Raw genomic sequence first — 136,530 nt, 5'->3', positions numbered from 1 at the left:
ACTTGACTCTAAAAACCAACTTGTAAGAAAATAATGTTTAAGAGCTCATAAACCACTCTAGGATATGCTATTTTTCCAACGTGAAATCTTCAAGCCTAGCATTTACATTAGTAAGAACTAGTACTGGGATTGATTTTATAGAGATCAGAAGACGTAGTAGTAGCAGAGGAACCAATCCATGGCGCATCTGATGATGAAGGAACAAGGCTCTGAGTTTGACTTGGATTCTGTGATGAACTGTGATCAAACTGGTTTGTCAAGGCTGTTAGCCTCAGTTCATCACCGTAAGTACTTGGATCCGTAACCAATTCATGAACAGCCGTCCGCCCTTCAAGCATACTCACTACTGCAGACATGGTAGGCCTAAGCGCTGGTGCTGCATTGATGCATAAGAGAGCAACTTTAACCATCCTAATGGCCTCTTCCTCACTCACATCGGACCCCAATCTTGGATCCACCAGCTCCAATAATTCCCCTTTTTGTTGTAAAACAAGAGCCTGAAATTTAGCAGAGAAAAGAGATTTGAAAATGGAAAAGCAACTCATAGAAGCAAAGAAGGATGACCAAGTTGGAAGGATTTGAAAATGGAAAAGCAACTCATAGAAGCAAAGAAGGATGACCAAGTTGGAAGGACTTTGAATGAAGATCCATCTTACCCAATCTACAAGGCATACAAAGTTCTCATTTGGTCGATATTTCATGTTGTTCTTTCCAGCAACAATTTCCAATGCAACAACACCAAAGCTGTAGACATCTGCTTTGTAGGTCAAATAACCCCATAGTGCATATTCTGGCGCCATATATCCTCTGAACACAAAAAACGATTGTTTTCCTTAGCTGGGTGGAGAAAAGTTCATAAACAAAACTAGGCTCTGAAATGCAGTTCAGAGAAAAAAAAACAGTATAGCTTACATAGTTCCAGCAACTCTAGTGCTAATGTGGGTGTTCTCCTCTTCGTCAAGCTTGGCCAACCCGAAGTCCGAGATCTTGGAGTTAAGGTCTCGGTCTAGTAATATATTTGTAGTTTTAATGTCTCTATGTACAATCTTCAGTGCAGATTCCTCATGCAAAAAAGCCAGACCTCTTGCTATGCCTATGCATATATTCTGCCTTGTAGGCCAGTCCAATTTTAAAGGACTTTCCTCTGGAACTGCAACAAACATGGATTCCCAATCAATGATCTCATTTTTGTTTTTCTTAGTACAACATTTCAGGTTTTTTGTCACTGGACTTGATAAGCTTACCGAACAAAGCACGTGCAAGGCTGTTGTTTTCCATGTATTCATATACCAACAGTAACTGGTTTGATTCAACACAGCATCCATACAATCTAACAAGATTTGGATGTTGTAAACCAGAAATCATGCCTATTTCATTCACAAATTCCCGATTTCCTTGCTTTGATTTGGATGATAGTTGCTTAACTGCAATTATAGTACCGTCCAATAAGATACCCTGAAATAAATGCAGTTTAGTAGTTTTCAAGTATGATAAGTACAGGTCTATAAGTAAGGAACTAGTTATATGGTACCTTGTAGACAGATCCAAAACCGCCTTCCCCGATTTTGTTTATAGGATCAAAGTTATTAGTGGCGGCTTTAATTTGCTTGAAGGTGAAAAAACCAGTTTGCAGATCCAGTCCTCTCAGAGCTGTCCACAAAACAAGGTTAGAATATGTTGGTAATGTCGTTGAACTTAGTATCCGGGTGTAGTTTCTAGGCTCTAGCTACATGGCATTAGAAAGAATGAGACCAAAGTACTACTTGAAATTTTCACAGTAACTTAGTGGCACCTTTTTCCCTAGATATCTTGCAATCCAGACAGCCTTTCCACCAAAGAATGCCGATAATCAAGAAAATGAGGAACAAGACTAAAGCTCCAACTGAAGCTCCCACAATAAGAGGTACCTTGCTTTTCTTGAACTCTAGCAAGTAAAAAAAGTGAAAAGAAAAGATCAGCAACAGAGAATACAAGATGCCGTCATAAGTCCGGTATATCAATTCATAGCAGTATATTGTAGGATGTTGTAAAGACCAAATTGAGGTAGAAAGATCGAAAAGAAAGAGATAAATTGCACAGTTTCTTGTTATTTAAGGTAAACAAACTTTCCATCTGGGTACTTCTTCCAGTAGTACACTGTACTTGATCTACTATATATTTTCCAATCTATTGCAATTAACATACTTGTATTTTTGGTACATTTCCTGTATGGAACGAGAACAAACAAGTGGGATGTAATAAATTTTTTAAACAAACTTAAGATTGTGTCCATGAGAGAGAGTTAATGTTTCCAATTCAGAATATACCAGGCTCTACAGAGATAGCAGATATTAGAGCACCATATGTTCCAGTCCTTGGAGAAGCTGTTGTCCCTTTCCCAGACCAATGAAATCGGATCTCTAAAGTTTTATTCTTAACCTCAACTGCTTTACATTCCTTAATGAGTTCTTTATCAACGCCGTGTGCTTCCTTTTTAATTTCAAAATCCTTCCACACCAGTTTCTCCTGTAACAAACTTATCAATCAGAAATCATATTTTGTTGCATATAGTGTACAAACAGTATGCTTGACTACCTGAATATAAATATCAAATATCCGTCTTCCAACACTACGAAAAGATCTGTTGCCTCTGAACGTTATCTCTGAGAAGTGAAGTTTCACGGTGTAATTGCCGTTTCGAAAGCAGCGTGCATAATACGTGAGAGAAAGAGGATTGATGCGTGCATTTGTGTACAACTCAGAGTTTTTCATTCTAAGTATAGATACATTATTTGCAATGTAGTCTGTAGCATTGGAGTCATAATCCCAGAAATGTCCAGTGCTACTGGTTCCCCAGATAGGTCTCTGAGGAAAGAATTTTGCTGGACCTCCTTGGTCTTGATCGTCTTCAAAGGTGACTCCTTCAATGGTGATTTGTTTTCCACCACAATTTATATGCAACGAGGACTTATCTATTCAGTAGCAAGCAACAGAGAAATGACATCATAAAAGTTCTAATCAGATGAAGTCAAATATTTGCCTACATAAAAAACAAATTAGAAAGTATTGTATTGATTGTAAACCAGTTTCTGTCACATGCAAACTTAAATTATGAACTAATTCTTTTATAAGAACTTTAAAATATTAAATAATTAAAAAAGCAAAGCCCAGTTGTATTGTATTGTTACCTTCTGGACATTGAAAGTCCTTCAAGCACACTCCAAATGATCTACATTAGTGTGGTACACAATCAGCTGATGCAAATTTAAAGTCCAGAATATATGGAAAGGACAAAAATGGCTTCACCAAAGAAGATTAAAAGTTTAGAAGCTTACGGGTTTCTTTGTGCAGAAAAGCTTTTAAACACGTTTCTGATAAATATTTCAAAGAAAAATGCATTATTATAGGTGAATGAAGACACCAAAGTGTGCTAAATAATCACTAGCTAGAAATATGTTCCTACAGTGTTTCTCGGCAAGTAGGTGGCTCAGAGCTCTCAGAAAAATTATTGTAAGAAATATCTGTCAGGCTGCATGCAATATAATAAAATTGTAAGTCAGAACAGCTCCACCAGAAAAGTTGCATTTTGGAGTATTAATAAAAACTGCAAATATGGTTAAAGGATCAATTCCACAACATAAAATCCTAAAAGTTGATCATTTAAAATTTTAAATGTTTCAAACAGTTAAGATAGATTGTATGTGACCGCCTAGGACCTCTAACCAAAGTAGAAGTTCCCATATTTCTAACTATATTATCTGCGTAAACGTTACGCTAACTTAAAAGTATATATTTCCGCAGGCTTCAATAAGAAAATAAAACTCAAGAAAATCTGTATAGGATGGAAAACATACTAGCGATTATCTCTCCTCGTGATCCAGTCTGGAACAGACCCGTTGAGCCAGTTGCTTGTTAGATACCTATCAAATGCATAATGACATTATGTAAAATATATGTAAATATAATAAAGAGTTGTAACTTGTAATTTAATATATGTAAATATCATATAGGCAGGGGAGGCCGCCCCGCCATGAAATACACATTTCTTACAAGTACTGCACGCGTTGCAGATTTTCATAGACAGAAGTATTAATATTTCCTTCCAATTTGTTGAAGCTTAGATCTCTGCAAGAAATCAAATAAAAAGATTGTCATAACTCATAAGATCCCAAAGTTCCATTACTTGGAAGCTTAAATGAACGAAAAAAAACTATCATTAATCAACTTGCGCAGTGCATTTGAACAAGATGAAAAACAAAGAATAACAGTGTTACAATTTCTTCAACTTTTCCATTGTTGATATATAAGCAGGGATAGGTCCATATAAATTGCAGCTCCTCAGCATTCTGCAACATAACTTCGTATTATTAGCCTAATTCAGCTAAGAGTCTTACATTACAACATGAAAATGTAGAACAGTTTCAGGACGTACAACTCTTTCATGCCCGTCATATTACTCAAGTTTGGAAATTTTGAACCCCCTCCATTTAAGTCACTGACCCTTCTGCATTGAATTTCACCATGAATCATTGTAAGGAAAAAAAGTCACTGTGGTATGAAGTTTATCATAAAATTTTCAAATCAGGATTAAGGTTCTTTAGTGTTAATGCAATGCAGAACTCACAGTGTCGTTAATTTACTCAAGACAGAAATGCTAGACGGAATGGGCCCATGGAGACCACTAGCTTGGATCTCTCTGTCAACAACAAAATTCAAAATCAATCAAGATTACACAAGAAGAGTTGTTAGAATATGTTATAGGAAAAGGCACTTACAATATGTCAAGTTGTTTAAAATTTCCCAAATAATCAGGTATTCTTCCCGTGAAGTTGTTACTGCTAATCCTACTGCATGAAGGGAAAGATTGAAAAACATATAGCTGAAGATTACCAAACATGAAAAACAATGTTAAGCGTACAAACACTTACAATTCTATTAATTTAGTCAGATTAGTGAAAGCCACTGGCAATTCTCCCGTGAGATAGTTTGAACTGAGAATGCTGCAGATACCAAGGCCGGTCTTAATAACTTATCCACTGCAACTTGCTTTACCATTAATATTAAAAATAAAGAGTTATAATATCGAACCGTGGATGCAAAAGAAAAAGGGAGCTTACAAAAGCTTCAGGTTAACCAAATTCCCAAGCTCATGAGGAACAGTTCCAGAAAACAGGTTAGTCTGTAAGTTCCTGGAATTAAATTCTTCGTCACAGCAGGCTAACCGAGATGAAACTTAAAGTTGATTTGACAAATAAAAAAGAGTGGTCAAGAGAGATAGAGGCAGAGCATACAGATAGATTAGAGTTTTAATGTTCCCCAAGTGGGAAGGGATTTGTCCTGATAAGTTGTTCACATTCACGGACCTGCATGCAGTTTCCTCATTTTCTTAGTAAAATTAATAAAAGCAATTAGAATTGGCTAACCTTGAACTTGAAGGTCAGAAGTCATTTTACAGATGTTCCAACTTTGTAGAAGCCCATTCAGACGGTATAGTACCACTGAGGTAGTTCCTGGTGAAATCACTGTAAAAAAGACAAAATTAAAATAAAATTATACTATTATTGAGCTTTGCAGATTATTAACTGAGAAAGGTTTCCCTTACACTTGTGTTATGTAGGGCAACTTTGCAACAGATCGTGGAAGTACACCAGCAAGATCTTGCCCTTTAAGAAAACTGTATAACAAAAATGTCAGCGCTCATAAACTTCAAATGTAATTCACCCAAAAAACAAAAAGAAAAATCAAATCAAATCTCTTGCATGCTATAGTTGAGTGGACTATTCTGCAAACACAATGTTCCACCCCTAAATTACTCTAGTGTATGTGAAAGGGGGATTTGAACTTAAGTGCAAGAGGATGAGCTCACTACCCTGGCCAACTGGCGTAACTCACAACTGTGCCAAATTAGATTAAGGTTAATAGTGAACAAGAAAAGGGAAATTAAATTCATAGATAAACAGAAAACATATAAATAAGTAAGCTTTGAGTTGACGTACATGCCGACAACGTGGCAAAACCTGCCGGGATAGGAGCAGTTGCATTCGAGGGTGTTGTTGTAGAGAGGGTTGGCAGTAGATTTTGGGGTATCCCAGTTTGTGTTATTGTTGCATGGGTTTATGTTGAAGTTCCAGTCCGTTTTCCCCACTTGTTTTGCTATTTCTTCTAGTGCTTCCTCTGCGCGCGCAAATCAAACCCATGATTATATAATTGAATATTTTCCACCATAATCAACTCAAATAGCATTGATTAGATCCTGTTTGTTTAATTAACCCAGGATTATCCAAACAATTTGTGACATATGGTAATACCAACTAGGAGGCTATATTGGATATAGGTCTTCAATTATGAGTGCGTAGGCCTGATTGATCAAAAATCTTATGAGTGCATAGGTCTGATACTGGGCCAACTCGGGCTAGTGCCAAAAAACCAGGTTTATTTTTCATTTTTAAAGAAAAGTAGCGTGACTGGGCTTGGGCCTTCTGCCACCCACCATTCTAACCTAGTAAACGTCTCTAGAAGATACAGATCATGCTCAGCTCTGTATCTCTCTCAATCATTGAATTTCATATCCATTTCCAGTTGCAATGATGAGAGAAAATTCAGATCCAACTCTTTAGCTTCTTTCATTTCGTTTTCAATTATAAAGTTGTAACCTTTATGCTTTTAAATCAATATAAATTTAGGATGAAAACAAGTTCTTTCCTTTTTTAAATCTTTTTTGCAAGTTTATATCTAATCTAATTTTTGTTTATGCTGACAAACATTGAACTGGAAGTGCTCTAACACTGCAACACTAGTAAGGCTAAAATCTTCTACCAATTCTCAATCAAAAAGACCAACTTTTGAATTGAGCACTCTGTTCTCTGCTGTTCAACACAACTCAAAAAAAAACCCAGGCTTCATTTTTTTCAAACAAAAACAAAAACTGAGGCTTTAGTGCATAGATTTTGAGTATCAGCAATACCAACTTGAAAAAAAAAAATCAGAAGAAGAAGAGATTGTGCTTCAACTTTGACTGTGGATATGGAGAAGCAGAGGACCAACACGGCTACCAAAATGACAAGGTCCATGGTGGATTTTGAAACATCAAAATGAAATCTTGCCATACCAATCCCTGATGTGCAAGATTAATACGCGTGCTTACAAAAAATCCATGCCGTCAGGTTCCATAAAAAACTCCGTTAATTTGCTGATGTGGCATATATGTGGAGTCCACATATCTAAAATACAATATATAATTTTTGAAATAATTTAAATTTTAAAATTCATAAAAATGAAAAATGAAAAATGAAAAAACCAAAAGAAAAGTTGTATTTTAAAATTTAAATTATTTTCAAATATATATTGTATTTTAAATACATATTGCACTATATTATTGGATATGTGGGCTCCACATATATGCCACATCAACAAACCAACAGAGTTTTCGACAGAAGGATTATTTGTGAGCACACATAGAACTACGAATGACCAAAAAAAAAAAAGGACACAATCTGATAATTTCTGAATCTGAAAGACGTTTTGTGATTTTTTTTTAAATATAAAAAATCTATTATAAAATCTAACTTTCCTAGTGATTACTATTAATATATGAGTATTTGAATTATTCCCTGATTCTGTTGCATTTACTAACATATAAGAATAAAACTTGTATGAATTTCACATTAAAAATACAATCCAACACCTGAAAAGAAACTAGATTGATTGAATGGTAGTAGTTGATCTCATACACATATTCATTCTTTTACTTATTCCTTAGTTCCTTTATTCAAAATAATTGAACACGTTAAAACGAGAGTTTCATGTTGTAAATTGAACAATAGTTGAGAAAACAACCTTTGAATATGAAGAAATTCTTAATGAGAGAGAGATAGCATCAAATTCAAATGGGTTATGTATTTTAATTTTTGACGGTTGATATCAATGGATGAGATGAAACGTGAAGTAAGTGTATAATAATAATAATAATAATAATATAAAAAAGAGGTTGGTTTAATTTAGTTTAGAGGGTTTCAAAAAGGTCAAAACAAACCACACGAAACTACTTGTGGTTTGGTTTGATTCATTCAGTCCAAAATTACAATTTTTTAGTGAAAAAAATAAAAACCTTGACATACTGCCGCTAAAACTTGATTGAAGTGAGGCTTGAGTGAATGCATGGATATTAGTATTACCAATATATACAAACTTAAACAAGAAGATTAGTAAGTTACCTTCTGCAGGAGGCAGACGCGAAGCTCGTGCTTCAACTTCGACTAATTTGGTGCATAAGCAGAGAACCGAAATTAGCATAATAAGGTTCGTGATGGTTTTTGGAGCAACACAACTAACTCCTCTTGCCATTTATCCTTGATGCACTACAATGTAAGAAAACTCTCTCAGAATTTCTCTCTCTCTCTCTCTCTCTCTCTCTCTCTCTCTCTCTCTCTCTCTCTCCGCACTGTTCTTTCTTACTCGGGCTTGTACAATGCACACAAACCATTACCTATTTATAGGCAAGGAGTACCTGACCCTTCAGTGAGATTGCCCTCGCATAATGCATCCCATTATTACGTTGAAGAATATGAGTCCTACATCAGAAACTTGACTAAATAAAATACAAAATATAATGAATGGTTCCACTACTAATAATACCGAGGCCTTTTGTGATAATATCCCGCACCTACTGGACTTTATAAGTGGTTAAGTTGGGGACAATATCAATGTTGTTAGTAGTAGGACATTGTCCCGTCTCTCTGAATTTAACATGGTATCAAAGCGGGTCGATTGCCCTTACCCAATATGTGTGGTGTTCACATGTTGAGTTTGAATGTTTACCCCGACCATTTACCCAATATGTGGTGCTCACGTGTTGGGCTTGAATGATTGACTCCAATATGGATTGGAAGTTAATCTTGAAGAGTGAATAAGATGATGATATGGAATAGGACTTTTATAGAATCAAATCTGATTAGGCAAGATATCAATATCTTGGCTTTAGGAATTTTATCTTGCAAGATAACATATAAAGCAAAGGTGTGCATCTCCTTGTTTGTACAGCTTTTACATGTTTTGATTGATCATCTAAATTTCTCTAGAAAAGTTGATGTGTATATAGTTGTGATAAGTCATCAAGTATTTCATGTTTACATGGTGATTTATCAAACACTTTTATCATTCATATTGCATTCAGTTGCATGTTCTGTGACTCATACAATTAAGGGCACCAAAACCGTGGTGGCGGTTTTCCTCCGGCAAACTTGAACCAATCGTGACCAGTATTGCGTTCAACATAAAGAGTGTGGAAAGATCATCCCGTGACAGAAGTTGAGTTACAAAGAAGTCGGTAAACATTATCTAGAATGTATGTAGGATAATTGTGTGAGTACTTCTTGTAATCATCGTTCTATAGTGGATTTATTTTGGACTGAGGAGTCCTGTGGATTTTCCCTGGAGGTGGGGTTTTACTATGTAAAATAATTTTCTACGTGTTCTTTTATTTTATGCTCAGCATGTTTCAGGATTGATAAGCCATATCAATCTTGCTACCAAAGTTTATTTTTAGTTTATTGATTATAATTTTAAATTGGCCTATTCACCCCCCTCTAGACATTTTTAGTCATCTTACAGGTAATTTCAGTAAACGTATGCAAAACTTTGATGAAAACATATAAACGAGCATGACATCCATGAGATTCTATCCAGAAAGTACAAAAAGAGAAGATATCAATAACCTTCTCAGATGTGTCTGTTCATCTTCTCCCAATAGAAAATCAAAGAACGTGAGAATTAGGACTAGGAGGGTGAGATTTTTTTTATGGGGTTAGGTATTTATATCATCCACTTAAAAGTCTCATACAATACAATATTTAATGAAATACCTTAAACTTGGTAAGTAATTGAATACCACCATATTTTAATTCATTACTTAAGATTCCTAATTGAATACCACTAGACTTTAATTCATTACTTAAAAATCCTAATTGAATACAACTGGACTTTTAAGCTTCAAAACAATCTATTAAAATCCTAATTGAATACACCCCTTTAATTTTTTTTAATTAAAATTTATTCTTAATCATTTAGCAGTTGCCAAAAAAAGAAACCATTCCTAATCATTAAGCTTGAGTAACCTCGTGGAAGAGGTTGCCAAAATAGATGGTAGTGTATGCTTGATTATTTTCAGGGGGGCTCTTAATTGGAGTTCCCCTGACCTCCATATGAAGATCCATTTGTAAGTAAACATTTTGAGTGTCGTTACTTTGCATCTCTTCAATGGAGCCAACACTAATGCATTTTATTTCTCTACTTCCAAGCCATTGAGGATCCTCTTGGTTACGGATAAAAAAGCAACAGCAAAAAAACACAAAGTCATAGCAACTATGACTAAGATCGCCAACGAAAAATAACCGTTTGAGACAGTGAAAATAGTAGGTTAAAAAAAAAATTACAAAAAGTTTTTCTGAAGGTCAAAAGTGGTATTAGAGAATTATAACAGTTAAGTTAGTCCTAAAATGTGGCATTACATACTGTGGGGGAAAAAATTCTCAAATAAAGTCAAGGGTATGAAATTTACCCTATGTTGGAGTCCATATCCGTAAGTGCAGAATTGCATTTAACCAAATAGCCAATCCAATCCAAGCCAACCAAATATAATATTTCAAGGCTCATCCGAACCGATCCGAGCCCACCAATCAGGACCTAAGAGTATAAAGTCGATATTGGTATGAATGCTTGGTGTAAAAGGCTTCAACCTCGCTTGCTGCATTCACATCACCCCTGACTAGAATATTCAATGTCTCATCCTCAGGTCAGTTCGTATTAATGAAGGGACCCCTTATAGAATAGAATTATTAATCAAGAAGACTTGTGATGGCACGAGTCAACTAGCAACTAGCTGCATAATTGCATTATTGATTGAAGATAATGCAATTATGCAGACAATATTACGTACAATTAATATGACAAACCTTGTCTTTTGCAAAACCACCAGGAAAATAATGAATGGTCAATTGTATAAAGAGCCGACAATATTACGTATAATTAATTGATAGGGTTAGTGCAGTTAATGCACCGAGAGCTCTACATTTCTGTCTACAAAAAATGCTCTACTCTACATTTCTGTCCACAAAAAAAGCTCTACATTTCCAGACGCAACGTTTTTAATGTTAGTGAAAAAAAGAAAGAAGCTTGGTCTATTACTTTATGTAATATATTGTCGGCGGCTGAAATAAAATTTCAAAATATTGCAGTTACAGTTTCCACGTTTCTATTAATTTGTAGAAATTTACAGCAGAAATTATTCAGTCTTTGGTGAGGGAAACCAGTGAACGAATTAAATTGAATCTTCAATTGAATAATATTTATATTGTTATTATTGTTGTTTGCAGATATAAACATGGAACGAATAAAGCTAATAGAAAATTGAACAAAATATGTACAGAAAAGAAAATATGGACACAGCTAATCTGCATATGCGTTTCCGAAGACTACAAACAACATACGTGCTACTATATAACCAGAATGTCCACAACTGTCAAGAGGGTGTTGAGTCTGGATTGATTTCAGAGAATTCAAGGCCGGACGTAGAGGTAGACTCGAATGTGTGGACCGTAGTTGAATGCTGTGTTCGACTGATACTTAAACTATGATCTTGCCTCTGCCGGTGGAGGTCTCTCATGGCCTTGAACCTCAAATCTTCTATATAGGTACTTGGTTCTGGGATCACGTCAGGAACAGGGGTTTGTCCTTCAAGCATGCTCACCACCTCGGACATGCTAGGCCTAAGTGATGCAGAGGCATTTGTACAAATCAGAGCCACTTTAACCATGATCTCTGCTTCTTTTTGGTCAAACTCAGACCCTAACTTCTCATCAACTAGCTCCAACAAGTTTCCAGTTTGTTGCAAATGACAAGCCTGCAAATGTTTATTGTAGTTCTCACTGAATTAGTAACAATGAGAACAACCAGATGTGACAAGATGGATGTAAAAATGGATCAAAGAGCTAGAGGGAATGGTAAGAGTACCCAATCTAAAAGGCAAACCCAGTCATCACTTGGGATATAATTATTGTTGTTCTTCCCACTAATAATTTCCAAGGCCACTACTCCAAAACTGTAAACATCTGCTTTGTACGTCAGGTGACCCCATAATGCATATTCTGGTGCCATGTATCCTCTGCAAATCAAGATCCCAAAATCTTGTTATTCAACCCCAAAAAAAAAAAAAAAAAGATCACCAATTTAGCTAGACTTTGTTGCAACTATATCAACAAGTCAGTGTAAACAAGGACATGGAAGGTGGAAACTGACATTGTCCCAGCAACTCGGGTGCTCATGTGCGTCTTCTCCTCTTCATCAAGCTTTGCTAATCCAAAGTCAGATATTTTGGCGTTCAAGTCCCGATCAAGCAGCACATTAGTAGCTTTGATGTCTCGGTGAACAATTTTAAGTACAGATTCTTCATGGAGAAAAGCTAGTCCTCTTGCTATCCCAATACATATATTACGCCTTGTTGGCCAGTCCAGTTTAAGATGATTTTCTCTACCTACAAAAGTTTGTCAAAGAAAATACTGCTCGCTCAAACTTTATTTTCAACTATAAATAAATTGTGTGAAAGAAATTCCAAAACAAAACGGAACGCAAGTAGTACTCAGGGAGTATGCAAGAAGAAACCTAGAAATCAGTATAACCCATCCAAGGATATAAATAAAGAAAATGATAAAAACCAACTCAAAATTATACACTTTAGATCATGATCAGTTACATCTTAATTGGTTTCCGCACTTATACAGGTAAGTAATTGACATCATACTCACCAAGCAATGCTCGTGCAAGGTTATTGTTTTCCATGTACTCATAGACCAGCAATAGCTGACCTCCATCAATACAACATCCATGAAGCTTCACAAGATTTGGGTGCTGGAAACAAGAAATCATGCCCATCTCATTTAAGAATTCACGATTTCCCTGCCTTGACTTAGATGAAAGCTGCTTAACGGCTATCACTGTACCATCAGGCAATTGACCCTGCATCCCAACCCATGTTCAGAAGTATATATGTAAACGTAAAACAGGGAAATCTTAAATAAATAAAAAACATGGAAAAGATTCAACGTACAGATAGCTAAAGTACCTTGTACACAGGACCAAAACCACCTTCTCCGATTTTGTTAGCAGAATCGAAGTCATTAGTGGCAGCTTTTAATTGTTTTAAGGTAAAAGTCCCTGTCTGCCCATCAAGTCCTCTATCTGTCCAAGGAGGCATCAGAAGAGTATGAGTGTTATTCATCATTGCTTGAGCAATCAAAGAGTGCAATTGTTAAATTTTTTTTTTCCTTCATTTCATATGCTTGTGAAAATTATCAGTAGGAACCAATGAATCTGACGCACCTTTCTTTCTCCCCCTTTTGCCTGGCATGTATCCTTTCCACCAAAGGATTCCTAATATAACAAACACTAGGCCAAATGCTCCTACTACAGCTCCAGCAACAATGTGAGCAGTTCCCTTGCTTTCACCATTTGAGCAATCTTTGGAATCTGCTCAAAAGAACAAATCAATTAACTAACTGGAATAACATAAAAGGAAAAAAGGACAAGAAACTCTTGTCCAGGAACACGTTGTTTTCAAAGGCTGAAGTGAACATAAATTTTCCAAATTGGATAAACAAAATTTTAAAAGAGCTTGGGAAGTGTGCATTTGAGCCTTTATTAGAAACCCTTCATATCAGGATTAAAAGCAAAGTCATTTTTTACATACATTATACCCATTCCATTCATAGGAACGCACATAAAATAGCTTTGCTCTTGCCGCAGATAAGTTACAGAATTAAAACTTTTAGCACAAATTACCACTAAAATCAGACTCTATGTCGGTAGAAAAACAAAATATCCTAATTAGCATTAAGGGAAAAGAAAAAGCAGCAGACGCATAACACATAGGTACCATCATCATACCACCAGTTCCTAAACTAGCCTGCTTCCTGAACTAGGTTCCCATGTTGTGTCTAATGTTAGGCCTCAAAACTCTGTCTGAGCCAAACCAAGTATGGCCAGGCTGAGAAACACATGTTGAAAACAGAAAAAATTGTGATCCAAGCTTTATCCCAAGCATACCTTATTAATAGTGCTTTACAATAAGGTAAAGAAGAAGATTGCATCCAGCTAACTCACCAGATTTCACAGAAATAGCAGAGATAAGGGGACCATAGACTCCTCTGTCAGGGATTCTTGTTGTCCCTTTACCAGCAAAATAGAATCGGATCTCTAAGATATTATTTGTTACACTGACATTATGTTCTAGTATTACAGGCTTTTGAGCCATCTTTGCCTCATCTTCAATATTGAAATCCTTTCGCAATACTTCTTCCTGAGACAAAGCGCTTCACATTACACCTATTTGCAACTTCATAATATACGTTTCTAACAAAGTGACTAATTACCTGAACATAGATATCAAATACACGTCTGCCAAGACTCGTATATGTTTGGTCATTTGTAAACTGTATCTCCGCAAAGTGAACACTTACAGTATAATCACCATTTTCTAAGCAATAATGGAAATATGTGATTGAAATTGGGGATCTGCGTGCTGTCGTGTATAAATCAGAGAGATTTGAAGATGCCAGAGATACAGAGTAACGTGTATTTTGGTAATCGTTGTCATCCATGAAGTCTCCAGTGCTACTAAATCCCCAAAAATAATCACCGTTTAAGAAATACTCTGCAGCGCCACCTTCAACTCCTCCGTCTCCTTCATACACAACGTTTCCTTTATTTTCTTTGATGGTGACATCATTTCCACCACAATTAACATGTAAACAAGTTGAATCTGGAATAATGGATAAAAATAAAAATATAAGTGAGAGAATATGAAAGCAACAATTACTAATTGACAAGAGTATTCAGATATAAAACTTTTGAATATCATGGTATTCTCTCTGAACATTTTCAGGCACAGCGAGTTTCAAACTTCACTCAAATTCTTTTTCATTTTATTTTTTCTCTGAAACAAAGACTTTAAAATCCGAAGAATTTACTTTTTTGGGTGTAGCAATCTTTATCATTTACAATTTTCTTCTGCAACAAGCTGATAGTGCGTCATGATCAAACTAACTGAAACATGCATCTTCTATGAAAAAAATAATAATAAAGGAGATTACACCATTTCAAGTAGAAGTAGAAATTCCAACACATGTACTGAAACATAAATAAACTGTATAGCATTGCATATTATTTAAGCCGATTAGAATATATCCTTACAGCGTGGGCAGTTGAGATCCTTCAAGCATGGAAGACCTCTCCTTCTGTCATAATTGAGTGAAAAACATACATTAACATGGAATGTACGCCATGCGTATATATGAACATCTTTTCTCACTGTAATGCAACAAAAAGAAAGCAAGACAGAGAAAGACAATCTTACAAGTTGTTCTCTGTTGAAGAGCTTCGAAACAAGTTCAGGTTTAGATTGCTATTGAAAAAAAGGAAAAAGGTGAAACAACCAGTAGTTAGTATCCATATAAAATCAGTATAATACATGAATAACTACTAGAACAGTATTTCTCACATGTTGTCCTGACAAGTACGTTGCTCAGGGCCTTGCCATGTAAAGTTATTGTATGAAAGATCACTGCATGCAGGAAAGGTCACTCTCTTTAGGGAGAAACAAACATAAGCCAGAAATGATGTGTGTCCATTGTATTGATCCTCAAATTGTTAGCTTCCAGAATTCCATTTTTAGTAATAATATATACATGAGACAGATCTTGGATACACATGAGAAGCATACAAGGAAAAGGTAAATTGAAATTATATCAAAAGAAAAAAATAAATAATAAGAAGCATTGAAGATAAGAATTACACATACACATTACTTCCATCCTTGAAGATTGAGCCAGGTACACTTCCACTCAGAGAGTTTCCAGTTAAAATCCTATAGAAAGAAATATAAGATTTTTCAGAATGCTACATCAATATTCAATACTAGATTATTAAATAAAAAGGGGAGGGGAATTAAGCACACACCAACCTAAAGATATAAGCTTGCATTTCTATCCCAATATAATTAAAAAATCTTAAATTATATAGGCATTCGCGTGCCCATGTTTGTGTCACAGAAATTTAGTCCCTTCTTTATCCAGTAATATGTCCAGCATTTCCCAGAAACTTTTAGGGAAGAAGAATCACAAGCAATGGACCTTTGTAGTTTATAATTAAAGGCATAAGTAAATTACCATACTTCAAATCTGAATGCGCCATAATTAAATGAATCACAAGGTCATACTTACAGGAATCTCAAACGCTCTAAGTTTATAGTGTCTGGAACTTCCCCTACTAACTTGTTAAAACTGACATCCCTATCACAATCACAATACAAAAGATATAATCAAGCTGCATTCACAGTCATAATACAACAATACAATCAGTATCCTACTTAACAAGGTTTACTTACAACATTTCCAGGTTTTGTACCGTCCAGATGTATGGAGGAATCTCCCCAGAAATGTTGCAGTTTCTGAGAACCCTAAAATACACAACTGAATAGCATTAGACAAACCACCATCAAAAGTAAAATATAAATAATAATGCCTTAAGAATATTTGATGACCAAATACTCAACGTACAATCTCACTAGGCCTGTCATGTTTGTCAACGTAGGAAAACCTTGCTGTGGCCCCTTTATATCGCTAATCCTCCTATATATAGATATGGAACCACAAAATGAAAAGCAAAAAAAATAGGGACAAGTAATCTAATAAATACATACAGCTAGAAAGAAAACTTGAAAAGGCCTTTTACTCACAACTCTTGTAAATTATTCAAAAGAGATATGTTGGAGGGGATGGGTCCCTGAAGCCCACTTGCATGCATTTCTCTTCAATCATCCAAATATACATATAAAGAAAAAATAATAAAAATTATAAATAAATAAGAATGAAATAATTTGGGGTATCTATAATAACTTGAAATGTAGGTCGAAATTCTGTCAAAAGAAAAAAATATCTTACAATCTCTCAAGTTTTTCCCAATTCTGTATGAAATCAGGTATCGTTCCATTGAAGTTATTATCGTTTATTCTACTGCATTAGACAAGAGTATGGAATCAATTTGACATGTAAACTTGTTTTATGCATTACAATAAAAAATTTAAAAAAAAAACAAGTGCAGTAAAAACTTACAAGTCTGTTAAATTTCTTAGCCTAGCCAATGCCACTGGTAACTTTCCCGTCAAACGATTGGAGGACAACATCCTGCAATTCCAATACCAAAGCAATGATCCATCCATTTTTACCTATCATTCATCATTCCCAAATGTGTTTACAGTGTAGAGAAAAATCAAGAATCAAAATTTCCCGAAAGAAAATTGCATTACAGAGTTCCCAAGTTGATTAAATTCCCAAGCTCAGGAGGAACAATCCCAGAGAACTGATTTGCTTCAAGAGTCCTGATTGTTTGAAAAAGGAAAAGGAAATAATATTGAGATTAGAAAGAGAGAATCACAGAATCACAGTGGAGGAGTGAAAAAACTGATCCCCGCCAATGGATGCAAATATAAAAAAGTTTTCAAGGAGAAGGGAAAAGACCCTGCCAATCTTGTTTCACATATTTCCTCAATCATACCATAATTCCATGACTCAACTGATAAATTGCCAAGACAAACCATAATTTTAACACTTACAGGTATGTGAGAGTAGTAATATTTCCCAACTCCTTTGGAATCTCCCCTGATAAGCGATTTACAAGAAGAGAGCTGCATAGATTTTCTAATTACTTTACAACATGAACTACGAAATCAACAATATCATCACAAAAGCTGAGAAGAACTCACATTTTTGTTAATTGCATTGCACCCCATTCTCCTGGTATTGTACCATTAAGATAATTGAGAGACAAATCACTACACAAAGAGGAAGGATAAAAAATGTAAAGTGCATTTCAGTATAAATAAATTTTATAGAACAAAATCATCAGCCATTATTCTTGAATACAAAATGATCTTACATTTCTTTAAGGTAAGGAAGTTTGACCAGTTGAGGTGGAAGCATGCCAGGTAGACTGTAACCCTTGAGAGCTCTGTCAGATTGAAAATTATAAATTCGAGTGCTAAGCAGAGAGTAATGTTTTAAGGAAACAGAATAATCATAACACAGGTTGCTTGGAAATTAATGATTAGTGGATCTTCAATTAGAACTATTGGGTTAAGAATTAGAGTTATGCTCTGTCTGTGAAAAACCTTCCTACAGCAATAATAATCTGGGGCAAACTACACTAACCTCCTGGAGATTAAGGTGAAGAACATCAAGATAACCGTCCGCAATTTTAACATTAGGTGCAAAACTGAGAACATCTGCCTCCAAAGCCCAACCATCCTTGGCACCTACCCCATCCTCTGATATCAAAACTTCTTCTAGCACCTATTAGACAAGGACGGTCAAAGTAAGTTCCAGCAATGCAAGGAGGATTCTTGTACTTCACCTAGCCCCAGGTGAGGTTAGTATAGTTTACCCTAAATATATAGATATCAGGCATAAAACCCTCTCTTCTTTTATTTTACTTTCTTTTTTCCTGGTAAATAAATATAAAAACAAATGACTACCCCTGTCATTCAAAGAGATGTACAAAATTATTTAGAAATAAGATGAGGGAACCATACAACGTTACGACGTGACAGACAGTGCTGTTGCAGTCACAACTTATGCCAGTCTCAGATCCTTTTGGCGGATCTGCTGTTACCCCAACCATTTCAATTTTGCAAGAATCACCATTAAACTTCCAAAACTTCGCACCCATCGTACTAGTTATTTCTTGGAGAGCATCAACTATCCATCATGAAAAAACGTCACATAATCAGCACATGGATTCAAGGAAATAATCAACTTGTTATATACAGAGATTGGCAAATAATTTAATCATCAAGTGGCTCCTCTTTCAAAAAGTAATGTTTGGTTGTATTTGGAAACCAGAAGAGGGAAATTAAACCGACCATCACATAAAAGGAAATTAAACTGGTTCTAATTGACATTTGAACATCACATAAAAGGAAATTAAACAGACCATGCAAAAAACTGAAAAACTGAATGCTCAAGGTAAGAGAAATCCCTTGAAAAACCAATGACCTTGTCAAAATTCGGTGGCTACGCTCCAATTAACATTGCAGATACCTCTAAAGGAGACTTATTAGAACCAGTCCCAAAATACCAGAACTTAATGCGCAAGTCAAGAACTCAAAAGCAGTTAGTTAAGAGAGGAGAAGGCCAATTACCCATTTGTTCACTGAGAAAATCTAAGAAGAAAATAAACAAAAATGGTTGATTCTGATTACTAAAGAACAAAAACTAAGTGTGTTCCTGCGTGTAGTATGCAAACATTTGTGCTTATACAGAGTGCAACAACATCCCAAGATTCAAACTTTCAGCAACCCAATTGAAGTTCTAAGCAATAAAGTAAGGTATTAGCTCTTACTTTCATCTTGGGGCACCTTGGACTCTGCAAACCTCACCAAGCTGAAGCTGCAGCTTAGCACAGTAACCAATAAAACAAAGAGGCTACTGCTCTTAGCCACCATGGTGATAAAGATTCAAGATTTGGAACAAAACTCTTGGCTTGCGAAGGAACAGTGGTGTGCAGCCACTGATATGATATGATATTCTAGCTGACAGCTTCTCAATTTGAGCTTTGAAGAAGCCAGGCTAGTCAGCAATGCATGTAGTTGACATTTGACAGAATGCAATGCTTTGAAATTTCGACAAGTGACTGCAAGTAAAAGCAGTGTTTGAACTGCTTTGGAAACCACTGGGCTGAGGCTGTGGCTGCGTGCGCGGATAACCCAAGGTTGGACTTTCTTTTGTTTTTCCCCCAATAATTCAATTTTGATTGCTCCTCTTTAATTTTTTAGTAAAATATTTATTGACCATCATCATGCCATGCAAATCCAAATTTATATCATCATGATTCTATGATCTGTTATTTTCAGGGAATTATTTTCTATTTCCTTTATTTTTATTTACTCGAAAAAAAAATTACACAATTACTATTTTAAAATGTCAATAACAACTTCATCTTATTTTCCAAACATGTATTTCACTTTGACACACAATTACTTAAAAAATAAAGGTGCCTGCTAAAAGTAGTGAGAAAATAAGATAAATAAATAAGCAAGTTGTTTGGATTAATATTTATATTCGGGCCGAAAGGACAGGCTCCTGGTTTCAGAACAAGACAGGGACAGCGAGGCCCCAATGTAGGGCACCGTACTAATTCCACGCGCGTCAAGCCACGTAATGTGACTGTTTGACTAGCCCCAAAATATTCCAGAAATTATTTTTCTTTTTTGTAATAATTTTTGTTTTGTTTTTGTTTTTATCTATATGTCGGTACATTTATCCTAATATTTTGAAACCCAAAAAAAACATTTATTCTGATATTCTCGAACATAATTTAATGTTTTTTTTTTTTTTGGTTGGATAACATAATTTAATGTTAAGCACTAGCAATTACTGATTAGCAAGGGTTTTCTTGAATTCTAGATTAAACGAAGACAAAATTAAGAGGTTTTTATTTGCTACTTAATCGTTGTTGAGAAAATTATAAATCCCAAATTATAATATGATTCCATGCAATGAAAGATATATGGCAAGCAACTTGGTGTTATAATTACATATCCTTATAGTATCACGTGCATGCCAAAAGCGACTATTCGTCATTCAAACAACGTTGTTAATTAGATTACTTGCTTATTAATCTAGGTAAAAGCTTATAACCCAAATTCAATGGATGGCGGCTCACAGCTTGAGATTAGTAAACCAAAGTTGCGTGGAATCAATCTCGACCTAACAAATAATATAGATGTTAAAGGTCCATAGCTCAATAGTAAGAGTATTTATCTGCATATAATTAGTCTCATATTTAAATTCTAATTACACTTTTCTTTTTCTCATTCCAAGCTTTGATAATAAAAATGTCAATTATTCATTTGCCCGATCAGTATAGACACACAGAGAGTGATTTATGATTAATGAAGTGTATTTTGGGCACATGTGGAGATCTATGCTCTCATTGTAACAAGCTAATAGCTGGTCCAATAAGCTCTTGTTGACCACAATTATATTTTGCTGATGACATATTCTCAAGTATTCTAACATTATTTGTATTTATTTTAATAATACATGTTTTTTTTTTTTTTTTTCCTTCTCTTTCCTTGCTTTCGTTTCGTACATATTTTGACTTTCAACTCAATGGGTACTGTCACACACACCAAACTTCGTTGAAACTTGAAAGGATGATGACTTTGTTTTTCCAGGTTTAGGCAAAGCCACAACGTTCTTCTGATAGGCCTATCTCTCTCTCTCCCTCTCTCTCTCTCTCTCTTCACACTTTTTTGGGTACAAATTGGGGAGCCGAAGGACCAACCAAGATGCAATTTTCTGGCAGCAAAAGCTGGGCATGCATTTTTTTAAAGAACTTTTCAACAATTTATATGATAAAAATATAGCCAAATAAACTCATGATCAAGCTATTTTATACACAAAAAATACAACTTACACGTATCAAGCTAAAGTTGATTTAATTCAAATCATGGCCTGGGGTAGAGGAAGAGCAAAATGTAATATTAGTTGTCACATTCTGGGATTGGCTTCCGCCTAAACTCTGTTTTTGACTTCGGTCATGGACATCTCTCATAGCCTTGAACATCAAATGCGTACTCGCTTCTGGGACCGCAACGTCTGGGATTGGTGTTCGTCCTTCAAGCATGCTCACCACCTCGGACATTGTAGGCCTAAGTGATGGAGACGCATTTGTGCACAACAGACCAACTTTAACCATTACTTCTGCTTCTTGACCATTCACTTCATACCTTAACCTTTCATCAACCAGCTCCTTCAAGTTTCCAGTTTGTTGCAAATGACAGGCCTGCAACAGAAGCTTCACTTTATAAACAAGTTTCTTAATATATAACTAACACAAACTACTTGTCAGAAGAAAAAAACAAAAACAGCAATATTTATCCAATGGCTTGAGTGATGATTGGAAGCTATATAGTACCCAGTCTAGGAGACAGACACAACTGACACTTGGGGCATAACTGTTCTTCTTCCCGCTAACGACTTCCAAGACAACAACTCCGAAGCTGTAAACATCTGCCTTATAGGTCAAACGACCCCATAGTGCATATTCTGGCGCCATATATCCTCTGCAAATTAAGATCCCGGAATTTTGTTATTCCAATTAAAAAGACTCAAATTTACGCAAAGATATGTAAACGTGTAGAACTAGATGTAATGGCAACTGACATGGTTCCAGCAATCCTGGTGCTAATGTGTGTTTTCTCCTCTTCATCAAGCTTAGCCAATCCAAAGTCAGATATTTTAGGGTTCAAATCCCCATCCAGAAGCACGTTGGTAGCTTTTATGTCTCTGTGAACAATCTTGAGTCTTGATTCTTCATGTAGAAAAGCTAGACCTCTTGCTATCCCAGTACAGATGTTAAGCCTCGTAGGCCAGTCCAGTTTAATCCGATGGTTTTCCCGGCCTATATGTCATCAGCCAAAAATGCTTATTACTCATCTCAAATCAATTTTAATTCTCTTTTGAATAGTTATAGAAAGCATAAGCATGAAAAATAGTAACAATAATGACGTAACTCAAGTACTCAAGAGTACACAGACAATGTACAAGGAAAAAACTGAAAATCAGATCTAAGAACTTCCCTAACAGAAATGTTAGAATTCATATGGCCAGTAAGCTCTGTCAAATCAAACTTTATATGTCTTGTATATTCAGATCTGCACTTGATCAAATTCTATTGAAGTCCTAAAAGTTCAGGTTTGAGCAAATGACAGTAATCGTACCAAATAAGGCGCCTGCAAGACTATTGTTTTCCATGTACTCGTACACCAGCAATAGTTGGTCCCCTTCAATACAGCATCCATGCAGTTTCACTAGATTTGGGTGTTGCACACAAGATATCATGCCCATCTCATTTAAAAATTCACGGTTTCCTTGCCTTGAGTTGGATGAAAGCTGCTTAACTGCTACCAAAGAACCATCAGGTAAGTGACCCTGCATCCCAACCTTAGAATTCAGAATTTAATTTTTCTATGTAGACTTGTCTTGCGAGAAAAGGACTTCCTTTCAAAGTTCTATATGCCAAAGAAAAACAGGCTTACCTTGTAGACAGGACCAAAACCACCTTCTCCAATCTTGTTTGAAGGATCAAAGTCATCAGTGGCCACTTTTATTTGTTTCAAAGTAAACGTCCCTGTCTGCATATCTCGTCCTAAAAAATATGTCCAAGAAGGATATAAAGTATACCAAATAATTTTTAATTTTAGTTTTCTTGGCAAATAACTTATATACAAATTAATAGATAATCTGCAAATGATCAATTTGAGAATAGGATGTTCAATGTAACATGCACCTTTTTGTCTCCCCCTTTTCCCTCGCAATAATCCTTTCCACCAAAGGATAGCCAGTATGAAGAGTGTTAGGCATAGTGCCCCAACGGCAACACCAGCAACAATATAAATAGTTCGTGCATTTCCACCATTTGTACACGGTTTAAGATCTGGCCAAAAGAATAAACTAAACAAGTTACATTCACTAGGAAAAAGTTTTGAGCAAACAAGAAGATAATGCTTGACTATATAGACATTTGTTTTGCTCAGATAGGAATAATCATGAAATGTGAAGAATTAACATATTCAGGACTCGCTAATACGGGGCGGCGAGCCCAATATGTTTCTAGATATTTGAATTACACAAACTTCACATAATCTTTAGACCAAAAAAATCTTAACTCAATCTAAGATAATAGTACTAAAGTGAAAATGTAGGAACGTTGACAAGAGTGACTCACAGGAAACCACAGAAATAGCTGATATAAGGGGACCATAATCTCCTCTCTCAGGAGTCCTCGTTGTCCCTTTTCCGGCCCAATAGAATCGGATCTCTAAGACATTACTTGTCACATTGACATTAGGTACTTGTTTAACCAACTTCTTTTGAGCCATACCTGCCTCATCTTCAATATTGAAATCCTTCCACACCAATATTTCCTGTGAAAAAGTTGTCTTATCAAATCTTCGAGTTGCAATTACATAAAGGTTGGCATTTTGATTAGTGCTAGCTAAGCACCTGAACATAGATATCAAAAATACGCCTCCCCAGACTACTGTATCCTTTGTCATTTGTGAACTTGATCTCCGCAAAATGGAGAGTTATAGTGTAACTCCCATTTTCTAAACAATAGAAGAAATAAGTAAGTGAAATTGGAGATATGCGTGCTGTCGTATATAATTCAGAGAGATTCGAAGATGCCAGAGATATAGAGTAACGTGTATTCTGTAAATCGTAGTCATCCATGAAGTCACCAGTGCTGCTAAATCCCCACATACTTCTGTCATTTCTATAATATTTTGCAGTACCACCTTCAACTGCTCCATCTCCTTCATACAAAACCTTCGTGTTATTCTCGTCCTTGAACGTTATGTCACCTCCACCACAATTAACATGCATACATTTTGAATCTATCCAAAATAAAACAAAAAAAATTTAATGAGGACAAATATGAGGTAGGCAGTACAACATTAAGCATGATGCAAAAGTCATCTTGTACAATTTTGCTTAGGGTCTTTGGAATTCCACAACAATCCAAAGATGGTGAAAGTAGTGAACGAAATACCTATGCAACCCATTTGCTATACTTCTAGATCGTCACAGTCATTCAATACACCATTTTACGGTCATTCATTAAACCATTTTGTTATTTATTTCAGCTCGCATTCTTCTGTTTGTAATTTACATCTTCATTGCTGTAATCAGTTTTTGATTTAATTGCTGAAGTTATATGTGTGCACTTAAATTTTTTAATTGTAAAATAATTCAAATGAAACTCAAATTAGTCAGATAGCTCTCCATAATATTCAAACTCTAGAAGATGTATACTTACATCGTGAGCACTTAAAATTCTTCAAGCATGGAAGAATTCCCATTCTGTCACAGAATGAACCAAAGATAAATAAGCAAATTTGGAGCATTGTCCATATATAATTATAAATTGAAAAAAAAAAAAAGTTTTGAAGAGAGGGAAGAGTAAATCTTAAAGAAGGATCTTACGAGTTGTTCTCCTTCGAAGAGCTCCGGTACAAGTTCAGATTTAGATTCCTGAAAAACAGATGCCGTGAAACAACTATCAGTTTCTTCAAACCACATAATCTGAAAAATAATCTAAAGAGATATTAGATTCTATTCTGACAAATTTTCTTGACAATCCAGTGGGCCTTTCAATGTGAAGTTATTGTATGACAGATCACTGCAGAAAGCAAAGAAAAAACAACTGTCAGTTTTGAAGCATAACAGGAACCTGTCATTTGATAATAAGAAGGGGAAATGTTTAGAAATTAGAATATACAATGGTAGACACACATGACACCGCAGTTAGAACTTAGTAAAGTATAAATATATAAAAAGGAATCCAAAGTTAATAGAAAGCATTGCAGATAGCAGACGTACACACTATTTCCATCTCGCAAGATTGACTGTGGCACATTTCCACTTAGCAGGTTACCAGTCAAAAAGCTGATCAAAGCAATACCAAGTATTAGTATTGTACATCAATTCTATCAAGAAAGATACTGGCTTCATCAGTTTGGTTGCATTTCTATGACATGGTTCTTGGACAACAAGCAAGATTTTAAGATATAAAAAAAAACTGTTATAGATGAAATTTCACCCAACTGATAGCATAAATTTTTTAAAGAATTTCACACTCACACAAATTTCAGACGCTCAGCTCCTATTGTGGATGAAAGTTCACCCACTAACTTGTTAAAACTGACATCCCTATCACAATTGCACAATAACAATCAATTAATCTCCATCGTAACAGTAGAGTGGGAGACTGCTGCACATATACACGTCTGTGTGTGTTTGGGGTGATTCAAGCATCCAAAGTAAAGTTGATACAACTTTTATTACTTACAACATCGTCAGATTCTTCATGGACCAGATATATGCAGGGATCTCCCCAAAAATGTTGCAGTTCCTCAAAACCCTTGAATTAGTTAAACGAATTAGCATGAAACAGCTCATAGTTACCGCTATTGGAAAGAAAAATAACAGTACATATAAGTTGTACGGAAAAAGAAATATGTATGCATACAATTATGATCTCCTACTCAGCGATGAGCACGCAATTAATGCTCACTAACTGTTGGATCAAATGCCATCGGCTAATAATCAAATCCCAATAATATGCTTTTGTCAACAATTGGATTTTGTTCTAACAATAGGTAGGAAAACATGATTGTGTGTATGGGTGTGGGATGTTAGTGTGCGCTTTGTTCTGTTTATAGATGTACATGAAACACTCAAAGTATTTAATGATGAAGCTCTCAACATACAATCTTACTATGCCTGTCATATTTCTCAGCAAAGGAAATTCCTGAATTGGCCCGTTTAAATCACTAATCCTCCTGCACAAAGATATACCCATGATGTTAAAAACTATTAATCAAATACATAGGAAAGATCATTCAAAAGATTACCGAGGAGAATGAGGGTCCAATTACTCACAACTCATTTAAATTGTACAATTGAGAAATATTTGATGGAATGGGTCCCTCCAGTCCACTTGAATGCATTTCCCTTAAACAAGACAAGTTTTTAGAAGGATTAGTGGAAATAACCCTTTAAAAGTCTTTAAAAGTCGAAAAGCAATGGAAATAATTTTTTTACATAAATATAAAGATCTTACAATCTTCTGAGTTGTTTCCAGTTCTGCACCCAATCAGGGAGTGTTCCATTGAAGTTGTTATCATTTATTCGGCTACATTGCATTAGAATTTTGCCGATTAGACACAAGAAACAGTATAAATGTTATAAAAGAGAAACAATTTATAAGTAAACCTTACAAATCTGTCAAAGTTCTTATCCCAGAAAACGCCTCTGGTAATTTACCAGTCAGCTGATTGGAGGAAAGCATCCTACATTTGCAACATGCAGCAAGTAAATATGAACACACAAGGCCAGACATCTGAAAGTGAGGATTTGATGACTTACAAGGTCTGCAAATTGATCAAGTTCCCAAGCTCAATAGGAAGAATACCAGAAAATTTGTTTGATTCAAGGCTCCTGATTTATGAAAGAAAAAAGAAAATAAAGTTGATGTATCATCACTAGGATATCAAGGCTCCTGACAGAGTTCTGTTTCCAGCTGAGGTCAGATAGCAGTTAGCAAGGCATGTAACGAGGAAATTAGAGACCCTCCTAGTATAGTTTCACAAAGATCACAAGAACTTTAATCGCAATTAGTGTCCAAGTCCTAAAAATTGAGATAAACCAAATCGCCATACGTACAGGTATGTCAGAGTGGTAATGTTTCCTAGCTCCTTTGGAATTTGCCCTGATAAGCGATTGACCAGAACAGAACTGCAGAGAATTCACTAATGAATATACATAGCTACTAAATTAAAACTTCATTACATAAATTCAAAAGGCTCACATATAAGTTAGTTTTGTTGAAGCCCATTCCGGTGGTATTGTACCATTGAGATAGTTGTAAGCAAAATCACTACAAGGAAAGAAAGGTTACTTTAATTAATAAATAAAGATATGTCCCATCCAAATCTTGAGCATAATGTAAATCAAATATGATAGTTCTTACATTTCTCTGAGGTAAGGAAGCTTGACCAGTTGAGGTGGAAGCAAACCAGGTAAACTATAACCCTTGAGCATTCTGCAAAACGTTAAACAAATAATCAAAGATTAAGCAGAGAGAAACTGATAACAAATAGCCAAATCATAAACAAACAGAGCTTTGTGACATGGAAGGCATTTTCATAAGCCAAAACGGAACAATCGATATAAAACTAAGTTAAGACTCGTACAGTTTTACGACATGACAAACAGTGTTGTTCTCAAAGTAGCATTCACAATCAGTGTTGCTCTGGGCTCCCTTTGGTGGCTTCTCCGTTAGACCCACCATTTCAATTCGGCAAGCATCATTGTTAAACCTCCAATATTTTGCTCCCATTGTGGTGGTAATTTGTTGGAGGGCATCAACTAAAAGGCATCCATTTTCAAACCATATAAGCATCATATAGAAAATCAAAGTAAAATGAGATGAGCATATAAAACACAAATGGCAAGACCGCAAGAATACCAAATGATCTAGAGCAGAGAAGTCAGTGAGTTGTGTTATGAGTGGTTTTCAGGGCAAAAGTTGAACTAAACTTAGCTCATTGAATGACTCTAAAATGCAAAAGACCACACTTTTCGGTTTGGTTGCCAAGAAATATAGAAAATTGATAAAAGAAAACTACCCATTCTTATTATGAAATGAAAAGATCAGGCCAACTAATCCAATCAACTTTTATGAGTCCTTGTTTGTACCAAGATAAAGACTTTCTTTCTTTGTAACATTTTCTCATAAACAACCAGGGATTGCCAACAGTAGAAAGATAAGCACTCACCTTCCTCTTGGGGCAACTTAGATTCAGCAAGTTCCAGCAGTGTGAAGCAACTAAATGCAGTAATGAAGCAAACAAAGACACTACCAACCAGCATCATCAACAATTAGGAAATGGTAGTAATTGGGTTTCTGCAATAGCAACTAATGCATGCAATCGGCCCACCCAGATGTGAAAAAAGGAAGCTCGTGCAATGATGCAAGTTGGGTAAGAAACACAATTTGATGCAAGGAGTAAAAGCAATCTTTGAAAGTTATGAGGATCTGAGGAGGGATGTGGGTTTTGTGAGACAAGTAGAACTATCTGATGCTGCTCTTGAAACTCTGCACTGATTGATTGTTGTCATCTTAGGAGAGGACTAACTAAAGTTCAATGTTGTAATTGGACATGTGTTAGACTCGATAACATTCATAACAATCAAGATATAAACAAATGAATATATAACAAGAGAAGAAAAAAGAAAGATGAACTCGTATTGAGTGACACATTTGTCAACAATATCAGAATATTCCGAAAATAAAATATCTGTTTTAAAATTGCTTTTTTGCTTTTTTTTATTTACACATGCTTTTAGCCTAATAATCTTCACCTTTTCCTTTTTAAAGGGGCTACTACTGTAGTTTTGCCCAGGCAGATGAAGATTAAGCAGTTTTAGGATTCTTCTGAAACTCTTGCAGTAGTCTACAATTAATATCATTTGATTTCTCATTCCGAATCCGAATTTTTATAAACTAAGCAGATCCTAAAGAGTAAAACGTAAATGAACAAAGATACGGTCTTTCCAATTGTCCATTAAAATTAAATTGTTGCGATGAATTTAATAACATGTCAAATTAGCACTTCATTGATCTTTTTGTGGACTCTATGTCGGATTTTAGTAATTTCATCAAGCAGACATGCATGAACCAGAGGACTTGACCCATTGAGCATCAAGCTTAGGGTTCTTCAATTAGCCTACTTTCATATGACACGTGGGCTGCCCATTACAGACAAGTAGATAAACTGAGCAGACAAAGTCATGGAACTTGAAAGGTCAGAACTTGACGAAATTAAAAATAAATAAAAAATCTGTACCTCAAAAAATAAATTTAAAGGATCAACACGCACCGTTTTATTCGTATGTGAAAATGATTAGCTGAAACAGAAAAAACTCCAGCCGCACGCAACATCGCCAATGGAAGTTACAGAACCTCCCACCTCAAACAATGAAGAAGACGACGACGTTTTCTTCGACGCCCTCGACGATTTCCCCTCCACCACCGATCAATCAGATCAGTTCACGTCACCCTCCACACTATCTTTCCCAGACTCCACACCTTCTCAGGCCACCAGCCTCCATGGCCGATCATCTCGCCGAGCAATCTCCGGCGACGAGTCGAAGACTTCCACTTTAGAATCCACTCTCAGCTCCGAAATTGACTCGATCAACGACACGAGGCTGAGTATCAGAGCCAGAAAATTTAAGCTTCGCCGGAATTTGAAGGAGCCCGAGTCGACTCGGGACGGAGTCAGCTCAGTGCAAGTTCCGAGTGACCAGAACAACGAGGGTTCGACTGTAACTACTGCCGGGAATGACTACCCAGTTGGTGAATCGGCCGACTCGGCCGCACAACTCGGTGACTCTTCGTTTAACCTTCTTGTGTTTTTGGCCGGGATGATAATCAAGGCAATTGGGCTCCAAATTAACTTATTCATTAGCATCTTTACATTTCCCATATGGATTTTGCACCATTCTTACATGCTTGTCATCGACCCCTTCCAAATTGTGCGTCGAGGCCGAGAGTATTTGATCACAGAGGTGTTAAATTTATGGAAATTGGCTGGTGGGTATGTGAGTCCTCTGGTTTTCCAGTGGTTGAAGGACAACAACTCGGTCTGGAAGGTGGCATTGCGATGTGGGTGGGGTTTGTTTTGGTCATGCTATGTTTGTTTCGTTTTGTGTGGTCTTTTGGTCACGTCGCTTGTCTTTAGTGGAGTTTTGATGAGGAGCATCGTGGCCGAGCCAATGCACATGAAGGATATGTTGAACTTTGATTACACTAAGCACAGTCCGGTGGCCTATGTACCGGTAATGTCGTGTGCCGGTGCCAGTTGTGGTGCGGATTGTAAAGAAAAGGTTCAGGCTGGGGAGAGTTTCGGGTTTCGAGCTATACCTCGTGGTCATAAAGTGGCGGTCACTGTTTCATTCGTATTGCCTGAATCAGAGTACAACAGGAATCTTGGGGTCTTTCAGGTACTTGATTTACTTAATGTGAATTTCTATTTCTTGTTTCAGACTAATATCACGAGTCTTGTCGTTTGGTTAATGCATAATAAATTTGGTTTTTTCAAGTTAGCTGTTTCGTGATAGACTTTAGTTTGTCCTCAAATTATTGCATAAACAATAATCGGACCGATTGCTAATGTAAAGGGATGAACATAATACTGGTATATGGATCTTAGGTTCGGGATGGACCTAATTTGTATGTGATAGTTGTCACTTGATTTTAGAAGGCATAGGCACCTCAGAAAACTGTGTGATATGAACAGTAATTAGTAAATCTTTCAGTTGGATCTAAAGCATGGATTTTTCTAAAGAAATCTGGTGATGCTGCTCTTATGTTTGGAGATCTAGTTCTCAGTTATCATCACCATGAATTGTTTTCCTGGTATCAGGGGAAGTAAGGAAGTTGAGTTGTTGACACAATGGGAAAGAAAAGAGCTAGTATATTTATTTCCAAGTTCAGTGAACCTTGTTTACATCCGATTTTCAATTCATCAAGAAGAGCGTCCAAATTAAATATCTTTTTTACGCTGAATTTAGTAGGACTATGATGAAGTTGCCATACAAATACATGATAAAATACTGCAGATAACTTCATATTGTGATATTTGCAACTGAATGGTGTGATCTCAAGCCACTTTTCACATTGTGCAATGTAATTGAAACCCGAAAGAGGGGAAATGCTATTTCCTTCAAGCTTATCCTTCTTTTTCCGTCTTATTTTTGTTGTCTATTTCTTTGTGTGCTTATTGCAATGGATTCTAAAGTAGTTACAAGGTTTTGCTATCATGATTCTTTGTTTCCATTTTCATATTAATGAGTGTTTATTTGACCAAGTTCATTTTGTTTATGTAGGTCAGGGTACAGTTCCTGTCTGTCGATGGTAAAACCCTTGCCAGTTCAAGCCATCCATGCATGTTACAATTCAAAAGCGAGCCTATCCGCCTTCTATTGACTTTCCTTAAGGTTGTTCCTCTTGTTGCCGGCTATGTTTCGGAATCCCAAACTCTGAATCTGAAGTTCAGAGGGTTTATCCAAGGTGAAGTTCCTACTGCCTGCTTAAAGCTGACAATTGAACAACGTGCTGAATATGAGCCTGGTGCCGGTATTCCCCAAATATATGATGCATCGGTGACCCTTGAGTCAGAACTTCCGCTATTTAAAAGGTTTATATGGAATTGGAAGAAATCTATATTTGTATGGATGAGCATGATGTTGTTTATGATGGAGATGCTCGTTACTCTAATCTGCTGCAGACCATTAATTATTCCAAAAGCAAGACCAAGGGTTGGTTCTGTTAGCAGCAGTGCCACTCAAAGCAGCCTCCCAGTACGAAATTAGTAGGGAAAATGCCGGTAACTACGGAAGTAGGGAAACCTTTGATATATTTTGTCACTATTTAACCTATTCAATTCTATAGTCTCTAACTTAAATTTTTCCACCCATTTTTTTATAACCACGATGTAAATAATGTTTTTCGCATGTTGGAACGCTTCTTTCCTTATAAATGTTGGAGGAGCAGTGTTTTTTTAACACTTGTATTCTATATTTACTCATTTAGCCGTTGGCGTTTTAGCTGTTGTACAAGTGAATTATGTTGCTCTTCAGTTCACTCATTTAGCAAGCTTATGAAATGGTTTTAAATTGGTTGGGAATTTAGGAAATTTTATGTAGGACACTAGACATAACCAGTGGAAACCAGATAGATTGACAGCTCTATTCTTGGAAACTCTTCAGATTATGACAGTAAAGGTGATAACAATCAAACACTGCATCAGAACGTGTTTTCATTTTGCTGCTTCAGGTCACTCTACTGTTGTCTCGCCAAACAATGGAAAGTGAGAGGCGTTCTCTGTACTAGGCAAATGTCTTAACCACTTGAACTACACGCTTCTTGCGCCAAAAACAACCGTTTGGTCTTTCATTATTCAGACTTCAATAAAAAAAAACCATGGTGTGGTTGCAAGGGTGTTTTACATGGACTTGGCGCTCTCTCTCTCTCTCTCTCTCCCCCCTCATGGACTGGGGCTATTTCTGACTGGTAACTCCCCAACTGCATTCACAGAATGCAGTCGAAGGCTTTAAATGATCCTCTTAAAAGTTAGAGGGAAGTAGATAAAACAATAGATAAGATGTTGAAGATCATGAAATGAATGAATGAAATAAAATAACATAAGAGCATAAGAAACATGAATTGTTCTAACTTTCGTTGCTACTAATAATATAGAATGGATATAGAACAAATTATAAGTCGTAGGGACAAGCATTATACAAATCCAAATCACACAGCTCATGCTGGTCAGCGATGAGGCACATGAGTGCTGACTGTTCTAGCTTTGCTGTTTTGATTTTTATTTTTATTTGCTTTCATGTTTATTTATTTATTGACTTCTAATAAAGATTTTGACTCTTTTCTAATAAAAATATTTCTAAAATAGACTTATGATGAGTATATCTGTTTCCTACGGAAAACAGTCGAAACGTTCATGCCATTTATGAACAGGATTCATGTGATTCCATACCCACAAAACTTTTACAAATTTTGACCAAAAAAGAAAGAAAATACTTTAATCTTGTCCTTATCGACAAAAAACGCATTCCTTGAATCTCTTGTCTTCCTCTTCCTTTCTCCACGTGTTTCCAGTGACTTACTTTATTTAGAAGAATTCAATTTTTGCATGTTGTAAAATTGTAATTGCTTTTAGGAGGGGAAATTATAAATTACTACGATAATAGGTTCCGAAGACATAAAAACATACTTTGATTTCTTAACCTGTATATCGGTCAATGGATATTTGATATATAAGAAAGCGCATTTATACGGTAACATACAAACATGGGGATTCAAATTTCCATTCCTTTCTATAAAAAAACAAAATACAAAAAAGCAATTTAAAGGTGCTTAAACCATAAAAATGATCTTGATTTGTTTCTCTTTTCTTTTTGTGCATAATTAACTAGTTAATGTAACCCTTTTTTTGCCTCTCTAATTTCTTCATCAACAATTAGAGCCGTTACTTGCTCCCCACGCCTTTTAAGAAAGAGCTACTCTTGGTGATCTCACGCAGAGGCTTGTCTGTGAACCTGATAACATTATAGACCAAAGCACCACACACAGCCCCAAGAGTTGGTGCAAAAATGTAAACCCACAGGTGCTTATATTGGGTTGAAACAATTGCAGGTCCTATGCTTCTTGCTGGGTTCATTGATGCTCCTGAGATTGGCCTGCAGAATTATATATCACCCCAAATCATTAAGACACATATCTTAATTTGTAATTGACACACAAAGATTAATGCAAAGTGCTTAATTTGACTTTGTTGATAACTTCCAAATGGGAAACCGTATGTCACACTACTTATTAGGCAAAGAATATGTTTAGTCAAAGAGCATATGTGTGATTAGAGGATATTAATTAATAAGTTATTACCCTGCAAACATCACGTTAAGAAGAACCGTAGCGCCAACCGCAAGCCCAGCAAGCTCTCCAATCTGCATAAACAAACAAAAGAAGAAAGATAAGATCGCCATCGGATCCTCATGTCACGGTCTCTGTAATAGTTTAACATGAATAATATAATATGATGCAGACTTTTTGGAATATACTAGGGGTAATTAAATGATATAATTGTATTCCCAAATCCAATTATATTAGTCTAACAAGTTAAGCAAGTTATTAGACACCAACCCTTGTTGGTGATCAACCATATTGGTTAAGTATTTTAATTGGGAAATTTGGACCAATGTTGTCAAATGCTGAGGTACAAAGAGGGAGAAGAAGTAATTACCGCTCTGTTATCTGTGGCAACACCAGAAATAACAAACATGAGGTAAAATGTGATAACGAACTCAATCGCAAATGACTGCCAGGGATTTCCAGTAGGAATTGTTCCAGCAAAATGGTTCTGGTGCCCCTGGAATATTAGTCTAAGGGTACCACTTGCAAGTGTTGATCCAAGGACTTGAGCTGCTATGTAAGCCGGTACCTATCAAAATCAAAACAGAATAGATTGAATTGGGAAGAGAAATGTGATGATATAGCATCCATCTGTAAGTTTAATTTGACAATAAATTGATCGAAACAAATCTGATTGGTGTTTTGAGTTGAACACATGATGTCTTTGCTTAGAAATAACCTTGTTCAGGAAGAAACATGATTTTTTATATGGAGAACAACCAAACATCGGGAAGAAGATTTGTGTAGTTTACCAATTACAAAAGAAAAGAAAAAATCATGGGTTGGTTTGGTTAGCTCACCTGTTTCCATGGAAACCTCTTGGTAATGGCAAAAGCAATGGTGACAGCAGGATTAAAATGGGCACCAGAGATGTGACCAACAGAGTAAACCATGACCATCACAACCAGTCCCCAAACAATTGAAATTCCTGGAAACGACACCGTCTTATCTGTGCTCAAATTCACCACCACAGCCCCACAGCCTGCAAATACCACGAAGTATGTACCCAACACCTCAGCAATCACCTGTCCCACACAAGATTTCTACTTTATTATTCAACATTTCCTTCGAGTTTAATTTGTTGCCTCAACAATTTCTAAGCTTTTTTTTTTTTTTTGCATTTGAGTTTAATATGACACAAAACTTGGAGAGATTAATTGATGGTGAGGATAAGCATCAAAGCATTTCAAATGGTTTTGAAACTGAAACACAACATTTGCAATTAAGTTTGAGCCAAAAAGTAACTGAAACAAAAATAATTTAAAGTCACCTTCTGCATGAAAGGCACAGAGAGACCAAAACTGCTTGATTCTTGGTTGGTTTTGGTGGAAGATTGGGAAAGTCTGTGACTGTTGCCATCACCATCTTCAACATTGAAAACATGGGTTCCATTACCATTAGCTCCTGAAGTCTCAGCCATGGCTTAAACTTAAAGCACAAAGACTAGCTGAGAGAGAAGAAGGAGATAGAAGAAGGAGAGAGCAAAGGTGACCCGAAAAGGAGAGATTGCCTGCTTTCTCTTCCAACCTTAGAGTGAGGAAAAAACCCTGCCAGGACAACGCAATTTATGGGATCCACAAAGAGAGAGAGAGAGAGAGAGAGAGAGAGAGAGAGAGAGAGAGAGAGATGTTGACTAATAAGATCAAAAGGATAGGGCTTTATGCTCTTGTTGGTTTCTTTTTTCTTTGTTTGCTTTAGATGACAATTTCCATAGTAGAAATCGTTGAAAATGTCGCATGTATAGCTTGTGAAATAGCAAAAGGGCATTGAAAGCTGCCTCAACTACCCGCCGGAAATACAGAGTGGACATGAATGGCTTTTCATAACTTCCCTAAAGCGCTTTTAATTCACTACCTTATAGAGCTACCACATTATTTGCCAAGTCTGAGAAACATGGAGTCGGTTTTGCAAGACTTTAGCAACGAAAGGCCGTGTAGGGACTTCCTCTAGAAATAAATCATGCCGGGGCCATTTTGCCTCACCATTTAACTCAACGTGTATGCTCATCATCCTTCTCAACACTTGATACGTGTCTATATTACATAAATCAAAGTAAAAAGTTAACCATGGTTATATCTATGAACACGTGTTAAGTATTAAAAATAGTGGTAAGCATACACATGGAGTTAAAGAGGGAGCAAAAATATTTCCAATCATGCTGGTCTCAGTTGGCAACCATCCAAAAATAGAAAATGTTCGTGTCAATTTGGTTGTTCAGAATATTTTCCACTTACGGTTAATAGGTTGGATAAGATTCAACAAAATTTGGTTTCTCTTTTTAACATGATCATGCATTAACCGCTTTAGGAATTAATCCAAGAATAATCACTTGAAGATAAGGATTCATTTCTCAGAGTAAACAAATTCATATGAACAGATTACAACGGGACATAGCTTCTTAAAATACGTGTGAAGTTATGATTTGACCGTTTATTCGTTTGGTATTCATCAATTATTTTACATAAGAATTTTGAACTTAAATTACTTCAACAAAATTCTCAAAAATATTAATGAAAATACCTTAATTAATAACTAAATTAAATTGAGGAGGACTCTGCTTCCTGTTATTCCTAAGCAGTGCAACTAAACCTAAAGTTTTGCTAAACAGCAAAAAGACAAATGCAACCATTAATTTATATAGGTTAAGCATAATTCATTCGGCTTGGAACAGAGCAAGACAGAAGTATATTTTCCAAGTTAACAAGAAATACTTGTTGTTTTTTCTAAATAAAAAAAATAAAAAATTATGTGTGTATTTATCAAAGTAATGTGCTGTAAACTTTTTCCTAAAGGACTATTCGAAACCGCGACAGATATGAAATAAAAAAATTCATGAGACGGTAAAAGATTCTGATTTGTGATTCCCTCAATCCAATTTTACTTGCTAATTTGTCTTCAATTGGTTTTAACACTTTTGAACCAAACAAAGGGTCATTTTAAGATGAAAAAGGCCAAAGAGCAATCACATTTCATCTTTAAAATAGATGTATAAAAATAAGTAAAAGACTCACTAGTGTAGTGGTTTAGAGTAATTGCTCTTTCAGGCAAGGTTCTAAGATTCGAGTCCTAGTATCCGTGTAGTGTGTGTGTGAGTTTAATATATTATTGTCTCATTCAATAGGAAAAGGAATTATTGGTGGCAGCAGAACTAGTCAAAACACTACCTTGCCAGAAGTACCTTTTAATTATCCAATTATGATTGTGAAGTAATTAAAGTTGATTATTTTTGCATTGACCCCATTAGCGACCTGAATCTGATCATGCTGGAGTTTAAGTATCAATAAACTATTCATTAGTGCAGGCTAACATCAACTTCTCTTCAATCTTCCACTAAATTCAAAAGAAGAACCATGAATGATGAAGCATAGAGAAATCTGATACCAACCAATAAATTGTTCAATGCGCATGCAAGATCTAACCTCCCACTATTCACTATTTCAACACCATTCTTCATCAGTCTCCCTCCATTTGGCCATCTTTTTGTGATGGTTGTTGTTCTGGTATTGTTCATGTAATCTTATTCTTTTCACACTTGTATTTTAAGATATGTAAATTAAATTATTTTGACCAATTCATGGAAAGTGAAAGGTGATAACAGAGGATAATAACAAATTCATGTCATGGAGACATGCTCTGAAAGCTTTTTATTGTTTTCAGTGGCAGGCAAAGACCTGACCTGAGTAACACTTACTGCATTACTTTATGAAGAAATTTGTTCTTTTCAACTACCAAGATGATATACTCACTGTTTTCAGTGTAGCGTGGTCAAGTCATTGCTTACTTATAGGCGTATCATTTTCAGCCTCATTTTCAGGGTAACCAAATCTACTTCCAGAAAAGTTTGGCCAATATACAAACGTCTGATCAACTCATTTTTCTGCGTACTTTTTTGTGATGTCATTCTTATGCTTTGCTTTCCTCATATTAATTTTTTTTCTTTCTTTTCAATCTTGTGTTTTGGTAATAAGGGGATGCTCACTGAACAAACTCTCATTCTAGGAAGAGCCAGCCATCTCCGTTTGGAAGATAGAATGGTTCATCCCGATTTCATTTTATTCCGATCGGACTTATTACACATGTATTTTTCTCTTCGCGTGACAAAATGGAACATACACTTTCTACACAAGCTTTGTTTGGCACCAATTGGTATGAAAATGTTTACGGGAAGTCCACATGATGCTGCTGGAGGCCTTCTTTATTTCGTATGTGCTAACATTCAGAGGCCATAACATTTGCATTGCGGTGTCGTGTTGTGGCCCAGGCGCAATTATTATTTTAGACGAGCTGTCCACAGTTGAGAGAGGTTTTATTTGAGAATTTCTAAATGCACCCAAATACTTGAGCACTGCATCTAATCACTCACTACACCCAAATTTCATTTTTGAAAAACCGCATTTTTTGGCCTTCCAAATCCTGATTTATTATCTATATCCAACTAAATTTTAGAATGCTAAACTAACCATTACATTGTTATTTTATTTATGCTCACTAAACCATGGCTGGCCTAAAACCTTCGTTCGAGCCTCTTATTCCCTCTTTGTTCAAGTCACTTGAAAAGCTTTACTTATGTCTACCATATTATTATTATTCTCTTTACCGTCTATGTCCTTTATACTATCATTCCTTTTTATCTAATAAAATTGTATCGTTTTTTTAATCAACAAAAAAAACCAAAAATATGGCAGAAAAATTCGTTGTTACTAAAAGTGACATAGAATAGAATGAAGTTAAAAAGGGGTGTATTCAATTTAGATTTTTAAAGATTTTAAAGAAGTTTAAAAGTTTAGGTGTATTCAATCACGATTTTCAATTCTGGGTGTATTCAATTCAAACTTTTAAACTCCATTTAAATTTGGATGTATTCAATCACGACTTTAAAAGATTTCATAAAAGTTTGGGTGTATTCAAAAACTCATTAATTTTAAAGGAAATACAAAAAGTGGTGGATTTCGTTTGATAATAGACTAATTTTAGGGCATGACAAATCTTTGCTTCCCCCCAGAGATTTTGATAAATATATTATTTTTATTCTCAATATATGATTTCACCACTTCTACTACCACCATCTTATCATAACTATAACCATAGCCACCGACGCCACCACCATCACCACCACAGTCATCGTCGTTGCTACCAGCACCACCACCCACCGCCGCCCTCACTACTAGCCACCATCACTCCCACTGTCACCACCACTACCGCTAGCACCATCACCATCAGCATCACTGCCACTGCCACCACCTCCACCACCACCCTTACCCTTACCTCCACCATCATTACCACCCCTACTATCAGCCCCACCACAACCACTGACAGCGTCATCACCATCACTGCCATTGCCACTGCCACCTCCACCACCTCATTCCCACCACCACCACTACCACCCCCACCCCCAATCCCTTCACCACTGCCTCCCCAACAAACCACTATCGCCACAGCCATTGCCATCACCACCATCACCATTGTTATAAACTTCATTAAAATCAATAATACAATTCTAACAAACTCAATTAAAATCTAGACATGAATTCAGTCAAAATCTATGTGGAGTTTGTAGAATACAGTCAAACTTAATTAAATTCAATTAAACTCCATCAACTTTATAACTCTTTTAAAATCATTTAAAATCTAAATTGAATACACAATTAAGGTAACATAGAAAAGTCAAAACATAGCATCAATAGAAGAAGAAAAAAAGAAAGGAATTCAGCAATCAACGGAATTAGCCAAATAAGGGAATGAAAGTCAAAATTCAGGTATTGAAATACGTTCTAGGTCCAAATTAGCTTTTCATACAGTGATACCTCTTTTATCGCTATAGAAAGAGCTTCTAAGTTCAAATTCTCGTTCTGCATTTGAATGAAGAAATGTGATAGACTGTTGACTCATTGACTGTGATAACCATTTTACCGGTAGACTGGTGCCTTCACTTGAAACTAAACCAGCTGGTTAACTAAAACTAAAATAACCATCCAAATCCAACAATGCCTTCAATTCTAACAGTAAAAACCAATATCTAAACAAAATTAACCGCAGCTCTAACAAACTCACCCTCGCTTACCCTTTTGTTCCAACCTTCCGTTGCACCCACCAGAAATTTAAAACTAGCCCCAACAATTCTCAACAATTCAATTCAACTTCTCCACCATTTTCAATTTCGACATTGAAGCAACAACCAACCAAAGTAATATGGTGTCCAGGATTCTCAAGAAAACCCCCAGCACCAACAAGCCCATGCCCATCAAGCTCTGCCGCGGCATACGGCGCCGCCACCGCCGCAACTGCTGCTTGAAAAAGTCGGCGATTGCACCATCCACCGTCGTGCTGACCCGCGTCGGCACCAACAAAGCATTCAAGGTCCTCCACAAACCCCAGTCCCCGGAGACCCGACCCGAAACCCAGGCCCGCCTCCCACTCCCGCCTCTAGCCTCGCCAGAGAAACGGACAGTGTGTCTGGACCTCGACGAGACCTTGGTCCACTCCGTGACGGGTCCGCCGCCCAAGAACTTCGACTTCGTTGTCCAGCCGAAGGTCCGCGGCAAGGTGATGACTTTCTACGTGGTGAAACGACCCGGCGTGGACGCGTTTTTGGAGAGGCTGGCGGCGCAGTACGAGGTGGTGGTGTTCACGGCTGGGCTGAGAGATTACGCGACGCTGGTACTGGACCGGCTGGACCGGAAGCGCCTGGTCTCGCACCGGCTCTACAGGGACTCGTGTAAGGAGATGAGCGGGAAGTTCGTGAAGGACTTGTCCAGGTTGGGGCGGGACTTGAGGCGGGTGGTGATTGTGGACGACAATCCCAATGCTTATTTCCTCCAGCCAGAGAACGCGATCCCCGTCCGCCGGTTTTTTTACGACCCAGCGGACCGGGAGCTAGAGAGGTTGCTGGAGTTCTTCGAGGACGAAGAGTTACGTTGTTGTGAGGACATTAGGGTTGCTGTGAAGAAGTTTGTTGGTGACGATGGATTGATGTTGTCTGATGACGACGACGATGACGACGACGAATTGGAGGAGATGAGTGATGCTAAGTCTAAACCTACCGTTTCGACGCCGTGCTCTGTCATCAGTGTCCATAGAGTTGGCCCAGTTGGGCCGCCAGTTTTGGAGTGGGGGACAAATATGGTGATCGTGTGCAGTTTCTTTCTGCTAATTATTAATGTAATCGTGTGCTTTCGCACAGGATTTCATCCTTTTTTTTTTACATTGAGAAATTAAAGAATATATTTTGTTATGAAATGAAACAGTTTTTGTAGGCCTTGATGATAATCAACCTTTTTTTTTTTGTTTCTTTATAACATGTTGCATGAAAACAGCAAGTCTTACGTAAAAGGTATCACCGGTCGGTCTCTTTGAAAATTGATACTTGTAAACTGATAGAACATCAAGAACCTGGACAATCTAAGAAGCCTTAGAATGAAACCGGGGTAAAATGTCTAAACTTGTGTTGGAGTTGGAAGACTATCATCCAACATGATGATAATCTTCTATTGCATTCAGCTAATTAACAACGACAATCAACTTTCACTTAATATAACTTTTCAAAATTGTTGAGTTTGATCATGCCATTAGATCTGTCATTCTTAAAATCCGTTAAATGATAATATGTCGAAATGAAGGTATGGTCATGTTGAGTATTACTCAAGGGTTTTTGAAAAGCATGCATGTCTATAGCCTTGAATTTGACTTTCAAACAAGAAATAAATAAAAATCCCAAATTTGCAGTTAAGATCTTAAAAATATTTCGAAACTCATTCTCTCTGTCAAATAATTAAACACGAAAGAAATGATATTCGTTTCCAATTGGAAATTATTTTACATTTCTTGTTCTCGTTTATTTTAATAAAAATAATAAAGGCAGTCAAAATATAAAGCATTGAAACATAACAAAAATATAGAACCTTCTTTTAGAAAAGAACAACAAATGTGGAAGGTTCTCAGAAATAACAAATAGGAAGGCGAATTTAGGGGAGTTGGCAAAAGCTGTAAATTTGTACTGATAGTGACGCGTTCACTTAAATCTAAAACCTGCCATCCAGCCAAGCCCCAATCCTAATCATCCTTCAATTTTCACACGTATCCGAACCTAAACCAATAACCACATCTCCTCAGCTTCGGTTCCGAACCTACACTGACGACCGTTACACCGAACCTAAGGTTTAAAAACTCCAATAACCCCATTCTCAAATTCAACCATTTCAAACTCCACACCCCTCTCTCTCTCTCTCGCTCTCTGTCTTGATTTCTGATCAAGATTTGAAGAAGACAAATTGGCAAGTGAGAATTTGAAGAAATGGTGTCCAAGATTGTGAAGAAGAGCGCCAACAGGCGGCGCACCCGCGGCAAGTCTTCGGCCAAAAAGGCAGCAGCCGCGGCCTCCTCGGCTGTGCTCTCCTCGATCTTCACTTGCCAGCGCCGCCTCATCAAGCTCTTCACCAAGCTAGCTCGAATAGGGACCCCCAACCGCCACAAAGGCTTCAAGATCCTCAAGAAATCCCAAATCCACGAGCCCGAATCCGGATCCGAAGACCCGATCCAACGCAATCTTTTCTTCGACACCCCGCTCCCACCGCTGGTCTCAGCGGAGAAGCAGACCGTGTTTCTTGATCTCGATGAGACGCTGGTTCACTCCCAGGCCGAGCCGCCGCCGGAGAAGTACGATTTCGTCATACGGCCGAATATCGACGGCGTAGCCATGAATTTCTACGTGCTGAAGCGGCCTGGTGTGGACGAGTTGTTGGAGAATCTTGCAGAGAAGTACGAGTTGGTAGTGTTCACGGCCGGGTTGAGAGAGTACGCGTCGCTGGTGCTGGACCGGTTGGACCGGAACCGGGTCATTTCGCACCGGCTCTACAGGGACGCGTGTAAAGAAGTGGATGGGAAGTTGGTGAAGGACTTGTCCGGGTTAGGGAGGGACTTGAGCCGGGCAGTGATTGTGGATGATAATCCAAATTCGTATTCTTTACAACCGGAGAACGCCGTTCCAGTCCGACCGTTTGTGGATGACATGGCAGACCAGGAGCTGGGGAAGTTGATGGAGTTCTTTGATGGGTTGAATTGTGATGATATGAGGGATGCTGTGAAGCAGTTTGTTGCGGCTGCTGGCGGCGGCGGCGGAGCCAAAGTTGATGAAGCGGTGTGAATTGATTTGCTATCTGTCTCTGTTTTGTTGTAAAGTTGAACAAATATGTTCAATTTGTTTGTTAATTTTAAAGGTGGAAAAAGAGGCTCTCCTTGTTCACCACGATTTGATTTGATTTGTAAACTCAGTTCAGTTGCTCAAATAATATGTTCGTAGTTGAAATTGTTTGACGATTGTGAGTTCATTTGTTTCTTTTCATTAACTTCTCGGAACAATCGTTATGCTTAAAGAGGAAATCTTGATGCGCAGTTTATTGCTGCAGTGTTTTGGATTAAAAAACCGTTTATTGCTTGTTTTTTCTTTTCCATGCTTGAAACAATTCTTGATACTAAGTACTATGTGGGACTGCATTGGTCTCATCTATCTATATGTAGGAAGAGATTACTTTGTTGAAAAACCCCACGTTCTTCTCCAGCAATTTAGCTCTTAGATCCCGGGTTTTATTGCTAACCCCACATTTTTGTGCTGTTATTTAGCTCTATCACTAATGCCACTTGCTGAAATCCCAGACATAATATACTTCTAGAAGGTCCTGACTCCTGAGAGCAAGGGCAAAAGAAGAGGATCGCTACTCCATTCGAGCAACCGGATCTGTACTCGTCATTTTGGTTTTCCCTTCTTCCCCAACATCCACCTATACAAACTAAACTAAAGCCATAACATTGATGGCACACCCCATATCGGCGTTGCATCTGAGAGCAGCATCTTTATTTTCTCCATACTTGACTGTTCTCAAGTGGAAAGCTCCTAGACATGGTATAAAAAACCAATAACAAGATATAGATCCAGCAAATACTATGTGGCTGTCTGCTACTGTTTATATACTTACACCCTAAAATACAAATACACAACTCCCAGCCCTATCTGTATTACATTTATTTTTGGAGTGCAAGAGATTACATGAGGAGTTGTATAGTATCACCCACACCACGTGACTCGTAGCATATAACCAGTGGTGCTATATGCTGGGAGGCTGTTGTTGCAGAGTTCCAATCTCGTTGGTTGCAAGTTGCATACAAATTTTATCAATGAAAAGAACAATAAAAGACCCCCCATCATCATCTTCACGCAGAGCTGCGAAACCCAAAGAAACGATTCAAAAACCTAATTGCTCTACACCTGAACCTGAGGGTTTTTTGCACAACAAAGTGGCCCTTACATATTATCTTGTTGCTAACCCTTGTCCAGTTGTCCCATTACCTTGCATGCCAGGCTTCATGCTTTCTTCTAGGTTTCCATGGATCACTCACAAAACTTACAAGCAAAATGTACTAAGTTGATTTACTTTCACATTGTACAAGCACAACTTACAAGCAGGCAGCTATATTTCTTCCTCTAATTTATAAATGAACAAATCCTCTATATGAAAATGAAACACACACAATTTTGCAAAATGTGCCTCAATTCCTAAGGCATGGATATGATGATCTTAAGCTACTTAAACTACTTTTGAGGCACATGTATTAAGCTTGATCTTAAGCTGCTCAAGCTTAATCCACTTCCTCTGATACTTCAACTTCCCATTCTATTAAATCCAAATCCTTAGCTGGGAAAAACACAATCGAACCTTCAACAATCACAACTTCAACTACAGTCTATCAAAAGATTCAGATCTTCAATTCAAGAACAGATCAATTTCAATTCACAACACATCATTTACAGATCACAAGATGCACAATTCCCTACTCAACAAACAACAACAACAACACACAAGAATTGATTTGTGATTAAAAGTGGAAAAAGATTTAAAAGCAGCTGACTTTAAATTAAAATATACTCAAGCTAAGCTTTCTCATGATTTCTGTTGAGACGACTGTAGTCAATTTTGCAAGAGAAGACCTGTAGGGGTAAGCGCAAAGCCTCGAGCTTTGGGAAGCACATGTCGTTGAGGACGTCGCTGCGGCACCACCGGCACTTTGGGTTCCGGGAGCACTGTGACTCCGACGACATGTCGTTGCAGCTCGGGATCTGGTTCTGACTGCCGTTGTTCCTCCTTTGAGTGGCCAACAGGTCGCGACCCGAATGGATCCGAGACTCAGATCCACGGCAGGAGCCGTAGAGGCTAGCTAAGAGGACCAGGACCAGGACCAAGCTCGCCACTTTATGACTCGGACTCGGACTCGGGAACCGGGTTGCCATTGGTGACCCGCTCAGACTCTGCTAGTGGCTTCTAAGACAACACACAGTTCGTCTCTGCCGGTTCGCTCGCTGCGATGTTAGAATAATGAGGTAAATTTCACATATATCATTATTATTTTCAATTTCAAAGTCATAATTTCTTGTTAATTTCATGCTGAAATATATTTTTAAATTTATGTTGAAAATGTATTTGTTAATAATTAAGAATTGGTAGGTAAGATAATACTTAAAATAACAACCAAAGAAGATGCCAACGGGGTCTAGCCCAGTAAAAAATATCATTTGTTTGCAGACAAGAGATCTCAAATTCTAACCTTTATAACATCTTGATTGTGTAATAAATCTCCTCCCTTACCATGTGCCCGTAGTTTGGAGCAAGAGATAAGTAGTCTATTATCTTGTAAATCACTAATGTTGTAAACAATTCTCGGTTACGAAAGAAATTGTTTTTGCTTGTTTAGATTATGTTCATAAATATGACAGGAATTTTTTCCACATTCTTTGTTTTTGTTGTTGCTTTTTTACAAATTTTTATTTTTCTATCGGATTAGATTTCGTTGGCAACTAAATATAACTTTCAAAGAATAATAGTTTAGCAACTATGTTACCAACATATTTTCCAAAATTAAACGTTGCTTTCAACAAATAATTTTTTTATTATTTTTAACTTTGCTAAAATTGTAAGATAACACTGTAACACATGCTTATTGAGTTTTCTTTTGGAAAAAGAAAGACAACTTATTTGATGAAAAATGAATAATGATTAACTGAATAAAAGTCTAGCAAATGAAGTAATTAGAAATAAAACTGGCCTCTCCAACAATAAATAGACGAAGGAAACGTTTTAGAGACGAAGACTGGCCGACACGACATTACAGCTTCATCCTCTACTATAAGCAATTCATGTTTTTTCGCCAATCCTATTTTATATTCTATCCAAAGTAATAATAGCAATAATAATTGGGTTTTGCAATTTGTTTTCGTCACAATCCCTCTTCGTCCTCACGGAATTAGTTGCGATTGTTCCTGAATGATTAGTATACGCCGAAGAAGAACATAAAGATCGAAGCTTTGATTTGGTTAAACTAATGGAGGGGCCCCATAAACTCGATTCTGAGGTTGAGGCCGAGGCTTTGGCTTCTAGGGTTTCGGATTTCTCGCTTCAGGAAGACACCCTCCACCCCAATTTCCAATCTCCGCCGGTAATATTCATCCTCTCTCTGCTTCTCTTGATTTCATTTATGTGAGTGTGTTTAAGTTTTGAATTCTTTTGTGGGCGAAGAATAAGTTTTGGGATTTGATCATACTCTATATGTGCATATCTTGACGTATTCGATTATCATTCTGCTAAAGTCCCAAAATTGAGCTGGTGTTGCCTCACCAATGAGAACAATTAGGGTTTCTTTGCGATTCAGAAGTAAAATTCAATCCGGGGAAATTGGAAAGTACAGTCATTGAAATGGGAAAGTACAGTCTTTCGGTGGCATGGTTTCAATTTTAGGGCCTTCTCCAAAAATTAAAAAGAAAAAAAAATAGGTCTTTCTGTTTTAGTTGCGGCCTGTAAGTATTGCTTTGTGCTTGCGGCTTGGCAAAATTTTAATTGCTACCTACTGTTTTTTTTATGTACAGAATGATGGAGTTGAAAATCATAGAGAGCAGAAGCATAATGATGACCAAATAATGACAGAATCTAGAGAATGTGACTCTGAGTTACATGAGAAGGTAAATGGGGAGCCAAGAAAATACTTTTACTATGATGCTCCACTTTCTGAAGAAACTGGGGTTTGGATACCCGTTTCCGTTCCGCCTATGTGGGAAACTGAGCATGAAGAGTGGGCCAAAGGTTTCTACTCAAATGGGGGATACTTTCCTGATGGTGACATGGGTTGGGGCCAGTATATTGGGGAAGAGAAGGAGCTGACCATGTGGGATGTGATGGTAGAAATGCTGCTTGCAGCCCGTGGGAAAGTAAGTTCAATTGCTTCAGCTGATATGTATGGATGCAAACTTTCATGGATATCGGATAATCTCCTTGACCAGGCTTGGAAAGAAATGGCCCAAACACTCACAGATGCAAACTTTGCTAATGTAAGAGAACTTATTGAAGCAGAGCCACCAAAATGGTTGGCTGACAGTTCTGCATCTGCTTGTATGCTCTGTGGCGTGCATTTTCATCCCATCATGTGTTCTAGGCATCATTGTCGGTTTTGTGGAGGAATATTTTGTGGTGACTGCTCTAAGGGAAGGAGTTTGATGCCAGCAAAGTTCCGTGTTGCGGATCCCCAACGAGTCTGTGATGTATGCTGTGTACGACTTGACTCGGTCCAGCCATACTTAATGGACCAAGTAAGCCATGCAGCCCAGATGCCAACCCAGGATCTTACAGACCTTAGTACTTTGCGGTCGTGGGTTAATATTCCTTGGGGACAATCCATGGAGTATGAGATATATAAGGCGGCAAATGCAATTCGTGTTTATAAGAAGGTAAGACTCTGAAGTGTCAAAACTGTTGAACATGCATTGTTGATGCCTCTACTGCTTTGATAGCCAGTGAGCTACAGTTTTACCTTAAGAACGTATTTGCCTTAAGTTTGAATTACATCGAGAAGGCCCAATATCTTAGTGACTGCGTTGCTTTGGCTTGAGAACTTATGACTTAAATAAATGTACGCAAAAATTAGCCCCTGTATGGATCATAAATTATAGTGGGAGAAGAATTCATGAATTTGGTTATTTAAAGAATAAAATCGGTCTCTACGTTATTAACATGTACTCTTAATTTCTTAATGAAAATGTTTTTCTAACTGGCATGAATATTCTATAAACGCATGGAATTAATTGTTCAGGTATGCTCCTTAAAACCTGAGAAGTCAATTCCGGATGCCATTCTAAGACAAGCAAAAGGCCTTGCAATAATCACTGCTGTGAAAGTTGGAGTTATGGTTACCTACAATATAGGTACTGGAGTCGTGATTGCTCGTAGAGAAGATGGCTCTTGGTCTCCACCATCTGCTGTTTCTACATTTGGTTTAGGTTGGGGAGCACAGGTGTAATATTTTATTTATAACAACTTTGACATTTATTCTCCAGTTTGACAATTTGCAACTACTCTGACAGAAATAACCATTGCATATGTTTATTCATGTTTAGTCAAATGGAGGAACAAATAAGATTTAAACAGTTTTTAGAAAAATATTGATTGTACCAAATCTATGAAGTTTTTGCTGTCTGTATCAATTTTAAATTGAATCCTTGTTCAAAGCTTCCTATTTGATGCAAGTTTAAGAAGTTTGAAATGTGATATTATTAAGTCAGCATAGCAAAACCTTCCCAGTCTCAGTATGTGTTTTGTATATATCTGAAGACTTAAAATCCCATGCCCTCTTTTTTGCTGCAGGCTGGAGGGGAGTTGACGGACTTTATCATTATTTTGAGAACAACCGAGGCTGTAAAAACATTCAGTGGTAATGTGCATCTATCTGTAGGAGCTGGCTTGAGTGCTGCAGTTGGCGTTGTTGGAAGGGCAGTTGAAGCTGATGTTCGAGCCGGTGATGGTGGTTACGCTGCTTGTTATACATACAGCTGTAGTAAAGGTGTCCTATTTTTTCCAACTTAATAAGCATTTCTGATGTTATACCTGTATTTCCTTTTATTTTTCTTTGTATTTTCATTTTGAGTAGTTTCCTTATAAATAATACCACATTACATCATCAATTATTGCAATTGCAGGTGCATTTGTTGGATGTTCACTTGAAGGTAGTATTGTAACCACCCGCACAAAGGTGAATTCTCGATTTTATGGCAGCCAGTCAATAACTGCATCAGATATACTTCTTGGCTCGTTGCCCAGACCACCTGCCGCTGCTACCCTCTATCGTGCCCTCGCAGATCTATATCAGAAGATTGAGGGGTGACAAAGTTGAGCACATCCCTGGATTACTTGGTAAAAGTTACCTATGATCAGGGGGAAATGAATCTTTGAAGATTGTATGTTCTGTGCATATGCTTTGAAGCTTTCAGCTGCAGCCATTCTTTGCCCATGAAACACTTCCTGGGACGTAGCATGTACATGGAAACCACCGCAGTGTATATATACTCATGCCGTCTTGATTTCTATTTGTAAATGACACATTTGTTCTGGACAAAAGCCAAAACTCATTGAAAAGTATTTCTTAAAAAAAGAAATCAGAAAAGTAAATATAGTACTTTGATGGAAGACTTGTTTTGTGACTGGAACTTCTGGTTTTGTTCCGGACCATAATACGATCATGGCAGATGGCTTTTGTTCCCCTCCCAAAGACAAATAACGCATAGAACAGGTGGAAATTAATTACCTAATATTATGAGCACATCTCAATCTAATGAAAAACTTGTCAGATTTTAAAGGTTGAAATTTGTAATTTGCATATCTCCATTTTTCTAGCGAAAAGAGTGGAGGACTCTTCACTTTCCATGTTTTGAAACTAGGCGTAATAAGAGAAGAAGACAGAAGTGTGTGTGTGGATGAAATCTAGATGATGGCCTTGGCGAGCGACGAAGAAGACAGGACTTTATTTGACCTGATGCTAAAATGGAGCAGAATTCAAAGGAAAGAGAGAGAGAGAAATGTAATTATGAAAATTCAAAACGCTTCTGCATTTCCAATGTTTATTAGTTCCCTTATAAAAACGTTGCAGATAAATTGGCCTCTGTCGGCCTCCCTCAGTCCCTTGGAAAAATCCTCCCTAATATTGTTCATGAAGCCACCGCCTTCATGGATAGTACATGCAGAACAAGAACATAAAAAACGAAGCTTGATTTGGTTAAGCTAATGGAGGGTCCCCAAAAGCTCAAATTCTAAGGTTGAGCCCGAGGCATTGGCTTCTAGAGTTTCGGATTTCTCGTCCCTCCACTCGAACTTCGGTTTTTCTTTTCTTTTTTGAATTGGGTTTTCTTGATGTTATGTGTTTGTGTGCATGTTTAACTGGATGTGATCATGTGAGTATTGCTTTGCGCTTGTTTGTGGCTTGCAACTTACAAAATTGAGCGTTTGAATCTTTTCAAAATTGGATAGCACACTGTTTTGTGTTGTGGATGACAGAATGATGGAGGAGTTGAAGCTTATAGAGAGCAGAAACAGGATGATAATGACAGATAATGCATATTGCGTTATATATTAGGGGTACATCTCAATCTAATAAAAGGCTTGTCTTCTTACAATTCATACTTATATAAAATGCAATTTTTAGTAATAAAATGGCAGGCATGTTAACCAAACATGCTATTGAGCTGAAGAGGTCAGAACTTGTAGGCAATGAGTTAGTCTTCACTTCCAAAATCAGACTCAATCACAAATCCCAAACAAACAAACAAACAAACCAAGATCATATATGAATCCTTCCAATGTTATGTGGAGAAAAAAAAAATGACAAAGAAGAATAAAATGGAAGAATGAATTTAACAGAAGGGGCAAAACACCACCATGAACTATTTATAATTTAATTTTTAGTGCTCTTTTGTTAAGGAAAAAATAAAAGTAGAAAAAAGAAAAAGAAAACAGCTGCTCCTACTCACTGTACTTCTAACTGACCCACTAAAACACCCTGGGACATGAAGTGGAACTTGGCATGAAGAGAAGGAAGAACCTGCATCAAGGGACCCATAAACGGTTCTCTCCCAATTCATTCTCTCATCTGCAGCACCAACACAAGGTCCTTAACAAACAAAACCAGTAAAGTTGAGGAACTCTTGAAACAGTTGGATCCATTCGCCCACGAATTCGATTCCAACTTACCTGGTTCTAGCGCTTCCAAGAGTTAGTTCAAGATCATCTGATACACATTCCTCAATCCTTTCACCTTCCCATGGTTTCACTAATCCTGATGTGTTACTGCCAAATGCAAACTCCGCTGCGATTCCATCTGACATTGGAACATCTCCACTGTGATCAACACTTGCAGCAACTACTGGCGAACATGTTCCACTTTGCCCTGGAGTCCACATCCGAGACCCTCCACCCGACAAAGCCTCCTTCAAGTTGAAAGGGTTTCTCGAGACAAGGCTGAATGTGGGGGATGATGGGCCACTCTGGGGAATTTGCAGTCCAGCAAGCCATCCTGAATCAGGCAGAACCTGGCGACCGGGGCTTGGTGGGGTGGATGAAGGCAGGAAAGGATAATTCTGCCCTGCCCAGTTTGAGCCAGCCACTGCTTCATCCCAGTCACTTTTGGTTCGAGGAGTTCGGGAAGTTGGGGAGCTCAGTGGTGGAGTGACTGGAGCACTTATGGAACCCCCTTGAATGAAGAGTTGGGGAAGCTTGGATGTAGCAGATGATGAACCTGATGAGAGGGTTTTAAGCCATGGGATGAGAGAATTGGCATCAGCATTGCCGTTTGCATTTGCGGGGTAGCGAGCTGGACTTGGAAATGAAGAAGAGGCAGGACTTGGATTGTAGGATTGACATGGACTTGGCTGGTATGAAGAACATGGACTTGCTGATGTAGATCCTCCCATTATGTCCATGCGATCCACAGGTTTGCATCCCTGCAACAATGAACATATCACCTATTGTGAGACAAAATTATACAAATATTCATCAAAAGTCTGAGATTCTGAATTGGTTTGAACTTCACTTGAGGAAAATCTTAAAGCCTAACCACATGAAAAATGGTGTTGCAAAGATCCTAAGTACTTCAAATGCCGAAACACGCAATTTCCTAGTAGACTGAGAATTGTTACTCTATTTCATCGCTAATAAGAGGAAGCAAGCCAGGGTAAGTTCAGTGTTTTCCTAAGACCTTAGTTGATTAAAGCTGAAAATTTGTCCTTGATTGATTATGCTCTGCTGCTATGTTTTCTTTTATGCTCTGCTGCTATGTTTTCTTTTTCTCTACCAAAACATAGGCTTCTATTTTTTATATAAAAAAGGAGCCTCATTAACTAAAAGAATTGTTTCTCCCAAAACACAACCTGCCTACATAAAATTAGGCCACCCTTAATAGGGGAATGGTGGCAAAAATGTAATTGCACTCAGATTCAGATGAAGACCGAATTAAGAGAGACAATAATGTCAAACAGCGGCTGCGTATTAGTTGTTACGCGGCCCCTCCACGACACGCCATCGCCCAACATGTTCCCTCTCATCACAATCTAAAGCCACACACACGCTTTACCGTCTTAAAGATTGCAATTACAATTTTAACCAAAAAAAGGAATCCAAGGATTTCCAACAAGAAATCATCCTTTCCTCTCATAAACCTCTTTTGGTTGGGCTGCCCCCGATTTTAATCACCAAGCAAAATTTCCACTTTTCAAATAAAAATTAATTCTAAATTTAAAAAGCCTCATTATTATAAATTATAATAAAACCCAAAATTAAAAAAAGAGTAAAACACCGGCCCACAAACCATCATATGCCATGTTCTCAATCCAACGGGAAAGTACTGTGATTGCCCCGTAAATCTCGGAAACAGGCCATAGAATTCCAGAAAAGAAAAAAACAAATAAATAAAAGTCCTTGGTCGTTGTACCCATTGAGCGTCGAAAGACCAAATTGCCCTCGTTGTCTCACGACCGGTTAAGGCGGGTGAAGTGGCAATTTTGGGAATGACGAAACACGGACACAGTAAGTCTTTGAGCAGTAAAAAGAAGAAAAAGAAAGCAGAGAGATAAAGAAAAGGTTTTCACTTTCACGCAAATTTAGCCACGAGCTCAGAAATCGGAAGCAGAGAGAAAAAAAACAGTCAACAGACTGATAAAAGAGAGAGAGAACATTCGGTTGTATTAAATCCAAGTGAAAGTTGGAGGTGGGAAGAATCCCAAATGACGAAAATACCCTCGACAAAGACCCAAATGCCCCCAATTGAGAGTCTCTCATTTCGTTAATCTAGCGGGGGTATTTTGGTCACACGAGAAAGGCTTGCAGGTCTCTGAGTATTGCGTTCATCGTTTTCATAGAAAAGAATCGAACGAATCTCTAAGAGCCTCGTGCTTCGTGCGACCCGCTCGACATTAACGATCTAACGTACGCCGTTAGCTGAGATTATTAAACTCAGAAATTAAGCAAGTAAAACAATCACCAGATTCAATCTGAACCATCGATCACACCGATCGGCGCCAGACTGATTACAAAATCCGCTGCTTAATTAAGCTACCTTAAGCAAGAGTTTCAAAAAGCACAAAAGAAAAATAGGATCGGAAGCGGTGTTTTCAAACGCCACGGCGCATTTTAACATTACCGCAAGCGAATTGAGCAAAAATGGCTTTGGAGAATTTGAGAGAGAGAGAGAGAGAGAGAGCAAGGATGAAGGAACTATATATACCTTTCGGTAAGTGGTGCCGTCTTCTTCGACGGTCCAACCAGCTTCGTTGCAGAGAGCTTTGAGGACTTCGTTGTTGTCGCAGTGCTTCGGTAGCTTGTAGTTTCCGTACATCCTCAGGCCCGAGTAGATCTTCGCGGCGATGGCTCTGCGCCTCCTCTCTCTCTTCTTGTTGTTTTCTCTCTCCTTCCACGTCGGCATTCTCGTTCCCGACGTCATCATTCGGTGGCGATTCTGGTTTTCTCGGGAGCCAAACGGACTAACCCGAACGGAGTGTGACGATCGGTGGCGCGAACCGGCCGGCAAACCGGGAATTGGCGGTTTCTGTTTGGAGAATGGTTTTTAATAATAAAGAGCGAAAAAGGGAGAGAGGAGAGAGAGACAGGGGGGGTTTTGGGGGAGGGTGAGAGCTAAATACAACGGGAGAATGTAATTGCCATTGTTGATTTGGTAAATTACGAGAGTGGCAGTCTCTTCTTTTTATTTGTTTTTGTTGGCTCTGACTCCGGAATCACGGGCCTTAACACGTGTTTAGGCTTTTTAAAAAGGGCGGGGTGGTCCTTCGCGGCCGCTACTTGCGACCAGGTAATGTACAACACTACGATAAAACGGTGTCGTTTTGGATATTTTTTTTTATAGGACTTGATAATAATTGCTTCTGGATCCATGTATTTTCCCTCTGCCAGCCAACCAGCACAAGTGATTATGGGTTAAGGAGAATGGTGGGTAAAATGGGAAATTGGGTATGTAAAGGGAAGGGGGATAAGGTTATGATTAGGCTTGTCATGATAATGGTATCTGTGGACCATCATATTTTTTTTCAAACGGTCGCATTCACTTGACCAGGTTGCCTAATTTTGACAAATCCACCTTGACCTTAATCTTTTTTGGTTCATGCTAATTGGAGTGTTGGACTAGGCTTCTAATTCAACTAATACCAAAACATTAGAGATTAAACTACGAGTGGTGCAAGGGTTTAAGCATAGTTTAGTAGTACTACGCACAATTGTCTAATGTTTGAAAATATCCAAATTTAACTTATCCTTTTCATATTAATTTTAAATGAATAAAATATTTGTTTGCACGCACCGACTAAAGCTATTAATTTAACTGTATTTCTCTTTTTCTTATTAATGGAATTTGTCTAGTTGCTTGTTTACGATATCTAACTATTGATTCACTCATGATTTCCTACTATGTATTCACACAACAATACACCAAATTAATGAAATTGGTTATATGCTTTAATTAGGCTAGGACTATGTGGAGTAGCGTGGCTAATTGTATTACTATAAGCTAGGTGAGAGGTGTAGCTCTAATGAAAAAGTCAAACATGAGAAGGATTGATTGGATTGGAGGAGGGAGTGGACTATGGGACCCAGAGTTGTGATTGCTTGTTTGGGGGTGAGGGGGGAGGTGGGGGCCAGGTAAAGGAGCGGCGGGGCCTGGTTGCATGCCGGCGTGCGGTTGCGGTGGCCACAACACAGCGTGGGGATGTCTCAGGTAGCTGTAGCTACTGCTGCCACTTTTGTCATTTGTCAGTTTGTGTGATGCGTGAGTGTGAGTTTGTTTCTGTGTGTTAGTTGGTACTTGGCCTTTGCCGCACTATCTCTCCCCCTCCTCTTCTTCTCCTTTTGTTGTGTGAAACAGAATGTCATTGTTTTGTTATTTTTAATTAATTATGATACATTAAGTAAGAAATTATCACACCTAATATATTATAACTGATTATAAATAATAAAACAGTGTTATTTTCTTTCTCAATAAATTTGTTGTTCTAATATACTGTAGACTGACTGAGTCTTTATCTGTTGGTTTGAGATCACGTGACTAATGCTGGCGCTGGTTATCTATTTTTAGCGCGCAGAGAAGGGTGGGCTTTTGAGGTGGGGCCCATATGTATCTCCTGCTATGCGCCACCTTCCAAATTATAGCTTCTCATTGATGGAATTGGCAATGTACCCTCCTCCTCCTGCTCACCATCTGTGTCTTTTTGCCTTGTGCTCCCTTTTTTATACAATGGTTCATTTCCTATTTCTTCGGTGTGGACCCCAGGTGGTTTCTGCCCACTTTGTAACTCAGGTGTGCTTCATAAACTCATAGACATTCAATACTTTATTGTTACATAAGTCCTTACCTCATCACATATATATAAATGCTTGCATTCACAATCTTACAAGTCTTATCAAAGATTATTTGTCACACAATTTGTGTTGTGACTCATAATGGTTTGATTGCTAATATTATATGCAATTTAACATTATAACATAACAACTCATTCCTCACTTCATAATAAAACTTACAAAAGATGAGTTTAGTCTCAATTAATCGGTAGCATTCGTAGAGCTTTCATGCTCGATCATTAGCATATGGCTTTTTTGTGTGCTATTTATAGATGATATATTGTTAACGAGAAAAATAATATATTGGGTTCGTAACTTCATAATACGTAGACTCTATATTTATTATATAGTGAATTCTTAATTATTAAGTTTGAATTCCGTTGTAGTTGTGCATATTAAATAGTGAGGAAGACTTTACACAGGACTTCACAATTTAGTGTCTTATGTTGTTTATAGATTTGTGTATTATTGGAACTTATAGCATTACTCTTTATTTTATTGGGCTTGAAGTAGGGATGATAATGGGTCGAATTCGAGGTGGGTATGCCATTCTCATTCCCATTCTCGTTAAGCTTTTTTCCCCTATCTCCGTCTTCATACCTGCAATATTCATATCGGGAATTCCTCATCTCCACTTTCGTTGGGAAATGAATTCCGCGACCCACCCCATTAAGGAAGAAAAAATCAATATAAAATTGTCATCTTTGCTTGAAGGGCACCATGTTTCAGTGAAATAACCAAATTTAGGATATTAGAATTTGATGTGATTTGTATGTTGCAATTTTAATAAATTGTAAGGTGGGACAAGCAAGCTGCAATGTTTTGGTAGCTTGCTCTTTGGTTACAAATTACAACATCGCATAAGATAAGATATTATTATTGAAAGATTGTGAGCAGTGAGCCCCCCATATATTTAATAACACGACGGGTCGTCCATCGCCCCAAAATTCAACCAACTACACGTGCGCCGCGGACTCAACCAGCGTATCAAACCCGATTGGAGGCCGTGGCATTGGGTCCGCCACTGATTTGAATTTGATTTTTTTCGTTTCTTTTTTTTAATTGACAAGTGTACAAGAGGAGGAGAGAGTTGCTTTTGTGTAATGCTGCTGCTGCCCCATGGTGCGTGGCACCGATTGTGGATTCGTGGGATATGATATGGTATGGTATAGTGGCGGTGGTGGTGGTGGTGGGGACCACCGTCCTATATATAACGTTAATCATGTCAGTCCCATCGGTGGGCCCATGTGATGCCCGATATGCCCGCCACCCACGAGGCACCAGAGACACTGTTTCATTTCTTCAATTTCAGCTCTCCATAATTCTCTTTATTGGTACACTCTTTTGCTTTGTGCTATGTATTCTATCTTGGATTTTACTAAGTTGAAAGTTACAAAATCGTGAGTGATTTCTGATCGTTGATGAGATACAAGCTTTAAGTATATTAAAAAAATTATATAACTTGATTTTTTCGGTTGTTATTTTATTATTTTATTAATATGACTATTAAATCTAAAATTAAACACGTGCAAATTATGAAACATAAATGATTCAAATATCCGAAATAACTTGGATATTGAGTGAAGAACATAAGAAGAAAATTAGGTGAAATGTTTTATCTTTTGACGTAATCTATATACCTAAATTTCTTTTTGATGTATTGAGAAAAGGCGAGTTTTGCATCAAAATTATGCAATAAAGAATAAATTGTAAAGAATATGTAGTTTCGTTGGTTAAGAACATTTAAATTTACGAGGTTCTATCTTTTGCATCATCCCCTTCGCATGTATAAAAAAGAAAAAATTAATTAATTTGCCTTCTCAAAATGAGTGTAAGATATTATTCTGCGCGGGAAACTGGTGGTTACTTACTGGTCCATAGGCTCTGCCTCATCTTTTTGAACGTTCTTAAGCCCAAGTCCTAACCATTAAGCCATAGGTGGGCTGGAATTTTGTCCAAGTCAAACCCCTTTCTGGGCCATATTTAATCCCTAGCGTGAAAGTAAAACGTAAAATATCATATAATCTTGAGAAATTAATTTGCGTAAAGTAGTTACATTTTATAGACATTATTTTATTTTTAGAATTTTAACCACTCTCCATAGGTTCCAAATCAATGAAGTTGAGCCTGCAGAACAAAAGAGAACTCTCAGACGTGTCAAACCTGTATCCAACTAGGGTCCCGCTTATCTTTAAACTATAATTGCTCCTAAATTAGGTATAATTAGGTCGATTGAGTAGCTCGATTATGCAAATATTTGGATTAGTTATTGTCATTTTTGTATGCTTAAACTCCTAAAAGTCAAAGTGACCGCTAATCCCCGTGCGATTAGAGAGGGACAAAGTATACTTTAAAATTAAATCACAAAATACTCTATGTTTTATAGGACACATCGTCAAATATTTCCCCATAAATACAAAAATATCACCTACCCTAAAGTCGCATTTAAATAAAAAGTACACACATATTCATACTTATCCAACAAAACGTGTTGTGGCGTAACGCGATATCGTCAAACCACGTGTACGGTAGACGTTACACGATGCTTACCTTTCCTTTAAAAAACCGCCTCCCGTGGTGCTTTTGATTAAACAAACTCGGCCTTACGCATCCCCAATTGGTTGCAGATCCCTTGAATGTAGCACCACCAAAGCATACACGTCACCGTACCTTCCCATACATAAACGACAACAGAGACAATGTCGTCTCCAAGTCCATTAGTCCATTTCAGATTGAAGGATAAAGCTAACCTAATCCGAATATTCGAAATAATTAAAAAGGAAAAAAAGAAAAATATTTTATTGTATTTATTCTTTATGGTAATATAAAATTCCGTGGGAAATAAAATTCTTTACGCGTTCCGAGAACCAGGATCCCAAAATATTCGAAAATTCAGAAGCGAAAACGAATCGTTTTGGGGTTTCGGGGTCGTCGACTGGTGACCTTTGCTTGCGAAGCCAATCAGCCGTCTCTTCTCTGCAACTTCTCTAGTTCCTGTCCCTTTCTATTCTTATCAATTTCTTGTTGCTTTTGCTCCAAGCTTTCTGTTTTTCTCTCTCTCTCTCTCTGTTTTTTTCTTCTTTGATTTTCAAAATTTCTGACTTTGAAATGGGAACTGAATTGTAGTCTGTGGAACTGTTGCAACAAGCAAACGACTCGTCAAAAATGCGACTTTGGTTTCTTGAACTTCTCCAACTAGAAACAAATATGTGGTTTTTTTGGGGTATAATATTGCGGTAACCGCCAATTATTGTGTGTCTAGGACTTCGATTATTACGGTAGGTTTGGGGCACACGCTTAGTTGAAATTATCAGGGGATTTATGGTCAATTGCCTTCCATTTTCTTTGGGTTTTGACTGAACCCAGACTTCTGGCCATCAGCTAATTAATTACAGTTTTCCAGTCTTCCATTGGTTTATTTTTATTTTATTAATTTGGTTCAATTTCAAAACCCCAGGTGGAAAATCAATGGGTTTTCAATTGGGTTCCCCTAATTCCTTGGAAAGGTAAGGCCTTCACAGGTGGGAATTCAAAGGCTTTTCAAGCGGGATCTTGGGTTCCCTTAATTCCTTGCAAAGTTTCGGTTTTTGGGTTGAAAGAGTGGAAATTTGAGGTTTCTGGATTGAATTCTTGGTCCTGCATATACAGGACAGCTTGAAGGAGTTAATTTGCCTGTGATTTTGGAGTTTTGAGAAGTGGTTGATGATTTAATACTGGGTTTCGGATTTGGGTTGGTGATTTTGGGGGATTGATTAGGATGGATGAAGTTCAAGGTGGCGCCAGCTCGTTGCCGCCTTTCCTTTCCAAGACCTATGATATGGTGGATGATGCTTCAACCGATTCAATTGTGTCTTGGAGTGCCAGTAACAAGAGCTTTATTGTTTGGAACCCGCCGGAGTTTGCCAGAGATTTGCTGCCAAAGTTCTTCAAGCACAACAACTTCTCTAGCTTCATCAGGCAGCTCAATACATACGTAAGTCAATCAAGTTTCTACTTTCATTCAGCTTCAGTTGTTTTTACATTGGTATTTATCATATCTTTATAGTTTTTTAGTTCCTTAATTTGATTTAAATGCTTACAATAGGGTTTTAGAAAAATTGATCCGGAACAATGGGAATTTGCCAATGACGATTTTATCAGAGGTCAGCCACACCTTATGAAGAATATCCATAGACGAAAGCCGGTTCATAGTCACTCTTTGCAGAATCTCCAAGTCCAGGGGAATGGGACTTCCTTATCCGAATCTGAAAGGCAGAGCATGAAGGATGAAATCGAGAGGCTTAAACATGAGAAAGAACGCCTTGGGGTGGAGTTACAGCGGCATGAGCAGGAGCGGCAGGGATTGGAGTTGCAAATCCAGTTCTTGAAGGAACGTTTGCAACACATGGAAAGGCAGCAGCAAACCATGGCCGGTTTCGTGGCCCGGGTTTTGCAGAAACCCGGGATTGCCTCCAATCCTGTTCCGCAATTGGAAATCCATGGGCGAAAGAGAAGGTTGCCAAGAATCGGTTGGTCTTATGATGAAGCGAGCAATGGAAATAATCAGGTGGCAAGTTCACAAGCTGGTATTAGAGAAAATGCGGATATGGAAAAGTTGGAGCAGTTGGAGTCATTCCTAACATTTTGGGAAGATACCATTTTTGATGTTGGAGAGACTCATATTCAGGTTGTTTCAAACGTGGAGTTGGATGAGTCTACAAGTTGTGTCGAAAGCGCAGTTATATCTTCAATACAACTTAATGTTGACGCTCAGCCTAAATCCCCGGGAATTGACATGAATTCTGAACCTGATGTAGTTGTTGCTCCTGAGCCTGCTGCAACTGTACCTCCTGAGCCTACTTCCTCAAAAGAACAAACATCTGGAATCACTGCTTCCGCGCCAACTGGCGTGAATGACGTATTCTGGGAACACTTCTTGACTGAGAATCCTGGTTCAGTGGAAGCTCAGGAAGTTCAGTTGGAAAAAAGGGATACTGATGGTAGAAAGAACGAAAGCAAACCTGCTGATCATGGCAAGTTGTGGTGGAATATGAGGAATGTAAATAACCTTACAGAACAAATGGGGCATCTTACTCCAGTAGAGAAAACGTGATACTAGTTATTTTATTTGGGATTTTGATGCCCAGTGGCTCACATGTTACATGCTCTTAGGCATAAATGTTTTGTTCTGGTTATAAATATATCTTCTATGTTTGAGTTCATCTTTCCCTTGATTCCATCTTTACTAAAATCTTGTTTTTTAGTATATGCTTGTTACTATTCTTATATCGTGAAAATCAAATAATAACATTTCATTGCTTTTTTTTTTTTTGGGTCCAAAACCCACATGCTTTTCCTTCTAATCTCATCCTCCTTTGCTACAATAGGGCTTTGTTTACTGGGGCAATGAGTTAATGCAAGGTCTGGCAGCTTGCACAATTTGCTTGAATTTGGAATGTTACAGAACTTGCATACTGTTAACCAGTTGCTCCAGGTCCTCTATTCGGCAAAGGCTCCATGGTCCACCCGACTATTTGTGGAAAATTATTTAATTCCGAACTCATATATTTCATGGTTTTTGTTTTTTGCACCCTTTTGCGTTCCTAATATTGATAAAGTCTTGACTCTTGTGGTTATAGGTTCCTCTCAATCAAGTGACATTTTACTATTGATTTGATCGTCTGTATGGATTTTTGTGGGTTCGAAGATTGAAACTGGGTTTGCCACCTTAGCTATTTCCTCACATTTGTGCATCTTGTACACATTGTAATCCTGCATTGTCATCGGTTGCTAAACTTCACAAATTTGAAGCGATAAGATCAAAGCTAGAAGTGCAGAGTTCATGCATTTAGAAACATAACAGTTATATCTACCACATTACAATTTGATTACAAGTTTGGCTATAATTAGCTAAAGAGAAATCAGTCACTGCTACATTGTTCGTTCTGTAATTCAGAACTGAAACTGGCCTGATTCAAGTCGAACCATACCTGCCGGAATACCTTGACAATGAGATCATGGTATTCATCAGAATTCAGGGTCAGATAACAAGCTAAGAGCTCTTCCAGATCCTCTGGCTGGGTTATCTTTTTCTCCACAATCATCTCAACCATGGAATCTCTGAAGTCCTGTTGTGGGTCAAATGAGCACTTTACCACTGCAAAGCTATTCAAGCCTGTTCTTACCTGCTGCACTGCTCCCTCCTTAGCCACCCTTTTCATCTTCATTTTCGCTTTCGTCATGTTTTCAAGAGCTTTAATTTTACAGATTTCAACCCTTGAAGCTGTTCTTGGAGAACAAACTCTGACTTTGCAACTCCGTTTTGTTCTTCTCCTCTGTAATTCCCTGCTTATGTAGAGAGATTTCCTATGTTTCTCACTCTTTGACTTCACCTCTTGTATTTTCCGTTCTTTCAATTTTTGCCAATCTGAAGTCTGTTTTTCTTCAGAAGGCTCTTCAGTCTCCAAGTTCAAAGCTTCTTCTTGAATTGTTTTTAGACTTGAATTTCTTGAATTCAGTGAAGATACATACTGATGTTTTCTTGCATCAGTCTCAGTTGCCCAAAATTTTCTTGCCGCTAACATTTCCACCTCATCACTTTCTACTGTTTCTGTTGATGTCTCTGCTTTATCTGCATCTCTTTCTAATTTCAACAACTTCTTTCCTTCAAGTTCTCTGTTTTCCTTCCTCAATTTCCACTCTTTAGCATTCCCACTTTTCTGCATGCCCTTCAACTTCTGAGACAAATATCTTCCCTTCACTATTCTATCACTTGTTTGACAGCTTCCACGACTGGAGGGCTGAACTTCAAACTCATCATCTGAATCAAACCAAACCGATCTCAAAACCCCTCTGTTTTTCTTCCCTTCAGCACTATCTTCGCCAAAAGATAGTCTCCAAAATGCATCATCATCATCATCAACTACACCATAGAATCTTCCACCACCCTTAGCAGCAGCACACCTTGGTGAACCCAAAGATGGAGAATTCTGCTTCCCTTTTCTATTTACTTTACTGGGTTTTGGTTCTGAATTGCCCCTCTTCTGCTTGAACTTTGAAAGCCATGAAGAGGGAAAAACATGAGAAATCAAGAAAGGCTGAGAAGAAGAAGATGATGAAGAGGAAATAGGTGGAGGCCTTTTCTTTTTGCTACCCCACTTCATAATTTGACACTGACTATCTGAAATTCCCTTGTGTTGGGATGAGGAGAATTGTTCAAGAATTTTGGACTGCTTGCAATTGCAGAGAAGGAAATGGCTTGGAACTGAGAGGAAGATGGATAATGAATGATGAAGTGAGACTCTAGCAGCAGCAACAGCAGAAGCTAGAGGGGCAGTTAGGCTGTTAATAGGAACGTGGGTCGTCTTACTGGTTTTGTGTTGTGTTTTTCAAAAGAAAGGCCCGCCCTAAATCTTGTGACCACTCACGCACTTTTTCCTACTTTTTTGCCTTATAATTGGAAAAGCTATGTGCCCCATCATTATAGGACCTCTATTACATAGTAGCCCCACAAATTCGAGTAGCTTCTCATTAATAAAAACTGCACCCTCTTCAATCTTCTGTTCTTTTGGACAGAACAAAATCAAGCCAATTCATTAATTGAGACTACGTAGAATGTATGTCAAGGATAGGATGTCTAGGAGTAGCTCACTTTCGTGTCATTGTCTGAGTTTTAAAACACCTATTAGGCTTGAAGATGGAGTCAAGCTGCAAATGATCAATTAGTGTAGTGGTTTAGAACAAATGCTCTTTCTAGGAGATTCTGAGTTCGAGTTCTAAAATCTGTGTAGTGTATATGAGTTTAATATACTATTACCCATCTCAATAAAAAAGTACCCCAAAATAAAAAGATGGGATGCAAGCTTCTTCAATTACATAATGGAATGGTCCTTACAATTTATATTTTCAAGGTTTTATGTGTTTTGCTTGTTTGGAGCACAGATAACAAAGAGGTCTCGGGTATGTATACATGGTCCTTTTTGGTCATATTCACTGTGTAGATATAAAATCTATGGGAGCCCTTTTGCCTTTTGTGCTTTGTCTTTGGTCCTGAATTTTGTCTTTCTACTTTGGTCAAAAAGACTAGGATAGTGGGCCAGAGTAGTTGAATGTAAAAGAGCTGTGAATTAATTGGGTTGGGCTGATCAGAAAGTTGGGGCCTTAGAAATTTTGTGCAAAAGCCCAATTTAGAATGCAAATGAATTAATTAAGCTAATACAACAAGGATAAAGACAGCTTAATTGTAAATTTAGGGGTTTGAAGAAGAATAATTGTTGTATAAGATTAAGGCAGAAAATTAAGTTGCAAAGGAGGTGAGATTAAGGCACGACCGGAGGTTGATGGAAGTAATCAAGGGTTGATAGAGAGTTGATGAAAAGATTTAAGGGAAATTAACATCAATTACCAGAGAATTTTTTAGAGCACATAGTTATATCATAATTAGCATGAATTTGGTTCCTTTTATTTTTCTTTTAGAAATTCTGGGATTGCATTCATAATTTAGCAAAAAAAGTCATTAGTCACAAATGGCCAATACAAGCTAATCACAAAGCGCCATTATAATGACGAAACGATGTTACATAAAAATTAAGACAATCTAGTACATTTCCACTAACGATAACGCATGATTGAAGAAACTTTGGCATAGGCATTCCGACTAAGATTGCAAACTCAGAACAACCAAAAAAGATAAAGCTTGAAAAAACCAAGTCATAAAAATACAAATAAAACTCTCACAAAACATGAATTTGGTTTCTTTTAAATGTCTGTCTCATGCAAAATGGATTTTTGACAGAAGGGTTCTACAGGTTTTTTAGAAACTTAAACGTTGCAATTATTAGTCGTTTTGAATTTAGATTAATGATTAAGTCATATCCAAAGGCTTGCGTGTGAATAAAGGCATGAGAGGAGAAAGGGTCCATTTTCAAAGTCATCCAAATCAAAGGTATGGGGTGTAAAGGGGACATATCCTCCTAACTGGATGGTGCTCTTCCTTCAGCTCCTGTAAATCTTGCTCATGAAGGAACTAGTTTTGGTCATATGTGCACCAACCTTGATAGGTCATCATTACAACTTGGTCCAACAATCCAGATTTGAGGTTGTCCTGTCCTGTCTGTTGCAGGACAGGACCCAAAATGAGACAGACTCAACTCAAGAATTGGCTGTCATCGCAAAACCAACATCAGACACACAGTTTATGAAGTTGGTTTCTTTCCCTTGACTAATTTACAACCAAAAACCAACCTTTACTTGAAATGGTATATGTGGTCCTAATTTCCAATCTTCCTAAAATGAAATTTATGATGTTAGTTTGTTTTGTTACTTCTTCAAATGATAATTTCTGAGTCTGCGTTCTTTGGAAAACGGTTGTTTTCTTTTCCTTCTCAAACCCTGTTTTTGGTGTCGTGGGAAAAAGAAATTAGGAGAGTGGTTTTGTTTGCGGGGAAAAATCGGTTTGTCCGTTTCTTTTTTTCTGGTGGGAAAGTCAGTTCAAGGAATTAATTGCCAATTTGACACAATATGAAAGAGAATGTGCACCAAACTCACTAATAATAACCCATGAGGGTGCTGTGGTCTATTTGTAATTTAACAGATAAAAATAAAAATCGATGATATGACAAATGACATCTCATTAGGGACTCAAATTTAGTGTATAAATTTGATTTCCGTAGCATTATCCATATTTTATTCCCGTAATCTTTGCATGATGATTTCTGAAAATTTTCTTATCACCGTATAGTATCCTATAAAATCTCAATCTCATAACTAAATTAATGCAACATAGATGATATAATTATCACATTGGTTACAACATGATAATATATATACAACTGTCACAAAGGATACCTTCCATGAGAATGAGAGCCGCACATTATTAAACCTCCTTAAACAAAGCATAAGTATTTAATAAGAGTATGATCCATGCAAACTGGAAATCTAAAATCTTGTTCACCAAGTAATTCTCCTAAAACATAAAACTCTTCAAATCAAAAGTTTTGATTGCCCATTTTTCCATTCTAAACACTTAATCAAACTTTTGCAGTGTTTCTTTGGTATATAAATGCACATTACATCAATATACATATCTTAACTTGTCACCAAATGGCTAAACAGAGCAAAATCTCATGTTGTTTTCTTGTTTTTGTTCTGGTGAATCTCATTTTCTGCAATGTGGTTTTGTCTGTGAGGGCTGAGAATGAATTTATATCAGCCGTCGGTGATTCGGGGATGAGAAGGGACAATCTACGGGTGGCGATAGAGTCATGGAATCAGTGCAATGAGGTTGGAGAAGAAGCACTTCAGACTGGCAGCCCAAGGGCTGCTGATTGCTTTGACATATACAAAGCTACTCCGCAGCCACAAGGTATGTATAGCTTCTCCTTTTCCTTTTGATCCCTTTTTTTTTTCTCTCTTCTAGTTTCTGTGCACTTTTTTCTTTCTTTACTTGAACTATGTTATGTAAATTAGAAGATAGAAGAAGCACATGGAAATTCTGATTGCTTTTTGTTATAAAACCTATGTGATCAATGAAATTTTTATTCCCTCAGCAATCTTAGCGCTAATGTGCTTGAATTTGAGCAAGCAAAAGAAGTGGTTTATGAATCTTATGTATTTTTTTGTTGTTGTATAATTGTTATATAACAGGAGAAGTTTGCTTCTGCAATCAGCAGCTGCCCTATGTATTAGTCCACAGAGTCACAGAGCAAGACAACAAGTTAAGGATGGGAGAACCTTTCTTTGGCCTGCAGGCAGAGTCTCAGTTTAACGTAGACCTTTATGCGGCAGAGAAGGAACTGTACCTGGGATTTAAATGCCAAGTTGAAGACACCCCAAATCCGTGGCAATTCTGGATGATCATGCTCAAGAGTGGCAACATGGACACTTATGCTGCCAAATGCCCCAAAAATGGTCACCGAGTTGGACCCTTTCCTGATCAAAATACCTTTCCTTGTTTTGGAAAAGGGTGCATGAACCAGCCATCTATTTACCATGACTATACCAAGTTGCAATTGCCTGATATGACTCTAAAGGGACGGTTTTTCGGGTCATGGGATTTGGATGCAGATTTGAGCAGAGGAATGGTTGGGAATATTTCTTACCATTCTGTTACTTGGGAAAAGAAACTTGGAGAGGGAAGCTGGGTTTTCCACCATGTCTTGAGGACTTCAGCAAAGTATCCTTGGCTGATGCTTTACTTGAGATCAGACGCCACACATGGGTTTTCTGGTGGCTACCATTACCCTACAAGAGGGATGTCCAAAATTGTGAGTAACCCTTTTATATAGTTATACAAGTTTTATCTAAGAAAACTTTTGTGCTAATCTTTGTTAGGAAAGCATACTTTTCATAAGTTTTGCTTTTGCTTGGAAGCAAAACTTTCTTGAGGATGAAGATACTTGGTTTACTCAAATATTGCCAATTGCAATGCAGATTCCAGAATCACCCAATTTTAAAGTGAGGTTCACCTTGAATGTGATCAAAGGTGGGGGTCCTAGCAGCCAGTTCTACCTCATGGACATGGGGAGCTGTTGGAAGAACAATGGGAAGCCTTGTGATGGCAATGTGACTTCAGATGTTACCAGATACAGTGAAATGATCATAAATCCAAACACAACCTCATGGTGCCATGCAAACAACCTCAATGTGTGCCCACCTTACCACACATTCCCAAACGGCACACGGGTTCATCGAAATGACACTGCCCGCTTCCCTTATGCCGCCTATCACTTGTACTGCTCGCCGGGGAATGGGGAGCATCTAGAGGCTCCTTTTAACTTGTGTGATCCATATAGCAACCCTCAGCCTCAGGAGATTTTGCAAATCTTGCCACACCCGGTTTGGGGTGAGTACGGATACCCTACAAAGCAAGGGGAGGGTTGGATTGGGGATCCAAGAACATGGGAGCTGGATGTTGGGAGGTTGTCACAATCACTTTATTTTTACCAGGTTTGATATTGTTTGCCCTGTGACAGATTAAATTTTGCTACAATATTGCTTGTGACATATACTAAGTTGAGCTATGGTTTGATGTCTTATTTGCAGGATCCAGGAACCCCACCAGCTAGAAGGCAATGGATGTCTATAGATTTAGGGGTTGAAATTTTCAAAGACCCTGATCAAGTTGCTGAATGGACTCTTAGTGATTTTGACATCCTTGTGCCTAAGCAATGAACTCATTTACTGCAAAGACACACCAGCCAGCTTCAGCTTGAAATACAATTAAACTTTTGAGTCGCCTAAAATGGTAAAGTAAGTTATAAGGGACCAACCTTTTTAGCTTTTCTTTTTTAATTCATTTTCCAATCAATTTTTGGAAATTTCAGAAAAGAAAAACTTCGATTTTTTTCATTTATTTATTTGAGAAACCCTGAAGGCTGAAGTATAATATCTTCATTGTTATAAATCTATGGAATATGGATGACCACCATAACATCCATTAGCTCCACCCCTTATTGCTTTGTAACCTATGCCCTTATTATTGTAATTAGTAGCTATAAATTATGGATTAAATACCTCTATTGTAAGCCTATAAATAGGCTCTTATCAAAGATGAATAAGATAAGTTGATACAAGTTCATAGAACAAATTCTCTGTATTTCTCTTCCTCTTATTGCTGTCTACAATTCTCCTTAGTTTTATAACATTCAATTTTATTTTCCAGTGTGTAGTAAAGAAAAATGTGAAATGAAACAACATACTTTTGCTTGAAAATTATTGAGCTTCAAGAGACTTGCTTGGATTGAATTTCTGATCTCTCTCACTTTATGTCTTTGGATCTTTCCCCAAGTAATTCTATATAGTGGGGGCCTTATCTAAAACCATTAGATGAGGTCCTATTTCATAACCGTTGGATCAAACTAACTAATTTAATCCAATAACTAACTAAATTGATCTAACCATTAAGAGATAGAATTTTATTTAAGGTCTTTAGCCCCTCCCGTGATCAACTTCCAACCCCAAGTCCTTTCATAATACCTATCTAGAACAAACATTTCAGCCCATAACACAATATGGGCTTTCAATAACTGTTCTTTTGGTTCAATTCCCATCCACTGTTTCATGCATATTTTCCTATCCAGTGCTATGTATTTTTTTACTGTTGCTTGTGTTATTTATTTATTTAAAATCTGTGAATCAAGGAATCCTCTGTAATTTAATATAAAAAGGAAAAAAAAAAAAACCAATGTGCGAAATTCAACAAGCATAACAGCTTTAGATTTCTAATGTTCAACATGTATATCATGAAGCAAATATGGTCGTTACGCTCTCATTAATTTGCGTCATTATAAACATCATTTTTGGTTTACTAGTTTTCCAAATGCGTTGACTATGAGATTGATCTTTGATCTAAAGACTGTTGGAATATCTCGGGAGTTCTGCTTGTAATATTTTTTTTGTAATTCCCCAAAAAAAAAAATTTCAACAAGCATGCCTCCTTGATAGCTAGCTAGGCCAAGACTACCATGATTCTAAACGTCTGATTTGGTTTTGGACTAAACCCACATGAGCCAAAGAGAAATCAACCACCCTCATATATTATTCTTTCTTGTCTAGAATGTCTTAGATAAAGATCTCCCCCCATCCCATGGTTGCAGTAAAATATACTCTGCGTTTCAGCCTCAAATTTCCAGCACATTCAAAGTCCCCTGTTGCACTTCTTTGTTTCTTGTTTGCTGTTTTATTGCCAAGACCAAGACTTTGAATTCTGAGATGGTTCAAAGTCTTCTTTGTTTTCAGCAGGCCTAAGGGACCAACAGCAAGAAAAATTCAGTTGTTTACACTTGGATTAAATGCCACTTCAGTGCATGTTCCTGTGTTTTTTATTTAACTATTAGTCAATAACAGAAGGAAACAAAAACCCTACCTTATTATCTTTTATTGTGAGGGCACATCCAATGCATTGGGTGCGTTCGATTGGACAAAAACTTCAACATACATAAATCAAACATTCAACTCGTCTCATATTATAATAATAATGCCTTATTTTAACATCCAACCATCTTCTGTTATGTTCTAGCTGCCTTGTTTTTATTGTGAAGAGCTAAGGCCGGCAAAATAGACTTTCTGTAAAGAAATAACATTCAACATGTTATAAAAACTTCATCAATTTTAAATCCATTGATCCAAATACAACGTTTAAAACGTTTTGTGTTTGAAATCCAACCAAGACTACCTGCCTTGGAGGCAACGTATTGAATTGTAGTTACTATAAACTGAGAGAGTCTAAAAACAATGGCAACAATAAAAATCATGAATTTTCTTGCCGGCCAGGTAATAATAGTCCAATGTGTCCAAATGAATAAACCCAGTAAGACATGCCATGAGGATTGCCTAGTTTTGAGGGTGAATAGAACAGAGCCCCCTGCACATTGTCCCTCCACACAGGCTTTGCCAAATGGATAGAGAAGAACCACTCAAAGTGGTGTCATTATAAGAAAAAAAAGGACAGAAATCACTATGATATCAGTAATACTATTGCCACCCAATACTTTCTCACATTACCGGCCAAGGAGATGGGGCTTGTAATCTTTTCCATGGAGGGACCCAAGAAAGTTCAAGTTGAGCAACTCTTTAACATCTATGCATTTAGTTATTTTTTGTCTGGTCGCCCGGTTTGGATTGAAATGAAGTTGAGTACAAGTCAGTTTTTATGAGTTTTACTCTCTAAGTGGAACTTATAAGACAAAATATGTTGAACTGTGTCCAATTTAAAAACTTCAGTCCTAATACACTAAACAACGGCCAAGACTCTTGTCCAATTTAATTGAAATAGTTCAATCAAGTATCACCCACCAAACATTTTAGAATCTATAAACAGTGATTTTCTTTAATATATAAAGTCAAGAATATTGGGGTATAAGCTGTAAGCATTATGGATGTTGTGGTATTATCATTAGCAACCATCATTGCTGCAACTGGTTGAGGATTTGGCCTCAAGATATATAAGCTTCAGCGACCACACAATATCTCTCATCAGTCTCCAATTATTATTCAAGCAAATGGGATCTTTTGGTGCATCAACTTTGAGTACGTTCCCTTCAACGCCATTACAAAAGCTCTCGATTGCAACAAGATTCTGCTTCAAGTGGAATTTTCCAACAGACTTTAGTGGTTGCCTAACGCCAGCCAAACATATTCTTAAAAAGAAAGGTTAAAAAAGCGGCCAATGAAATGAAAGCTTCCTAGATTTATCTCTCTCAAGGTGCTCCAATCAATTCAATGAAAACGATCATAGCATTTTGCCACTGTTATCCCACTTTCTACCTTAAGGAAAAAACAAAAAACAAAAAAAAAAAAAATACACAGAGAATAGCAGCATTGTGATGTGACTCTGTTGTCTGACCTGCTTGGCCGATAAGAATCTAATGGATGAAACTAGTTGGGTCATCACCTTACCAAACTTAGCATTTGGTCAATCAAACAATTGAATGAAAGAAGAAAATTGTGTCCTATCTTACATCATTCACAAATAAACCACTAGTTTTAGTCTCCAGAAAGAAAGTTCCCGATGTGGAAATGCCTCATACCTTTGCTCAGTCTTCGCTAACTAAATTCTTGAGACTTCTTAAGAACAACGTTGCCTAGGTCTTGTAAATATAAATTGAAAGGTAACACTTCTGAATATCCAAACGCATAAGAGTTGTTAAAAGATCGAATTTTTGTTTTCTGATTCAATATCATAATGTGAAGATGAACTCAGTTAGACAGTTACTTGTGCCAATAACAGTCTGAGATCCACTCTTACCAAAGTGAAGCTAAAAATGGAAAGCCCAACTGTTCAGCCAATTATTGCAACTAGTTCATATAACATTATTTTTTCTCTCAATAGGTGTTTATAAAACATTCACTTATAGATCAGGCAAAAGCACTGTTGAGTAGCACAAATATAAGTAGTCACTTTATAGCATCAAATTCAGAAGTATTAACACGATTTCAAGAGATTCAAGGTCTGAGACCTTATATGATTATGCTAGGTTACAAGGATCTCCAAGAATTCACTTAAACGAATTTAGTAGGATTCTTCGATAAGGATTTCAGCGGCCAGTCATTATATCAGTTAACAAAATGTCACAGCAATACAGATTTCTGCATTTGAATCATATTTTTATGAAACCAATAAGCCAATTGAGAAACATCCCCTGAAACTGCAGTTTCTCGATGCATCTGTAATGGTCTTGACATTGTTGTGAACACTTTCTGTCGTGGTTTTTCAAACCATTGGACATTACATGTATGCTAAACTTAGACTAGAAGCTCGACAACACAACATATTCTCTTAAAGCACATTTAGATAAGATATTCCTGTAACTTCTTTATGACCTCCAATTTCAATGAAAGAATGTGTAAATATTTCCAACAAAAATGGGAACATATAAGCAAGGAAGACTATAAATCTAGGGTGGATGTTACCACTATAAAACAGGCACTGAAATGGACATTGGCACTGCGACATCACTGGCGAAACTCGAATCCCTATTTGCAGCTGAGTTACCTGCAAATGCATATCCTACACCAAGACCACCAAAATGCATGGCTGTAGCATTCTCACACCTTTGGAACACTCTAGCAAGAGATGCTGCCTTTCTTCTTGCCCGCTTTGTACCAGTAAAAAGCAATGCCTGCAGCAACCCAGCCAAAGCTGGTGCCTTAACTACCCTCTCAGTGGCAGCAGCTCCACCACTCCGGCACAACTCAAGCAAAGCTGCAACTGCATTTTCTTTACCCCTTGGAGTCCCACAACGCATCATCCCTACCAAACCTGCCACTGCCGTGTCCTCTTTCCCCACTGCTTTAGCCCCAATCGGCTGCCTAACAACCAAGGCCAATGCACCTGCTGCTTCCTCAGCAACTCCTTCATTTCCCAATGCGCTTACAAGTGCTGTCACAGCCCCTGCCTCAATCATTCTCGAACAATTTTCTGTGTGAGTTGACAGGTTAAACAAAGCTGTCACAGCATCCTTCTTTCCTCTTGGGGTACCCTCTCTCAACAGCCCTGCCAAGGCTTCAATTGCTCCTTCCTCATCTGCTATTCTCTTCTTATAGTCATGAACTGCAGATAGACTAAACAAAGTTGCTGCAGCATTCTCCCTTGCCTCAGTTGTGTGCCCAAACCTCAGAACATCAACAATGGATCCCAAACACCCTTCATCCATAATCCGGCTTTTGTTCTTATCATATATCGATAAGTTGAGCATTGCAGTTACAGAATTCTCTTGGGCAACAGAGTTTGGAGATGATAGTAACTTACATAGATGGGGAATCGCCCCAGCTTCCGCAATGAAAGCACGATTTTCTCTTCCTGTTTTGGCCAACAAACGAATCTCACGAGCAGCTATAGTTTGTGCACATGATGATCCATCTTCCAGCCGTTGGATTAGAAGCCCTGCGGTTGCTTTGTTGGCAGCAAGTGCAGCCTTAGAGGGAGAAGCAGCTGCAAAGCTTTCTGCAGAAGGTTCTGTGCACTCTGGAGGGTCATAAGGAATTCCATAAGCAGTGCACCACTGCATTATCAAATTCCTCAATGCCCGATTAGGAACAAGGCGGGTGTTAGGCAGCATTTGTCCTGTCTTTGGACAAGTACAATGCCCTTCTTCCAACCACCTCGAAATAGAACTTCGATCATATGTCTGTCCTGTTGAGACAATCACCGGCTCTCTCATCAAATCCAATGATATGGGGCAGCAAAAGTCCTTTGGAATCGTTATAAAAGTCTCAGCAATTTCTTGAGTGATCAAACCTTTTCTAGGCTTCCTCTGATTGTTCCCAATCCCCAATTCCACTTCATCTTCTTCAAACCCGAAAAGCAAAAACCTGCAATATCGAGTGAATGCCACAAACCCATTAAGCACCGAAACGGTGGGTTCAACATCCCCTTCGTGATTTATAATCTGCTCCTCCAAGAACTCAATTTCATTTCGACAACTCTTGGCATCTCGAATCCCCAATCGCTCTGCAAAAAACAACCACAAATCGGCCGAGTCGGGAACCCGACCCTTCTCAAACTCGTCAAGGAACGAAAAGAACTTAACCCTCAACTCCTCATCTCCTTCATCGATGAACAGTTTCGCCCTCCTGGCCTGTCTCTGCAACAGCTCAATCTGCTCCCTCACATCCTCACCCAATTCAACGTCCTCCATGGGAAAAACGTCCAAAAGGGTCGAAATTTCTTTATTCAAATCATGAAAATGACCTGAAATTGGTTGATTCTGAAGCAAAAGCCATAACTTACTGGACTGGGCGCAGTAATCGAGAAGAATTTTGGATCTATACAAGAGCAAGTAGAGCTCTTTCAAGCAGATGACGGCCGTCCATGGCAGAGCCGACCCGGAGTCCCTCAAATACTCCAAAAGCACGAGAAAGATCTCGACTTTTCGCACCAGGGACCTCGAATTCCTCTTCTGGAATGAGAAGAACTTGTCAGAGAAGGAAGAAGCTATCTCGGCGGTGACTGAGACTAGGATTTGTACAAGCGCCACGTCGGAGAGGTCTACCGGAGCTAAAAACGCCTCCAAAGAAGGCGACCTTCGCCGCCGCAGCGATGAGAATATCGCCGCCGAAGCCATGAAATTCGAAGAAACAAAACAACTGGGCACAACCAATTTGGGTCAATGAAACGAAAGCTTCTGGCTTTTGTGGTGGTGGTTGCTCAATGTAAAGGTGTTGTCGATGACGGTGATCTTGGGTTTGCAGCTTTGAATCTTCAAAGGAAATGGAAATTGAATCAACCCGTGATTTCTTTAATGGTGGGAGCGATTCCGCGTTTTGAAGGGGTAGACTCAGAGACTCACTGAATTTCCGAGGACGACTTTGTTGTTTTTGTCTTCTCTTTCTTCTCCACCAATTTCATGAAAATGACTCGATGCTTCTCTTTGGCTTTGAGACTGCAAAGGCTTTGACTGACAAGAAGCAATGTTTATATATTTTGATTTTATATCCACACGCACATTTTCTGATTCTTGTGCCCAATGTCCTCATCTCCTCTATTCTTCTTCTCTCTCTCTCTCTCTCTCTCTCTCTCTCTCTCTCTCTCTCTCTGTCTCTGTTATTATACTCTGCTGCTTTTCGTGACCAAAAAGGACACGGCTTTTCATTCAATTTACTCACTGCCTTTGGACTTTGGATTCTTATGAGGTCACCAATGTCGCTTCTGCTCTTTTACTGTGATGACTTCATTAAGCCTTCAATCTCTCACTCATTTTGGATGCCATTTTTGGCTTTCCTTCAAACTGCCTTAAGTTAAGGCCACAGTATATTGCCATCACCCTAAATTCCCCATCACATCACACCGTTTATGATTTTTATGCGCATGTTATAATTGTTTTTCTACTTACTAGCTTTGCATAAATAGAGGATTTAAGCACATTTATTTATCAGAAATGGTGGAAGTTATGAATCGGAGAACTCATATAGGGTAAATAAGAAATTGGAATTAGATCAACTAGGTATTATCAGAAATGGTGGAAGTTATGAATCGAATAATTCAAATAGGTTAATTAAGGAATTGGAATTGGATCAACTACTCCCCAAGTTGATCCCATTTATGAGTTTGAGGGTATTTGATTATGAATTTAAATGTGGTACCCGCATAATTTTTGATTCCTTATGTGTTAGTAATTGCAAGGGAATGAGGAATTGGAGGCATTTCAATACTTAGTAAACACAAGAGAAGAAGGAATTGAAATCATTTCAATACTCATTCTTGATAAGTAAACATGTCATAAAATAATAAATAAATAAAGTAAGTGTTAAAATGTCGTATACGAATCTTTCGTCATTCAAGTTGTACTTTAGCTTTACGTGTTTTGTTGAAACAAATTTTATGATTACAACAAACTCTAAGTCGTGAGTTCTAAATGAGTTTATTTTGACGAAATTTCATGTCACGTTCAAATAGTCAGAGTCGCCGAATGTCATATTTGAAATATTCTTTTGTGTAGATTCAAACTTTTATAGTTTGTCCTAAGATGAATGGTCTACACTCTACAAATCTAGGTACATGTAAGTTGATTCTTTGGTGGCCAAAAAAGCACATACTTTGGAGGAGCAAAGAGAAAGAGAGAATAGAATCTAATGTTATGGTAGTTCCTTTTGTGGGTTGGAGAGTAAATTTTGGGTTTGGGGGAGTAATTGTAATGCAACATGATTGCTTTGCCCTCTTGCCCCTCAAACAAAGTAAGGTGTGGAAGGGTTGACTACATAAAGGTATGGGGGCCACGCAGCTTTTAGGCGCGTTGAAATTTTGAGGTTATTATTGGCTACTTGGCGATATACCTATTATTTAATGGGAGATTCACTATTATACCCAATATGGGGGCCCAAATTATAAAAATACCCTATATAAAATGGACTTTAGAAACACACCCAAAACCCATTTACAACATAACAAAAAAGCTTTTAACTTCTTATAAATTACAAAACTGCCATCAATTTCTTAAAACAAGCCCAACCCCAAAATCTCATAAAAATACCCAAAGCACTCAATAGGGCATCAAAGTAATTTAATAATCAATATTAAATTCAATAAGGCTAGCTATCATTTTTTGGGTTTTTTTTTGGGTTTGTTTATAGGAATTCAATTGTGTAGGGTTTATTTATAATATTAGTGCTAGAAATGGGTATATCACTAAATATCTCTTATTTAATCCACTCTTATTAGCCGGTGTTAGGACGAAAGTGCCCTTATTATTTGGCGTTCATGTCCCCGCTGGCAAATTTTCCACTTTGACTAAAACGTCCAAAAAACAAGTTGACTAAAGAGATAGAAACATCATCCACACACAACCTACAAAAACGAAAGTACAAAGTTCGTACTGTTTCTAAACTCAACCCCTCAGAAATTCAGAATCTAAAAAGAAGGAAAAATCCCCTCAAAAATAAAATTTAAAAAAAAGAAAGAAAAAGAGGGAGAAGAACAGTAGATCGGTTTTCTGGTATTACCATTCATATTTATTTGCAATATATATATATATATATATGTCAAAATCTTTTGGGAATTTTTTATATATTAATAAAATTGATCGCATATGTTTCATGCTTTTCATTTTATTTTTTGGTCAAAAGGGTGGGGCTTGGATTAGGATCTTGTGAAACATTAATAATTTGACCATTCTATTTCTGATTATGAGCCAAAATGAGGAGCCGTAAATGGTTATATTTTAGGACTCTTTATATTTTATTATTTTAATAAAAACTATAGTACATTACTCATACATTTTACTACTATGTATTGTTTAAAGTTAGTTTAAGAATTCAATCCTTATAGACAAAAACATACATGTTATTAATTTGAGTCGATTTTTAAGTTTTTCTTTTATCCAAGTGAAAATTACATTCATAATCCTACTAAATACAAATACATCTAGAAAATATGGCGACACACACCTTTCTCCGCCTCAATAATCACTATTCTTAAACTAACACCTATACATAATGTCAAGCTTCGGCTGCCACATTCTAACACAGGAAAGCTTCAATGGCTGATTTGAAAATTTCATCAAGTAAAGCAGAGGAGGTATAGTTCACCTAATTTCCTGCCTTCAAATTCAATGCGATAATAAATCAAATCACATGCTTTGCATAATCCACCCACCTCTTGTCGTTTTGTGGGAAGAAGATATAACAATTTTTTTTATTTTTTTCCAAATGAAATTGAATCACTCGACTGTGTTATTATGTCTTAATAGACTTCAACATTTATCCGTGAAAAAATAGGTGTATGGAGTGTTTGTAAGTGGTTATATGTATTTGAACATAACTATGATGCTATAAGAACTCGAACCTGAAACTTATAGTTTATACGTTAATGTCTTTTTATATTGGACTAGACTCGTTGGCATCTCTTTTCTAATTTCAAATTGACCAACCGACTGAGTTTGAAGCTGTGACAAAAAGACGATAGTGGGCCTAATTTGAGGCATGACAATTAAGTCGACAATGAAGTCAAAAATTAAGTATTAATTAATGAAAGTGACGCCAAACAAAACGACTAAGACTTGAGATTTCTATGGGTTCATACCAGAACCGTTGACAAATTACAAAAGCTTTTCATAAGCTTGGGGAGTAAAGCAGGTCGGGTTCAATGAAAAACAAGTATTTTTAGGACCCTCAACTTCTTGTCATTTTCCAAATCGTGTTTAATTATAAACTAGCCCCTTGGCACACACGCTTACGTATGTGCTAATTGATGTTTTTATTTTTATTTTTATTTTTAGATTTAAGAAAAGATGATATGGATAGTTATGTTCTATAAAAATAAGACCTATTATCTTATTTTGTTTTTAATTTTAATTTTTTTAATATAAAAAAATATGAATTGACCATATTATCCTCATTTAATTAATAATTTTAATTCTTAATATTTGAATTAACATATGGCATTTTATAGTATTTTGAATGTTTCACCATTTTTTGCCTTTTGCTCTATATATATAGATAAAAATTAATTAATTTTTTGTTGATGTGTCTGTTTTGAGGATAAGTTCGACTTTTTAATCAATTTCATCATTAACCCATCAAGCCCTCAATTTTGTTAAACCACATTTCAAGAACTGTAAAGGGGTAAAATTGATTTAAATGATGTTTGCCCTACATCTTCTCATCAAATATAACTCTTTTATTCAATGTAAAAGGATTTGACAGATAAATTGACCTAGTAAATTTAAACTTAAGGAAATTGGCTAAATACAAGAATTACAGATGAGGTTGTACAAAACCTTCAAAGCTAGCCAAAACTACCTTTATCAAATTATCTTGGAGATTTTGCAGAGAGACACTTTCCACAGGACACAAGCTTCAGCAATGCATGTGGTTTCCTTGTCCTTATTTTCAACCTTGAAAGCTGCATGTGAAATACATTCATAAGTTTCATCTTCAAATGGATCATCTTGACAAGCAACAATTATGCAACGAAGACAGAGACGAGCAATATATAAGTAGTCTCAATCAAAATCTTGCATTTTCCTAAAAACTGTATATCTTAGTACTATGATAAACAGACTGACACTCATTACAAGAAAACCTGACATAACTAGATGGCCCGAGACGACGAACCAATAAGTCTTAAACTACTTCATAACTGGGTTGGACGTAAGACCTAAAAATGAGCTTGGTGCCCTGCCTGACCTGGAAGGCCTAGCCCTTAATTGGGCACACTTGAACAAATATTTCATGCCTGCTGCCAAGTTTGGTGGCCCCAGGAGTCTAGGACCCAACTTAGGCTTAAAAATGAGACCCATTTTCTGCCGGGCCTTACATATTACGTCACAAGGCATGTCAGCCTGCTCAGAAATTTCATTGCAAGAATATTGTGAGATCCATAACAAATTACCTTTCGACGGGTTACTCTAGATGCTTTCCAGCAAATCAAGCTTCTTGATCGAGATTCCAGTCTCCTGTGATTTAGAAAGAATCAGTGCCATTTCAAATAAAAAGAACAAATCAAGAGCATAAGATATTGAAAGCATATGAAACCCTCATCTACGATAGAATGACACTTCTATGATAGAATCTTCTAATTAAGTGAAGCTCAAGCAAAACAAGAAAAAAGGCCTTATTTATCTCCCCCTTCAGGAAACCTGTGCCTCTAATAATCTTGTTCAAACTTGGAAAGAAAAAAGAACTGCATTACTTACAAATTATCTTGTTCGAGCTTTTCAGCAATAGAAACTGCTTTCCGTTGTGACCAGCCACTACGTTGTGACTCTGAATGCTGAATCACATGTGCAAGGGACACCTTGCTCCTGACAAGGCTTTGACTCTGACTTTGTTCCCCAAATTTCTGTTTTTCTGGAATTGAAGCTATGGGTGATTTCTTATGTGAAAGTGATACTTCTCCCATCTGGGCACCATCCAAACCTCTTTTACCAGATTCTTTGTGGTTATGTATGTGACCACTACCCTTGCTTTCCCTAGGAGAAGCAGCTACTTCAACAATTTCACTCTTCCCCATTTCACGGGTATCGCACTGGAGATGGGCATCCATGCTGGCCCCATTTTCATCTCTAATCTGGGATGAACCATCCTTTGAAACTGGTATGAGAAGAGGCATCTGGGCACCTTCTTTAGTATCTTTTTTTGATTCACATCTAATTTCAATGGTCAAGGGAGACCCTAGAACAATCTCAAATGCCTGTAAAATCTGTGATCTAAACTTCTCTGCTGTAGATTTAGTCATATGAGAAGAGAACATCAACTGCACAGTGGGAGCTGCAAAAGAGAGCAGTTAAAATTATATAAAGCATCAGACATTTACACAAACCAGCTTGTTCAAGAGACACTCACAAAACAAACTTTTGCGGTCCCAATTTTGGTAATTACAATGCAAAAAAAAAAATTCAAGTATTTTTGAGCCAGAAATGAGGCCATTTACAGGAAAGGGGAGGGAGGGGAGGGGAGTGGGAAGAAGAGAGATTTTGATAAGTCATGGATAAAGGATGTAAAAGAAAACATGCTAAAGGAAAATTAATATAATGTTATTTTATTCAAATAGTTATGATCAAATTTGGCAAGTTACAGCATAATGGCATAAAAATGTGCATATATTAGACATTAACTACTTCAAAGCAGTTTCATTTTTCAGATTTCTTAAAACATGAATGGAAAATTAAAGGTAATAAAATATGGATGAGGAATCTCAGCAAAAGAGAGAGGTATAGGATTGTCTCATTATAAAAAGTCATGGCATAGGAGCAACATGAGAATTCTAAAAACATGTGTCTGAAATATAAAATGTTATGTATTTAAGTCACTTTTTGTCCAAGTCTCAAGTCTCAAGATCCTTAATCCAAAAAACTCTACAAGCTACTCTTGCCCCAAAGGATACTTCCAAGCCCACAAGACTACCAGTCATTGCACAGAAAATTGACATAAATCATGACAAGGAGAAATGATGTGTGTATGCGCATGCTTTGAACTATCGATTGCACCATAAAAGGCATTCACAAAAGAGCATTATGCAAGTTATGGCATACCTGCACCAAAACTAACTGAGGTCAGCTTCCCTTCTTGGTATAAAAATTCTTTTATGCGATTATATGGTATTTTCTCAAGCACCTCCAACCAAATTTCTTCAATTCCTTTATGGCCTTTGTCAAGCATTTGCCTCCCATTTGCCCTAATTATGTCAGCAGAGCATGAAGCCCCTTGTTCAGGAGCTATACCAGCCCCAGCATGACGTTTTCTATCTGAATTTATGCCTTTCCCAGAACCATTGCCATGGAAACCAGAACTTACAGCATTTCTAACATTGGTTGACAAGCCTTTTTCATAATTAGGCATCTCATCTTGTTCACTCTCTTTCCTGCCCACAACCCTTCCACCCACATTATTTAAGGCCAAGGGACTGTGATTAAAGCTTGTGCCAGCCGACGAACTAGGCAACATATACTGTTGATCAGGAGCAAGCTGGAGAAGTGCAGCTGTTAGCCATGTTAACTTGTCATTTGACATCCTCAATTGTTTTTCAGCCTCAGATAAAGTTTTCAAAGCTTGACGCAATTTCTCCATGTCTTCTTTGGATACTGCAACCAGTCAATTTGTTAATCAGTTGACTGAAAAATGGCAACACAGAAAGGGAAGAATTTTACAGGTTAATATAAGCCAAATAATTTCAAAAGGCAAGGATTTCCATGTCTAGTTGAGGAGGTTGTCATAAGGGCATTGCACATTAAGTACAAGCAGTTCAAGCACGTTAAATATACTATGGTGAAGACTGAAGAGAACACAATTCATTTATATGAAATGCACAGCTAAAAAAATGCAAGATAAGAAGATATTTGGAAACTAAATATGAACATCCACGACATAACTTATCATTAAAAAATGGATTATTCAATTAATAGTAAATTTTGGACTCACATGGTTGGTTCCGAAAGAACTTCCTTCTACGCCTTACTTTTTTATAATCATAGCTGCCAGCAAGTATGTCTGTAATCACTGTTGCAAGTTGTGACATCAAGGCTAGTGGCTCAACACCAGTTTCCATGATCATTCTCAAATTCTTGACAGTATTAACTGTGTCTGCCGATAATGCTAAATCAAGAAGATCTACCAATTTCTCATCAGAGATAAGCCCAACCTGGAAACAAAGTCAAAATCTTTAGGCAGTTCATCTGAAGTAACAAGAATAAACATAATTGCCTTAAGAGACCATGCTAGTTTGACAAGCATTCCTCTATCTTTATATGGCAACTGTATTATAATCAGCGTCATTTTTCAAGGCAATATATATTAAAGGCAAGAAAACCATGGAAATTCTAATTCTGGGGGAACAGAAAAGAACTTACCAGTTCCTGAACAAGAGCAACAGAGATTCTCTGGCCAAGCAAACTTAATTGTTCTAGAGTCATCTCAGCATCCCGCAATGAGCCATCCGATCTTGATGAAATAAGTTTCAGTGCATCCTTGTCAATTTCTAGATCTTCTTTGGTTGCAATCCATTGCAAACTGTAGATAATATCTGCATCCTTTAGCTTAGGGAAAAAGAACTTTTGACACCTGGATATGATTATGTGAGGCAAAACATCAAGACTTGAACAGACAAGGACAAAAACCACATGTCTCGGTGCTCGATCAATGACCTTCGATATGGCACTCCAGCACTCATGGGACAATGTATCACAGTCATCAAAGATGAACACTCTGTACTGTGATGGCAGCTGGGACATAATCATATTGTCAAGTAGGTCCATAATGCTCTCAAAGTCAAAGTTACTAACAGGCCCAACTTCCTTTATATTTCTACTCTTCCCCACATCGTGTGCAAGGCAAGAATTGCAAAAGCCACAAGGCTTGAGGTGATCCAAAGACTGGCAATTTAGAGCTCTAGCAAATATTCGAGCACAGGATGTTTTCCCTGTACCATGAGGACCATAGAATACATATAGCAACCCAACTTTCTTTTTCATGACAGCATTTGAAAGAGCTTGCGCCACTAAATTCTGTCCCACGAGATCTCTAAAGGTTCTCGGCATGTATTTTTGCGTCAGGTTTTGGTGCCTACGACGGTGGTGGCCCCTCAATTTGTGTTGATCACCAGATCTAGCTTCAGAAGCAAAGTCAGAACCAATATCATGCTTGAATAAATTATCAGCATAAATACCAAGTTCACCAGAATAGTCATGTATCCAACCAGCGTTTTCGGAGCTTTCCTGTGACCCAGATGCTTCAACTAGTAAAGGCAGTGCTTCAGATTTAGTAGAAGTGCTTGAGTTATCAGATGCCGCGGGCATGTCAGAAATATTTCTGGCATGGGCAGCCATACCATCCTTCTTAAACCTTGAATCAGATAAACCACAAGAAAAGCTCCTTCCAGCAATGTCAAGGAATGTTTTACCTCTATGATGGATTCTTGACCAATTCCATGGAATCCCACACCCATTTCTGGGAGCCCTTGTGACATTTTGCTCGCCATACTCATCCTCTCCCCGTTCCATGTGATACTTTGGGTGAGCTGACCCTTGAGCTAAAGTATTAGAAGCCACAGATAAATCATTCTGACCTCCAAAGTCTCTAGAAGCTACAGAAGCACGGCTTCTTCTTGCAGCTCGAAATTTGCGCCTTTTTACTCTACTTAGTCCACTGCAATATCCCCGAATGCTGACCTCCGGTTCCTCAACAATTCTTTCCTGTCGGGAACGTCTTGCAGGCTGATGGATATTAGAGGACGTTACGTCATCACTATCCATCCTAACATCATTCAATTGCTCTGAGAGAGTCTTCATCCGAGCACCTTGAATGTGCTTTCCCTTTTTTTTACTTTTTCTACTTTTGGATTCTGAATTCCCAGAAAGAACATCATGAGTCATATCATTACCATTCTGGTCGGGTGGAGGCTCCTCATTGCCACCCAAATTATCACTCCTATTACTCTTCTGACTAGATTCTTCTCTCCTAACTTTCCTACCATCCCTAACTCCACTCTTGCTTCCATGTTCACTGATTCCGGCTACCCCATCATTGACCCCATTAGCCTCACGTGGAGCAACTTTTGATGTTGCTAATCTTGCCAAAGGTGGAGAACTTGCCAACAACCTCCTGCCTTCCCTTCGATACTCACTTCCTACCGACCTTCTCCCCTCACGCACCAATGCATCATTTTCACCTTTTTTGGAAAGCATATCAACAATGGAAGGTGAATGCCATGAGGGAGGACTGGCAGAAGGGTCCCTGAGAGATCGAGACCTTTGAAGGACAACAAGGTCCCTCATAAGTGACCTGTCAGCTAATATGGGGCTTTGCTTGTGCATATGGTTCTTCAAGTGAATGCAATTTGTCAAATGAATGTGGTTGCGCAGATGATCACTAATATCACCATTTGCGTCCTTGAGGATCCTATCGCGAACAGCCCTGGTCATGATCAAACCGTCAACGTGTCCGATAGCAGACTCTCTTTTAAATTATGGAAACAAATAAATATGTTTCGCATGGTTGCTTAATGACACCCAAATCTTCGGAATGATGGGAGCATCAAAGCAACAAAATTTCCTCAATATCCCGCACTGGTATTCCCACCAATTGTTGGGCAAAGCTTGAGACAATGCCAAAATTCAAGCAATCAAAGATTCTCCAACAAGAACATACTCGATTTCAAATTAAATGACAATATTTCCAATGATTAAGCCACAAACTAGCAAAATCACCTCCACGCACAACAAACCCTTCAGGGTACATAGTTTCTCACTCACAGACAAAAAATAACCCAACAGTAACTCCACCCCATCATCAAATAACAAGCTTGAAAGCAATAAACCCAAATAGAACCCTTAATAAGCAGCAACAGCCACTGCAAAAACAGAGCTGAGGTTCAATGCATGAAACTAACTTCCCACTGAGGTCCAACGGGCAAAGCTCAGTACTGATGAAACTAAAAAGAACCCATCTTCACAAACCTCAGAAACAATCGAAACACCATGCCGCTTGCTCTAAAACCCTAAAGAGACTCGCTTTTGACAAAAATGGGAGACAATTAACATAAGGCTGGGATAGAAAGAACATGAAATAACATCCAAAAAGAGAAGGGGAAAGAGAAAAAGCAAGTAAAGCTGAAGGGGAACACTCCAATCACCTGAAATAAGAAAAGCCAATGAACCGTTTCCATCATTAAGTCCCCCAGATCTCTCACCGAGCTTCACATGCACTTCACGAGGCCTTTTCCCTTTCAAAGCAAACACCTTTCTCTGAAAGCGAGAGTTCAGAAGCAAGAGGGTGGTGAGGAAAAAAAAATAGAGACTGAGAGAGAGTGTGAGGAAAGAGAGAGAATCTGTGTGAGAGAGAGAGAGAGAGAGAGGTGTGAGTGAGTGATGGGTTGAGATCTGTTAGAGACAGACACAGAGAGGCACCTCTGCAAACAGAGAACACATTGCAAATAAAGCGGTGTGTCCGTTTTGTTTGAGCATGCAAAGCAAACTGTCTTTTATATTTTATTCTTAAAATTCAATTTTTTTCTCCTTTTCATTATTTGAAAAGAAATTCAAAGTTTTCGAATTGGGAGCCAACAGCTCCGTTCCGTTGAAAAATATAGCGGGTGACTCTGTTGCAGAAGATTGTGCGATCTTCGTGTTATTAACCCAGTTTTGGTATTTTCTGCAAAATTTGAATGATTTAGTTGACAATGACATCGTGCATTTTGAGTTTGACTGCGGAAACTTCATTTTTACCTTTTTTATCTGCCAATCAATCAATTATTGTATGCGTGTCGATGTTCTTGCCTTCAAATTAAAGACTGGATTTAATTGCCACCCTATTCAACCTAATTTAAAGGGATTTTAAGTAGCACTAATAAATGTATTAATTTTCTTATTTCATAAATTAGACTATTTATGGAATAACTTGCTTTAGTGATTTTCATGCCAAATTTCGGTTCAACAAACATAGAGGAAGTATAATGACTTACCAAGAAATCATGTCAAATAAATAAAATTATGAGAATGAAATGACAAGTGTGTAGTGTCGGTTAACGGATTTCTAATATTCAAGTCAGCGAAAGAACTACTTCAACTACTTTCTTTTAGAATTACTTGGCGACTTGGCGTTTACTAACTGCTTAGTTATAGCAATCATAAGGGTAATTGAGCTCACCACTTGTTGGTATATCTTGGGTTATTGTCAACGTTATCGTTTAACTTATCACTTGTCATTTGTCTTGTACAACCTAGCAACGAATGCATTGCCATGTAAAATGAACATTTAACTTTCTCAAAGAAATAAAATTATCAGAATGACAAGTGTGTAGTGCCGGTTAATAGATTTTTAATCCTCAAGTCATCCAATAACTACTTTAATTAATTTCTTTTAGAATTACTTAGCGACTTGGCAATTACTAACTGTCTATCTATAGCAATCATAAGGGTAGTTGAACTCACCACGTGTCGGTATTAACGATATTATCGTTGGATGATTATCGTCATTATCGTTTAACTTACCATTTGTCATTTGTCTTGTACAACTTAACTACAAATGCATTGCTTGCCATGTAATTTCATCTTAAATGAACGTTTAACTTTCCCGTTGGTCGTTTGCCTCTTCCAACCCCTTTGATGAATCATGAATGTACTACTAAGCATATTACTTCCTCCCTTACCAAAAAGATCTCATAAATTTATGAGGATTATATTCATATTTGCTCATTAAATAAAGTTGTATATATAGCTACTAATTAAATTGGTTTCCGAGCATTTAGATGTAGGAGGATTCTCGATTTCATTACCTTAATGCAGCCTTTCAATGGTTTGAGTTTAAACTAAGATTCGGCATTGAATTGGCAAGATATTATGACCTCATATAGGGTATGAAAATGAAACTTCAAGAAAAAGGGCCCAAGCCAAAAGGGAAAGAAAAGGACAACCAAATCTAACCTTTTTACTATTTTTTTAATTATTTTTAAAATAGTGATTTTGCTAAATTAACGACTGATTTTCAAATGCTTAATAAGCACCACTCTTTCAAATGCTTAGGTGACATGTTTTCCATTTTTTATTGTTGCAGATGAAATTTTCCCAGTGGAAATGTAGAAACTCAGAGAGTGACTGATTGACTACGAATTTACAAAATTAATTATGTCCATTGTCCAATTAAATCCTCTTATCTGCGAGACTGTGACACATATCCATAATCCCCATATTAAAATGAAAGTTAATTATAAAAAAATATAAAATAACAAGGTATTCAAGTGACCAACCAACTATCACTGTCAAAGTCACGTGCAGCGTTCAACTCATGAATGATGATGATGATGATGATGATGATGACTGATGTTTTAAACCTGGATGTTTCTGATTCTTAACAAGAAGAATGATATGCTTCTGTTAAGGAAAATGGTGATAATCTGCTACATCCGGATGTACAGAAGAAACTGTTGGATAAAAAGTGAAAAAGATAACTCTGCTTTTGAAAATCAGGTTTTTTTTTTTTTTATTTTCATTTTTTTTATAAATACCGACGATATGAGAACGAAAATTTCAGGTGCAGAAATAATTGCTTTGCGAAAATTAACGTTTTAGAGACTTGAGATTAAGCATAGTGACATGATAACTTTTGTTACATATTGTAATCATGGGTCCCCTGCATTATGATTTCATTAATTCTTAACAACAAGAAGATGAGGACCCTTTTGTTTACAAGTCAATTATAGCTGAGAAGGAATCAGTTTGATTCAGGTTGATGAAGAAAGATAAAAACAAGGAGAGGAAAAGAAAAAAAAGAAAAAAAAGAAGAAGAAGAAAATGGATAGGATGCTCTGTTTTTTGTTTTGTTTTTTTGCAGAAGACTCTTTAATGTAAGACAAACTATAATATCCTCCATTGGACAGACTGTGTGGTCCTGGTTGACCATTATAAAATATTGCAAGGTATCCAGTCCAGTTGTTTTATGAGTACATAAATTCTTATAATTTGTTAAGTTTCAAATTTGACAGAAGCTTACAATTGATTAGAGGTTAAAACTAAGGAAAAAGAGATTGAGAATTATATAAATTATATGATGCCGTGGATGATTGCCACAGATTATGTATACATAATAATACATGGAGGAACCAGATCTCAATATGTGATCAAATCCTCTCTTTTACAGACACAATTTCCTTTTGGTGCATAATACTGGACATTGCCATCCACAATGCCTTGTCTCAACTTGTTTGTACATTACTGGGGAAAGAGAAAGAGAGAGAGAGAGAGAATAGTTGATAAGAAGTTTACTGTTTGATTTGATGGGGATGGATAGGGAAAGAAACTAATTTTGTGCTTGGCACTTTGGCTTAGAAACTCCTCCATGTAGAGGAGGAGGGGCAGAAGAATTAATGCACAGAAGGACATAGAAAACCACATGTTGGTTTGCAGCAAACAAAACCCAGAGACCCATACCCAATCAGCCTACAGGAAGTGGGCCCAGGGATGCAGAAGTTCTTATGAATCCAAGTCTCCATTCTGGCCACTGAGATTATATATGGTTGGGGACCAATGTACTTGTTTCAATGGTGTTAATGCTAAAACTTTCTGTACTTGATCGACCAAAAAACAAACTTTCTGTACATTTCAAATCCAATTCTCAAGCTTCATGCCCAAGATTAAAACTTCTATCACAAATAAAAAATTTGCAGTAAAAAAAGAGATCTTTATCCCAGATGGGTATTGTTATGTGACTGTAAATTGGTAAAATTCTGAGTCTTGAAGATACATTTTTGTTTTTGTGCTAAAGAGAAGATAAATTCATACCAAGAAAGGGGCTCTGTGCAGATGTTGGTGAAGTTTTTATGAGGCTGTGAGATATAAGGCCCCATTGGTCAGTGAGATAGTGGAGGGGACCAAACCAAAGTATGTTTACCAAGGGGTGGTGGAAATAAAACATGTTTTACTTGGTGAGTCTCATACCAAAGACTGAGACTTGGGATTCTTAATAAATATTTGATTAATAGGTTGCAAAAGTCAGTCCATGTGAAATTTCTAGGATTCTCATAACTGAAAATAAAATATTAGAGGCTCTATGGGGCCACATAATGTGGTGCCTGCAGGCAGAGCCTGGGCTGGGGCACTAATGCAAGAATATATTTTCTGCATATGTTATGACACAAATTTCAATCCAGATTTGCATACATATAGTCATAGCATATATGTGCAAGGCAGAAAGAGGTGGGTTTGAGTCTCTGTCTGTTGTTATTGACGAGAAATAAACTTTTTATTTTTATTTTTTAAATACAAGCGAAATTGAAGGAAGGAGAATCGAATCTAGAATCTCAAGTGCATGAGTAAATGCTCTTAACTACTTGAACTACAAGCTCCTTACGCTCAGAAAGAAACTATTATTGCAGAAGAAAAAATAGTTAGCAGAGTAATTGTATAAATCTAAGCAGTTGAAGCCAACATGAAGTCCATGTGCATATGCCCTTTTTGTTTGGTGATCTAATTCAAGACCATTCGTACGGAAGGTTGAGATCACTCTGGTTCTTGCTTGCTCCAACTACCACCCCCTTGAAGATATTCCAACTACCACCCCCTTGAAGATATTTATGGAAAAAAACAGAGGAAAGAAAAAGGAAGAAGAGTCTTTTGCACCTTCCTTCCACCTGTAATGGACAAGAAGAAGATGATGATGATGATGAGACGGGCTGCCCTTTATTTCTCAACAAATCTTTGACTGCTGCTTTAAGGACTCAAAGTGCTTGAAATTTGAAATCATTAAATAAATCTACTTTGTGATCTTCCAACGCAAATGATTAGGGGGCACGTAATTGTTATAGGGCCCAAATTTTAAAGGGTTGTTCATGCAATCTGTATCCAATGCAGCTGACTTTGTTAAAGCTTCCTCACCATTTTATTTATTTATTTATTTATTTTTTTGGGGGAGGGGGGCTGTGTATTTGTATGGAGGGTGGAGAGCATCATTTTTAGTCATTGGAAAGCTCCTTTTGTGTCTAGTTCCGGAGGGACAACAATATGGTCATGTGTTCCAAGCCTCATTTTTTTTTGGTTTAGGGAGTGATGCAATCTGTAAACTATATAAAAGCACTTCCTCAAAATTTGTTTTCTAGGAATTAGCTAATGGCATGCCAATGTGAATCTTTGTGGCGGCTTCGCACTCCTTCGCTATGCTACTCCTATTTTCATAGGGTTATTAGGGGCGGCCACGGTGCGGTTGCCGAATTTAATACGAAAACCCTCCACCATTGAACTTATTAAACTTATTTCTTTTATGTGATGGCAACTGGCCAAGCCTAGGCAAAGGATGAGAAATTATTTTTCACCCGCCATCAGGCAGGGCCGCAGTTTAAATGACCACATGAGCCCAATCCAAATAATTCGATCAGCCTGGCCCAATGCTTAAGCTTTCTCTGTGGGTTATTTTTACTAAGGCCTTGGCCCAAAAACAAGTCAACGACATCAAACCAAGAGAAAACGACATCGAACGAGAGACTATTGATTTCAGCTTTAATAGATAGGCCTTCAATATATCTAACGGTCGAGATTGCGCCATGGATGGAGGAACACCAAACCCGAGCCGCACGTTACACAAACTCTTGCTCATTCGTATCTGGGACATCGTGGAGGTCGGTGGAAGCAGTTTCCGACTGCCACGTCAACTCTCCTTCTCTTTTTGTTATTTTTGGCAAAGTCTCCCTTCTCTTACACGCCGTATTCAACCCCCACTTTCCTATATTCATTCTCTCTCTCTCTCTGCTGAAATCTAGGGCAAGAGTTCCTGCTTTAAACCATGAATGCGTTCAGGTTGGCTGGGGATATGACCCACCTGGCCAGTATTTTGGTCCTCCTTCTCAAAATCTACGCCACCAAATCATGCTCAGGTATGCACCTTTCTCCCCTTCTCATTCTCAATTCTGTTTGTTTCCTGGGAAAACGAAGGAAAATTCTAAGGAAAAATGAATATCATTGTTTTCCCCGCTAAAGATTGCTCAAAGTGGAAAATTTTACTCAGTAATGCGAACCACATTTTATCTGAATCTGTTTCGTGTTTTCTTCTTTCAGCAACCAATCGGTGCATTAGTGCTTATTGTTTGGTTGCTCAGAAACAGAAGAAAAAAGGATAAAGAAATAAACTTTGTGAAGATTTTTAGTTTCTTCAGCTCCCCAATTTAGGAAGAATATTAAGTTAATTTGGAACCAGAACAATTTTAAGTTAATTCTCCTTGAATTGGAAGTGGTGATCTGAAGTTTTGAGAAACTGATATTTGCTTATTATTTTAGGGGTTTCGCTTAAGACTCAGGAGCTCTATGTGCTAGTGTTTCTGAGTCGGTACTTGGACCTGTTCACGAACTTCGTCTCAGTATACAACACTGTGATGAAGCTGGTGTTCATTGGAAGCTCGCTGGCCATTGTTTGGTGTATGCGGATGCACAAAGTGGTGAAGCGTTCTTACAATAAAGAGCTTGACACTTTCCGCCATGATTTTATTCTTGGGGGATGCTTTGTGTTGGCCCTCCTTATCCACGAGGAATTCACATTTCAAGAGGTGACATTATTGATGTATTCATTATTGTGTTGTCATGTTGTGCTTGTGTAACTGTGATGGCTTAAACTTATTGTACACCTTAGTTGCTACTCATGGATCTAGTGTGAACTTTAAAACAAACCAGCCAAGGTGTTCACTTTACATCGGTCCGAAACTAAATCACCAGCTGGAAAACCCCAACTTGACTTATCCAATGTTGCCTCTAGTGTTAGTTTTAATTCTTAACAATTGAAGTTCCATAATGATAATTATCTAATTTTGTGTACTGATGTAAGTTTTGGATGGAACTCATATACTTGAATGTAAAACCTACTTGTCCGTCTTGTTCTAATATACTTGTAAAACTATTTTCAGGTTTTGTGGGCATTTTCCATATACTTGGAGGCAGTTTCAATTCTTCCACAGTTAGTTTTGTTACAGCGAAGTGGAAATGTAGACAATTTGACAGGACAATATGTTTTCTTACTTGGGTAGGTATATCTATTTCCATTATAAGGCCTGTGACCTGCTTGACAGGACAATATGTTTTCTTACTTGTCCTGTCAAATAGATTTACTTTCCTCAATGCTGGGTTTACTTGTTAAGTACTTGTCGCATGTAATGGATTATAAGTGTCTAAATTTTTTTAAATCTCAATTTGTACCAAGAATATAATTGAGTAGTCCTAATTTGAAAATTTCAACTTGTACAAGTCAACTTTAGTTTATAGCAAAATTTGGATAATGCTTGGAATTTGTGGAAATTTGTTGTGTTTCAGACCATAAAATTTCCTTTCCACATACCAGGGGTTAAGATTCGTCTCCAAGTTAGTGTATTGTCACTCTAGAGGTGTGAATAAATTTTGGAAAGTTTTGGTTCCTGCTTCCTTGAATGATGCTGATTTTAATGAAATCAAGAAAACCAAACTGATTCAGCAGTTTGGACCAGATAAAATATCGGCAGATGGTAGATATATTCGTATTTGTGCGCAAATATAATTCATCTTGGGATATATGTTTCAAATTTCAGGGCCTATCGTGCATTGTACATACTCAACTGGATCTACCGCTACTTCACAGAACCTAAATTTGGTAGATGGATAGGTAAGTTATGCGAGAACCATTGAGGACATTTTCACGGGGCGTTATTGCTGTTTGTAGTGTTTGGCCGACTTCATTTCTTTTACAATTTTGCAGCTTGCATTGCTGGTCTGGTCCAGACAGCTTTATATGGAGATTTTTTCTACTACTACTTTCGCAGGTAGCAAATCGTGACACCTTCGTCCCAATGATCATTGTACATGTTTGTAGATTGTTAACACTAAAAACGTGTTTGTTTTGCAGCTGGAAGAACAATGCAAAGCTTCAGCTGCCAGCTTAAGCCAAGGAAGTGTTCTTTATTTTTGCATCTGAATTTTGTACACCATACGATAAATCTAGTGCAGGATAACTCTGCTGGAAGAAGCGCGTACGGATCATGTAGTTTCGGATTAGGATGGCAACCCTGTCCATAAAAGGGGGAATAGTTAGTGGATTTGGGGTGCCGTAAACGTAGGTAAGATTAATACCCATTTCCATTTTGAGTTCATCTCGAAATTTCAGTTTTATCACCTTGTAAAGATGTTGGAAGCATTAAAAATATTGCAGACATGATGTTTATTACAAGTCTTTACTCGCAACATTTGTATTATTGTGCATTGTGCCCCTTCTATAATAAGGGGCCTATATATTGAGGGTTACAATCAGGCTGTCTAATAATAACTTCGTAATTGATCTTTTTTTTTTTAAAGTACTTTTTTTATTAAGAGGTGATAATATGCTGAACTTACAAATATTACACGGATATCAAGACCTTATTTGGGAGAGCAATTGTTCTAAATCACTACACCAGTGAGCCTTTGCATCGTAATTGATCTTATAACCCATGATTATAGGTAGCTTTAGAGCTGCCTTTATATAACATCACTTTATATAACATCACAACTCTCAATTGCAATCCTAAGATTAGCCATGCCACTTGACCAAAAATATATATATATATATATATATATATATATATATATTAGCCATGCCAATTGCCCATCATAATGATTGGACCTGTAGGAAAACAGACAGGGCCCAATTAGAAAATAAAATCAGACAAAAATAAAAATCAAATGTCAGAAAGATAAAAAGTTGAGAGAGAAAGTTCAACAAACCCACACGACACGTCACGCTGCTCAAATTTGCGCCACACACGCGGCTGTAGAGATTGACTAGTCGTCGTGGCGTACGCTGACTGTGCATGCGCCACGCCAAATTTGAAAACGCGGACGAGTGTGAGATTTTTCTGAGCCCGGCTTCTTCCCCTTCCCTCTTGTACTTGTTTCTTTGCCTCAGACTCAGAGCCTGAGTTTCCATCTCTCTCTAGCTCTCTCTCTCTCGCTCTCTCTCTAGCTCTCTCAGGTAAAAATCAGTTTTCCTGTTTTACATGAATCGTTATATAATTGTTTCGGATAGTTCTGGAATTTCGATGGTCTCTGAGCCATTTTAAAGGGTTTTTGTTCAGATTTGCTAAAGTTGATTAAATTTGATCCTAGATTATATGTTTTGTATGGCAAGCAACAAGAAGTGAATGCATGAAGAACATGAAATCTGAAGCTAAACATTATTTTACCAACTATTTATTGGCCTAAGCATGACTTTACTCTGTTTTAGTGCACCAAAGCCTTGTATTTCATGCTGTATAAGCTTATTTCTTCCTGCTTAGGTTGAGCAAAGCGAGTTGCAGCTCATGTAAATAATTTTATTTTTTAAACTCTCATGTTACTGACTTGTACGTCGTGCACGCTGCATTTGGTTTTATTCTTATTTTATGCCCTCATGTGCCTGTATTTTGCTATAGCTTATGGAGTTGGTCACTGAAATATGTGCTAGCAATCAATTTGTGTAAATGGTTGAAACCCCCTTAATGGAACTGCTAATTTATCCTTGATTTTTTTCATACCAGTGTTTTATTTATCAACTCTTTGGCTTTGAACATTTTCGGTATCTGAATAAATAGATGTGCTAATAGGTTGGCACAGGTTGGGCTGGTTTAGCTTCTAGTACTTAAAATGGGAGGAGGTTTTCGAGTGCTGCATTTGGTCAGGCCATTTCTTGCATTTCTACCGGAAGTTCAAAGTGCTGACAGAAAGATCCCGTTCAGAGAGAAGTTCATATATACTGTGATTTCCTTGTTCATCTTTCTGGTGTGCAGTCAGCTTCCTCTTTATGGCATACACTCTACGACTGGTGCCGATCCATTTTATTGGATGCGTGTTATTCTTGCATCAAGCCGTGGGACTGTAATGGAGCTTGGTATTACCCCGATTGTGACATCTGGGCTGGTCATGCAACTCTTGGCTGGCTCAAAGATCATTGAAGTGGACAACAATGTCCGCGAGGATCGTGCACTATTGTGAGTGTTCTTCTACTCTGATTGTTTACTTTAAATAGTTTTCCCTGCTTTAGTTATTTCATGTTATGAAGAATTTGCTTTAGGTGTTGCATATTTGGTTATTTTTCAGTCTCTGCTTAAAGTGCTCACTTAGGACCCTGGTTTGTTTGGTTCAATGGTGAATTGCTGGTAGTTTTTATTTGTTGAGCTTGTTTTCTACTTCTGTGCTATTATGTGTTCTCAATATAGCTTGTTTGCTACTCTCTGAGAAATGATTCTTCAGTCATGACTTGATTTGGTGGCTTGGCTAGTATTCTAATGTCTCTTGCTTTTGATTGGCTTCTAATTTTCAGAAATGGGGCACAAAAGTTGTTGGGCATCCTCATTGCGGTTGGTCAAGCTGTTGCCTATGTCCTTTCGGGGATGTATGGCAGTGTCGGTCAACTTGGTGTTGGGAATGCCATTCTTATCATAGTTCAACTTTGCTTTGCTGGAATTATTGTGATTTGCTTAGACGAACTTCTTCAGAAGGGATATGGTCTGGGATCTGGGATCTCCCTTTTTATAGCTACCAACATCTGGTAGGCTTGAAATCCGTATTTCATTTACCTTTTAGCATATTGTGATCCATGGTCTTTCCGTACTTAATTTATGGTTGATTATGCAGTGAAGGCATCATTTGGAAGGCTTTTAGCCCCACAACTGTCAATAGCGGCCGGGGAGCTGAATTTGAAGGTGCCATAATTGCATTGTTCCATCTACTGATAACCAGGACAGACAAAGTTCGCGCTCTTCGAGAAGCTTTCTATAGGCAGAACCTACCAAATGTTACTAATTTGCTTGCTACAGTCTTGATCTTTCTCGTTGTCATCTACTTCCAAGGTTTCCGTGTGGTTTTACCGGTGAGATCAAAGAATGCCCGTGGACAGCAGGGATCATATCCTATTAAGCTTTTCTACACCTCTAACATGCCCATTATTCTCCAATCCGCTCTTGTCTCCAATCTTTATTTTATCTCCCAGGTAAGCTACTAGGCAATAAAAATTAAAGGCTCGTAAATGCATTTCTTTTTCAATTGACATGGCACTTGTTTTCTTTGTATAGTTGCTTTACAGGAGGTATGGTGGGAATTTCTTCGTGAATTTGTTGGGGAAGTGGCAGGAGTCTGAATATTCTGGTGGCCAGTTTATACCAGTTGGTGGTCTTGCCTACTATGTCACTGCTCCATCAAGGTGATCCAGCACATTGATTGCTTTACCTTTTAAATCTCCTTTGCCTTTTCTTATTTCGTTTAGTTTGCAAAAGAATTTACATGAATCACTGATTCATTTTTCTGTCATTGTGGTTTTGATTGCAGCTTGGCAGATATGGCAGCCAATCCCTTCCATGCTTTGTTTTATCTAGTGTTTATGCTTTCAGCCTGTGCACTCTTCTCAAAAACCTGGATTGAAGTTTCTGGTTCTTCTGCCCGAGATGTAGCTAAGCAGCTCAAGGTATTTTTAGTCATCCTCATCATAGATCTTTGATTTTTCTTTTTGATCAATACCATTGGATGTCCCCAATTTGGTGCCTACAGACTGAATTCTACTAGAGCAAGGGTGTGATTGGTAGCAACTTTTTCCATTGTGTTGGTAGTTGCGTTTAGTGCCTCATTCTATAGCATTTAGTAAGAATGTGAAGACATGAGATTTCTAGGATCAAGTTTCGCAGCTCAAACAACTTCACAGTCGTGAACTAATATGTTTAGTTAATGATCAACATTTATATTATTGCTTAATTTTGTAGGAACAACAAATGGTGATGCCTGGACATAGAGATTCAAACTTACAGAAGGAACTTAATCGGTACATTCCTACTGCGGCTGCTTTCGGAGGCTTGTGCATTGGTGCCTTAACTGTTGTGGCAGATTTAATGGGAGCAATTGGCTCAGGAACTGGGATTTTGCTTGCTGTTACAATCATATATCAGTACTTCGAGACATATGAGAAAGAGAAGGTCAGTGAACTTGGCCTTTTCGGCTTTTAAGCCCTACAAGGCCCCTAGCCATCTGTTCCTGGGAAGGATAGTTTTAGTGACTGAGAGATGTAACCTAGATAACTTTTAACTTTGGTTATGCTTTCACTGTAACTTTTAGTGACTCAGGTCAAATTTTTAGTTTGGTTATGGTTGTCGGCTGGTTATCTCTTCTTCTATGGAATAGCCTAGCCCTACAAATATTAGAAACTCAGAATGCACTCGGAAACAGTTTTAGTTGCCTGTGAAGAAAATCCAAAAATTCAAAAATATGCCCATTGTTCAAGTTGCCTGTTTCTTTTCCAATTTTCTTGAAGCTCTTATAAACAAACAAATGCCATTGGGTCAGTTGGACTGAAAAATCTTGGTTCGGGCCCAACCCCGTCTCTATTGTATTCGGCTAAAAGAAACCAGATCAGGTTGGATTTATAAGTTTTCAGAGACCTTTAAGCTAATTAAGAGTATTCGTATGATCTACTTTATGATTATTTAGTGATTAGTGATGCTGTCTCTTGTCTGGTTTGTTTTATGTACTAGTAATCATGGTGCTTCGGGTTAATCGACAACTTCAAACTTTGGATGGATTCCATTATTTGCAACTTTAGCAACTTTTGGCCTTAATTTTTGTACATATTATTAGATTAGCCTGAAAAATTGACCCCTATTTTGCACTAGATTCGGATTCTTCATGCTATAATTTTTCCTGGCAAAGACGCTTGCTGGGCACTCAGCTAAAGATATTTGATTAGAGGCATACAACTTTTACGATAGTTGATTATCTGATTAGCCTACCACATGAAGAAAACTTGGTTCATCGCGGGCTGTTTTGTTATTTCCAATCAATTACATGAAAGATATGTTCTAAAGTGTGGCTGAGGCTTTGTATTTATATTGAATCAAGAGTATATCAGATAACAAGGACAAGAGTCCAGATAAGTGCACAACGCTATGAAGATAATTACACTGAGTTTACACGTGAGATAACTATGATACAAAATAAGTTCTAGGGAGGCTTAGCAGCTATCAGTTAAATCATGATATACAAGTTCTTCTCAACTCCAATCACCTACCTCTCCACTTCATTATAACTTATAAGCGTTGGATTCCATATCCTCACAGATTGAGACCAAGAAAAGACTATCGTCACATTGATTAGACATTTCTGCTTTACCTAGAAATATTCATACATAGCCTGGAAAGCTGATCCTGCACTGTCACTGAAGCACTGCAACAAGGACAAAGGACCAAAATGAACTAGTCCCCTCCAATCTCAATTACAAGTATGAAGTTAATTCTGAACCCCATTTTCAACTGGGAATTGAAAGTTGAAACTGAAGGCAATGTGAATGTGGAATGTCCTACAGTACCTCCCACTTGGGTTTTTGCATGAAAATATCTCACAGAATTACATTATTGTTGTTGGGTTGTTGCACAATAATTTCTGTACAAACGCTGCACAATATTAATCAGGTTTTGTGCTAACAAAAAAATTATGTATGTGACTTTAATTAATATAAATACAATTTAGCGTATGGTTTTCTTCTCCTCTTCTTTGAAAATTGATAATACATATAAGCAATGCAAGCAAGCCTTACTGGTAGAATACATATAACCAAACTGAATAATTTCTGTGTACCTAATTAATTATATGTAATTCTGTATTATACCAATGTAATCATGGCGTGCCACTTAATACGATCGCGTGTGTTGCTTTCGTAGTTTACACTACTCTAATCAAACTGTTTTCTTTCTCTTCACCAAGAAGCTAATCGCATGCAAATAATTCAGTATAATTAAATGATTACCAGAGAAAGGATCTGCTCATGATGACTTGTTTCATTTTCAAATTGGCCATGCCCAAAAAGAGGAATTAGAAGATCAGTTTACACAAAATATTATTGTGTCCTAAACATATAGAAGAGAAGGGAAGCTAAAGATATAATGCTGTTGAGTCCGCGTAATGATACACTAAATCCCCATGCCAAAAAAGAAAGAGAAAAAAAAGAAAAAGGAATTATATGTTACATAGACTTATAGATTTATGGCTACCTACTAGATTAGATAGATATAGGAGCTAAAATATATGACAAAATAATGTTGTATTTCAAGAAACAAGCAATTTTGTCTGCCATGCAAAGATTAAGAAACAATAATAATAATGCATGGAATTAATTTAGTTGCCACTTTGGTGTGTTGGAATTACTTGGAGGAGGGGTTCTTCTGGTTTTAATTATAACGTTAACTTTAGTGTATTACAAGGGTTATCTTTTAATGAAGACTCATTATAATCTCAATTAAATACATATTGCCATGATCATGGACGTGCACAATCTAATACATAAACCATGATTTTGTTAGTCAGACATGACACAAGAAAATGAAGAAGACGTCGGCTTAACGTCTATATCATTAAAATGTCCAAATATTTTACTTCATATTACATATTTTGAGTTGAAACCGTTCGTAACATATCATCTTCGTTTTATTATAATATTAGCGTAAATTTGTAAATGAATACAATGCATCTGGTTTGTTTAATTTTCTACCTTTTTTTATGGTGTTTTTTTCTTCTTCTTCTTCTTCTTATCATAAAACATGGAAATCCAACACACCATTGTCCCCAAGTCAAGTGGATGTGTTGGGTTATGGGTCAAATTGTACTAGTTTTCCATGCCTACGCTACCCTTTTTTCTTGTGTAGGGATGGGTCTGAATTTTATATAATCAAACCTTAAGCTTTTGGTTTGTGGAGAATATTTTTGTCTACAAACCAAATAAACCCAATAATGTCGAAGGCCACTAATTTGAATTTAGAAACATATCCGTTGTCTTGTCCACTATCTACATCGTTTTTTTCACTCCCTCAGTTTCTTGAATATATCTGTATATTATAGTTTGGATCTGGTCCACTGAACATGTAGCCCTTGTGGGACATGATCACGCCTCGAGCTATTAAAGCAAGACTGAAACCCTTAACTAAAAATGGAGTTGAATTAAATCCATGTTGGTCCATTAAATTGACATGCAAAATTTGCAAATGCAATGTGTCCTACCTAACCTTATGAATTTTTATCTCAAATGATCTTAGATTAATGTGAAAAAGAGGTCGAATTTAGATTTTAAACTTTTTTTTTAGCAGAGTAATATTTTAAACTATTTTAATATATAGAGAAAGAAATTAAACTCAATGACGAAAGGAGAGGACACACTACATTAACGCACACAACATGTGTGTTAGATTCTGAACTTATTTGATTAAAAAAAATTAAGAGAGAAATGAGAATATAAAAAAATAAAATGTATGACAAGAAATCAATTATTAAAATTTTTAAGCAAGGGTGTACCACCAAATGAAGTGTGGTGCCCACAATCTCTGGAGTCAGCCAGTCAGGACTGTAATGTCGTCACAATCTTCTTTCGGCTGTGTCTCTTTTGGAAATGGAGAAATTATCTCTCTGGTCCCACACTACAAATACGTAGATTAATTAATTAATATTCAGAACCATGCCTGCCCGAAAGCGGAAAAATAAGAGTAAATTTCAAAACAATTTCAATGTTTTTTCAACAAATATCCAACAACCAACAGAAGCACAAAACAAAACGACGCAATTTGCATAATTAATTATGTAACTTTGTCTGAAATTTTTTCAAGAAATATTATAGAGCCCAAGTTTGTCTTTATCTTGCAATTTGTATTTTCAAATGGTTAATAAGTTTAATCAATTTCTAAATTTGTAAAAACCACATGGCTCATGAAAGCTGTTATGTGTATATGTCCAAGATTAAAATATTTAATCATTGACAACACTTGTTTTATAGACAAAGTTCAACATAAAACTCCTTTTCCTGTTGTCTTTGTCTTAGTATTGTTTTTGCAATTGTTCCAATAATACTTAAAACATGATAACGCAGCACACACATATAGATGCATCATATAATCAATGATCTTATTTGTGTCGTTGCGGAAGCAAAATCCAGCCCATATAAGTTTGGAATTATGCCCATGATTTGTCGTTTTGAAGAAAACGATGAGTTGCATTCCAATTAGGTTTTCAGTATTTAAAATTTTAGAAATATTTTGAGAAAGTTTTGTTATTTTAGTTTTTGCTTTCAATTAGGTTTTCTAGCGTGCTTAAGATTTCATATGTATAAAAGAGACGCATTAGCGTGTCTATAAACTATCTTTCTTATTATCAATCAATACAATTTGAGGTTTTACTTAATTTCTTGGTGAATTCCAATGTATTACTTTAAGATTATCGTTCGATCTCCTTACTCCTTTACCATTTCTCTGCGTAAAAAACAGAGGACATAATCAACAAGTTGCAAACTACATAAACGCCTAGAGGCTAAAGGCAGAGTAAAAACTGTGATTAGCTCCAGCTGCATAGTGTACGTTGGCCAACCAACAGTGAAGTTCAGTGCCCTAAATTTCATATTATTTTTAACAACTGTATGTTTATACAAGAACATGCATACATTATAATTGGTGTGACAGTTGGCTAAACGTTGTTTCTCACCAAAATTAATAAACAACATTTTGAAATTTGAATTCTGAATTGTTGATAATGATAAGAGAGCTATCATTTTCAGCTTACGTACATGTCACATTTTGGCATCTACATACATTCCTAGTTCATCATCATCATCATGATTCATTCAGCATCTATGTGTATGTTAAGGTCGTTAATCATGTTGACCAATAGTGAAACACTACAAGTTCTGGGTCTTGTGGTGCTCCAATGGATGTTGCTTGCATGCAACTAGGTAGGGTCCATGAGTAGATGGTAGCCATCAATCACTCCCATCATCATCCCTCTGTATACCACCACCATTATAAATCCCCACCAAAACCAAAAAAATAAAAGCTTATATATATATATATATATATATGAGTTTTATATTTTCTGATCTGATTGAGAGTACTTGTTCTGTTTTCTCAGTAACTGCACTCTCTTTCCTCTTTTTCCCGCGCTTTAAAAATCCCAACTTTTTTTCTCACCCCCCTTCTATCTGCAGCCTCCTTCCTAATCTTATAGTCAAAGTTTGCGCTTTGCTTTCCCATTAAATTCACTCTCTTTCGAACACTTTTTATTTCCTTTATCCCCACAAACCCACAAACCCACAAACCCCTCAAGTTAAGTTTATGCCTCCAACAAGTTTCATTCTTTTCATCATATTGATCATCTGAGTTTCACTGTTTTCAGATGGATACCATGAGACCCAAATCAGCCTTCAACAACAACCACAACAAGCAGAGCAAATTGGCTAGGACTTTCCACAAGGTCATCAATCTCAGAAGCGCAACCAGCAAAATTACATCCAACAATGGCATTTGCCTTCTCACATCTCAGGCCAAAGTCAAGGAGGACCGTGAACGTTTCGAAAAGCATAGGCATTTGGACAAGAAGGAAGAAGAATTCAAAGCCAGAAACAGAGCAGTCATGGAAGCTCTGCTGGCCAAGCTCTTTGCTGGCATCACTTCCATCAAAGCTGCCTATGCAGAGCTCCAAATGGCCCAAAACCCATACAACAACGAAGCTATTCAGATGGCTGATCAGTCCGTCGTCGACGAGCTCAAAGCCATATCAGAATTGAAACGCAGCTTTTTGAAGAAAGAGCTCGATCTCTCACCCCAGGTCACTCTAATGCTTGCAGAGATTCAAGAGCAGCAGGGGCTAATGAAGACCTATGAGATCACCATCAAGAAATTGGAGTCTGAAGCTGAACACAAGGGCACAGACATTTATTCTCTCCAGAAAAAGCTTGAAGATTGTGTCTCATTCACCAAGTCCTTGGAAAACAAGCTAAACGCAAGTGGCTCTCTGTCTCTGTCCATGTTCGAAAATCTTCGGCTTTCGGTGCTCAACCCAACACATTTTGTTCAGTTTCAGCAACACACTTTAAGATCCATAAGGAGCTTCGTGAGGCTGATGATCCGTGAAATGGAATCTGCAAACTGGGATCTCGACACAGCCATCAAATTCATCGAGCCAGACTCTATTTTCGCAGAACAGAGCCATAGTTGCTTTGCGTTCGAATCATTTGTGAGCAAAACCATGCTTGAAGGCTTCAACAACCCAAACTTTGGGCTACCCAGTGAGTCTTTGCCCCTTAACAACAAAACCCAGCTTCTCTTTTTTGAGAAATTCAAGAAACTCATATCAGTAAATTCAAAAAACTTTCTTGCCCAGAACCCAAGTTCATCGTTTTGTAAGTTCACTCGGGCCAAGTACCTTCAACTCGTTCACGCAAAGATGGAGTGTTCTCTTTTTGGGAATTTAAACCAGAGAAAGCTCCTAAGCACCGGTGGGGTTCCAGACTCTGCATTTTTTGCGGCGTTTGCAGAAATGTCGATGCGGGTTTGGCTTTTGCATTGCTTGGCATTCTCATTTGGTCAACAAGTTTCCATCTTTCAGGTCAAGAAAGGCTCCAGATTTTCAGAGGTGTACATGGAGTCTGTGACTCCGAACGATGTCGATACAGAGCCTTCAGTGAGTTTCACAGTTGTGCCAGGGTTCAAGATTGGGAAGACGGTGATACAGAGCCAGGTTTACTTGTCTCCAGTGACTGCTCCGGCGAGCTGATGATTAATTTGCACTCTCCGGTGTGGATGGTACTTTGTTTTGGAACTTAGACAGTTTGGATTCAAGTATTTACAATCGAATGGTGATGGCTGGTTCTGGGTCTTGGATTGAAGAATTTAAGATCGGATGGTGATATGGTAGGTGATAGGAAATGTAAATAATGCATCAGAGCCATTGGATGTAATGTGGGTCCAAAGTGGTAGGTTTAGGTTGTAGCAGAAATGTATACAAAATTAAATGTCTTCCTTGCTATATATAATATAATAATATTTGCTCAGTTTTCACTTGAAGCACTAAAGCATATTTTATGTGATTACTGGTTTGTGGTGTTGTGTTTCTTTTCGGGCATAGTAGATGTTAAAAGTGAGACTCTGGTAATAGTAGCAATGTCAGCAATGGCATCCTGAACTACATGTGAAAGTGGCTCAGAGAAAATATGATCTGGATTTGGATCATAGTAATGGAGGAGACAGGCCAGCTGGGTTGTGTGGACCAGAGGGGTTTGCTGTCTTAATCTTTGAGATCAAGTAAATGGGTTTTGGGGCAAAACCTTCAATTAATATTTTTCTGCAACTGTTTTCGATTGATAAATGCTTAATGTAATTGTTACATCCTATAGAATGAGAAAAACCTTTATATAACAGGATAACAGGGTTTTGCTATTCTTAATTAATCATGTTCCGTAACGTGTGATGACTTTTTCACGTGATAGAACGTAATTGATTGGGGATAGAAAAACATAGTTATACCCGTGATGTTCTTTCCGAACAGAATTGGTTATTCAACTTGCATGAAATTCAGTGATTTAGATGAAATAATTGTATGCAACATCATTGCCTTGCCTGTAGGGCTTTGAACAACCTTTTTGTACACATTTGTATGTATCTGCTTAAGGTAATCTTGGCAGGACGAGGATCTTCCGTTGTTTGGTCCGTTTCTGATTTATAGCACCAATGTAGGCCTCTATAATTGGTGATCATCCTTTTGTTTTACTGTCCCATTGTGCCAATATTATCAGGCTTCATAGGGTCTGAGTCTGAGCATGGTTCACGGGCCTTTGCCTTGCAAGACAGCATAGATGACTCAGTTCAGCATTTGTGTGCGTCTAGATCTAGAGGTCGCAATTGCCAGCAAGCAATTCCTTTGCCACATACTCAAACTTTTGGTTCTATATATATTGACAACTAACAAACACTGTTTCTGTTTCCCATGGTGGAATTTATTTACTTGTGTGTTAGAAGGCAAATAAGATATGGGGTCATACTTAGAGAGATAATGTTGGGTTGGTACTTGGGCTATGAAGTTGTAAAACCGTGAAGCGGCTTTGGAAACTAGCGATGTGATTCTCAATGCAAACTGCAAGGCAGTCCCGCTTGTTTGTTTGTAATTGTCCGGGTCGAGAAATACTTTCCTACCCAGTTGTATTGTCCCCCCTACTTATCTTTCTCCTACTTTTATAAGCGACGTGATGAGAGAAATATAAAGAAAGCGTCAATGAACGGAGGTAGGAAAGTTTTTCTGGTCCAGTTCCAGGTCCCTTCTCCAACCTATTAAATATTGTTCTTCTCCTTGTTACAACTCTGTACCTTGTATTTTAGTTTTTAACCTCAAAATGGACTTGACTGCATATCTTTGTTTAACTCATGCATGTTAAAACTCTCTCCGAGAGCAACTAACGCATAACTTTTTCATGTAAACATTTGCTTCTTCATTGGTTAGACTTGAAGAATGCTCCTCTCAATTACCAGTGATCTGAAAGGTGCATTACTTGGCTCTTCTTTGAAAACGTGATCATTTCTTGCAAATATTGCTATATAATTTACAGATTCAATAAGCAAAGGATTTGATCCAAGAAACAAATGGCAAAGAAAATTCACTCCAGAAAAAGAAAAACCAGTATACTGTTTCAATGGGGATTTGATTGACCAGCAGACGCCTCCTGTTGCTACCAGAATGCCATCTCCCCACCAGTAACATAATCTAATGTTTCTAGAATACCCGTGCCCTGCACCCCTTCATCAGACTTGTCAACCTTCGCGTATATGTGAAGTAACAATTGAATTTGTTCATGTCACATTGTTGGTTCCATCAAATCTTCAGTATGAGCTGATTTAAGTTATGTTTTTTACCAAGCCCCCACTATAATCCACATTCTGCATTGATGGTTTATATCAAAGAAGAAATCAGAGCTCCCAATGCTTTTGAACTGGCCGCAAATCATCAGTCAAAATGGTCATGAAGTCGTTCCTCCAACAATTCACATCCAAAGAGCTGAAAATGATTTGTTTCTTTCAATCAAGGTCCAGAATGTGATTCATCATCATCGGCTTAAAGAAGAAGATAATGGAGTCTAACAAAGTCATGGAGGAAGATTTCACGGGGAAGCTGGTTCGCCATCTGAGGAGGGCGGAGAGTCTGAAGCTTCTGCAAGAGCGTCAAGCATTGTTATGACATCACTAGGGTCATCCAAGTAGTACTTTGCTTTACTGGGTTTCTGTCCAACAGTGCATGCAAAAACACAGGTATTAGAGGAGAGGACACCATTTGTCGTTGCATTGCCAATAATCTCAAACATATCCTCATCGGATCTATCATCACCAACGCACAGTACAAAATCAGCCTGCTTTCCAGTCTCGTGCATTGACGTGAAGATCTTTTCTGCGACCACGCCTTTACTGACTCCCTAAAAGTCACAAGTAAAAGTAAGGATTCAATCATCATATGAACTTTACAGAATCTATATGTTTGCAAGAATTCCGTAGTCTTTTATCATCAGCATGCAAACCATTTGTCTGCAAAATTGTCAGTCAAGCTTACTACCATGGTTTCTCCATGAGATTTCTCTCATGAGCTAATGTCAAGCGTTGCCATACCCTTATAACTTAACCTTTTAAAAATCTTTCTCATGAGGCTATTTGTAGTCAAAACCCACATTACCAAAGCCAAAAGAAAAAGAAAAAAAAAAAATACAGGCATGCTATTGTCTTGAAATTCCTCAAAATTACTTGATCATGATTTAAAAAGGCGTGGCCAAGAATTCCTATCTCATAGACGGCGACCTTCATATCACCATTGGCAAGTGATTACATACAAATTCTCAGAGTTTTTGAACTCAGTGTGTTTGTACTGTAGACTTGCCAAATGCCAAGGTAGCTTAATCACACAAAGCTACGAGTCCTAAGAATAATTTTATGATTTGGAAAAGTACCCTTCACCAAAAAAAAAGAAAAAGAATACAAGAATGGAAATTGGAGCTTTTTCTGTGATGAATTAGGAATAGGTAGTGCTAATGGTGAACATCCTAGGATATCAAGAATTGGAGTTTTTACTGTGATGATATACAAATAGGTAATGCTAATGATGAAGATCCCAGTATATAATAGTATCCACCAAGTGGACAAAAATTTGCATTCACCTAGAGAGTTAAAAATTGGAAGTGAGTTAAGACATTCACCTGTGGCTTTACTTCTACGATATACTGACCACTCTTGGCAGCAACTGGTTCATTTGCTAGCACACTTTCTAGATGGTCCAACAACTCTTTAGCCTGGCTGGATCCAAAACCAGGATCTGCATCTCGATGGTGCCAAACCAAGGCACTCTCCTTGGTTTCAATGGAAGAACCATCAGTGGCTTCTGTGTAGAGTTTCATAACTGGTTCTGCTATCTGTATCCATCCACAATCATTGCTCTGCCCACAAATTTCCCAATCCTTGTCCGCAGACCACCTGAAAAACAAACTTCATATTTAAGCAAACAAAAGAAAGGAGTGTCTGCATACCACCTAACAAAACACAATTCAAACTTAAGCAAACAAAGGCAAGGATAACCATAAAGGACAAATAGATAACGGATATACCTCACAAAATAACCATGTTCAGCAGCAATTCCAAGTTTCTTGCAAGGAGAAAACCACTTGCTTAAACTAACCCTCCCTCTTCCGCTGACCACAAAAACAGTGTTTTTAACATCACCACAAAGTGTATTTATGAGAGAGATGACCTCTTGGCTTGGGCTCTTATTTATAGATGTTTGAGGCATCACAGTACCATCATAATCTAACAGTATAGCCCTACGTTTAGATCTCAAATAAGCAGACTGAATGGCATCAATAGACAGCTTTCTGAAGTTAGGATCAAGAGCTATAACCCTGAAACCAAAGCCCAAACCAATACCCCAGCAACGTCTTCTGAAATGGTCTTTGCATGTTCTCTCCATATCTTGGAAAACGCTTCGTGACCAGTATGCCACATCATGTGTACTAACATACCTATAATGCTTTTCATGACGCAACTGCTTTTCAGGTTCAACCATTGAAATTGCCTCGTTCATAGCCTCAGCCGTTGATTCAATATTCCATGGGTTAACCCGAATTGCACCACTCAGTGAAGGGGAACATCCAATAAACTCGGATACTATGAGCATGCTCTTCTTGGGTCCACTGAATTCTGAATTAGAATCTGATACAGAATTTCCTTGCCTGCACACAATGTACTCATATGGAATAAGATTCATCCCATCTCTCACAGCCGTGACCACTACACACTCAGCAATGGTGTAATATGCAACTCGTTCACTAAGAGAGACTGGTCTATCAATGAATACAATAGGTTCATAACCCGGCTCACCAAATTTTTCATTAATTCTTTTGATGCTTGTCTGTATTTCAGCCTGTGTTTCCTCAAGATCTCTCCCTCTTCCCCTAGCAGGATTTGCTATCTGTATCAGAACTGCTCTTCCCTGCCACTTTGGGTGCTGCTTCAGCATCTGCTCCATTGCCAAGAGCTTCAAGTTGACACCTTTAAAGATATCCATATCATCAACACCAAGCAGCACAGTCTTTCCTTCAAACTGTTGTTTAAGCTCTTCTACCCTCCACTCCTTATCTGCAAGTCTCAACACTGACTCAATCTGCCCCATGTGAATCCCAACAGGCATGATCTTTATCCCAACTGTCCTTCCAAAATAATCCAACCCAATATAACCCCTTTTTGACTGATACTCCAAACCCAACATCCGACTACAACAAGACAAGAAATGTCGAGCATAATCAAAAGTGTGGAAACCAATAAGGTCCGAATTTAGAAGTGCTTTTAGAATCTCTTCCCTGACTGGTAAAGTTCTATATATTTCTGAAGAAGGAAATGGGCTGTGAAGAAAAAAACCCATTCTTAATCTATTGAACCTCCTCCTTAAGAAGGTAGGCAGCACCATTAAATGGTAATCATGAATCCAGACATAGTCGTCCTCTGGATTTATTACCTCGATCACCCTTTGTGAGAAAATTTTATTTGCAGCCACATATGCCTCCCACAAAGACCGATCAAACCGCCCACCATGATTTGCTGAGAACGGAAGCATGTAATGAAACAAAGGCCACAGATGCTGCTTGCAAAACCCATGATAGAACTTGGACAAAATGTCATGCGGCAAAAAGGCTGGAACACACTTGAACCTATCCAACAGGAGCTGTGATACATCATCTTGCTCATTTGAATCCACTTCAACATTTAAAGAACCTACATATAAAACCTCCATCTCTTCAGGTAGACCATCCTTTAACTGCAATAGCAATGAGTCCTCGTCCCAACTAAAACTCCATCCTTTATTGTCAGGTCTACGCTTAGCTTTTACAGGGAGCTGATTGGCAACTATAATTATACGGTCCTGCATAATCGAGGATGGAACATCCGAAGACACGCTATTGGCCTGATCATCATCAAGCTCTGATATAACTCCGGCAACGGTCATTACACGAGGAAGTCGCCTTCTTTCCCGACCCATTATTGGAAAGTTTCCAGAAGCTAGATCTAAAAGATTGGTATACGATTTGGACATCATCTTGAATAACTTCTATTTGGGTTTCCCCAATCCACTCAAAATTCTTAAACAAGATCTCAGAATATAAACCAGACCCAAGATTTCTTGCCTCTTGGAATGACTATAAATTGAGCAGGATCTGTAATAACATGAAATAAACAGGCATCGTTACAGAGACCAAGAACCAATTTATAGCAAACTAAGCAGGTCCGTATCATCAAAGCATTCATTCCAATACCTATACTAGATTCAAACATTGCAAATGACCAATACTTAATACCATTCCCATATACCAAAAACTGCAATACAGCATAAAATCGCATGTCCAATTTATAACTTAAAAAAGATATAGCCTTGAGCCTGAATTGAACGCAATGATCATCATATTTTCATAAGATAAAAACAACAAAAAAGAACAAAAAAATGATACCTTTCAGAGCTTTCAAAGAACAAATTTTGAATCTTTCCCAGGTACAAATTGGATCTGAAAATCGAAATAAAAAATGAATTATTGCTGGAATCAGCAGAAAAGAAATCTAGGGTTTGGTTTGGTCTTCTCTGAATGCCCAAGAGTCACTTGCAATCTCTCTCTCTCTCTCTCTCTCTCCCCCCATACAATATAACAATGCTTTGCTTCCCTCTTTTCGGAGGAGCAAAATGAATAAAAATATTGTTTTTATATATTTTAGGAAATAAAAAACTCAAAAAATAAAGAAGAAGATAAGGTTGGCCAGTAGACTACCCAGTAATGCCAACTGGCTCATTGTTCAAACTTCGCCTCACGCGCCTCTTACTCCCGCGTGCGAAGGCATTTGATGACGTGTCAAAATCAAACACTGCGTTGGCATCCCATACACCGTGTGGAAACTTTGTGGGGCCACGTCGACCTATGTACGTTCGAAGCCCGCCCCTGGGCCCTACACGTCGTCGGATATATACCCACTCGATGACTCAAGAAAATTATCTGGTGTTTTCACGACCCGCTTAAATATCTACACCTTCCTCATTGCTTTCATGACACGTACCGACAAAGAATTTTTCGGCACGTTTTTGTTCTGGTGGATGGGAAACTTCATGGTTAGAGTGATGTCGTATTTACCCACTCACTTAAATTTTCTGTGTTATGAGTCTGCTTTCCACAATCACAAGTATTTCTAACTTCTCTTCTTACTTTTGCTTTTTTAATTTTTGCTTTTTCTCAAAAGATGATGGATAATGGATTGGCACTTTGGATTTATCACAAGAGAATAACAATTAGTTGGTTCAGTGTTCATGTGCATTTTCTCCATATTCTATGAAAATCAAAATGAGATACACAAAATTTTGGTCACGTTATTTGCTTCTCGCTTTATTTAATTCTCGTATTGAAAAACTTACTTATCTAAATAAATACTTCGGTTTAAGAGATGAGTTTGTTGCTACCCCCTAAACCTAGGGTGCAGGCATGGAAGAAATGTGGTTCTTGTAGAATCTATATATTTGAAACAAGTAGTTGGTGGGTGGCATGTAGCATGATCAAAATGGTAGATAGAAGGAAGACTCTAGCCTTTGGAATAACATCGGTGAATGGTGTGGGCAGTGGCGGAGCCAGAATTTTATATGTGGAGGGGCCAATATATTAGGGTTTAAGGTTAATTTCTTTCCTAGTATTAAGCTTGTAAATAAATAAATAGCCGATAATATTTAATTTCCTATTTTCTTAAATATACTTGTGAAAGAAAGATTTGATTGGCTATTTTTTTAATTAATGTTGGTAAAATTTAGGAGTAACTTTGCTATATTGCTAAGAAAAGAGTCTTTAAGTTGGAGGGAGAAATGTAAATTTCTCTTTCTCTTTATCGTAGAGGAACAAACATTAATTTAATATATATATATATATATATATATATATATATATATATATATATAGAGTCCTAAATTGTACAATGCAAAGACAATATGTATATTATTTCAGAATTTTGGGATGACAAGGGCCTTGCAGGCCTAAGCACACCTCCGCCGCTGGGCGTGTGAGGCGGCAAAGTGCAAGCTTTGCCTTTAACACAATTTGCCACATGGGCGCCATATAAACACGAGGAAAAAAAATACGGATAAGGCACCAAAGAAAGAAAGGTGATGATGTCAGCAATGACGTCACCGAAACAGTGGGCCTGGGCGGGTACGTGGGTTTTGGCTTTGGGAACTGTGGGCAAAATTGCAATTTAAATACAATTCGTTGTTGGGTTGGTGGTCTCTGGTGGGGGGGGGGATTTAAGTCCACGTACATTTTCCATGGTTGGGGCTAAAAGGATGCAATGTCGCTTTCGTCCCTGCTGGATTTGGTTTATGCGACCGAATTATACTTGGCTTGCTACTTGAATAAACCAAGGAATGAGGGGCATTTTATTTAGGGTTGCGTTACTGGCTTTAAAAAAAAAATGTGTATTTTGGGAAGACTAAGACCATACATATGACTAGCTTCCTTTTCTTTTACCTAATTTTTAAGTTCTGCATGGGAAGGTGAGGGTTTTGAGAACAATTCCATGTACATTATTATTTTTTTGGTTTCGATACCATTTTGTCACGTTATCTTGGGAAATTTTCATATTTTGCGAGACGTGAGTCATAACACAACTCGATAAATTATATATATTTTTAGATTGAGACGTGACATTGACAAAATAGTGTGTACCATTATGATGTGTATATAAGCACTCAGAAATTCATGTTCCGAGTGAGATTTATTCCACTCGAATATTCTTTTGGTAAAGTGCACTTCATCTAATCAACTCTTTATTAATAGTTTTTTTTTTTTTTTTTTGCGAAAGCTTTATTAATAGTTCTTTGTTGTGATAATTTCGAAGGCTTTGGTCTCCCCAATGGAATCAAAGAGTCCTATTTTAATATAGATTGACTTGAGAAGTTAATTGTGTCAAGAAATATTATGAAAAAACCAAATGAACAAATGCTTCTCCTAAAAACAATAAGACATATATATGCCTTTTCTTCCAATTTCAGCCCACTTGACAGAATAAAGTCCTGCAGAGAGCCAAAATGAAAGTGTCAAAGATGCTGCTGGCCTAAAACTATGAATCTTATCATTTATCAACAGTGGATGCTCATAATTGTTCATAGGACAAATTCTTGGGTGTTGCAGGCGTACTGTGTCACCAGTCCGACACCCATCATATTTACCGAGCCTCCTTGTATTTGGGTCAGAATCAACGTGGGGTTGTGTGTGATCCAAATGCAAGTGTCCTAGTGAGTGCTTGTGAGGGGCGCCGAACAGGTGATGTGGTTCACCCAGCAGACTTAAGAATTTCTCCTCTTATTGGCCGTCCTCAAGTTGGACATATTGCAAATATGTTGCATCACATCCATACTCGAGCAAAAATTAAAGAAAGAAAGCAGTGCCTGAGCTCTCTCCCAATGAATGACAAGTAAAACAACACACAAGTCAATGTCAAAGAACCACTAAAACAAGAAGATACTACAGAGTACAGAACATAAGAAAAAACAGCACAACCTATGCAGTTGGGAGATTAAACCAATGCCAATAACGATAATCATTAATCTATATGGTATCAGGTATCACCCTCCTTCTTGGCATACATCCTACGAATCGATCGAAACTGGGATAAACAAAAACAGAAATGTCATCAAAGAATGACCAAGTTCCGATTGATATAGCCATCAAAGTTCTGGGGAATTGGAAGGAGACCTATAGATGGATACCAATATTTGGAGCTGTTGCTGCAATTGCAATGGCTTTTGTAACTGGTGCCAACAATCTTCCAGCTCCGGTTAGTGGCCTTGTAAACAAAACTTAGATGATGGGAAGAGGAGGAGTTTCATTGCAATAGTCACATTTTTATGCACACAACTTGAACAAATCGATCACAAGCAAATACATTGTGAATATGAAATAAGAAATTTGATATTTCCCAATTTATGGCATCTGAAAAATGTTGTTTGTTTGATATTTGTCAGTTCTCGACACCTGTTGGATCAAGGGCTTTGACACTTTTAAAGGCATTTGTATTGGCTTGTGCAATCTATGTTCCTGGGGCAGCCTTTGTGAATTCCAGCAACACTGTCAATGATTTGTTTTCTGATGTATGTATAAAACACTTGTGGTGCCTAAATTCAATTCCTTTACCTCCAAAAGCACCATAAAACAGTTAGTTATAATTAGCTGATAGAGTTGTCTAATTTCCCAGTTTCTCAAGGAAAATCAGCCAAGTGAAGGTTTCTTGATGTGGAGCATGGTAGTTGTTCTCGTCACGGCAGGTACTTGGTTAATTGTCAGACCAAAAGAGAATGTTGTTAATTAACTTCATGTTGAATTTTCTAGTGGCTGCGAAGATTGAACTGATCTTTCTTCTCATGCTTGGATATGAATTTCTTGTTTTTACTTAGAAAAGACAAATGTGGGCATAAGTTTGTTTCGTGACATTTATAAGCCTGTGATTTTGGGCAGCAATTTGGCTTGCTCTGGCTACAAATATGCAGCTGCCAGTCTCAGCTCAGCAATCAATGCAAGGTGCTCTTTTGGGAACTATACTTGTTACTGAAGGTTTTAGCTACATGCCCCTCTGGAATAAGGTAAGGAGGTATAAATTCAATTGGCTGTTTAAGATGTTGCACACTAAAAATTTACAAGAGGTTGAAAAATGTAAATGGTATGATTTATTCTTGGTAATTACATAATCCAATTTGTGTTTTCGGGAACTTGTAACTCTTTGATGTCAAATTTTTATGTTTGACTTGTCCTCCATAATTATTTCATTTCCATACTCTCAAGTGATGGTGAAACGCAGAATGAAAATCACAATTTCAATGGTGGAGGACTTGTTTGGATATTTGTTGAATGGACTGTTGCGCCATTCATTGCCTTTGTATGCGCATTCTTCCTCTTTACTGTCCTGAAGGCTTCTCTACTTCGCGGTGAAAATACTGAAAAAAGGATTCTTGTTTTTCTTCCAATTGGCTATGGAATATCTGCTGGACTGCTTTGCCTCTTTTTCATGTTTCAGGTTACTTTCTTATAATTGGTTCAAAATTGTAGATTCTTTTATCTAATCTTGTATGACAATGAAAGTGTGGTAGAAAAGAAGCAGCATCCTGTTTTACAAGGCCATTGTTTGCATCAATTATCTTTCCTTCTTCATTGTTTTCCATATTGCAGGTCATACCATATAAAACAGCTGTTAATAGTTGGGTTACTATTGTTGCAGTTGCAGCTGCCACCATGACTGGAGCGCTATTATCTTCGGTAACATTTATTACAACAGATTTGTTTATACCTTCCTTTTCCCTCCATGATTTGTGATGGAATAAAAGAATGATATTATTGGTGGTGGGTACGGTTATGTGGAGGTAATAATGGGTAAGAGAAGAAACTTGTTCTCTTGTGATAATCAAAAACAGAAAGTAGTGGGAAAAGTAGTGGGATACTATTTTGATATGATGATGTTCCTTCCTTGATTATTCAAATGAGGAGAAAAGGGTGGCTTTATATAATAGCCACTACCGACCTAACACATTAAATACACAACTAACACCAAACATAGTTAGTTCAACTAATTTCTACCACACCATTAATTTAACACACAACTACCAACAAACTGCCAACTATTTCAAAGTTACCAGCCGACTATTAATGAAGTCTAAATTACTTTAACATCCCCCCTTAAGCTAGACTTCATTTACGCCAATTAATTTTCTCATCTTGATGAGCAGCTCCTTCTTCAACGGTTTGGTGAACAAATCTGCCAGCTGATCTTGGGACTTGCAATACAGAACCTCAACTTCTTTATCTTTGATTAGCTCTCTGATGAAATGGAACTTGATCTTGATATGCTTACTCTTGCTGTGAAACATTGGATTTTTGGAAAGACAAATAGCTGATTTGTTGTCGCAGAACAGCTTTGTAGGTCCTTCTTGAACTTGACCCATCTCTTCTAAAATACTTTTCAGCCACCTAGCTTGACAACCTGCTGATGCAAGAGCAACATACTCAGATTCTGTAGTGGAAAGTGCCACTATAGATTGCTTTTTGGAGGACCAAGAAATCGCACTTGAGCCAATGCTAAAGACATAACCAGATGTGCTTTTGCAAGTATCAACATCTCCACCCAAGTCACTGTCACTATAGCCAGTCAAATTTAGATTCTGAACAGGATAATAATGCAAACCATAATTAATGGTTCCAACCACATATCTTAGGATTCTCTTTCCAAGCTCCCAATGAACATCTTTTGGTGACTCCATGAAACGGCTGAGGAAGCTTACTGCATATGTAAGATCTGGCCTTGTTGTAGTTAAATACAAGAGGCCACCCACTAGACTTCGAAACAAAGTTTGATTTACCATTGTGCTTCCATCATTCTTACCTATCTTAACACCAACCTCCATTGGAGTAGCAATTGACTTTGCATTTTCCAACCTGAACCTTTTCAACAATTCCTTTGCGTATTTCTTTTGAGAAATATAGATACCATTCTCATTTTGTTTGACTTCAATTCCAAGAAAGAAATGAAGCAAACCAAGGTCTGTCATTTCAAATCTTTGTGACATAATCATCTTGAAATTATCACACATTTGAGCATTACTTCCAGTAAATATTAAGTCATCCACATATAAGCAGACAATCAAAATCTCACCTTGAGAGTTTTTTTTGGTGTAAAGAGTATGCTCATATGGGCATTTGTGAAACCCATACTCTTGGAAGAATGCATCAATCCGACTGTACCAAGCTCTTGGAGCTTGTTTCAAACCATATAAAGCCTTCTTCAATCTACACACTTTTGTTTCTTCATTTCCCTGCACATAACCTGGAGGTTGAACAACATACACTTCTTCTTCCAAAAAACCTTGCAAGAACGCTGATTTAACGTCCATTTGAAAGACTTTCCAACAATTTTGGGCAGCAAGAGCTAACACCATTCGGATGGTGTCAAAGCGTGCAACTGGAGCAAAAACTTCATTGTAGTCAATTCCATAATTTTGCTTGTAGCCTTTAGCTACCAAGCGAGCTTTGTATTTCTCAACTTCTCCTTGAGCATTCAGCTTGGTCTTATACACCCATTTTACTCCTATAGGCTTCTTTCCTTGAGGAAGATCAACCAACTCCCATGTGTCATTTTTCTTAATGGAATCAATTTCTTGATCCATAGCCTTCACCCATTTTTCATCCTTTGAAGCCTCTTCAAACATAATTGGGTCTGCATCTACAAATAGAGCAAAATTTGTGCCACCATTAGTGATCAAAACATAATCACTAGATGGATACCTTGTGGATGGTTGATGAGCTCTTGTTGATCTCCTTTGTCCTCTGCTAATTTCTTCTTCCTCACTGCTATCACTAGAAGAAGTTGATGATAACCCTTGTGATGAAGATTCCTGTGATGATGAAGTTGTTGGTGGAGTTAAATCTGGATTTTCAAGGCCAATGTCCAACAGTATTGGACTTTGATTTTCAGCTTCACTCCAATTCCATGCTTCTTCTTCATTGAACTTGACATCACGACTAACAATAATCTTGTTAGTCAATGGATTAAACAACTTATATGCCTTGGCCTTTTCACTATACCCAACAAGAATGCACTTTTCTGATTTGTCATCCAATTTTCTCCTTGTTTCATCAGGAATATGAGAATAAGCAATGCTGCCAAATATCCTTAAGTGACTAATACATGGCTTGAGGCCACTCCAAGCTTCTTGAGGGGTCTTGCCTTCCACACTATTGGACGATGCACGGTTCAAGAGATATACAGCACATGCCACTGCTTCTGCCCAAAAACGATTAGGCATTGCTTTTGCCTTCAACATGCTTCTTGCCAATTCCATAATGGTCCTATTTTTTCTCTCGGCCACACCATTTTGCTGTGGGGTGTACCGAGCTGTGAACTGATGCTTAATCCCATTTTCTTTTAGAAAATTTTCGAACACATTGGATGAGAATTCTCCACCTTGATCAGACCGCAAGGTTTTCAATGCAAATCCACTTTGCTTCTCAGCCAAAGCTTTGAAAACTTTAAAGTAATCAAACACCTCTGATTTATATTTGAGAAAATAGACCCATGTCTTTCTGCTATAATCATCAATGAATGTAAGAAAGTAGCGGTTACCTCCTGTTGATGTTGTGTTCATGGGCCCGCATACATCTGAGTGCACCAGCTCAAGAGGATGGGATGCTCTCCAAGAATATCCTGTAAGAAACGAATTTCTCTGATGTTTTCCCAGCACACATGCTTCACAAACTTGTGTTTGATGCTGTATCGTTGGTAGGCCTCGTACCATATGTTGTTTCCCCATCAATGATAGTGTATTGAAACTCAAATGCCCATAGCGTAGATGCCACAACCATGAGGAATCCTTGATAAGTGCACTTAAGCAAGCAAAAGATTCATACTTTATGTTCAGAGAAAACATATTGTCTCCTGACATCTGCACCTTTGTAATTAGAGAGTTGTACTTGTCTCTAATTACACACTGGTCTTCCCTGAACTGAATATTATGGCCTTTACGAAGAAGTTGCCCCACACTAAGGAGATTGTAATTTAAATCTGGAACATATAACACATCAGAGATTCTTTTTTGTTCTCCAGACTTGGACAGAAAAAGAATATCTCCACATCCTTTGGCCACTAGCTTTCCACCATCACCAATCCTTACTTATGAGTTGTTGGTATGCTTGAAATTGACAAAGGCACTTTTGTTGCCTGTCATGTGATTACTACATCCGCTATCAAGATACCATTTTTCTGCACACACGTTTCCTTCCCTGGCAGCTGCATATGCAAGTAGAACCACATTATCATTTTCCCTTTCAGAAGCTTTTTCATGCACAAAGCTTGATTCGGCTCCTCCATTTGTTTTGTTTTTGCATGTTGACTTGATGTGCCCATATTGCTTGCAATTGTAGCACTGAATATTAGAAAGAGAGGAACCTTGTTCTCTTCCTCTTCCTCTTGAATAACCACCATAATCTCCTCTTCCTCTTGGAAAACCATAATCTCCTCTTCCTCTTTGATAACCATAATCCCGTCTTCCTCTTGGATAACCATAATCTCGTGCAGAGCCTTCATCATTAGTTTCTTTCTGGTCATTTGCATAGCCACGTCCTTGATTATTTCTTCCTCGTCCACGAGTAAAGCCGCCTCCTCCTCTTCTAGAACTTCCTCTGAATGAGACTTGAGATTGAAAAGCTTGCTCAACAGGGCCAGAGTCAAACTGCTTCAGTCGTAACTCATGGGATTGAAGAGAACCCATTAAACTGTCAAGAGACAAAGTAGACAGATCTTTGGATTCTTCAATTGCCACCACAATATATTCAAACTTTCGGGACATACTTCGAAGAATTTTTTCAGCAACTCTCTGATCTTCAATTTTTTCTCCATTAATTCTCAGTTGGTTGACTAGAGAAATGACACGATTGAAATAGTCTTCAACAGATTCTGACTCCTTCATACGTAACATATCAAACTCACCTCTTAGAGTTTGCAGTCTTGCCATCTTCACTTTTTCTTCTCCTTTATATGATGCAAAGAGAGTGTCCCACGCCTGTTTTGATGTAGTGCATGATGAGATTCTTTCAAAGATAGCTTCATCCACTGCTTGAAAGATAAAGAATAAAGCCTTTTTGTCCTTCTTACGTGTCTCCTTCAGCTCTGTGAGTTGTTGTTGAGTGAGGACTGCTTGATCATTTGGCTCCACAAAGCCATTTTCAACCACCTCCCACAAATCTTGAGCAGCATACAACACCTTCATTTGGATGCTCCATTGACTATAATTCTTCCCTGTAAACTTTGGAAGCTGGGGCTGTAACAAGTTGTTGTTTGAAGCCATATGATTCTGAGTTTCCAGCTCTGATACCACTTTGATGGAATAAAAGAATGATATTATTGGTGGTGGGTACGGTTATGTGGAGGTAATAATGGGTAAGAGAAGAAACTTGTTCTCTTGTGATAATCAAAAACAGAAAGTAGTGGGAAAAGTAGTGGGATACTATTTTGATATGATGATGTTCCTTCCTTGATTATTCAAATGAGGAGAAAAGGGTGGCTTTATATAATAGCCACTACCGACCTAACACATTAAATACACAACTAACACCAAACATAGTTAATTCAACTAACTTCTACCACACCATTAATTTAACACACAACTACCAACAAACTGCCAACTATTTCAAAGTTACCAGCCGACTATTAATGAAGTCTAAATTACATTAACAATTTGTTCATATGTTCAATCTCAATTCGAATCTCTTTGTAATAGGTTGTGGTGGTTCCTTTGGCCATGAAAAAATTAAATGCGGCCAAAAAGTACAAGACCATGAAGAGAAACATGTCTCAATCCATAGAGAAAAAATGCATAGAAAGTCAAGATCAAGCATGCAATACAAAATCTTCAGATGATGAAGCACAGTTTGAAGAAGCCTTAAAAGATTTCATGCAGATGAGAGTCCTTGATACCGTGTACGAAGAGGAGGACGAAAAGAGCTGGGCTTCACCAGACTCAATACAAGAACCTGAGCCTGTGCCTGCTCATGATCATTCAATTTCTGAAGATCAGTCTAATACAGAGAAATCTACTTCATTCAAACAGTTGCTTCAGTCTTCACCAAACCGGGATCAAACAAGGCACTTTCACAAGATTGACAAAGCAACACCGGTCGAAAATGCCTTCCGGTTCATAAAAAGTTCATCAAAATCAGTTTTCTCTCCTGTGAGTTCTGCACTTCTTATACCTGGAATCCGAACTTAAGCATAACAAAACTATTTGTTTGAAAACATAAGCATCTCTCAGCATTATAAGTCCGGCAAAATAACATTATCTTATATTGTGCTATGCTTATGTAATGAATAGGCAATCGAATATGACAGACAGACCCTCGTCCGCCACGCTTTAGCTGAAAAATATGATGATATGGAAGGCTTCTTCAGTTCCCCACAGCATATAGCTTCATGTATCTTTGCGTAAGTTCACAAAATGCATGCAAATATATGTCTTCTCACAAACTGAAGTACACTCCATGAGTGACCTATATTAACACGTATGTGCCTGCAGGCTCATTCAATCTGCTAATGAAGTATCTGCCATTGTAAGTCCATATGGAGCTATACTTGACATTTTTCAACACAGAGAAAAATATTCTGGAAATGGGGAAGATGTGGTGAGTTGAAAGTTGCCTTATCTTTACTGCTATCATATTTTATATAACTTATCATATTGACCAATCAAAATTCAAGAGATATGCTTGTTTGTTTGTAGGAACCAATCCATGTGACTTGGTCGTGGTTTAGGGCAATTGGTGGGTTTGGTGCTGCAATTGGTTTCTTAGTCTGTGGGAGGAGGCTGACTCAGTGTCTAGGTGGGAAGCTGACATATATAAGTAACTCAAGAGGCTTCGCAGCACAATTGTCCACTGTGGCAACAATGATTTTGGTCCGTAAGATTAATCTTCCTGTTTCAAGTGTTCATGCTTTTGTTGGATCATTAGTAGGAGTTGGGACTGCAGATGACCCTAGAGTGAGATTTCTCCTCTGTTTTTTACTGTCTATCCTATAATTGTGCTTATATTAGTTACTCGTTTCAACTAAAACTTCTTTAACTTAGGTTTTTTTTGGCAGAATGTAAACTGGAAGCTCCTGTTCAAGTTCATATGCGGGTGGGCGCTTACCATAGTGTTTTGTTCTGGGGTTGCTTATGCCATTTTCTCAGTGTCTGTTCACTCCCCAGCCTTTGTGGTGCCCTGAATCTATCTCACTCTGATTCATGATTTTTTTTGTTTTGTTTTTGTAATTGCTGTATCAATAAATCCCCATTTTATGCCTATGTATATACCATATTTGTTCCTTATATAGGAGAAATTATAGAATACTACGGTAATATGGTCACATAGTACATCTTGTACATGTATTATAATATAGGTGGATGACAAGATTTATTTTTCTCTATTTTAGAGAATAGTATCAATAAATTATGATTCATCTATTTTTTTATTATATAAATTTCTATCTTGTATTATTATTAATTCCTTCATGCATTTTTAATAATCATTTTGTTTTGACATTCACTTTCAATTTATGTAAAATAATGAAAATTTTGTATAAGTGATATGGGATGACATAACTTCTTTTTGCTAGAAAATTATAGTGTAGGTTTTATTGCCAATTGAAGTGTAGGTTTTGTTTGACCAGAAAAAGAAAGAAGTGTATGGTTTTTTAGGGCAGAGAAAGAAGTGTAGGTTTTGTTTTCACAAATTAGGTTTTTCTTTTTGGGTTTAATTGGAAGTGTGAAGAGAGGCGGTGAACAAGTCGTTTTGGGATTGGGTCCCAGGTGAGCTTTGTGTGGCGAAAAGCCATCGTATCACTATCACCGTTCATCAAGATTCAAAACACCACGTGCTACAAGTGACAAATGGCTATGCATGAATGTGATTTTTAAGGTCTTCCTCTCAATGTAAAACACTGTCGGCTGCTTTCTCTCTAAATCCAACAATGGCGGCCGCCGTGTCATCACCATGCTCAACTCCACTGATGACCCAGAAACCAAGTCTCAGAGTGGATTTCAGACATGTGTTTTTGAAAAGCTTTGATTTTGGCCACCAGAAACCAATCAAATGGAAGACTTTCCACCTCAAGGAGCTGGTGGTCTCTGCTAGCACTGACAATGCAGTTTCTGTCACTGATCCTGTGCCTTCATTGACTCGCTCTAAGTAAGTACCATTCGTGAGTTTGTTTTCTCTCTGTTTTACTTTTCCATTTCTTTTTGTGCTTGCTTTGTATGTAATGAAGCATTTATTTTGGTACATTTGGTGCAATTTTTGGTTGAAATTAGTTTGTTTTTGGTCTTGAAGTTGAGGGGTGTTGAGCTCAATATTGTGGGTTTTGAAATTTCAGTTGTTTGATCAAGTGGTTTTGCATGGAACTTTTAACACTGTTACTTTTGCTTTTGTTTTTATTAGTATCTAATGAAAAATATTGCATTTTTCCGGTTGGTAATTGGCTATAATTTAATTGTACCAAGCTGATTTTTTAAGCTGTGGTGAGTCGACTTTGATGGAGACCAGAACCAATTTTATGCTTACTGTTCAATTTTGAACTTTAGTTAAAAGAATGCACCAAGGGAGTGAATAACTGATTTGGGAGTTGTACTGTTATGACGAGGTTAGAAAAAGTAAGTACAGGAATGGTTGTGTCATGAGAAATGAGAATGACAGAAATGATTATTTTCGTTCTGTTTCTTTTTTCCTTTGTAAGCTTCTGTAATGCGTAGAGATGGAAATAAGGCTATGCTTATAAACATGAAGTAGTCCGTCTAAGCCTTGGCTATATGCCAAATTGCATTAAACAGCCTGAAGAAGGGGTTGGGGAGGGGATTAATTCTGTTGGCCTGATCTTGCCTTTTCCCCTTGGTATTTTAATCTGTCGATTGGGCAGGGAACCAGCTTCCCCTCTTGCTGATTCTGCATGCCAGGTGGTGCCTGCATTTGGAAGTCTATTGCTTTTTTGTCATAAATGAACTAGAAATTTTAATTCTCAAAAGGCTACTGAGAAAACCTTATTTCACTTTCCAATGTGCAATTTCAAGTTATAAATTTTGATTCTATAATCATTTCAGGGTGAAACGCCATACAATTTCAGTGTTTGTTGGGGATGAGAGTGGAATAATAAACCGAATAGCAGGGGTTTTCGCCAGGAGGGGTTACAATATTGAGTCCCTTGCCGTTGGTTTGAACAAGGACAAGGCTCTCTTTACCATAGTTGTGTCTGGAACTGAAAAGGTTTTGCGGCAAGTTGTTGAACAGCTCAACAAGTTGGTGAATGTGATAAAGGTTATGATTCAAACTTATTTATTTCTAAAAATATTTCTTACAGAATGGCATTACTTTAGTATTTTGTAGAAAACCTTCTGGCTGTTGGGTGTATTTCCAAAATGATATTTGGTAACATATATAAATTTGATGCTGATGTTTGGAATAAATTGAAAGAGATTCAACATATAATTTTTTGTGTGCTTGTATTATAGATAACTATTCATTTTTATTTCTTCTCCTGTGTACCATGAAAGATGTACTGGATGTTTTGACATGATAAATCTAATTCAGACAGATCCCAAGGAATTGATTCTACTCGTCAATTATCCTTCCAGTAAGAGTTAGTTCAGTACATATTTGCATCCAAGTGCTGGAGGGTATCATCATATGGTTATGTTCTTCGACATACTACTAGAGTCCATCAGGGTAGGGCGAGCTGCCTCTGCTGACCGACCATGAAAGAGAAAATTTTTACACGAGGGCGAATAGAATTTTGTTTACAGTTTATCTGGGTTCTTTATTAACTCTAATAAGTCCCCTTTTTCAAGAGGACGAATAGAATGAACATTTACAAACTTCCAATAAGATTATCTTCATATAATTGATTCCAGGAATGGTGATCCCTCACATCTGCTCCCTATTCCTTGTCCCCAATGTAAATTTTAAAAAAACAGGTGCATGATTGCGTCCGCATTATCTTCGCTTATAGTTCTACTCTATCAGGTTGAAGACATATCAAAGGAGGAGCACGTAGAACGTGAATTGATGCTTATCAAACTGAATGCAGATCCAAGTACCCTTGCAGAGGTAAACATCAAATTAAATCCAACCAATGCTTGAATAAACTGTTTCCTTTTGATACTGTTTATGCATCAGCCTATGGATAATTAAGCACAATTCCTTCCAAGAAACTTTGCCTCACTACTTGATTCTCCAATACAAATTTTCTTCTCATTTGATTTTTGTTTTAGTTTATCTACAAGATTTCTATTTTTCAGGCGTGTATGAGTAAATGATCGACCCCCAAGATTAATTGTCAGTGATATGTGCTTTCCAAATGATTGTGTACTCTATCTATATGAAATGCCAAAATGCTTTTTTTTTTCCCACAGAACATGATGATATGTTAACAACCTGGCTTGATTTCAATTGTGTGTTTATATGTATATCTGATTTTTTGGCCCAATTGCATTTATACTAGGCTGCCATTGTGCTATGTATTGGTGGTGTGTTGCAGGCATTCACCAGTGAGGTTACCTTGTATTTGTTGTAGGTGATAATTCTGGGGATAAAACGGAGTTATTTTCTAGTTTGACGATTATGAGCACTGTTTAAGATGCTCTTTTATTGTTTTAGTACATCCTTTTACTTGATCTTGTTTGTCTGCTCTAATTTTTCAGATCATGTGGTTAGTGGACATCTTCAGAGCAAAAATTGTCGATATCTCTGAACATTCACTGACAATTGAGGTGAATTTTGTCAGATTTTGTTTACTCTTATAGTTGTGTGTTGCAGTTTCATTTCCTATGGCTATGACTCTCAGCTTTAATGTGATCATTTTAGGACATATAGGCTCTAACACCTACCCGTCCAGTATATATCTTAGGTGCCTAGGCACACAAAAACTTACAGCTCTGATTTATGTGGCAAAAAGATTATTGCAGTATGCGATATTACCAGAAAATTACTAGTTCTTGTCAGTGGTTGTATAATGAAATTATTATTTTTATCTGTTTTCTTATTTTCTCTGAAAAAAGCAAGATACAAGTGTTTCAATCCCGATGGAAGTATAAAGTCCACATCATTCAGCATTATATGCAGTTTTTTTTCTTTTTTTTTCTTTTTTGGACTTTCAACATGTTTGTCCACTTCCCCTCCTACCAGCTGAGTGGACATGAGAATATTAGAATCCTTTTACAATTAAAAAAGAGACAAGAAAAAACTTGTTTCATTACATCCAGCAGTGCCAAGACTTTTGTTTATGTTATGATACAATTACATTACAACACATACTAGATTGGTTATTTTACGCATTTATCAGCACATATTAGATTAGTTAAATTGGTGAAACCATGAATTTTATTTTTGGTGTGAGTTAACCCTACTTCATGAGCATTTGGTATCTTTTAGTAGTTTAGTTCACTCAGCCTACATTTGCAGGTCTTGGAAATTTTAAAAATTGTTCTAGCTAATATACTCTGTTTAGTGTATGCAATCTTTCATTTGCCTCTTATAGTCTTACTGGTTCCAATTCCATCTACACTTATAAACTTAGTTCACTCCATGTGGATGTCTCAGGTTACTGGAGACCCTGGGAAGGTGGTTGCTGTTCAAAGAAACTTAAGCAAGTTTGGTATCAAAGAACTTGCGAGAACTGGAAAGGCAAGTTGTATATTTGCATTCCAATGTTTATGCATATACAAAGATGTACATTTATGCATGTGTTAATGGGTGCACCCTCTAAAACAACGCATGCAAAAGGCTGCATAATTTGATAGGTTGAAACTAGATATCAAATTTGATTCATTAGACCATAGAACTACAAAAAATGATAATGCCCGTAGGATCCCAACACGAAATGAAATCATATTTAAAATTTGTCAATTCATATGTGTATGATATGCAGCAAGTAAATGGTTTATGAATGGCCAAATAACTTGAACTGCCAGGATGCTCACTATCAATAAAATGAAATAGTATTCCCAATCAGGAAGCTATGTACATGTGCTTCTTTTCAATTTTCAATGATGCAATCAACTTAGGGTGGTAAGTGTCATCTAATTGAGGTTTCAATTTGACTTTACCAACAGATTGCTTTGAGACGAGAAAAGATGGGTGAGACAGCTCCTTTTTGGAGATTCTCTGCAGCTTCTTATCCAGATCTTGAAAAGTCAATGGCTATTGATGATCTTGCGGTGAAAGCAAACCGTTCACTCAATGTTGATGCCAGTACTGCCTCAAGGGTATGTATGTTTGTTCTATTGAGGAGATTTTATATGCTGTTAATTTCTCTCCCTGCATGGATAATTATCTTTTTGTTGTTTAGATGGAAACATTTTATAGGGCCAAAAGGGATTCTCCTATAGTGTGTGCCTCATTCACATGTAAATAAATCAAATAATGATATGACTTATACATCCCGAGAACATTTAGTTCTTTATTTGTTGCACAAGAAGGTATGCTGTTCTCTGATAACTATTGTCATTTATGATGATAACATGTATGTGCTGATCTAAAGAAAATTGACTTGAGCAATCTCCCTTTTCAGTTTTATGTACATTCCACAACTTTTACTATTGTCTTGGTCATTTTGGACTGAACATAAGTGAATGTCATTTTTTTATTGAAGGGTGATGTTTATCCTGTGGAGCCCTATGATGACTTTCGTTTGAATAAAGTTCTTGATGCTCATTGGGGTGTTCTCTATGATGAAGATGTAAGTTTACAATCCCAAAATGCTTCAAGTTGTATTTCACTTTTAGTCCAAAAATTGCCTTGTACGCGATGTACAAGGTGCACAGATTGATGTATCTACCTAGGAAGTAGATTTTTAATTTTTAATTCATGTTTGGTGTCTCTACAAATCAGTGCCATTTTGACTTAATCTTTATGCCATGCTATTTAATATTTCAGCCAAGTGGGGTTCAATCACACACACTGTCTATGATTGTGAATGACTGCCCTGGAGTTCTAAACATAGTTACAGGAGTCATGTCTCGAAGAGGTTATAACATTCAGGTTTGTTGCTGGTGATTTGCGCTCATCTTTTTATATTTGGTTTTCCTTGGCCTTTGCTCATGTGATTATTGGCTTTCACTTCATACTCCTAGAGCCTAGCTGTGGGGCCTGCTGAAAAGGAAGGGCTTTCTCGCATTACAACTGTCGTTCCCGGTACTGACGATTCAATTACCAAGTTGGTCCAGCAACTTCACAAGTTAATAGATCTTCGCGAGGTGAGGGTTGCACATTGACAAGTTTTTTGAGAATATGCAATATCTGTTTTGGGTGATGATCGACTAATCTCTGAAAGAAAAAAGAAAAAGGAAAATTGTTACAAGGTGGCTATATATATTTACAAAGTTTGTTTGTAGTTATGGAGTTGACAATCTTCAAACATGCAAATTAAATGCCATTGTTTTGGTGGCCGTCAGGTCAATGTGGTGGGTTGGGGTTGATGCCTAAATATATAGTAGGTCTATAACCCAGGATATTTTTTATTTTCCTCTCCCTATTTCAACTAATCAAATTCTGCTCCTCTGTTATCTGCCATTAATAATATGATCCTTCCCCAATTCAATATTTATGTGTAATGAGTTCAATTTAGAGATGATGAATTTTTTCCAAGTTTATTCACAAAATAAGATTTGTTCATGCCTTGATGGATGATATAAAGCTGGTTGTTTCTGCAGGTTCGGGATATTACACACTTACCATTTGCAGAGCGAGAGTTGATGTTGATAAAGATTGCTGTGAACACTACTGCTAGGAGGGATGTTCTTGATATTGCCAGCATTTTCCGTGCTAAAGCCGTTGATGTATCTGATCATACAATTACCCTTGAGGTTAAAACCTTTTCCTGCATTCCTGTCAAATATATTTGTGATTGTGTCTTATACTTTAAAATTCTACAAGTAGGATAGAAAGTTCTTGCCCTCTGTTGGTCATTGGAATTTGGACCATAACTCATCTACCCGAGTAAGACTGGTAACAATAGTGGTGACACTAGATGAGTTGTAAACTTTAAAATAAATCTTGTCTCACTGAACTGTTTCATTACACCACATTCGGGATTGCATCTTTGACATAAATAATATTTTGAATTTACCTGGTTTTTGGTTAGTGTAATGGAATCTGTTGAGAAGTGCCACCTTCAAACGGAGATCAATGAGAGCATGATTTTGTATTTAGTTGTACCAATCAGTCCACTGAAGTCAAACTATACCTGAGCTTTATCTTTAATCTTACTCCACTACCCAATACTAGGGATTTGGCTTCTGCTATTGCTTTTGTTTCATAATGTCTCGCTAATACTCTCTACTCAATTTGTTTTTCAGCTTACTGGTGATATAAATAAGATGGTTGCACTGCAGAAGTTACTTGAGCCCTATGGGATTTGTGAGGTCTGTCTTCTCATTCTTTGATCTTGTTCACAACAATTGATTTGCCTATGAATTTCCTTCTTTTGTTTTTTGAAAAGAGGTGTTTGAGCTAGATCAATATTAGTTTAAACTAAATTCTCAATAATTGGACGAAATGCTGTCCTTTCTTACCTCCTTAATCAGACTGTCAGTTGATTGCATTGCATAAAGTTATCGATAAGCAGGGTAGCCGAATCGGATGGTGAAATTTGCAATTATAGACACCGTTAAATTTCAATTCAAGTGGGCATTCATATTTTATTGTTCAGCACAATTATGTATACTAGTCTAAAAAGTTAGATCGCATTTTTTCTTGGCTGATTCTTACTTATCATATCTTAATATCTTTCTTCCTCCATGAAGGTTGCACGAACTGGGAGGGTGGCGTTGGAGCGGGAGTCTGGTGTGGATTCCACTTATCTTCGTGGATACCCCCTTCCAGTATAATTCCTCACTTTTTGCCTGTTGACTAGTCCATCTAGAAAGAGGAACAAAAATCAAGTTTGGCTTCCCATCGTTTGTAGTAGGTCTCAGGGAGAATGAACCGACATGCATGGAAGTTCAAAATCTCTGTATTTTTCTTTTCCTTTTTATGTGATGAGGAGGAATCCACCGTCTTCTTGAGCAGGTCGTCGATAAACCTTTGATAGATGACCCTACTAACAAGAATTTTGTTGTACTCCGGGAGGGATGTACGAGTCTGGTGCTCATGCAACCATGCAGGTTAAAATTAAGAAATGAGTGTAATAGTGTTTAAAGACTTTAGGTTATCAGCTTCATGTTGTATCAGTGTAACAAGTAGATATGTCAAATGAAGGATCGACACGTTGTTATCTAGCCAAAGATAACGTGGATTTAATTATTCTTCTCAACTATCCCTTGAAGCTGTCGGGAATTAGGACTTGGCATGTATTAATCACAAAATACAATTGATGCACAGAAATTAGGACAAACCAACAAAATAACTGAACTTTGAATCACAAACCAAAGTGCATGTATTAATCACAAAATCTTGAAGTACCCAAGAAAAAGGAAAAACCCAGTTTTCTAAGGTGTTTTGATTTGAGACTGCAGAGGATGAGCAAAGCAGTACCGACTTTCTTGAAAATTGAGAAAAAGGAATGGCCCATGCAGGTCTCGAACCTGCGACCTTCGCGTTATTAGCACGACGCTCTAACCAGCTGAGCTAATAGGCCTGTTGGTATTTCCTTTGTTGTTTTACTATTTATACGCTCCATATTGCTAGAAGGCCATTGCTAAATGAAATATAATTAGGAAATAACAATAAAAAATTGGTCACATAATAAAATCATACCATTAAAACCCTTTTTACTAGAAATTCTCCTGAAGCTGGCTGCTGGCCCACTGGAGAAGATGCTCTTGTTAGGTAGGGTTTACTGCTGCTAGTAGTGCTTCGGTTGCATACTCCCCAAAAGCGTTTGATATCATCAACTCATCCCAAAAAAGCATTTGAATTAGCCCTCGTTCTTGAATTTGGTTTCAAAAAAGCCTTCAATCAACTCATACCAAAACCAAAAGAGCATCAATCTTGAAAGTTCAATTAATGTATGAACCAAATCACTTTGGTAATCTGTCCCTACCTTGAATAAAAGAAGTTGGTAGCCAAAAAGCATGTAATTAGAAGGATAGCCACACTTTATAACTTTTCCCAAAAGCTGATCTTCTATGAGTTGGCTTTTACCAAAAGTTGAGGCTTTATATATATCAAGAAATCCCTTTTCATGTGCACTTTTGTGTGTGAAAATAGTGGGAGCTTAATTTCAATGTCGAAATTATGGTTAGTAGGATTCTTTGAGTAGGTAGAGTGCTATAAGATCTTATAATTGACAAAATGACAAAGAAATGTACATTGGGTTAGATTCTTGTGATTGTAAAAGACGAGCTATAATTCCGGCTAAATTCAATGCCTACTGCTACAATTGCAACAAGAGCATGAAATTCATGGAGGAAAAACAAAAAAAATAAGCTCACCGACAAAATTGGATATCTTATAACTCAAATTTTTGTTCAAAAGTGTCATCATTTATATTCCACGTTAACATATATCCAAAAAGTCTTAGGTCAAATCACGTAAAGTTTTCTATTTGGCTGGCTCCCATGCATATAAAAGCCACCAAACCATGCCCTCATGTCCTCACTACCCAAAGCCCTTCAAATCTTAATTAATGCCTGCTAGCTATCATGTTCTCCTTAAGTCAGAAACCATCTTTCTTGTTCCTGACCATCACAATATCTCTCACAATTTTGGCAGGTATAGCATCTGCATCTCGAACCTACCCGGGGCCAAATATACCGGATTCTAAAGGCGAAGGCGCTTCCGAGACGCCTCAAGCTGTGCATAGGGTGATTCTGTTAGATTTGCATCAGGTGACAGTGGCTAATTCGCATAATGTTGTTCTTAATAAGCGCCCTATCCCGCCTTCTGGTCCAAGCCATAAGAACAACAAGGCACCTAATTCCTCAGAGGATTTGTTAAGGCCATGAATGATCGTAATTAGTTACAGTTTTGTTTTGGGCCTGTGGCCCCATTTACCAAAGACGAACACACCCATGTTCCCAAGGCCCAACATGGTGTATAAGAAAGGCCCATTTTGTTCAATCCTTTTATAAATTTTTTATTTATAATCTAGATTTTGAACAATTTGAGAGTTTAATTAGGAACTTATATCTAGATTTTTTTCAATTTTTCGCCTCTTTCATTTTTACTTGTAACAAAAAGAAATTTCATATGAAAAAATAAATTCAATTGAAGTCGCCACGTGACAAAGAACCTTTTTTTTTTTATAGTATAAGTGTTAGTGGATCCAGAATTTTTTTCACTGAGGTGCAATTTTGGCAAGAATGACTAAAGAGTTTAGAAGCTCAACAGACTAAATTAATGTTTCAATGGTAAAAGCCCACAACTAGTGGCGAACATATGTACGGCAGGTTAACTATGTAATCAAATTTGAAAAAAAAAAAAACTATGTAATCTAAATTTTTTTTTTTAAAAAAAATATAAATCTAATGAAAAAAAGAACTTTGATTCAGGGGGAGTTTATTTCATCTTTCCTATCGTTTGAAGAAAAAAAAAGGGAGTTTATTTGATCATAATGGGAGTAATTTCATTTATTATTTATTTAATAGTAAGTCGGAAGTTCAAAGGGTTTTTGAAAGAGCCGTGCATTCATTTTCAACAGATGCCTTTTTAGAAGATCCAATTTCAAAGCTATAATTTTTTATTTATTTGATGATAAGTTGGAAGTTCAAAGGGTATTTTGAAAGACCCGTGCCTTCTTTCCCATTCCTCCTTTTTACATCACTTCAGACCCAATTTCAGGCCCCCATTTCTCTCTCCCTCCATCTCGCTTTCTCTCCATTGCTCTCTCTCCTTCCATCTCTCTCTCCATTGGTTGAGGCAATTCATCGAACAGGTTGAGAGAGGGGCAAAATGCAGGGTCTACAGAGGCTATTCTCGCGAGGGGAGGTGCAGTGTACCTCCTTGCGCTTTAATAGGTCCGTCAGTGAGTATAAGCGATAGTCTAAACTAAAAAGATGGAGGATTTCTCACACATACAACTTAATAAGATGCAATGAAGATTCAAACTTAAGACTCTTATCTGCAAGTTTTAAATTAGAATTCTTGTACAATATCACATTATACGATCACATAATATAGCTTATATATATACTATAACATGGATATACGACATGATTGATATTTCCCCAGTTTAAGGAAGAGTTTTCCAATAAAGATCAACTTACATTATAGCATGTATTCAAATTATACGACGTGGCAGTTCTATTGTACTACTGTATAATTACGACCACACCGACACGTGAGGTCCAACTCCTGATTTAAAAGTCAAACGGTCAAAATATCTTGAGGTGGCGCTGCCTAACGCAGGTCGCTACTGAAGGCAGTAACCAGTCAATGGGCATCGCAGTGGGTGAGTTTGACAAATATTTGGAGCCATATTCCTTGCACCTACATTTATCTTTTGGGTTTTTTCTCTTCTTATTTTAATTATTTAATTGGAATTGGAAACATAATTAATCTGTAAGCCCAAAACCACAGACAGAGTCCTGTGAGTTCTAAATAAACTACGGGGCGGTTTGTGGAGCCCTTGAGAGTTGAGTTGGTTAGGAAGAGCCAAAGTTGGTTTCCAGGTTCGATGTTCTGGTGCCTTTGATTAGTGATCACAATTATCAGCCCGACTTTGACGAAGACACAAGATTTGGTCATGGCCAATAAAAGTTTAGGGGTTAAATTTTTGCTAAGCACAATTAGCATATGCCATTAATCTCTTAAACCAAGTTGGGATTTGCACAGAGGGCTAAGAGGATGGTCCAAATGCACTAACTTACCCCGGTCAATCAAGTAATTTAGTGTCAAGTGTTCCAAGTATGTATATTGACTAACACCAAAAGATCCTTTAAAGATTTGAAGTCATTCTCAATATGAATTCCCGGATTTTAATTTCATCAATTTACTCATCGAGTATATATATATATATATATGACTGAGATGTTAGTGCCTTAGTCTAATCAAACTGAAATTGAAAGTTGACAGATTTTTCTTGTTTTCCATTTACAAGTGAAGTAGAATTCACACAACATGACCAGAATGAGTCTGCCAAAGTTGGATTTTGACTTGTCAATATTCCTTTTCTTTTTTAGGTCATTTTCCAAGAAAGGCGGAAAGGACTTGAGAAGCGACCTACCTTTGATCTTAGAATTTATGATGCCATGAGTTTGAAAGTTATTATGGGAGAAAATAAGAAAGAGGTGGACTCTGATATCTTGCTAATCTGATCCTCTAGCTAGCTAGTCAATCTTGATGGTTAGAATATATATCTACATACTTATTTCTCATTCAACGGATGATTTTGTCTTTACAAGTAGACAACTCTAAAACCTAAATTATATATTTTCCTTCAATTACGGACCTGACTCATGTCTTACAAGTTACAAGGACATATATGTTTGGTAATCGATCGCGTCCTTGTAATGTACCCGCAAGTTTTGAGGTCATGCATTGATAGAACATAAACCCCCTAAATTCCGACAATAATTTATGAAATAACCTAGCATATACAAATTAAGTTTGAGCAAGAGAAGATAATGATGTTCAGTTTAAATTGTTCTAGATAAAGTGAGAACTAGTGGTGGAGTCAGGAATTTTTCATATACTTTTAGAATTTAAACAATATTAATGTCATTCATAATAATAATAGCCACTTAAAGTTGGGCAACATACTACCAATCATCCTTGCTTATTGTTAGTGTCACTTGTAAAGGAGATGTGATAGCTAGGAAAGAATTAGGAAAATGGAGAATTTGAGGAATACGTCTAGGAAGAGGAGACGTGCGTCTAGAAAAAGATATTTTGTCAACATATAATCTATTAAGATAGATCGCCAATCGAGTTCTTTAAAAGAAGTATGTAATCAATTATAATTTACGTCTTAAAATATTCAAATGATCTGAAGTATTTAAAAAACAGGTGAAATTATAATTAACGTCACATACTCTCAAAAAGTATTATGAAATGGTTTTTTTTCATCATTCGCTAGGAAAGGAGAAGGGAGAGTATTATATTGGGTTACTTTAAGATTGTCTCCCACATGAATCGAACCCGAATGCACTTAGGAAGTATTATAAAAAGTTAAAGTCACGTCTAAATTGAATTAAGCACATAGAGAGGTTTTGCTCAATACGACATTGACGTCACTCCAATTAATATACTTTTGATGTAAAGTGATAATAATTTGTTCTACCGATGAGATGACGAGGTAATTCGACAAAGTTAACCAACTTCATCCTGTCAACAAATCCAAGTACAAAACCCATAAATTTGTGGTCTTAAGTAAACTAGCTAGCTAGCTAGGCACATTTTTCTTTTCTACAAAAATGCTATTTCTGAATTTTCTACTTGCTCATGTCATGAACGTGAACCATATGGATCTCATCTTCCTGGCAAATGCCATTTTTATAATCAGGAGGAGGAGAGCAACCAACAACTAGTCGGCTTGTGACGCTTCCTAAAATGCGCTTTCGCCTTTCCGGCACTTTTTTCTTTCACCACCTTGAGCCAAATGGCATACCATTTTAGTACATATCCTACATTCCTTCCGCCATTCTTTTATTTATTTATTTGAAACAATATCTAAGAATATATTTGATTTTAATTCCAACATTCAACGAAAGCTTCATTGTCTTGTGTACCCACCTATTTTTTTTTTTTAATTTATAAAAAAAACTCTATTTTTGGGCGGTTTTTTTTGGATGAACATGCTTAAATTTTTTGCTTTTTAAAGCCTCGAGAGTTAAAGATCCCTAACTCCACCACCAACTTCTCAAGAAAAACAGATACAGCTAGAAAGTTGAAAAATCATCAACAAATCTGGAGAGCTCTTAATTAGATGCCAGTTCAACCAGAGCATACAGGGAAATATTGTTTAAGACTGTAGAGAGAGAGAGAGAGAGAGAGAGAGAGAGAGAGAGAGAGAGAGTAGACCTTTCTTTTTGAAAATTCGTAGAACTATTTTTCCTTAAACAAAAAGATGAACAAATGTTACCACAAAAAAAAAACAAAAAAAAAACAATCTCATATCTAGCTCTGAGAATTCTTGCATCTATATATATAAAGGGATTGTGCAGATTGCACAATGAATCCCAACCAAAACTGTCTATACATTTCAAGCTCTGTTCTAGATTCTACATGTAACCCCAAGAAGAACCCAAAATTGTAGAGGGATTATAAAATTATTGAAACTAATGAAAAAATATAAGAATAATATTTCTGGTATATATGCTAGCAATGAATCAATGGCCAACACCGGGGCTGGGAACAGCCTGCGCCAGAATCCGATCGTTGCTACTGAGATGGCGAGCAATGAGCTTCTCGTTGATGACGACGGCGTGACCCTTCTTGCTGGGCGTAGAAGCTGGCACTGTGCCCTTTGGAAGGGCACCCAGAAACAGAGAAGCCACTCTCTTCCTGTACTGGCCATCACCATCCTGCTTCTTCATGTCCAAAAGCTTTCTGCTTTCTGAAGCTGCCGCAAATGAGGCCAAGACCACTAAGAAAATGAGTGCCAAAGCGCTTAGACGAGGCATTCTGATTGATTCTCACAGATTAACAATGCAAAACACAGAGAGAGAGGGAGAGAGATTTTCCCTTTTGGTAAATGAGAGATTTGGGTTCGTGGGTTTTGTGTGGGAAAACAAATTATAATGGAAGGGGAAGGTTGAAGAATGCTATGGGGGAGTGGGCTCATTGGGTTAGGCCTGTATTTATAGCGAGGGAGAGGGAGAGAGGGTGATAATATGTGTACCGCGTGGCGGCTAGAGAGAGAGAGAGAGAGGTGCTTGGGGCTCAAGTTAGAAATAGAGGTGGCCAAGTCAAGATCAAGTTGGAAAACAGAGAGGTGATGGTGGGGATGGACGGTCAGATTAGTCAGAGCAATATGTGACATTAATTTCTGGACTAAAAAAGAGTGTTGAGAGAAGGCCGCGTGGAGGTATTGGAGGCTGGGTTTGGTTTGGTGAGTGTGAGTGTGAGCTGAGCCGCCGGCCACTGTCTCCCCCGGTTTTCTTGGCAAGTTTCACCTCATAAAACATATGCACCGTCAAAATCTTCTTTCCTTTCCATTTAATGCGCTTCGGCTGGGTTTGTGATTGGCTCATACTTGCGGCTCGCCAATTTTATTTCTTTGAAATTGAATGAAAAAAGGAGGAATCAAATTTGAAATCTTTATATCTTGATGAATTCAATTCAATTGTTTATTTATCTACAATAAGTATTGAAATTATTTTATCGTCTACTTCAAAACACATAAAGAAAAAAAAATAGTGAATTTCATTAGAGTTCAAATCATTTTTTTATAGATTATTTTAGAGTACTCGTAATTCGATACATGAAAAATTAGATTGACTAATGCAAGTAGTTAATTCTATATCCATTCATTCTATTTCATATTCCTAACTTCCTCATTTTTCTCCGATATTCCTAACTTCCTTATTTTTCTCCAATATTCTTAACTTCCTCATTTAATATGAGCTATAATAAAAGAATGAGAAATCAAACACATGATCTCAAATACAAGATAACTGCTCTACTTGCTATGAGCCCCTTGCCTAACTTCCCCATTTTGAGTAAGTAATTATGTCAAACTAGTCTTCCTATCTCATTATTTTGAGTTGTTGTGCGTGTAAATAAATAGCCAAGACAGGTTGGCATATTCTATTCATAACTCATCCTAAGTTGAAATCTTAATTAGACACGTACGATCTTATCTCAAGCTATATGAAGAAATGCAAACCTTTATTACAACATATTCACACCAAACCTGATTTTAAAGAAAATAAAAAAAAAAATATATATATATATATATATATATATATTCAGCATTTCCCCGCGGCTTGAACTGCGAAGCGCAGACAAGCCATGTTGTTTTGGAAGATGAAGCTGGAGCTGGGACGGTGGG

At 37.4% G+C, this 136,530-nt stretch overlaps 21 protein-coding genes and 1 non-coding gene across 31 annotated transcripts; 11 read left to right on the top strand and 11 right to left on the bottom strand.

Moving 5' to 3' along the window:
* Position 1: 1 nt before the first annotated feature.
* LOC117625091 (probable leucine-rich repeat receptor-like serine/threonine-protein kinase At3g14840) lies at positions 2-8,399 on the bottom strand. The gene is made up of 24 exons (XM_034356676.1): positions 8,193-8,399; positions 5,976-6,153; positions 5,582-5,653; positions 5,433-5,501; positions 5,271-5,342; positions 5,097-5,168; positions 4,908-4,979; positions 4,755-4,826; positions 4,604-4,675; positions 4,412-4,483; positions 4,254-4,325; positions 4,030-4,104; positions 3,834-3,899; positions 3,443-3,508; positions 3,315-3,350; positions 3,168-3,208; positions 2,575-2,951; positions 2,307-2,505; positions 1,793-1,924; positions 1,532-1,650; positions 1,245-1,455; positions 913-1,150; positions 657-807; positions 2-497 (listed from the first exon to the last, which is right to left on the bottom strand). Exons 1-24 carry the CDS (start codon positions 8,320-8,322, stop codon positions 108-110), a joined length of 3,054 nt encoding a protein of 1,017 aa, XP_034212567.1. The 5' UTR covers positions 8,323-8,399; the 3' UTR covers positions 2-107.
* Positions 8,400-11,285: 2,886 nt separating this feature from the next.
* On the bottom strand, positions 11,286-19,745 carry LOC117625086 (probable LRR receptor-like serine/threonine-protein kinase RFK1). Of its 3 annotated transcripts, none has more exons than XM_034356667.1 (24): positions 19,423-19,745; positions 18,614-18,779; positions 17,962-18,033; positions 17,789-17,857; positions 17,639-17,710; positions 17,333-17,404; positions 17,139-17,210; positions 16,968-17,039; positions 16,763-16,834; positions 16,584-16,655; positions 16,412-16,483; positions 16,248-16,316; positions 15,827-15,892; positions 15,527-15,589; positions 15,383-15,430; positions 15,220-15,263; positions 14,400-14,788; positions 14,131-14,326; positions 13,351-13,497; positions 13,094-13,209; positions 12,777-12,987; positions 12,271-12,505; positions 11,986-12,136; positions 11,286-11,875 (listed from the first exon to the last, which is right to left on the bottom strand). In XM_034356667.1, the coding sequence occupies exons 1-24, from the start codon at positions 19,523-19,525 to the stop codon at positions 11,495-11,497; spliced, it is 3,030 nt and encodes a 1,009-aa protein (XP_034212558.1). In that variant the 5' UTR covers positions 19,526-19,745; the 3' UTR covers positions 11,286-11,494. The 3 variants fall into 3 exon arrangements, with proteins under 3 accessions (XP_034212558.1, XP_034212559.1, XP_034212560.1); XM_034356668.1 differs by lacking the exon at positions 19,423-19,745 and adding an exon at positions 18,234-18,374 and having other exon boundaries at positions 18,614-18,730; XM_034356669.1 differs by lacking the exon at positions 18,614-18,779 and having other exon boundaries at positions 11,289-11,875; positions 19,423-19,440.
* A 1,692-nt stretch (positions 19,746-21,437) lies between these two features.
* LOC117625088 (probable LRR receptor-like serine/threonine-protein kinase RFK1) lies at positions 21,438-28,872 on the bottom strand. Of its 3 annotated transcripts, XM_034356672.1 has the most exons (24): positions 28,430-28,872; positions 27,845-28,019; positions 27,622-27,693; positions 27,460-27,528; positions 27,315-27,386; positions 27,018-27,089; positions 26,870-26,941; positions 26,713-26,784; positions 26,532-26,603; positions 26,360-26,431; positions 25,939-26,010; positions 25,731-25,799; positions 25,470-25,535; positions 25,213-25,269; positions 25,074-25,121; positions 24,907-24,950; positions 24,093-24,484; positions 23,815-24,013; positions 23,377-23,523; positions 23,126-23,235; positions 22,808-23,018; positions 22,251-22,488; positions 22,003-22,150; positions 21,438-21,870 (listed from the first exon to the last, which is right to left on the bottom strand). In XM_034356672.1, exons 1-24 carry the CDS (start codon positions 28,524-28,526, stop codon positions 21,523-21,525), a joined length of 2,994 nt encoding a protein of 997 aa, XP_034212563.1. In that variant the 5' UTR covers positions 28,527-28,872; the 3' UTR covers positions 21,438-21,522. The 3 variants fall into 3 exon arrangements, with proteins under 3 accessions (XP_034212563.1, XP_034212564.1, XP_034212565.1); XM_034356673.1 differs by lacking the exons at positions 25,731-25,799; positions 25,939-26,010; XM_034356674.1 differs by lacking the exons at positions 25,470-25,535; positions 25,731-25,799; positions 25,939-26,010.
* A 632-nt stretch (positions 28,873-29,504) lies between these two features.
* On the top strand, positions 29,505-32,301 carry LOC117623799 (seipin-2). The gene is made up of 2 exons (XM_034354781.1): positions 29,505-30,659; positions 31,545-32,301. Exons 1-2 carry the CDS (start codon positions 29,601-29,603, stop codon positions 32,028-32,030), a joined length of 1,545 nt encoding a protein of 514 aa, XP_034210672.1. The 5' UTR covers positions 29,505-29,600; the 3' UTR covers positions 32,031-32,301.
* Positions 32,302-33,469: 1,168 nt separating this feature from the next.
* On the bottom strand, positions 33,470-35,685 carry LOC117624560 (aquaporin NIP1-1). Its single transcript, XM_034355878.1, has 5 exons — positions 35,417-35,685; positions 34,947-35,171; positions 34,478-34,675; positions 34,120-34,181; positions 33,470-33,914 (listed from the first exon to the last, which is right to left on the bottom strand). The coding sequence occupies exons 1-5, from the start codon at positions 35,564-35,566 to the stop codon at positions 33,704-33,706; spliced, it is 846 nt and encodes a 281-aa protein (XP_034211769.1). The 5' UTR covers positions 35,567-35,685; the 3' UTR covers positions 33,470-33,703.
* Positions 35,686-40,335: 4,650 nt separating this feature from the next.
* LOC117624220 (carboxy-terminal domain RNA polymerase II polypeptide A small phosphatase 1-like) lies at positions 40,336-41,473 on the top strand. The gene is made up of 2 exons (XM_034355365.1): positions 40,336-41,320; positions 41,460-41,473. The coding sequence occupies exons 1-2, from the start codon at positions 40,336-40,338 to the stop codon at positions 41,471-41,473; spliced, it is 999 nt and encodes a 332-aa protein (XP_034211256.1).
* An 868-nt stretch (positions 41,474-42,341) lies between these two features.
* LOC117626077 (carboxy-terminal domain RNA polymerase II polypeptide A small phosphatase 1-like) lies at positions 42,342-43,455 on the top strand. The gene has a single exon (XM_034357721.1). It carries the CDS (start codon positions 42,437-42,439, stop codon positions 43,283-43,285), a length of 849 nt encoding a protein of 282 aa, XP_034213612.1. The 5' UTR covers positions 42,342-42,436; the 3' UTR covers positions 43,286-43,455.
* A 2,686-nt stretch (positions 43,456-46,141) lies between these two features.
* Positions 46,142-49,660, top strand: LOC117626075. 2 transcript variants are annotated; one of them, XM_034357717.1, is made up of 5 exons: positions 46,142-46,626; positions 47,054-47,908; positions 48,271-48,471; positions 48,822-49,017; positions 49,154-49,660. In XM_034357717.1, exons 1-5 carry the CDS (start codon positions 46,513-46,515, stop codon positions 49,336-49,338), a joined length of 1,551 nt encoding a protein of 516 aa, XP_034213608.1. In that variant the 5' UTR covers positions 46,142-46,512; the 3' UTR covers positions 49,339-49,660. The 2 variants fall into 2 exon arrangements, with proteins under 2 accessions (XP_034213608.1, XP_034213609.1); XM_034357718.1 differs by lacking the exon at positions 48,271-48,471 and having other exon boundaries at positions 46,254-46,626.
* A 1,169-nt stretch (positions 49,661-50,829) lies between these two features.
* On the bottom strand, positions 50,830-54,220 carry LOC117626076 (BES1/BZR1 homolog protein 4-like). 2 transcript variants are annotated; one of them, XM_034357720.1, is made up of 3 exons: positions 53,725-54,220; positions 51,198-51,946; positions 50,830-51,096 (listed from the first exon to the last, which is right to left on the bottom strand). In XM_034357720.1, the coding sequence occupies exons 1-3, from the start codon at positions 53,941-53,943 to the stop codon at positions 51,093-51,095; spliced, it is 972 nt and encodes a 323-aa protein (XP_034213611.1). In that variant the 5' UTR covers positions 53,944-54,220; the 3' UTR covers positions 50,830-51,092. The 2 variants fall into 2 exon arrangements, with proteins under 2 accessions (XP_034213611.1, XP_034213610.1); XM_034357719.1 differs by having other exon boundaries at positions 50,830-51,946.
* Positions 54,221-58,694: 4,474 nt separating this feature from the next.
* Positions 58,695-61,055, top strand: LOC117624518 (heat stress transcription factor A-4c-like). The gene is made up of 3 exons (XM_034355812.1): positions 58,695-59,122; positions 59,302-59,817; positions 59,929-61,055. Exons 2-3 carry the CDS (start codon positions 59,602-59,604, stop codon positions 60,934-60,936), a joined length of 1,224 nt encoding a protein of 407 aa, XP_034211703.1. The 5' UTR covers positions 58,695-59,122; positions 59,302-59,601; the 3' UTR covers positions 60,937-61,055.
* Positions 61,056-61,637: 582 nt separating this feature from the next.
* Positions 61,638-63,181, bottom strand: LOC117624517 (transcription repressor OFP5). Its single transcript, XM_034355811.1, has one exon. The coding sequence runs from the start codon at positions 62,984-62,986 to the stop codon at positions 61,745-61,747; it is 1,242 nt and encodes a 413-aa protein (XP_034211702.1). The 5' UTR covers positions 62,987-63,181; the 3' UTR covers positions 61,638-61,744.
* Positions 63,182-65,775: 2,594 nt separating this feature from the next.
* Positions 65,776-68,380, top strand: LOC117625742. Its single transcript, XM_034357283.1, has 4 exons — positions 65,776-66,186; positions 66,468-67,087; positions 67,254-67,769; positions 67,866-68,380. Exons 1-4 carry the CDS (start codon positions 65,925-65,927, stop codon positions 67,992-67,994), a joined length of 1,527 nt encoding a protein of 508 aa, XP_034213174.1. The 5' UTR covers positions 65,776-65,924; the 3' UTR covers positions 67,995-68,380.
* A 3,494-nt stretch (positions 68,381-71,874) lies between these two features.
* On the bottom strand, positions 71,875-74,806 carry LOC117624651 (U-box domain-containing protein 17). Its single transcript, XM_034356030.1, has one exon. The coding sequence runs from the start codon at positions 74,384-74,386 to the stop codon at positions 72,236-72,238; it is 2,151 nt and encodes a 716-aa protein (XP_034211921.1). The 5' UTR covers positions 74,387-74,806; the 3' UTR covers positions 71,875-72,235.
* A 3,608-nt stretch (positions 74,807-78,414) lies between these two features.
* On the bottom strand, positions 78,415-85,190 carry LOC117624630 (protein STICHEL-like 3). Its single transcript, XM_034355992.1, has 7 exons — positions 84,886-85,190; positions 82,106-84,763; positions 81,678-81,897; positions 80,792-81,340; positions 79,454-80,027; positions 79,150-79,213; positions 78,415-78,660 (listed from the first exon to the last, which is right to left on the bottom strand). The coding sequence occupies exons 2-7, from the start codon at positions 84,173-84,175 to the stop codon at positions 78,568-78,570; spliced, it is 3,570 nt and encodes a 1,189-aa protein (XP_034211883.1). The 5' UTR covers positions 84,176-84,763; positions 84,886-85,190; the 3' UTR covers positions 78,415-78,567.
* Positions 85,191-90,304: 5,114 nt separating this feature from the next.
* On the top strand, positions 90,305-93,033 carry LOC117624006 (ER lumen protein-retaining receptor A-like). The gene is made up of 6 exons (XM_034355106.1): positions 90,305-90,612; positions 91,013-91,278; positions 91,633-91,748; positions 92,287-92,360; positions 92,454-92,517; positions 92,601-93,033. The coding sequence occupies exons 1-6, from the start codon at positions 90,522-90,524 to the stop codon at positions 92,635-92,637; spliced, it is 648 nt and encodes a 215-aa protein (XP_034210997.1). The 5' UTR covers positions 90,305-90,521; the 3' UTR covers positions 92,638-93,033.
* A 536-nt stretch (positions 93,034-93,569) lies between these two features.
* LOC117624005 (protein transport protein Sec61 subunit alpha-like) lies at positions 93,570-96,854 on the top strand. 2 transcript variants are annotated; one of them, XM_034355105.1, is made up of 7 exons: positions 93,570-93,673; positions 94,310-94,695; positions 95,028-95,255; positions 95,342-95,696; positions 95,779-95,906; positions 96,032-96,167; positions 96,460-96,854. In XM_034355105.1, exons 2-7 carry the CDS (start codon positions 94,352-94,354, stop codon positions 96,697-96,699), a joined length of 1,431 nt encoding a protein of 476 aa, XP_034210996.1. In that variant the 5' UTR covers positions 93,570-93,673; positions 94,310-94,351; the 3' UTR covers positions 96,700-96,854. The 2 variants fall into 2 exon arrangements, with proteins under 2 accessions (XP_034210996.1, XP_034210995.1); XM_034355104.1 differs by having other exon boundaries at positions 93,573-93,701; positions 94,312-94,695.
* Positions 96,855-101,599: 4,745 nt separating this feature from the next.
* On the top strand, positions 101,600-103,583 carry LOC117626557 (protein GRAVITROPIC IN THE LIGHT 1). The gene has a single exon (XM_034358294.1). The coding sequence runs from the start codon at positions 101,894-101,896 to the stop codon at positions 103,271-103,273; it is 1,380 nt and encodes a 459-aa protein (XP_034214185.1). The 5' UTR covers positions 101,600-101,893; the 3' UTR covers positions 103,274-103,583.
* Positions 103,584-105,021: 1,438 nt separating this feature from the next.
* On the bottom strand, positions 105,022-109,755 carry LOC117626556 (probable alpha,alpha-trehalose-phosphate synthase [UDP-forming] 7). The gene is made up of 4 exons (XM_034358293.1): positions 109,524-109,755; positions 107,133-109,232; positions 106,728-107,001; positions 105,022-105,956 (listed from the first exon to the last, which is right to left on the bottom strand). The coding sequence occupies exons 2-4, from the start codon at positions 109,112-109,114 to the stop codon at positions 105,648-105,650; spliced, it is 2,565 nt and encodes an 854-aa protein (XP_034214184.1). The 5' UTR covers positions 109,115-109,232; positions 109,524-109,755; the 3' UTR covers positions 105,022-105,647.
* Positions 109,756-112,725: 2,970 nt separating this feature from the next.
* On the top strand, positions 112,726-120,959 carry LOC117624397 (sodium-dependent phosphate transporter 1-like). The gene is made up of 11 exons (XM_034355605.1): positions 112,726-112,875; positions 113,063-113,188; positions 113,293-113,362; positions 113,553-113,677; positions 113,893-114,108; positions 114,261-114,347; positions 119,357-119,806; positions 119,948-120,057; positions 120,149-120,254; positions 120,353-120,610; positions 120,712-120,959. Exons 1-11 carry the CDS (start codon positions 112,726-112,728, stop codon positions 120,835-120,837), a joined length of 1,824 nt encoding a protein of 607 aa, XP_034211496.1. The 3' UTR covers positions 120,838-120,959.
* Positions 120,960-121,106: 147 nt separating this feature from the next.
* LOC117624398 (acetolactate synthase small subunit 1, chloroplastic-like) lies at positions 121,107-128,913 on the top strand. Of its 3 annotated transcripts, XM_034355606.1 has the most exons (12): positions 121,110-121,799; positions 122,705-122,918; positions 123,624-123,707; positions 124,301-124,369; positions 125,199-125,282; positions 125,711-125,863; positions 126,250-126,336; positions 126,534-126,638; positions 126,731-126,853; positions 127,310-127,462; positions 127,955-128,020; positions 128,402-128,913. In XM_034355606.1, exons 1-12 carry the CDS (start codon positions 121,582-121,584, stop codon positions 128,483-128,485), a joined length of 1,440 nt encoding a protein of 479 aa, XP_034211497.1. In that variant the 5' UTR covers positions 121,110-121,581; the 3' UTR covers positions 128,486-128,913. The 3 variants fall into 3 exon arrangements, with proteins under 3 accessions (XP_034211498.1, XP_034211499.1, XP_034211497.1); XM_034355607.1 differs by lacking the exon at positions 124,301-124,369 and having other exon boundaries at positions 121,107-121,799; XM_034355608.1 differs by lacking the exon at positions 126,250-126,336 and having other exon boundaries at positions 121,107-121,799.
* Positions 128,914-129,160: 247 nt separating this feature from the next.
* Positions 129,161-129,234, bottom strand: TRNAI-AAU. The gene has a single exon. It is a non-coding gene; the product is annotated as a tRNA-Ile (tRNA).
* Positions 129,235-134,632: 5,398 nt separating this feature from the next.
* Positions 134,633-135,326, bottom strand: LOC117625779 (precursor of CEP14). The gene has a single exon (XM_034357339.1). It carries the CDS (start codon positions 135,158-135,160, stop codon positions 134,867-134,869), a length of 294 nt encoding a protein of 97 aa, XP_034213230.1. The 5' UTR covers positions 135,161-135,326; the 3' UTR covers positions 134,633-134,866.
* Positions 135,327-136,530: the final 1,204 nt, after the last annotated feature.

The sequence above is a fragment of the Prunus dulcis genome, chromosome 4 (assembly GCF_902201215.1).
Source record: "Prunus dulcis chromosome 4, ALMONDv2, whole genome shotgun sequence".
NCBI lineage: Eukaryota > Viridiplantae > Streptophyta > Magnoliopsida > Rosales > Rosaceae > Prunus > Prunus dulcis.
This window is presented reverse-complemented; position numbering and strand designations above follow the sequence as displayed.

Coding starts and splice junctions, on each gene's coding strand:
- LOC117625091 (XM_034356676.1), bottom strand. CDS start 8,322: ATGGCAAGAGGAGTTAGTTGTGTTGCTCCAAAAACCATCACGAACCTT. Junction 4,484..4,603: donor TTGAGTAAATTAACGACACT/GTGAGTTCTGCA, acceptor AATTCAATGCAG/AAGGGTCAGTGACTTAAATG. Junction 498..656: donor TTGTATGCCTTGTAGATTGG/GTAAGATGGATC, acceptor GCTAAATTTCAG/GCTCTTGTTTTACAACAAAA.
- LOC117625086 (XM_034356667.1), bottom strand. CDS start 19,525: ATGGTGGCTAAGAGCAGTAGCCTCTTTGTTTTATTGGTTACTGTGCTA. Junction 17,858..17,961: donor CTTCCTTACCTTAAAGAAAT/GTAAGATCATTT, acceptor CTCTTTGTGTAG/TGATTTGTCTCTCAATTATC. Junction 17,211..17,332: donor TTAATCAACTTGGGAACTCT/GTAATGCAATTT, acceptor TTGGAATTGCAG/GATGTTGTCCTCCAATCGTT.
- LOC117625088 (XM_034356672.1), bottom strand. CDS start 28,526: ATGATGCTGGTTGGTAGTGTCTTTGTTTGCTTCATTACTGCATTTAGT. Junction 25,800..25,938: donor ATGAAGAATCTGACGATGTT/GTAAGTAATAAA, acceptor CAATTGTGATAG/GGATGTCAGTTTTAACAAGT. Junction 24,014..24,092: donor TTTTTGATATCTATGTTCAG/GTGCTTAGCTAG, acceptor ACTTTTTCACAG/GAAATATTGGTGTGGAAGGA.
- LOC117623799 (XM_034354781.1), top strand. CDS start 29,601: ATGGAAGTTACAGAACCTCCCACCTCAAACAATGAAGAAGACGACGAC. Junction 30,660..31,544: donor GGAATCTTGGGGTCTTTCAG/GTACTTGATTTA, acceptor TTGTTTATGTAG/GTCAGGGTACAGTTCCTGTC.
- LOC117624560 (XM_034355878.1), bottom strand. CDS start 35,566: ATGGCTGAGACTTCAGGAGCTAATGGTAATGGAACCCATGTTTTCAAT. Junction 35,172..35,416: donor CTGTGCCTTTCATGCAGAAG/GTGACTTTAAAT, acceptor TGTGTGGGACAG/GTGATTGCTGAGGTGTTGGG. Junction 33,915..34,119: donor CTTAACGTGATGTTTGCAGG/GTAATAACTTAT, acceptor ATAATTCTGCAG/GCCAATCTCAGGAGCATCAA.
- LOC117624220 (XM_034355365.1), top strand. CDS start 40,336: ATGGTGTCCAGGATTCTCAAGAAAACCCCCAGCACCAACAAGCCCATG.
- LOC117626077 (XM_034357721.1), top strand. CDS start 42,437: ATGGTGTCCAAGATTGTGAAGAAGAGCGCCAACAGGCGGCGCACCCGC.
- LOC117626075 (XM_034357717.1), top strand. CDS start 46,513: ATGGAGGGGCCCCATAAACTCGATTCTGAGGTTGAGGCCGAGGCTTTG. Junction 46,627..47,053: donor CCAATTTCCAATCTCCGCCG/GTAATATTCATC, acceptor TTTTATGTACAG/AATGATGGAGTTGAAAATCA. Junction 48,472..48,821: donor GTTTAGGTTGGGGAGCACAG/GTGTAATATTTT, acceptor TTTTTGCTGCAG/GCTGGAGGGGAGTTGACGGA.
- LOC117626076 (XM_034357719.1), bottom strand. CDS start 53,943: ATGATGACGTCGGGAACGAGAATGCCGACGTGGAAGGAGAGAGAAAAC. Junction 51,947..53,724: donor ACGGCACCACTTACCGAAAG/GTATATATAGTT, acceptor TCATTGTTGCAG/GGATGCAAACCTGTGGATCG.
- LOC117624518 (XM_034355812.1), top strand. CDS start 59,602: ATGGATGAAGTTCAAGGTGGCGCCAGCTCGTTGCCGCCTTTCCTTTCC. Junction 59,818..59,928: donor TCAGGCAGCTCAATACATAC/GTAAGTCAATCA, acceptor TGCTTACAATAG/GGTTTTAGAAAAATTGATCC.
- LOC117624517 (XM_034355811.1), bottom strand. CDS start 62,986: ATGAAGTGGGGTAGCAAAAAGAAAAGGCCTCCACCTATTTCCTCTTCA.
- LOC117625742 (XM_034357283.1), top strand. CDS start 65,925: ATGGCTAAACAGAGCAAAATCTCATGTTGTTTTCTTGTTTTTGTTCTG. Junction 67,088..67,253: donor CAAGAGGGATGTCCAAAATT/GTGAGTAACCCT, acceptor ATTGCAATGCAG/ATTCCAGAATCACCCAATTT. Junction 67,770..67,865: donor AATCACTTTATTTTTACCAG/GTTTGATATTGT, acceptor TCTTATTTGCAG/GATCCAGGAACCCCACCAGC.
- LOC117624651 (XM_034356030.1), bottom strand. CDS start 74,386: ATGGCTTCGGCGGCGATATTCTCATCGCTGCGGCGGCGAAGGTCGCCT.
- LOC117624630 (XM_034355992.1), bottom strand. CDS start 84,175: ATGACCAGGGCTGTTCGCGATAGGATCCTCAAGGACGCAAATGGTGAT. Junction 79,214..79,453: donor AAGCTCGAACAAGATAATTT/GTAAGTAATGCA, acceptor TCTAAATCACAG/GAGACTGGAATCTCGATCAA. Junction 78,661..79,149: donor CTAGAGTAACCCGTCGAAAG/GTAATTTGTTAT, acceptor TTTCACATGCAG/CTTTCAAGGTTGAAAATAAG.
- LOC117624006 (XM_034355106.1), top strand. CDS start 90,522: ATGAATGCGTTCAGGTTGGCTGGGGATATGACCCACCTGGCCAGTATT. Junction 91,749..92,286: donor CAATATGTTTTCTTACTTGG/GTAGGTATATCT, acceptor TTCAAATTTCAG/GGCCTATCGTGCATTGTACA. Junction 92,518..92,600: donor TTCTACTACTACTTTCGCAG/GTAGCAAATCGT, acceptor TTTGTTTTGCAG/CTGGAAGAACAATGCAAAGC.
- LOC117624005 (XM_034355105.1), top strand. CDS start 94,352: ATGGGAGGAGGTTTTCGAGTGCTGCATTTGGTCAGGCCATTTCTTGCA. Junction 95,697..95,778: donor ATCTTTATTTTATCTCCCAG/GTAAGCTACTAG, acceptor TTCTTTGTATAG/TTGCTTTACAGGAGGTATGG. Junction 95,907..96,031: donor TATGTCACTGCTCCATCAAG/GTGATCCAGCAC, acceptor TTTTGATTGCAG/CTTGGCAGATATGGCAGCCA.
- LOC117626557 (XM_034358294.1), top strand. CDS start 101,894: ATGGATACCATGAGACCCAAATCAGCCTTCAACAACAACCACAACAAG.
- LOC117626556 (XM_034358293.1), bottom strand. CDS start 109,114: ATGATGTCCAAATCGTATACCAATCTTTTAGATCTAGCTTCTGGAAAC. Junction 107,002..107,132: donor GAACATGGTTATTTTGTGAG/GTATATCCGTTA, acceptor TTTGTTTTTCAG/GTGGTCTGCGGACAAGGATT. Junction 105,957..106,727: donor TCGTAGAAGTAAAGCCACAG/GTGAATGTCTTA, acceptor TGTGACTTTTAG/GGAGTCAGTAAAGGCGTGGT.
- LOC117624397 (XM_034355605.1), top strand. CDS start 112,726: ATGTCATCAAAGAATGACCAAGTTCCGATTGATATAGCCATCAAAGTT. Junction 113,678..113,892: donor ACATGCCCCTCTGGAATAAG/GTAAGGAGGTAT, acceptor GGTGAAACGCAG/AATGAAAATCACAATTTCAA. Junction 120,058..120,148: donor ATAGCTTCATGTATCTTTGC/GTAAGTTCACAA, acceptor ATGTGCCTGCAG/GCTCATTCAATCTGCTAATG.
- LOC117624398 (XM_034355606.1), top strand. CDS start 121,582: ATGGCGGCCGCCGTGTCATCACCATGCTCAACTCCACTGATGACCCAG. Junction 122,919..123,623: donor AGTTGGTGAATGTGATAAAG/GTTATGATTCAA, acceptor CTACTCTATCAG/GTTGAAGACATATCAAAGGA. Junction 127,463..127,954: donor ATCATACAATTACCCTTGAG/GTTAAAACCTTT, acceptor TTTGTTTTTCAG/CTTACTGGTGATATAAATAA.
- LOC117625779 (XM_034357339.1), bottom strand. CDS start 135,160: ATGCCTCGTCTAAGCGCTTTGGCACTCATTTTCTTAGTGGTCTTGGCC.